Source organism: Haliotis rubra, unplaced genomic scaffold (genome assembly GCF_003918875.1).
Source record: "Haliotis rubra isolate DU_JTF1 unplaced genomic scaffold, ASM391887v1 Scf234, whole genome shotgun sequence".
Classification (NCBI taxonomy): domain Eukaryota; kingdom Metazoa; phylum Mollusca; class Gastropoda; order Lepetellida; family Haliotidae; genus Haliotis; species Haliotis rubra.
Window position 1 is genome coordinate 1 of NW_025766381.1, and position 121,487 is coordinate 121,487.

The 121,487-nt window shown below is 39.0% G+C and overlaps 2 protein-coding genes and 2 long non-coding RNA genes across 5 annotated transcripts; 2 read left to right on the forward strand and 2 right to left on the reverse strand.

The window, feature by feature from the left end:
* Positions 1–1,149: 1,149 nt before the first annotated feature.
* Positions 1,150–1,674, forward strand: LOC124278260. The gene is made up of 2 exons (XR_006899045.1): positions 1,150–1,268; positions 1,551–1,674. It is a non-coding gene; the product is annotated as an uncharacterized LOC124278260 (long non-coding RNA).
* An 8,161-nt stretch (positions 1,675–9,835) lies between these two features.
* On the reverse strand, positions 9,836–108,393 carry LOC124278258 (protein mono-ADP-ribosyltransferase PARP9-like). 2 transcript variants are annotated; one of them, XM_046713976.1, is made up of 5 exons: positions 108,288–108,393; positions 30,165–31,277; positions 25,677–25,736; positions 10,604–11,111; positions 9,836–10,177 (listed from the first exon to the last, which is right to left on the reverse strand). In XM_046713976.1, exons 2-5 carry the CDS (start codon positions 30,336–30,338, stop codon positions 9,951–9,953), a joined length of 969 nt encoding a protein of 322 aa, XP_046569932.1. In that variant the 5' UTR covers positions 30,339–31,277; positions 108,288–108,393; the 3' UTR covers positions 9,836–9,950. The 2 variants fall into 2 exon arrangements, with proteins under 2 accessions (XP_046569932.1, XP_046569933.1); XM_046713977.1 differs by lacking the exon at positions 108,288–108,393 and adding an exon at positions 38,576–38,672.
* On the forward strand, positions 28,663–43,827 carry LOC124278259. Its single transcript, XR_006899044.1, has 3 exons — positions 28,663–28,675; positions 42,079–42,083; positions 43,729–43,827. It is a non-coding gene; the product is annotated as an uncharacterized LOC124278259 (long non-coding RNA).
* On the reverse strand, positions 62,951–120,606 carry LOC124278257. Its single transcript, XM_046713975.1, has 7 exons — positions 120,602–120,606; positions 106,617–106,675; positions 80,524–81,433; positions 75,458–76,159; positions 70,341–70,825; positions 66,841–67,058; positions 62,951–65,979 (listed from the first exon to the last, which is right to left on the reverse strand). The coding sequence occupies exons 2-7, from the start codon at positions 106,641–106,643 to the stop codon at positions 65,832–65,834; spliced, it is 2,490 nt and encodes an 829-aa protein (XP_046569931.1). The 5' UTR covers positions 106,644–106,675; positions 120,602–120,606; the 3' UTR covers positions 62,951–65,831.
* Between the last annotated feature and the right edge of the window lie 881 nt (positions 120,607–121,487).

Consider the following 121,487-nt stretch of genomic DNA (forward strand, 5'->3'; position numbering starts at 1 on the left):
CAAAATTTAAATTAGAACAGCTGCCAGAAGTAAGTGGCTATATTAACACTAGTGAGTCTAAACTTTTGAAAGGAAGTATATAATCTTATTGTGTTTCAAGATTTTAAATAGTCATATAGTTCACAAAAGATGTTCGATTTGTTTTTCGAGATGATCCCAAAGTGGAATTGTTGCTAGATATTGTAAATTATCATAAGACACGGTGACAGTTGCTCAAGCTTACCATTTAATCACAAAACAAGTACATCCACTTGAAGATCATAATCAAGAATGAATTGTATAGAATAATAATACTTACATCACATAGAGTACCGAAGAATCAATTAAATGAAATGAAAGAAATTTGCTTGGCAAGTACTAGCAGCTAATTAAAAATAACATGACAAAAACAAAAATAAATACTTTTAACAAGTAACTAACATTTGCTTTACAAACAACACTACAAGAGATATACAACGAATTAAGAATTAAACTTTTGACAAGAAATATATATTGGAAATATATATTTCACAAGAAGTATAATATATTTCAACATGAACCTAAAATGTCAGCTATACTCATGCCAATGGTTGTCACCCCTTCCCACCCACCCCCTCTCCAATTAAAAAAATTGAAGGGTGTGACAACCATTATTGGCATGAGTATTTCTCTTCTAGGCAGATGTGAAATGCCTAAATCTGCCTGGTGAATTCACCAGTGTACATAATCAAGTATTCTAGATAACACATTTGTGTTTCCTCCACACTGGTTGAAACGGAGTGGCAGAGTTAATCAAACCTTGAATCAAGTGGTGTGCACTCACGATTGTTTTCATCTCCATATTCACCAATGTTACTTATAGTCGTAACTTACATTTATTATTCCTCATATGAATTATACAGAACTATTTATTGTCAAAAAGAAATGTGTAATGGTATATACAATATAACTTAAAACGGTATGTAATGAACACATTAACACCATTCAGGAATGCAACATCTGACATTATCTTATAATCTGTTACATTGAACATGTTACTGTGTGCCATTGTATGAGCTTATACATGATGCACAGGTCAACTGATATTCTAGATTTAATAGTGCATGTATAGAGCATGCATGCTGGTATTGTTGTGTCACTCCTGTGTGTGCACATGGAACATCAACTAAGCATTAATGTATTTGCTCTATGTATCAGTTACTACTGTAATCCGTGCAGAGGAGAGTAGAGTGAACTGTTGTTTTATACCAGTCATATTCCAGCATTACTAACACAAAGGTTGATAGTGAGTGATTGAGTGAGTTTAGTTTTACGCTGCACTCCACCGCAATATTCCACCTATATGGCGGCTGTCTGTAAATAATCGAGTCAGGCCCAGACAATCCAGTGATCAACAGCATGAGCATCGACCTGCGCAACTGTGGGAACCGATGACATGTCAACCAAGTCAGCGAGCCTGACCAATTCGATCCCGTTAGTCGCCTCTTACGACAAGCAAAGTCGCCTTTGTGGCAAGCATGGGTTGCTGAAGACCTATTCTACCCCGGATCTTCACGGGTTAAGGTTGATAGTATTAGCAACTGTCCAAACCATAAAGCATTACACTTTACCAGGGCATGCATTTTGAATACTATTAAACTCCTGATACTAATAGAAAATAATACGAGGAAATTATGCCTAAAGTTTTACTTTTATAAAACCAAATCATCTGTAAACCAAATTCAAACAGATGATACTTTTTGTTTATCCATCTCTATTGCATATGCACTGTTTCTGATCCAACTGTACTAAGGTTAATTGTCAGTGGTAGAAGTTGGACAGTGACACTTGCAAAAGTAGATATGGTGACGGAAAGAATTGTAGCCAATGTTGTTGAAAAAAACTGTGCAATATGGCTCCTTCCTAAAAATACAAATAGTGTCATATGCAACCTGCACTATGTCTGCTGTCAGACCTACTGAGGTCATGGAAACATCCTCTGATATTCATACTTCTTCATCTCATTGGAACAGAATTGTTTGTCCACAATAATATATCACACCCGTTTCCTGATCAAGTAACTAAACAGCAAGTCACAATCTGGAAGTAGTGCAACATATTCAAACAACATGCATGTGCGTATTACATTAAATATAATTTATATAAACATGTATACATATTGAAGTAAATATACATGTAGAAATGGAAAAGTATGAGGCATGGCTGATTCAATTATTCATACACTTACAACAATGGTTTTATCAAAGGCAATATACAATAAAATATTATAACAATACATTGTCCAGTCACGAAAGTTCATAAAGCAAGGTCAAGATATTCATTTAACTCAATTTCACCAATGCAAACACAATTTTATATCATAGCATTTTGGTAATATATACTAATAACTGGTACCAACAAGAGCGCAAAATAACAAATACAATAACTTTCCAAAAACAATTCTACAAATTTACACGATCATGTACAGGTACAATGTATTGACTTCACACCACCACTGTATATACACATATTAATGTTTTGCTCATGTGCAATGGTATCTGAATACTTGCTTCAGGCACAAATCTGAGGTTTCCTACAGCAGCAGGAATATAGTATATGCATCCAATGTGTTTTCTTAAATTAGTTGATGAGATTGTTGGGAAGTGAAGACCTTCTCATGTTTCCACAATGAAACACTGCAGCAGCAGTAGTGAAAGAGATATGTACACAGCTCAAGGAACAAAAATACATACAAAGTGTACTCTAAAAAAGGAACTGTAATAGGCTTCTCTGCCCAGTGACAGTTGAAGTTGGCTAGAATAGGGTTTAGGACCTTGCGTTGTGTACTTTTTTTATGTGGTGATGGTAAAGTAGCAAACTTCAAATAGGCTCGATGAATCAGGCCTCATTGCTTGTAAAACATAACAAATAGAAAAGAGAAACTCAATAATTTATTTACAAAAAACTAAAACCTATCCTAACCTAACAGCCCTAACCTAATCTATACCTGACCGAACTGAGTAGAGCACCGGGCCACGCCCTACGGGAAATGACTGTTGACCTAGGTACCTGGAACGCCCATTGTCATTCATAGATGGAGCCCTTTGAGTTAATGATTCCGAAAAATCCATCTGCCTCTGGAGGTCTGATATTTTTCCTCATTACACCGTTCAAAATCATGAAAAGATTGGTTCATAGAGGCTTGAATTTCCGATTTAAAGTAAGATATAGAGAGCCGTAATGGACGACATATCCACTTGACTAGATGAAGAGAATTTAGATTTTGACCTAGATCTGGACTCTGATTTCTTAACCAGGGTTGGCTGAGATTGAGAATCCGATTTCTTATTCTTGGATAAATCTGAGGAGCCCGATAATTTTCTCTTCCTGGGATTATTACGGGCTTTGTCCACCATAAACCACTCATCCTTAGATAACCCTGAGCAAAGTAAGCACCGATCCTCCCATGAACAAGTCAATCCTGACAAAACACAATGCACAAAGAGAGTGAGGGTCCGAATCCGCCATAAATCTCTGACATAATAAGCACTTCTTTTGCGACATGATGAGTGAAAATGGCGGGAATTTTCCAAAGTCAATCAAGCATCAGTTTCACAAGTAAATACACTTCAACAATAAAATGCGATGGTCAAACAACGACCAATGCGATCACACTAACCAGTTCTGTTGAAATGGTGTGATCCATACAGAAAAAATTATGAGGGCTTCTGGTAGAACAATGCTGTGACATCACGGCTAGGGGAGATAACTGCGTACTTTTTTTAGGCATACCACAAAGGATAGCTATGACTTCTTTTAAAAGAGAATTTATTCTCTTTCATTTCTGTATGTCTCTGTGATTCCAGAGGAAACTGGCAACCATAATCCAGAGGGAACGTTTACGGCATAATTGAGTTGTGTTTGTTTTTCGTAATGACATCTGTAGCGTACATAGTTGTAATCTGACATAATACATAATAATGTATTTTGGTATTAAGTTAATGCTACGGTTTGTTCAATTTATAGATAAACATTGTGAATAATATAGTTGCATAACTATAAAACGTCTATGTACATATTTATTGTTTTTGAATACAGAGAATATGACACAGCACTTGTAATGACAATGGTTGGTACATGGACACAGGAGAAAACAGTATCTGCAGCAGCAGAATATGAACCAATCATGACTTTCCTGTTTATTTACGGCAAGATATTGTTGAGTTATTTTGTTTTGCAACATAATTATGTAGCATGCAGTCCTGTGTTGGACATGCAATGCAGTTATATTATACTTCTTGCACAGAATACATGTATTCAAAATCCAACATGTCAATATGGTTACTATGCTATTGAAGAGGTCCAGATGTTAATCAACAAAGATTTTCTTGTCAAGCTCTATTGCTCTTCATTACACATCATTATACTAAAAGTGAGTGAGTGAGTTTAGTGTTAAGTCGATATTAGCAATATTCCAGCAATATCATGGCGGGGACACCAGAAATGAGCTTCACATATTGTACCCAAGGGAAGATTGAACACGGGTCTTCGGCGTGAAAAGTTACACCACCGCCCCATCATAGTAGGAACTTCAACGATCAAACTTACTTCTTTTACTGAATGAAATACTTCAATGTTAATTATATGATGGCCAACAGATAGATTGTTTTCATTCATAATATCTTATTCTCAGTATATGACATGAGAAACACAGAATATGAATCCAACACAAATTTTGATATATTTGTATAACTAGGCATTGTGTTTTCCAACATAACGCCTATCTATAGTCCAGCGATTGTTTTGTTAAACAATCATTATTTCCCTCAGAATCCCTATCCCCCACAATTTACATCAATGACCTCTGCAGCCGCAGAACAAATGACTCAGTGTTCATTTAATTAGAACATGGTTACACTGATGATATTAAGAGTTACATTTTCTGGTTAATGGACAAAGGTATTGTTTGTAAAAGTTCAGTTTCCTTAGTAATGCAGAAATACCACAGCAGACAAAGTACTACCAACAAGCTTGGTGATGATACTGTTGCTTCCCTCAAATCTTGCTACTATTAGTGGGACAAACAGTGAGTGAGTTTAGTTTTACGCCGCACTCAGCAATATCCCAGCTATATGGCGGCGGTCTGTAAATAATCGAGTCTGGATCTGAAAATCCAGTGATCAACATCATGAGCATCGATCTGCGCAATTGGGAACCGATGACAGCGAAACTGACCACCCGATCCCGTTAGTCGCCTTTACGACAAGCTTAGTCGCCTTTTATGGCAAGCACATGGGTTGCTGAAGACCTATTCTACCCCGGATCTTCACGGGTCCATACATCTGAGAATCCTATCTTGGACAATGTTTCTCTAATATCAGAAGTCCAGTTTCTTTTCCTACGTTATCGAGTGATTTAAGCATTCGGTAACACTGGTGTGCGTGGCGATCGGTTGTCATTCGTAGAACTTTTATCCAGTACTTGATGGCCTTTACCTCTGTTCTATTGTTCCCTAATGAACAGTTGAAAATAGCTCGGCCCATATGGGCCACTCCCCACCTCTGCGCCAGCGACCCATGTGACAGCTAGCCGCTTGTCACTCTCTACATTTTCGAGGCCAAAGCTATTTTGGACATGCGCCAAATAGTGAAGAAGTGGGGACGGTTGGGACGGCCCTTAGACTTTGAGTCAGGATAAGAATAAAATATCAATTTTATAAAAAAAATAATACATATTTGTCCTTATCCTGACTCATACGTTATTGCTTTAATCCAACTGATAGGTGGCGGGTCAGCCATCTCTTTTTGGATTACAATAAACTGTTCAATCAACCCCGTCAGAACTCAGATACTGCGGCCAAAACTTGGGACCACCTTTTTTAAAGAAAAAGACGTAAATCATTAGACTCTGTGGATTCTTAAACTCGCAAGGAATTAGATTCCCACTTATCTTGGGTCGATCCATATGTTCAGAATAGCAATGTCTGTGAGATAGTGGCTTGTAAATACAGTGTCCGATCTCGAGAAACATCCTTCCATAATTTATGAGATGGAGCAGTTGCCATGTGGAGCTAAAGTGGATGCCACAGCTCTGACTTCGTGAGGATTGGAGGCTGTAGGTGGATCCAGTCCTGCTGCTTTAATTATAGGTTCTCAAATTCACTGCTCTCAGCCAGAAGGAGATGGTCGTTCAGGAGACTTTGTAACGGGTGATATTGGGATGAAAAGTCTCCTAAACTTCTACTCCAAGCAGTTCTTTTCAGGTAAATTTTCAATGCTCTGACTGGACACAAGGACATGTCTTGGGTATCTTCCACTGGGATGTGGAATTGTCGTAATACGTTCCATGTGTGAAACTAGCATTCTGGGGTGCGCATGAGCTTGCCTTATGTGAGGATGAATGAAAGGTTGGGCCAGTTTGGAAGTCTTAGATTTGGTTCTCTGAGAAGTCTGATGAGGTCTGGAAACCACGTTCTCGATGGCCAGTAGGGCGCTACCAAAATCAGTCATAGGATCTTCATCTGGACGATCTTCTGTTTGACTTTTGGTAGAAGTACAGGTGGTGGGAATGCATAGGCGTGGAGACCTTCCCATGATCTAGCTAAGGCGTCTAGGGTCCAGGCTAGTGGATCTGGGACCGGTGAGACGAAGATCTTTATCTGATTGAATCTTGTCACAAATAGGTCTATGAGCGGGCAACCCTGTTCTCGCATCAGTAGTTGAAAAGCCTCTGGATGTAACATCCATTCTCTTGGGGATGGTTTGATTGGTCTGGGCAACACGTCTGCTAGAATATTGACGGCTCCTGGAATATGCCTGGCCTTTATTCCCAAGTTGAGACTGTCTGTGAGGTCGTAGAGGCGAAAAGTTCTAGCAGGGTGTCAATCTTGTTGTGCCTTGCAGGTTTATGTAGAAAGTTACTGCTGTGATGTATTTGTGTATTATCAGGAATTGATTTCTGAAGAGGTGAGACCAATCAGTTATGGCTCTTATTTATTATCTTGGATACAATATGTATGAGCGGGTGAAGAATCCCCATAGGCAACGAAATCGGCAACCAATCCACCAATCCAAGCTAATAACTCTTGGTCCTCATTGATAGAAGCACTGATTTCCTCCTGAGATGTATCCTCTACAGCTGAGACACTGAGATTATCTTCCTAAGGCACCTCACAGACTGAAGGCGCATGCGTAGATTGCATAAGAGGTGTGTCAATCTCCATAGAGGATGGTACTTGTTGTTGCTGAATAGCCACCAGTACTTGTTTGCGTGATGTTCGCTAGCGCTAGAAAATCAGGTTGCTGCACAAAGGGTTGGGCCTGCATGAAGACTTGCATCTGCGCGAATGCTTCAATAAAGGGCTGAGGCTGCGTGAAGATTTGAACTCTGCACGAACATCTGAGGTTGCGTGAAGGATTGCGCCTGCGCGCAGGCCGGTTCTGTGACAAATGTGGTGGAGCAAAGGACTGCTGTAGAGCAGGGTTAAGATGACATGGCATTGCTTGCGCGAAGGCTGGCGTCTGCGTCGCAGGTTGTGACTGTGAGAAGGTCTGAGACTGGGGATAGGGCCTGAGCATGTGCGCTGGATGTCTTCTTGGCTGTCTGCGCTGAAAGCATCTGTAGTACCACTACTAAAGGTTTTAAAACCGGAGGAGGCTGAGTGAAGGAGTGATCCTCTGCTTCATGAGCTGCAGTTTTCTGAGGAGCCTGCAAACAGGCTTTGATCTCTTCTAGGGATGCTCGTACTCCCGCTGTGGTCATAGTGGATGACTTCCTGCAGACTTCTTTCTTTAATTTCGCCAACATCTGTAGGGCGGACCCTTCCCCATAGGGAACTCTTTCTATAGATCATCTAGGCTGCGTAAACGTCTCTGGGTTGGCAATGTCACACTGAGAATCCCGCAAGGGAAAACTCGATAAGTGACTGAAAGGAATCTAGATTAGTATTCAGAGAAAATAATGTCCTCAGGAGACTCTACAGGAACGAACATGTTTTAAAACGTAAACACCACTCTGACAAAGTCAGAAATTACTAAATAAATAGCCACTTTAACACATGTAGCCCCTGGTTATAATCCAAAAGGGATATAGGATGAATATTCAAGCGAACAAAAATTACATAGGGCTGAAATAACAGAGTGGTAGCGTGTATAAGGACGCGAGCAAAACCATCCAACCGTCCGGGAGGGCGAAATGGAGAGAGTGACAAGTTACTTATTCCCTGTTTAAAGAAGCATATGTGCGTTATATCAATATCAACAAAAGTAAGAACAGCCTTATCACAGTTTTGTTCCGTTTATTATGATTTAAGTTGTAATAAGGGAAAATTTCATAAGAAATCTACTGTGTGCAGATACTGGCCTTCAGTTCTGAATAAAGATTGATTGACTGATTGACTGACAAGTTGCTGGCAGTTACATGGGTTGCTGGCACAGAGGCAGGGAGTGGCCCAAGTGAGGTGAGCTATTTTTGACTGTTCATTAGGGAACAATAGGACAGTGGTTTCCACTGTACCTCGGAGGAAAAGGGAGATAAGCAATAACGTACGAGTCAGGATAATGAAACATAATCTTATTTGCAATTGTTAAACCGTATTTACAAATAAACATGTGGAAATATAAGCCAGGTGAGCAGTTGGTAATAATTACATTAGAATAAATTTTCAACAAATCATCATCATCATCCTTATAATTGTTTTATAACAGGTTAAAATATTTTAAAAGCAGAAACGCGCAAGTTCTTAAGTAAGATTTATGACTGTTGGAATTAAACAAAAGTAGAGTTATCGTTCCTGTTTGAAGTGATGGTGGCGCAGGTACTTGTGCCACTGTCATTGGATCCAGAACAATATGTTCTCGATAACAGCTCAGCTGTTTTCACAGCAGAAGCAACCGCCATATTAACAGCTCTTAAGTATATTGATAAACACCCTAAATATAAACAATCTATAATCTTTTCAGACTTTTCGTGCCTTCAGGCTATTAAAAATCTCTTGTAAACATCCACTATTAACCAAAATCATTGAATTATATAATGCTTTGCTACTGGCAAATACAACATCATCCTCCAGTTGGCCGATTCTGCTGATAAGGCAGCACTCAACAAATCTGTGACACCACTTCTCATCCCATACTGAGATAACAACAGAGTAATTAGATCTTACATCCATGATCTAATGCAAAAAGTGGGACACCCAAGTATGGATCAATAAATTTCATCAAATAAAACCATCTATCGGTTACACCTACTTGAACTGTCAGTCCTCATTTGAAGAGGTCATTATGTGATGATTGGCCATGCAAGATATAATCATGAATATTGATTGTAAGGTGAGGATCCTTCGTTTTGCAACCCTTGTGATGAAAGAATCATGGTCAAGCATGTCCTGCTTAACTGTATTAATTTTCCATCACAAGGGATAAATATTTCAATGCCAAAACAGTTAAGAAATTGACCTACTTGATATAGCTTGATTTTGTTTTGCAATTAGTACATGGTTTTAATTTGACTAAATAACTTTGATTTTTTTATACATGTTATTTTAATGTTTTGGCTAAATTGGAATACAAGCACCAACGGCAGAGGGAAATGGTGTGAATCCAGCTAGGGTCCATGTTAGTAGGAAAAGGACTGTCCCCATGGTCCCTAGTGTGGTGATCTTCCTTCACTTGCTGGCAATCTATAGGCCGTTTTTCATATTGTATTGTTATTGTTAACGATATCATTTTATAATAACATGCTAGTTTTACCTTACTATCTGTCTTGTAGTTTATTGTCCATCGCCAACAGGTTTTTATCTTCATAATGTATTTATTTTTAATTTATAAAATGTTCTTTGGTTGAAATATTGGCGATGTGACGATAAATATTAACTCACTCACTCACTCTTGTTTGAAGTAGTTCTGATGTCCACAGGCCAATATGAAATCCCTCCAGAGGGGCACGAGTCGGTATTTGGCTTGTCCCTAAATAAGTCGAGTTAGTCACGAATGTCAGTGTTTCATGTATTGCTTCATAAATCTTTCCTCATCAGGTCTTGGTGTGATCGTTGAAAGCTTGGATTGAGAGAATGTTGTGGCTATCATATGAACTATGCTTTCACTCTTATCAACAAAGTGAACTTCTGTCAAGCATCTCTTGCTGCCCGTCCACATACCAAATAGTTTTGTTGCTCTCACATATGCATTACAGCACCTTTGCTTTGGTACACAAAATATACCTACAAGAAAAGAAAAACCATGTAGTAATGTGACCTGGTGGTCAAATCATCTAACAGGAACACTGTATACACAGCAATATATGCAGTAACGTTATCATTTTCTTTCAACAGTATAAAACAGAATATGTTTACATTATGGTATGGTGTGCTTAAAGCAAGAGTTCTTTCTGTATAAATTAGTAAGTCCTCCATTCATCAGTTGCTCAAATGGACCAAATATTGATCAAGATATTAGTTAATATGGTTTCATAATGGTTGTAGCAATATTCCAGCAATATCTTAATGGGGACACACCAGTATTACCAATGCTTGGACAACTAGGTAATATCCTACCATCCCCATCCTACATATTCTTGAACATATATAAAAATGTTCATGTGACATGTCAATAGTTCCACCATCCTCATCAACACCAATTGGACTGACCTGAACTTATTGCTGGTATTGCCACTATGGCAGCTCCTGCATTAGTAGCTTCAATAAGGCATCGCAGGATGGTCTTGCACAGGTCATCTTCACACTTCATCTTGTCATAATCCTTATAGTCATTCCAGGCTGGTCCAACTGCATGGAGTACCATCCTACAAGGCATTCTGCCTGCTGTTGTTCTTACCACACCAGATACAGGGATGGGGCCATTGTTGTGAACATACCGTCTTCCTTCATCATCTAAAGCATCCCCAGCAGCATCATGTATAGCTCTGGAAACTCCACTTCCATGACCCAGATGTCTGTTTGCAGCATTGACAATTGCATCAATCTTCAGTGTTGTTATGTCTGCTGAGTAAACAAGGACGCTGACAGAACCGACTTTGAATACCTGATTAACTGGTTGATCTATCCTTCGCTCGGGTGTAGATGAGTGTTCAAGATGATTCCCAGCGAAGAAGTGTTTGAGCGTATCAGCTAAAGAATGGGTAGTATTCCTTGATAACTGTAAAGGAATGAAACAGTAAGGACTTAGTAATTACAGACTTTGTATCCATAAAGTATCAACTATAAAAAATGACCACAATTCTAACAAAACTATTTGTCAGATGATGACAAATCCTTCCTGGCTCAAACAAATTTGTTTGATTTATATTCTTACGGCACTTACAATAGAGAAATGTTCCAATTTGATTAGCACAAACCCTACCAAATCTCATTCTTATTAATCAGACAATATCAGAAAAAGGTATTCAAGAGCATGATAAACGTTCAGAGTCAAGGTTTCCAGGGATCAAGGGTCCCTGTAGTCCATCATAAGAAAGAACCACGTCTTTGAAGAGCATTCAATCCATAAAATGCAAAACTCTGGTAAATGAGGCACAAATTTCATTGGCCAATGTGAAGCTTTTCATTGGTGGACAGTTTGTGTTTGAACTTGTTTCGCTATTTTCTATCATATGAAGAGGAACAGGATGAAAAATACTACTTTTACTGATAAAGATGAATGTCGACCTGGAAGTTTCTTCTGGATAAGAATATAACAGTTGTCAAACCAATATAGTTTTGTTGTCTTTTGAGAATATCAAAGAACTACAGGGCACGGGCTTAAACATTGTTTGAAAGAAATGATCATATAAATATCATGGTTTCTTCAATTCATAATTTCACTAGAGCCTCTTCAACCTTTAACACACAACAGATGTTTATACAAAAAATAAGGTAGAAGTGTCTCAAAGCTATTTCTTCATATGCCAGTTGAGGGACAGAACATGTTGGCTCTATATCATAATCCTTTAGAGACCGTTAATTGTAATCGTAGAAAAAAACCCCACATCGACTATCAGTATTCATGAAAACAAACTGATACTATAAAGTATCACTGTCTATATACTAGTATACTAGACTGTGATTGTCATGGATTCTATTAAGTTAAAGTAAATTATAATTCAGAGTTTTGGCAAAATCATCTGTGATCCAATTTGACAGACTGCATCAACTCACCATTATTTACAACAGATTTACAAATAGATTGGTTCTGTTATTGAGATGATTATTACCTTTCAGGGAATTGATAATCCATCCTAACAAGCTATACTTTGACTCATTAAAATGTCAACATCGAAAGATAGTTATCATTGTGAAAAGGCCTAGGAACACCAACTCTATCATTGCTGTAAATTCCGTATTTGACTGCAATAACACAAATTCAAATTATCCTAAATACAAAGTCTTATTTTTAATAAATATCCTCCCCACACCAATTCTATTATCTTAGAGCTGTTCTGTGCACAGAAAGGCAAACCTCACTCCTTTCATTCCAACATCCATCAACAAGAGATCGTTGATTAGGAAGGGGAACTGTTGATGTAATCAAGGTGGCACTTATGAATCTTGTTCCTCTATTACACCATTTCCCAAAAAGAAGGCGGGTTCTACTTTGATGCTCTCCCTGTATAGTTGACAGTAATCTAATTTACTGCTTCAGATCCTCAGGAGATGACTTTCAAGCATTCACCTAAAGAGGACTTGAAAATCGGGCAGTGAGTGAGATAATCAGACAATATGTGACACCCCATTTATTATATCATTGTGTTGATACCTCAATAATAACATCCTTATGTGGCTGTTATTCTCATAAAGATTGTCTTTAACTAGACTTCAGGCATCATTTCACTGAAAATTTATTATTGTGATATCACTTCTGGTCTTTTTCTACAAATATCATACATCACTTCCCGTCCTTTGTCATAATATTTTCTCTTTTCACAAACATCTTCTGTTCCTTTATTGTTATATATGGTGTCCCTTCAATGTCCTTCTCTACCAATCTGACATCATTTCCCGTTAATGTAACAATTTTCTTCCTTTGATGAGCAATTCCCAATCTTGTATGCCTTATAATTAAACTTTTAATGTGATCACACCACAATATCAATCTCTTAATGATCAATATGTTTCACTAAAAGCTAATGATTAAAGCTGTACCACGATCTATAGGTGGTTGTGGAAACCCTCACAGCTGCACCTGACTCCCACATCCTGACTTTGTACCAAATGGGGAAAAACCCACTTTGACCTGACAATGGCCTGAGCTGTGTCCATGAGAACACGCCTTGTTATCTGGTTATAAGTCACAGTAAAAGTAGGTAAAGAGTGAGGTGGGTGAGTGAGTGAGTTCAGTTTCACGCCGCACTCAGCAATATTCCAGCTACATGGTGGCGGTCTGTAAGTAATAGAGTCTGGACCATACAATCCAGTGACAGCGTGAGCATCAATCTAGGCAATTGGGATACGATGACAAGTGTGAACCAAGTCAGCGAGTGTGACCACCTGATCCCGTTAGTCACCTCTTACAAGCATGGGTTACTGAAGACCAATTCTAATCCTGATCTGCACAGGTCAGTACTTTTAGATGTTGTGGGAACCATTCTGACATCCTGTAATTACTTGTTATAATTATAAAGACTGTGATGCGAAGTTGTAGTCAGGACCCCAATGCCATGGGCGTGGCATCAGCCTGAAATAGGCCTGTTAGTTACTTGATACTAGTGTGGACTTAAACTGATGACACTTTAGTGAGTTTTCTGGAACGTTTTACAAGATAGGTAAGTACAACATATGTTATATTTGGGATTACACTTTCTTGTGACACTACAGATTCTAGTGTTTTTGGTTGGGTTGAGTCCATACAGGATTCGAACTCACACCCTCAGAGTCGGGCACCTAATCGCCAGTAAACAAAGTCAGCCATTTAACCCACTCAGCTACCATGGCTTCCACAAAATTGGAAGTCAGAGAAAACTGGTGGTCTTGACCACGGAATTTGTGTACCCCTCTGAAAAGTGTAAATTGGCACGGCTCCCAAGTCTAGAATGACAGAGCATGCACGGGACATGATAAATGCTCAAGATGATCTGTCATAGATCTAAGTGCTGATAAAGTGAAATACCTGTGACGTACAGGACCAGTAATCATGGACTGGTTCCCAACCACAACACAGAGAAAAAGTGGCTTCCTGATATTTATAGTCAGTAGGACCTGAGTACACCAATGTGTGCAGTTCAGAGATCCACTTGTTATTATCAAAAAGCTTTTGTGATTCTTGGATTAAAGTGGCCTTTATTTAAAAGGTTCAAGTTCACCTAGGTGTGTAGATCGATAGTTTACTGATAAACTGGATTCAGGTATAGTGAACATCTTTCAAGAGGAAAGAATGCATAAATCTGTTTAGTATTTGGTGGTTACAAATGGCTAATCAATCTTTCTGAAAAACAAAAGAGGGACAGATTGATAAAACTATGTTCAAGTTCAGTTTGTGTATAATAATAATAATGTTAATTTAAGGCATTAATGCAAGTGTGCCTGGGCAAAAGTCTCTCCCTAAACACACCCTGCAGAGCATGTCCAGAAGCAAACCCACAAACATTCACAAGAGCAATTTCTCTCCGTGCCATGTCGGTATTTTATTTGCATGGGTTACAATGGTTTAATCATTCCACTGCCACTATGTTACAAAAAACTATTACAGATTGTCAGAGATGGCAAATTATTGGTATGCATAACTTCAGTATGTCTTTTACAGCAATTGGTCGGCATTGAATATCCCCTCAAAGTTGTCATTCGATCATCAACAACAAGCACGTTTGGCGTGTTGGTTACCATGGCAACTCTGGAATCTGAGATCTTGGTGAAGAATACATAGGTCTGATAAAAGCGCCTTACTTCTTCATGTAACAGATGGATGCTACAGAGTTTGAAAGCAGTGAAATAAAGCATTTGCTGTTTCAGTGACAGATTTTTATTCAGAATAATACAGTTGTAATAGGCGCCTCCGCTGAGCGAGGTCACCCAGTGACAGTAAAGGTTCATATATGTCATGGTTCGATGTTGTTATTTAACGCTCTCCGTTGTGGACTTTTGCGTTGTGTATTTTTAATTAGATGTTAATCTGGGTACCCTGGAGAGCGGAACCTTTCATGGACCTTATTTCAGGTTCTATGGTTTGTTCAAGTCATTGTAAAGATTCTTCCCAAAATAAGAACAAAGTTCAGATTTTGCCAAATAAATACAGTTTATTAATTAATAAAAACAAACTAAGCCAAACTTAACAAAATAAATAGAAGCCAGCATCACACACTCTCACAACTAGCAGTCTATAAGACCCAAAGAAAAAGAAAGTCCTAACTAATTTATTCCCCTACATACAAAGCCTACTCTAATCCTATCGTTTCCCCAACCCACTAAATGTTCTCCTACTCTACATGCAAAATAATACTATATAAAACCTAGGGAAAAGGAGGAAGACCTCCCGACTTACTGTTCGGTCAGGATGTCCTGAAGCAAGCGACTTCTCTGAGCGTTACAGGCCCTAAATACTCCAGCGCTAACCTTTGACCCGGGAAAAGTAGCCTAACTCCCATTGGCCCGCAATGGAGTCAGCCGACCAATCACGACAGCTCTACCATACCGCACTCGGAATGCAAACAGAATACACACCCGGGCCACGGCAATCCGAACACGGCATGGCAGCGCATGCCGTGACTGTCATCTGTCCGGGAAAGGAATAATTCCAACGGAATTTTACAGCCAAACGAAGGTAAAAGTGGAATTTTATTAACTACAAGCAACCTCTGAGAAATCCCTTACTCCCGGAAACTGCTACGTAAAACTTCCCACTAAATATATATATATTCCAACCCCAATAATGTGAAAAAGAAAATAACTTCTATTCCCAACAAAACCCATTTTCCTACATTCCTCCCCCTTAAGAGTAAAATTCCCAATTTTATTCCCATATTTTCTTTCACACACACATTCACACCTACAATAAATTACAACAAACAAAATGTGACAAATACAATAGAAATAATGCGACATTTACAATATAAATTTAATCACTGCCCAGTGCAGCCATAGCCTCCAGCTCTTCTTCCTCTCTCTTCCTCCCTGGACCTTCTTCGGGAAGGGAGGCGATGACGCCCTCGTGGCTTCCTCCTTCCGAAGCCGTAGCCTCCGTGGAGAGAGACTCTTCTCAAATGCGGCTTCGGGAGTCTTGGCAGGACATAAGGGCCAGGGTCAAAAAGAACTGTCTGTTGGCGACCTCTAGCTTAGTGATGGTGACATCTCCTGAATTACTGTGTGATCTAGCGTGCCATCGTGCCGAAGAAAGTTTAGCAAATTCACGGGAACATCGGGAGCATCGATGACATGTAATTTTAGGCTTATGCTTTCTAAGCCAGTGGTCCACGAACTTTGCCATATTTATGAAAGACATGTACCCCACATCTGGGGACTGGACAAGGCATTCCGCTGCAGGCCAAATCGGTCTCTCACCATCTAGGAAGTCTTGTACCTCCTCTTCAGAGACCATAATTTCGAGCGTTTCCATCGCTGAAAGCGAGAAAAGGAAGGATACTTCCCAATAAGCAGATTAACAAGCAAAAACGAAGCAAAGCAAAGAAACAAGCATCAACAACTAAACAACTCAAACACGTTTTAAGAATTTATTTGGCAAAACCAAAACAACATACTGTAACCGCTATATATATATGTCTTGCATATACATCTGTATACCCTGAAGGGTTCTCCTCCTTTCCCCATAGTACAAAACCTAGCTTGGTGAATACACAACCTTCGGCTTTACTGCCCTGCCTACCTCTGAAAGGTACGTACTGGTGATTTCATTTCAGATGCCTTGTCAAGAGTGATTGCACCCTCATCAGACCCTCCTCCTCATCCCTGGAAAACGACACAACTGGATTTGTGTCGTCCAGTGTCTTAGACAGAGATAACTCTGTATCCCTTAGCCAGTTCAAAGGAGCAGGTTGACCTTCAAAGGCTTCAAATGATCAACGTGGACGTTTGATACAGGTGAATTTTGTCTCTTCTGTATTCCATACGTTACTTCAGAGATTTTCCTGATAACCAGGTATGGACTCATCCCAACCAAGACCTACCTTTCGATTGGCCTTGGGAGGATACCATCTCAAACAAAATCTCCAATTTGAAATGATCGAACTTTCAATCCATGGTCATAATTTCGCTTCTGTGTTGCAGCAGCAACACCCAACTAATCAGAAGCAAATTGAAAAATCTTCTGAAAAACATCCTGTAACCATTGAACATATGCAACAGGACACAGTGGATACTGAACACCTGGAGGATGACCCACCATCACGTCAAGAGGCAGCTGAATTTCCCTACCTAACATCATCAGGTTAGAAGTACAATTGGTGCTCTTGTGTTCACTAGCCCTATAAGCCATAAGGAGATATGGTAAGTGGTCGTCCCAGTCTAATGGTTCCTGATGGACATAAATTGAAAGCATCTGCTTCAAAGTACGGTTGAAACGTTCTACCAATCCATCAGACTGTGGTCGGTAAGGAGTCGTACGGGTTTTTCCACACCTAACAAATCACAGATACCTGCAAAACAAGTGTGACTCAAATTCCCACCTTGATCGGTATGAATCTGTTCTGGACAACCAAATCTACACAATACCTCGGTGACTAGCTTATCTGCAACAGTAAGGGCTGTATGATCTCTAATAGCAAATGCCTCTTTCCATTTAGTGAAATAGTCCCCTACAACCATGATGTATCTATTACCATTCCGGGTAACTGAGTAAAGGACCCACAATATCAATTGCCAAACATTGCCATGGATGTCGGACCTGAGACTGCCTCAACTTGGACTTGCCTTTACCTGGAGGCCAGGCTCTTTGCAGCGAGCACAGAACAAACATGACTTACACCACAACACAATGTCTTTTGACATATTTGGCCAATAAAAATCTTGACTTGATAGCAGATAATGTTTTGTCTCGACCAAAATGACCAGCACATCGTTTCACGTAACTGTTCAAAAATACTATTTCGAACAAGTGATGGAGCAATCAGTGTCAACTGTTTATCAAAATATCAGACTCTGATATTCGATACAACAATCCATTTTCCACAACCAAACTATCCCACCTGACCCACACCCAGAGTCTTTTGCCTCTGTTGACCACTCAGTAATATCCCCTCCCTAACTGGACACTGCAATCCTTCCCTCATCAGTTTTCAAGACAGGGGCAATACCTGGATCTGCTAATTGACCTTCTAACAGCTCGTCCCTAGTCCAAACCGGTATCCAGTTAGGTGTACTAAAAGTGGGAGACCAACTCCAGAATCAGACAGGATGTTCCCATCGGTTGACACATCTAAACCTGCTGCACTATCGTCATGTAAGAGGTGATACTCTAACTAATTCTGTATTCTGGGCCCAACACCCTGAACAAACTGGCTTAACACTATTCCTCCTGTCACCATTGCAGTCTGACACTGTCTAAGGCCTACACTTCCTTTAACGTATTTCCTAGATGAAACCATCAAAGTATTAAGATGTTTCGTTAGACGATACTGAATCTGGAAGTTATAAGTCCAATGATGCTTAACGGCATCGAGCTTGTGAATTCCTTCTGGATCTTTGAAATTTTCAACTTCGAACAACGGAGCATGATCAGTCCTTAGCGAAACTTTTCCCAAACAAGTAGTGTCGAAAAGATTTCAAAATGTGACAACTGCCAACAACTCCCCTTTTGTGGTACAATAATTCTCTGTGCTGACCCAGAGTTTTACTGGCATAGGCAAGTACTTTTCTTCACCATCCTGAATCTGTGAAAGAACAGCTCCCATACCAAAGTTTTTTACATCAGCATCAGTATCCAAAATAAACTTTATCCCTCATCTTTTGGAAATGCTAAATTACCGGAGAGTCACAAGACACTTTTTTCAACTGGTTGAATGCTTCCTGACATGGCTCTGTCCATACAAAAGGAACACCTTTTCGTGTTAGTCTAACCAAGTGGAAATGCAAATGAGAGAAGGTCTGACACAAAATGCCTGTAATATCCCACCAGACCTAAAAAACTTCTGAACTTTCAGTACGACTTTCCGAATTACATGGCAGGTTCGATAGAGACTTTGATTCTTTACCAGGATTACATCTGGATCCCTTCTTCTGACACAATGTGACCTTAGAAAAGCTAACTTCCTGTTTTGAAAGAGTGTAGCACTTTCTTAGGCTTCAACTTGAGATTTGCATGACGTAACTGTGTGAACCAACCTCAGATTTAGTAGTAAAGCATCACTGAAATCTGACCCAAAACAATAACGTCATCGAAGGTAACACAGGCATTTCTTCCACCTAAGTTTCCAAGAACTTTGTCCATCAACTCTCAAATGTAGTTGGTGCATACGGATTAAACCAAACGGCATGACATTGAAATGGTACAACCCCATATGCGTGGGTAAACGTGCTCTTTGTGCTTATCCCTTGATCCATCTTTACTTGCCAATACTCCACTGAGCTTAAGTCCAGCGATGCTGAACCACTTGAACCTCCCCAGAGTCCTCGAGGAGTCCCATCAATACGAGGTAAAGGATACGCGTCCCTTTGTACCTGACAGAGTTTAACTTTCTCAAGTCCACACACAAAATCTACAACTGCTGTCCTTCTCTTAGTCACCAAGCAAACCTGAGCTGACCACGGACTATCACTTGTGGGCTCTATGACTTCCATGTTTCCAACATTTTGTCTACTCTATCCTCTATCACCTGTTTCCTACTCAAAGGCACTTCTTCTAGCAGGAAGCTTAATGGGAACGCTCCAGGAGGTTCTCATCCTATGAGCTTCCTTACAATGGTTTGTCCTAATCTCCCGTCCTCACCAATAAAATAGTCCTCAAACTCAGAAAATCCAAGTGAGTCAGGAAGCCTGTCTTTGTTCAACCGAAAGGGTTTCTGAACTTTATCAATCAAAAGGCTGCAAGTGAGAAGCCAAGTTCCTGTTTGACTGTTTCAACTTTGACGTTTTGACACTCAACCACCTGTCTAATGAGCACTGATGTTACCTTCGCTAACTAAATGATGAGCTGTTCAATGATACTCCCTGTTACTGAGGTTTAAGAAACTTCGAAACCACAACCTCATCATCGCTGGAATGCTTCAAAACTAAACCCTAGCTACAAAAGACTCCTACTACGCAGCTGGGTTATTTTGATTCTAATCAAACCATGTTCATATGAAAAGGGACCTACCATTTTACGCCTCAATAAATCTTCTGCACCTTCAGGAACAAATAACTTGTCCTGCACAAGAATACGAGAACAGCTGTATGTTTTCTCTGACTTTGCCGAAGCTTGGGCTTACCCCTGTGAACCTACTAAGCACCTTCTTTCTTGATCTTGATTTCACAATCATACGTCTTCAAAGAAATCCATACCAATGATACTACTCAAATGTCCTAGGTCTGCAACCACAAACCTTGCACAACCAGCTCTTGCAACAGTTTACTCAAATGTTGCTGACCATACACATTAACAGGAGTACCACCGGCTGTGAACTTGTCCTATCAACGAACTCAAAGTGGAATCACTGAGACCCAACTTGAAATCCATATGACAGTATTGAAACAGTAGAACATGTATGCCACAAGTACTGGAACACATATTCTGAAGCTCAATATCCGAGAAAAGATTACGAGATTTACCACTAGTACTAGCACGCAATACTACTGGCTCTCGCATATTTGAACACATTTCTCCAACATGTGATGACATCTTCCCCTGCAGTGACAACTTTCAGTCGGCCTAACATTCTGTCTTGACACTGGCTGGAATCTCGGCCTCGATCCCAGCCTGACTTAGTTTCCATTTGGTTTTGCTGCAGCAGGTCCAGGTAAGTCTAACTTTGCTAGATGTGGACATTTATCTCTCATATGTCCAGGATCCCGACAAACATAACACCTAAGTTTCCTGGGCCTCTGCAACGATTTAGCGAATATTTCTAAACGCTGATCTATCAACTTGACAACAGCATCCACAGTCAAACCCTCATTTGACACACTGGTTCGAAACCTAGCAATCCGCTCACACGTTTCGTGTTTCCTGCTTTTTGTCCCTCAACTGCCTCAAACTCTACACCATGAGCAATTGCTTCCTCTAATGTTTGGGGATGCAAACGCAATGTGTTTCTTCATATTGAAATTCAACAACCCTGTCAAAACTGGTCGATGACATGTGGCTCCAAGCGAAACAAAGGTGGCATCTGGATACGCCAAAAGTGCCAATCTCCGCAACTGGTAACCATAGTCAGCCACTGACTCATCCTTGCCCTGTCTAAGGTTCCCTAAACTCAGTCCGAAAAGCTACACCTCTTTCTCTAGGATTGAACCTCTGAGTTAGTACACCTTTAATTGCACTGTAATCACTCAACTGTAATAGCGTAAGGCTACTGAGAAGCTTTTGAGCTGTACCACGTAAACACATAGTTAACTGTTGTGCTTTTTCTCCACTAGACCACCCATTCCATGCAGCAACTTGTTCAAAATGAACAAGAAAATCGGGCCATTCAACTTTTTACCGTCAAAAGTATCCAGTCTAACTTCACGATGGGTAGGTTTCGTGTCACGAATGGTTGCACAAATGAGCTATCCCCATCACTATGATAAACCCTATCACCTGTCCAGTTAGAATCCATCAAAGAAGTATTCGACATCGGACCAGGAACCAACCCTGCTGCTGAAGGTGCCCTCTGATTGTATCTACAGAATTCATTCTGCCTATCAAAAAGTGTCTATCTACAAATGGAACACCAAAAATGTACAGAGCGTCTATCCTGTCTATCGCTTCTACCATAAGTAGACTCCTTGCTGAAAATTCAGCATTGCTTCATTCACAGATGATGGAATACCTATTATCTCACTATTACCGGCTTGTGTACTGACACTTGGGAGTGGATGAGATGAACCAATGTTTTCAACTGAACGACAAACATTAGGTGTAGAGGTTGCAAATCCCACTTGACATAAATCTGACAAGTCAATAAGAGCATGATCCAGATTATCTGGAGGGACTCAACCTGATCATGTGCCCTGGAAAATAAATCATGTGTCTCCCCTGATTCCATTTTGTTTTACTATAGATGCTGCAAAACCAAGAACTTTACAATTCTACTTCTAAACGTACTCTATGAATGTACTTTTGACCTCCAATCAGTTTCAACAGGATATACCTGTATGATGAAACAGACCTTGATTCACATAATAAAACTACAAAATGTAATACTTTTACTTGTTTTGGGGATTTTTATTTTTCTTACTTGTTACTTATTCTGTCAAGAATCAATTAGTTTTCACCCAAAAATGACAAAACAATCCTGGTCTCGGCACCAAATCTGTAATAGGCGCCTCCGCTGAGCGAGGTCACCCAGTGACAGTAAGGTTCATATATGTCATGGTTCGATGTTGTTATTTAACGCTCCTCGTTGTGGACTTTGCGTTGTGTATTTTTAATTAGATGTTAATCTGGTACCTGGAGAGCGGAACCTTTCATGGACCTTATTTCAGGTTCTATGGTTGTTCAAGTCATTGTAAAGATTCTTCCCAAAATAAGAACAAAGTTCAGATTTTGCCAAATAAATACAGTTTATTAATTAATAAAACAAACTAAGCCAAACTTAACAAAATAAATAGAAGCCAGCATCACACACACTCACAACTAGCAGCCTATAAGACCCAAAGAAAAAGAAAGTCCTAACTAATTTATTCCTACATACAAAGCCTACTCTAATCCTATCGTTTCCCCAACCCACTAAATGTTCTCCTACTCTACATGCAAAATAATACTATATAAAACCTAGGGGAAAGGAGGAAGACCTCCTGACTTACTGTTCGGTCAGGATGTCCTGAAGCAAGCGACTTCTCTGAGCGTTACAGGCCCTTAAATACCCTGGGCGCGCTAACCTTTGACTCCGGGAAAAGTAGGCCTAACTCCCATTGGCCCGCAATGGAGTCAGCCGACCAATCACGACAGCTCTACCATACCGCACTCGGAATGCAAAACAGAATACACACCGGGCCACGGCAATCCGAACACGGCATGGCAGCGCATGCCGTGACTGTCATCTGTCCGGGAAAGGAATAATTCCAACGGAATTTTACAGCCAAACGAAGGTAAAAGTGGAATTTTATTAACTACAAGCAGCCTCTGAGAAATCACTTACTCCCGAAACTGCTACGTAAAACTTCCCACTAAATATATATATTCCAACCCCAATAATGTGAAAAGAAAATAACTTCTATTCCCAACAAAACCCATTTTCCTACACAGTGATACAGAATTTGTGGCCTGCCATAAGTCCAGACCTATTACCTGAAACATACCAGAATTTGTGCGCTGACATAGCCATGTTCTACAGGGGATCAGCTACGAAGGAAATTACCTTTTTACTTCCCAGACACGGCTGATTGGGGACTATTATGTAGTGTTGACAGAGAGGAGGATGTTTGTTGAAAATGTGAAAGTTTGGATTTAGTGTAATTGCAATGCAGAATATTTGGCATTGATATAACAGGTAGAGGATTTATTACAGACCATGGTCTCCTAGCAAAGACTCGTCGTGCATTCGTACGTGCCCCTCTCTCTCTCTCTCTCTGTGTGTGTGTGTGTGTGTGCCATTTGCCATTTGCCAAATATATAATGGTTCATTTAATCTGTGACCTCTCTGATCTACACTAAGCGGCAAAAGCGTTACCCTCCTACCTTTAGGCCTAAAAAATGCTTGCGGTTGTGTGTGTGTGTGGTAAATATTCCTGCCGAACCTAACAATAATACTTCCACATAATGATGTAAATTTATTTTCTGACACCTATTAGGAATTTTGCAAAAAACAAAAACCGATATACACTAAGCGGAAAAAGAATCGGAACCATAACCCTCCTGGGCCTTATGAATTACTTCAACACTATCAAAGATATTTTACAAGGTTTTAGTTGAGAAGAAACCTTAACAACCCAGCTTTATGTAAATCACGAAAACATTCTCAAATGCATTCATATTTAGGTGTAATGCATCTTTTCAGAAGAGTTAAATTGTCCTATTTTCGTCCGTGCCGAAATGAACGAATAACAGTGATTTAGGTGTCCAAAAGAAAGGTTGAAATAAAATTCTGCTTTGAGACAAAGATAAACCATTATAGTCAACATTTTTCATCTATTAATACAAGAAACAACTGTTGTAGAGTGTAAAATTGTAAAATAATCACTCCTATGATTTCAGTCTTTTAAAACGTTTTCTGCTGATTTGCATTAGTGAAAACAAGTAAAACGTGTCTTTGATATTTTGACAAAATGTTTAGGAACATCTCAAATTATCTTTGTTAACATTTTTGCTTGCAAAGTTACATTTGTCCATTTTTTGTTTACACATAGTAATATAAATCGCCAAAACACAGCAATATTCAAGCAGTATTTGCATCCATTTCAAATGTAGGATGATTTTATAGGGTATAAAGAGAGACTAGAATGCATGATGTGATTCACAAGTACAAGAAATATGCCACAATTAACAGCTGAAGGAGAGAATGAACCATTGGGAAGGTGCAGATGGGGTCGACATACAATGCTGTTGCCAACGCTCTCAGATGCAGATCACAGTTATAAGACTTATTCAGGGCTTCAGACAGACTGGGGTCACAGCAGACAGACCAAGAAGTGGACGTCCACGCACGCATCACAACGCTAGCTGTAGATAGGTAGCTCTGTCATTAAGGAAGGAGGGTAACGCTTCTGTTGGCGTTTAGTGTATAGTATATATGAGCAGAAGGCAGGCCTGAGACTTGATGACGAATCCAGTATATGTATTATATGCTTCAAATCAGGAACAAACAAAATGTAATAAATATCACAGTACTCATTGAATGTTCATTGCATCCTTCAAGGTTATCAATTACATATAAAATAGCATGTCAGACAGAATTTGTCGACATTCACTGAGTTGTGATTCAGCATTTTCACCAACTTCCAATAAAAGCTTAGATTGGTGGCCCTTGGAAAGTAGAAACGAATTTACAGTTGATTTAACTACATTCACAAATATGAACTTGTGACCAAATAATTCCCCATCATGCCATTGTTTACTGGGGAACTGATGTGTAATAATAACATCCTGAAATTGTGTAAAGTAAACTTGCTTGGTATGTCAAATCTGTAGCTTAAACCCCTAACATACAAAATACAGACTAGGAAGAAAACCCTTATCTTAGCGCCTACTGATAGTGTGGGATGCTGAAGTTTTCATCCTCATTCGATGATTAATTTTGTCTGTTTGGAGTGATATAATATTCAAAGTACCATAATTCACGCTGACACATATAATTGACGATGTTTACCTACCTTACTGACAGTGGCCAGTTTGCATTGGCACGTAATTATATGATGATAAGTATATAATTCAATGAATGAAACAAACGACAAAATGTTTATAATTACATAAGTACTAACAGAATAACATTCTGGACAAACTTTTGTCATTTGTCATTTTCAGTTTGTACAAATGCTCATAGTTTGTTGTAACAAACACATACAATGTACACATGTTTCTATGTTAATTTACATTTGTAATCAGGAACTCTACACTACAACAACAAGACAAGATCACCAAAACTTGAGGGGCAAACATCTAAGAACTCACATCCATATTACATTCAGAACGATTACAAAAATAATAAATGACACATAAACTTACATTTGTAGGAAGAGTTACTGGCTTTAAATGTGGCCAATGATTGTTTTGCCCTAGCTGCATCTGGAACAAAGAAGATGAAATAGTTACAAGGCATAACATGCTGTACAGTAGGTACATTAATAGTGAGTTAAATGTTATAATGATAAAATGTGCCATCATTTGTCATAGTGTGTGCTCGTTAACTGGACGTGAAATGTCGTGTAATGGGGTTAGATTCCTGTGAATATCCTACCTCCATCACACCATTGACATCAGTATTGTATTTTGGCATTCATTACACTATAAAATCTTCATATTTTCAAGAGAAGCCCTCTTTTACAGTCAACTGTCCATAATATATAAGTTGCACAGACGATATTATTCAGCTGCCTAATACTTTAAGTGCAAAGGTTGGTGGAATCTGATTGGTTCCTGTGTCTCCAAGTGTCAACGTTTAAAAATTTGCTGAGCTTTTGTCCAGCACCATGTGGTAGTTTGGTACACATTAATTGATCAACATCTTTAGTACAACATTAGGAGATACATAGTATGTTGATTTGATTTGTTGTTGGCTGCCCCTTTGCAAACAATGTGGGAAACAAGAAGATGTAGTGACGTGATTTACTCTATTTTGTTGATGTTAGATGTCTCGGTGTGAATTTGCTGCTTGGAATAAGGACAGTCAGGCTGTTTGTTCTTTAGGTATTATTAGCTATTAAAGAAACACTCCTAAGGTGATCAGCTCAAACAGAATGAAAACTGTTTATATCCAACTGCTGTTGCATCTTGGGCTCATAGTTCCTACTGCCACATTTTGATGTCAAGGTTTGAAGCACATATATAAATATTTTACAGCTGCACTAAGGAATCTTATGGCCTATGCACGGTGGATCTCTAAAGATGCATGTCAAAAATGACTGTAACAAAACCATTGGTATCTTGGAAATAGGAACGTCAGAATGTTAAGTGGAATTCACAGGAACACAATGTAGAATCTTTGGCATTGATAAAAATACAGTCCCAGTAGTGCATCTGACAGGATATGGGAATTTGCGAGCGCACGCACGCACATGCACAGACAAACACATACACACTTATTGGTTGGGAAACGAGCTCAAACATGTGATGTTTGTTGATGAATCAAGAGTACACACATTGTACACACATTAATGTTAATAATAGCCGTGTCCTGGAAATTTCAATGCTCAACATTAGATAAGATGAGTTAAACCAGCCTGTGGTACTGCCTTTCCTTTACCATCATGATTTTCAAGCAAAACAATGCCAGACCTCATGGCACAATTTATTCAAGAGAGCCGTGTATAAAATAATGTTAATAATCTACCTTCATCTGCTTGCCCTCTTGACCTGTTCACATCAAGCATCTCTTAAATAGGGTGGTACAAGATCATTTGACATATACCCCACGCAACAGATATGCTGCAGGTTGTGTTGATTGCAATGTGATTCCGGTGGTTTTAATGTGAAACGGTCAGATCAATGCAACTAAAGTGCCATACCTACATTCAAACTCATGCGAGCCATACCTAGTTATGACATGTCAAACAAATTTTTTTTGTCTTTGTCCTTGTGTGTTGTTGGAATGTGGAATAACGTTGGGTAGCAAAACACTCAGAACCTATAATGGACATGTTACAGTGAAGAAGAACATGTGCTGAAAATGTCCAAAGAGTTAGACAGTATAAATTCAGGATGATGTATCATAGGTAGTATCCTCAGACTTATTAGAAAATTAACTACATATATTTGGACACAAAATATAATTGCAGTGTATAAGCAGTTTCCGTTTCCATTTACACACACAAAGATAAAAAGTGAAAACAGAACATTATCAAAGTGCCCACCGTGTGCGACAACTTTCCAAAAAATCTAAAACATTGTTTCATCTTTGTCAAAATTGTCAGTATACATGACAAAGCCATTAGAATACATTAATCATTAATTGTAACCTGGAAATCCATCAGTTATAATTAGTAACAATAAGTTCAAGTTCAGAATGGAATGATTGTTGCAATGTAATACATGTTTTGATTGGCTGGAAAAAATCACTTCTTGTAATTATACTTTCCCTGCTTACACATATCCAGTCCGAGTTGGTTTCAAGCTATATCATCTTCAATTTCTTTGTATAATGGCTGTAAAATGATTGTCCTCCTGAGAGAGGGTACCTAAGTCCCAAAACATTCAAAGTAAATGTAAACTCTCCACTTTTTTAATCGTAGAATATGTCCCCATGGTCCCTAGTATGGTTATGGTGATCTACCTTTTAGTTGTTGGCAATCTATAGCCTGTTTTATATTGTATTGTCTTGTATAGTTAAACTGTTTTAAATTTAATTACTAGTTTTAAATTTCTATCTGGGATAATCTAGTTGTTTTATTGTCCTTCGTTGACGAATTTTTATAATTTACCTTTAATTATTATTAATCTATAACTTGATTTAGTCACGATATGGCTGAAATATTGCCAAAGTGACTTTAAATTTTAACTCACTCACTCACTCACTCAATTTCTTTGTATCTTTGTATTGTCTCCAGTGTCTGACAACAGAATTCACAAAGAGTCCAGGTATATTTATGTTTTTCCACCTTATGGTCAGAAAGTATACATAATGAAGGGGCCAGCTGACGTTAATGTTTTCTAAGAATGGCTGATGAAATGAGTTTTCAATTGTTTTCGTGGACATGGCTTTGGATAGAACGGAAGAAAGTGTAATTCATTAACCCTGACTCGAAGAATGACCTGTCTTTGAACACTGTTCATTTCATATCCATGTTCCTGTGTTACCTGTACCATTTTTCACATATTTCGTTACCAGGAGAAATGCAAGGTTCTGCAGATAACCTGAATTATGACGAAATAATGATGGCCATGTTTAAAGTCAGATTGAACTCTGTGATCAATTATACTAATTGTAGCTCCATAGGCATTGTAGTTCAAGAGCTGATGAAAACCAAAATGCAGAAAAACTAAAATACTGGATGTATGTGATGGTCTAAGTTTAAACTTTGATAAAAAATCATAACATGCCAAAAAACATACATATTAGGTTGTACTGCATATCACATGCTTGCATATAATATTTCACAATGATGCATACAAAAATTACTGACCAATGAGCAAAAGTGGAAATGTGTTTTACAACCGCCATGTCCACCAAGACTCACTTTGCCCTTGACATGATGTCTTTCCATGAAATATGCAAAAATAGTAATAAAGTAATTGCTTATCAAAAACATCCAAGAGACGTCCTGAAAGTCTTTGAAGAAAATCTGGTAAAACCGTTCTTAAGATATCTTGCTGACAAGCTTAACATACAGGTTAACATGCTGAAATCTTCAAAGTGTCGAAGAGACCTTTGAAAATTATGTGAGTGAGTGAGTGAGTGAGTGAGTTATAATTTAACGTCACATCGGCAATATTTCACCATATCGTGACGAGAACATGTTACATTGTAATGGAATATGTATATATTATAAAACCTGTCATCGAAGGACAGTAAAACAACTAGAATATCACAATTAGATTTAAAACTAGTGTGGAAGGTTAAAACTAATAGCACTATTGGGACAATACAAGATAAAAACAGGCTATAGATCGCCAACAACTGAAGGTCGATCACCATACTAGGGACCATGGGGACTGAAAATTATGTGATGGTCACCAAAATCGACAGGGCATTGTGCCTTCCCTAGATGAAGCTTGATGTCAAACATCATACTGTGATGAACCTAGGTACCAAATATGAACAGAATCTAGTTAACTGTTCTTAAGATATTCCAGTTTGAATGGACGAACAGACGGAGCCCTAAATACGTGGCAGGGGATAAAAATCATGTATAAACTGTTACAAATTATGTGGAAGAAGAAAGTTGTCTCAATCAACATTTATAGCAAAATCATTTTAAAAAAAACACCGTGGTCCGGAAACTATCGAGTGTTAATCAGCAGAATGGACGTCTTGTGACCTGGCGTTAACTGGCAGCTTCAGTATTGTGTCACATATTGCGGGCAGATAACTTTGAGGGCAATATCCTGATCAGTTCATATGAAACCAATTGTCATTGACTTCACGAGGTTAATCTATCGAAAGTATCAAATTCATTTTCAAAATGAAGCATAGTATAATATTGTCGGAATATTAGAACTAAAAGCGCTGAAGTCAGGCATAGCCTTGCTATTCAATTGATATGTTCCATAACACCATTAACACAGATTTTGGTTTTGTTCATATAACAAATGATGTCTATTGCTTTCCACACTAAACGTCTGGTTATTAGTGTCCCAGTTTTGGTGATTATATCGATGCATGATTTCAGCTCCAGGCAGCTACTTTACAAAATTTCGATGAACTTTTACAACCATTTATATGCTGCTGATGATTCTTAGAAATTCAGAACAATCAATTATAGGTAAGGTGTTCATGACTCCAGAACCTAACACATAATATGTTTTCATAAGGCATAAGCATGTAAAGGAAATACTTGCCTTCCATGGGTCTTGATAAACGCCAACATTGGCCACCAGTGTTTCTATGTGAGAAGCTTCTTGTGGCACGAATCTGATGTCTAGCATAGTTTGTTCAATACCAAGCTGCAAACTGGTAGGTGTATCAATCAGTGATTCCAGGCTCCTGTTTATAGCAGGATACATCTGCAGCATCTCAACAACGTCAGCCTTCTCTTGGCCTGTGCAAAATATGTGTCAGTGGAGTCTATAACCTGCTAAAGTCTGGTCAGTAGATTCCATGTTCTTTTGGAGAATGGATAACAAACTGGCACTTCTTTGTTTTACATCAGTCTTCCAGCTGCAGTTTTCTCTTGTCCAAAACGGTCTTGAAGTGATCAAACATGGTGTTAATATCTGATAAAGATTTTGCCCTCATGTCTTCAATATGCTTTTTCTTGGCGTTTTATTTTTTTTCTTATTATTTCTTAAACGATCTGCATGGCCATGGACTTGAGCGAGTTTGGTTTCCAGTTCTGTCTTCTTTGCAGCTGATGCCTCTTCCAGCTGCTGCAAATCATGATTTTTGTGGCCTAGAACTGTACAGGAGACACAGCATAGTTTCTCTTCTGTTGCACAGTAGAATTCAAGGTTGTGTTCCGGGTGGTTAGGACAAAATGACTTTTGCAAATGACGTTATTGGCTGGTCAATAAGGTCCCAAAGAGACATGATGACATGGTCTCTGCTAAGCCGATGACGTCTGTGTACAAAGTCACATTCCTTACACAGATAGCTGTGACATTCTTGACATCGTGAAACAGCCTCATTCCTCCTCAGGACACTCACTGCAATGGGCCTTCTTATCCTGCTTGATCTGCAGGAACTCTACTAGCTTGTCCCTCAGGCCATCAACCTCGAGTGTGTCAGCGTTTCCATGGACTCTTTGGACTTGACGACATAGTGGACATGTGATCTGACCTTTCCTCTCCTTAACAAGAAGCTGCTGAAGACACTGTGTGCAGAAGGCATGGAGGCAGGAGTGGAGGAGACGAGGACGTCGGTCAGTCTGGTTGAAATGTTCCACACACACGGGGCATTCCAAGAATTTGTCTTTCAAGCTTCCAACGTCTACCTTTTCTTGAGGTTCAGACATTCTGTAAGAAAAGAAAACATACTAAGTATATGTAAGCTTACATCACAAAGTTTTCTATTCAAATGGTTGCATCACTTCCTCATAATGCTATTTTGGTTTTATTCTGAATTGAATCATTTCGGGATAGACATATTTTTTTTGGCAATCATATGGTAACAAAACACATGGAATTGCAACAGTGATCTCAACATTTGTGCAGCTGGTTCATCATTAACTGAAGTTATAAGTACTCGATAGTCACTCCATCACCACATCGATGACTACCACTATCACAATTGTAATTAATCCTTACTTCAGCCACTGTCACAGCAATAACCAACATCACTTCATAATCATCACCCCTGCAGTTCTATACAATCATCGCTGACATCATTACCATCAACCCTACCACCATCTTCACAACCCGGTTCTATCAATCGGCTGGTCACGCCATGCCCTGTGCATAGAAAGTATTTTGCACATTTGAATTGTTGGGTATTGGTAATTTTGATTGTATAGTATACAAATTATTGTTAAATGTATTGCCTAGAGTCCTGTGCCAGAAGGCGGGTGGCTCATGGGCCAATCTGGTGATGTCGACCTCTAAATTCTGTATGTCTCCAAGTTTTGTTAGAGCCGAACCAGCCTGACATTATATTTGGTAGACAGATATAGCTATTTATGTTGTATTTACTGGAGTATATCACCCCTGTATCCCTGGTGTTTGCATGCTGGATATCCGGTGCTATTAGACACTGTCCATGTTGACACTCCGTGGTGGGTGGGGAGCAGGGGTGCTGAATCACATTCCTTTCATCATGTCACAACAACAAGCTGGTTCATCTCGCCATGAAAAGAAACGTCGTATTGACGACATAGATCAATCAAGTGACCAAATAAATACAACTGTTGATTCTTGGAATCGGTTTTGGTAATAGAAGCTGCGGATTTTCTTCCTATCAAACTAAATCCTTTCGCCATTTCAAAGGCTATTTCTGGAATTTGTGGGGAGGTCAAGAATGTTACTCGTCTCCGTAGTGGATCACTTTTAGTTGAATGTTTACGGAAACAACAGTCCCTCAATCTGCTGTCAATCAAGACCTTTGCAAACATAGAAGTTACCGTCTGCAAACAGAACATTAAACTCTTGTCGTGGCATTGTGCGTGACAGGGCACGGTGTCTCTCTGATATGTCCGAGGGAAGATATTGCCGCAGAGCTGCAGAATCAGGGAGTTTCAGCGGTAAAACGGTTTTACTGTTAAGCAAAAAGAGGGTAACGTTATTAAAACTACCACCTATCTGTTGACCTTTTTCTCGCTCCTCACTTCCAACATCTATCAAAGCAGGCTATTTCAACATCCAGGGGGTGGATGTGTATGTCCCCCAATCCACTCCGATGTTACAAATATCAGCATTTCGGACACGGCTCACAATCTTGCCGAAACTCTGTAGTCTGTCATCGTTGTGGCGATCGTCATGACGATTCTTGATTGCGACAGAGAGTACAAATGTGCTAACTGTAATGGTGCTCATCCTGCGTCATCGAAAGCTTGCCCTGTGTTCCAGCGTGAATCGCAGATTATGAAACTTAAATGTGAAAAAACGTTTCATACCTGGATGCAAAAATGCTAACTCAAACCTCTACTCCATCAAACGGTACCTACGCTGCGGCAGTTACTCGCTCTGTGGCAGTGTCTTCTACTGCGTGCCAGACTGACTTGACTTGGGTCAAGTCAGAGAAACCTCTTCGTCAGCTTCAACTATTGAACCTACTGTCACAGTCACTCAATCTTACGTCTGGTGCCTCAGACTGATGAAACTCAATCTGAAACTTCATCGCAAACATCTGTTTTGCAGCCAGCCGTGCATAAACTTAAAAAGAAGAAAGGAAAAGGGATTACCAGGGATAAACTACCTGTTGTTCCTTCACCTCCAGAGGTACCTTCTTGAAAATTCTTCATTTGGACCTTTAGATATGGAGGTGTTACTCCGTCCTCACAGGACAGGCGGAGAGCTTTTATACTCCTCGCATTCACGTGAGAGATCACCAATTGAGCCGCCATGACTCAATTATCTACTCTAATGCAATGGAATTGCAGGGACTCAGCGAAATAACTTCAATGAGATACAACTGCTGATACAAGTGATATTCAGCCGGTCAGCACTCTGTCTCAAGAGACATATTTAAAACCCCATAGATAACTTTACTTTGAGACAATACAACGATTATCATTCGTTTTCTCCCCGGGAGATAAAGCAACTGGAAAGTACTTATCGACTAAAATGACAGGGGTATAATACATAGCCCTGTGCCCTTCATACTCAATCTTCTCGTAGGACTGTAGCTGTTCGACTTTGACCCTGCAAATTGCTTTGACTCTGTGCAGTTTATATAGTCCTCCATCTTCTGATGTCCGTCTGTCGGATCTTCAGAATCTGTGGCATCAGCTTCCAAAGCCATGTAATATCATCGGCGGCGGATCTGAATGGACACAATCCAGTTTTGGGGGAAGTGTCCATACCAACAATAAAAGGTAAAATCCTTGGAGGAATTTATATCAGATAATAACCCCTGTATTTTCAATGATGATTCAGCCACTTATTTACATCCAGCTACGGGAACATATTCTTCCCTGGTTTATCACTTACTGATTCAACCTTATATGATGAATTTGAATGGATGGTACATGATGACCTATGTGGGAGTGATCACTTCCCAAACCATTCTCAAAAACATCAAGCCTGGTGATGATCCACCTGTATTCAGAAGGAACTTTGCCAGGGCTGATTGGGCATTGTATAAGACTTCTGTGTGTTGTTGAACACATTACGCATGATCTTTTTAGGAACAGTGAAGATCCTTTTACAGTCTTTTTCGATATTTTAAATGACATTGCTGACAAAACAATTCCACAGTCCTCTGCAACTCCACACATACGTAAACCATGGTTTAATAATGAATGTAAACAGGCCAGAAAGTTGGGAAGAAAGGAAAAATATTTTCCTACAGTCCATAATTTTGGAAAAAGTTAAAATATCAAATGCCAAGGCTCGACGTGCCTTTAAACAAAATAAGCGTCAGTCTCTTGGAGGAATTATGTTTCCAAAATAAACTCACGTGTACACCTATGTCCAAGGTGTGGAACATGGTCCAAAAGAATTAAGCGGCAAAGGTTCTAATTTCACTGTACACACCATCTGTGAAGGATGGTGATAATCTCTTTAACTAATAAAACTGACATAGCAAAATAAAATTAGCGAAACTCTTACCAAACATTCTTCATCATCATCAAATTATGTCCCTGAATTTCAAAACACTACAGAAACAACAGGAGAAGAAAAGAATAAATTTTAACTCAGACAATGGTGAAGATTATAATGAATTATTTTCACTCCATGAGCTACATACTGCTCTTTGAGCAAGCTCATGATACAGCTACAGGGGCTGATGATATCCACTATCAGCTCCTAAAGCATTTGCCCCGGAATCGTCAAAGTTTGGAAACACTGCTAAATATATTTGATATGATATGGACTACAGGAATTTCCCAACTTCCTGGCGTGATGCCATTGTAGTCCCAGTACCAAAATCCTGGCAAGGATCATACAGATCCGTCTAATTACAGACCGATATCGCTAACTAGCTGTGTCTGTAAAACCATGGAACGTATGGTGAATAATAGATTAACTTGGTATCTTAGAACCAACAACCTAATAACCAATATTCAATGTGGTTTCAGGAAAAAAATCGTAGTACCATTGATCATTTGGTACGATTAGAAGCCTTTGTTAAAAAATGCAATCGTAAAATAAACAACATGCCGTATCGATATTCTTTGATCTCGAGAAAGCATACGATACCACCTGGAAGCATGGCATTTAAAAGGATTTACATGATTTTGGTTTGAGAGGTTGCCTGGCTTCTTTTATATCACAGTTTTTTAAAGACAGGCAATTTCAAAGTCCGATGGGTCTTCAACCTCAATCTCTGACTATTACAATCAGTGGATCAGGGTGTCCCTCAAGGCAGTATTTTGTCTGTCACTCTTATTTAGCATTAAGAGATTAACAGCTTATCCAAGGTTTTAAAACGATTCAATTGATGGATCACTTTTTGGATGACTTTTAACATTTCTTGTCGTGGTAAGAATATGCATACTATTGAACGTAATTACAGTTGTGTTTAAATAAAATACATAAATGGTGTCTTGAAAACGGCTTTAAATTTTCTAAATCAAAACCAATTGCATACACTTCTGCCGTAAATATAAAGCCACATAAAGACCCAGAACTGTTTTAAAATGGCACTCCCATCAAGGTTGTAAAGAGGCCAAGTTCTTAGAGTCTCATTTTCGACTCCCATTTAACTTTTCTTCCGCACATCAAATCTCTCAAAACTAAATGCCTGAAGGCTGCATTTGATTTTATTGAAAGTCGTGCTCCAGTCTGGCGGGAGGGATCAAGCCACGCTCCTACACCTTTTACAGATCACTTGTCCGCTCAAAGCTTGATTTTATGGCTCCAATCGTATATGGTGGAGCCCTGCAAAAAGCAACCTAAACTCTTAGATCCAGTCCACCACCAAAGGGTTCGAGACTTCGTCTTGGGTCCTTCAGAACATCTCCTGTCGACAGTCTCTAATACCGAGGCAGATGATTCCTCTCTCTTACCCAACGCCGTATAAAATTATCATTACAGCCATAGTATACATGAAGCTATATTCTTAACGAGTCTAATCCTGCGTTTCATCAGCATCTTCACTCCTCTTTATGAGGATTTTGTATAACAAAAAGCTCTCTCTCTGCTTGTTCCAGGCCTCTTGGGCACAGAATTAAACCATTCCTTTCTGCTGCCGGCATTGAGCTGGGTAATATATCTCCTTCTCGTCTTCTTCTTCTCCTCCTTGGCAATTGGTGAGGCTGTGACGTTGACTTAACATTAACCAACATTTAAAAATAGAAACTAATGATTTCCACAGTATAAACAAGAATTTAGTCAATTACGAAATAAATATAATACCTATAAATCCTTATATACAGATGGATCCAAGGATGGTGGCGCGGTTAAAGCGTAGTGCCACTGTCATTGGGTCCAAAACAATATCTTCCAGACTACCCAATGACAGTTCAAATTTCACAGCAGAAGTTAGAAACGCAATACTAACAGCTCTTAAATATATTAATAAACACCGTAAATATAAACAATATGTCATCTTTTCAGATTCTCTGTCGTGTCTTCAGGCTATTAAAAATCTTTTCTTGTAAACATCCACTTTTATTAGAAATTATTGAATTGTATAATGAGCTTGCTACTGGCCAATGCGACATCGTCTTTGTTGGTTACCCAGCCACGTTGGCATTTCTGGGAACATTAATGGCTGATCTTGCTGCTAAGGTAGCACTCAACAAAATCTGTGACACCACTTCTGCCCCATACTCTGATTACAAAGCTTGCATTAGATCTTACATCCGTGATCTGATGCAAAAGAAGTGGGACACCCAAGTAGGTATCAATAAATTACATGCAATAAAACCCCTATATCGGTTACACTTACTTGGGTTGTCAGTCCAGGATTTGAAGAGGTCATCATACGACGATGTCGTATTACACACACCAGATATAACGCATGAGAGTACCTATTGAAAGGTGAGGATCCTCCGTCTTGTATCCCTTTGTGATGAACGAATCACGGTCAAGCATGTCCTGCTTGACTGTGTCGAGTACTCTCATCACAAGGGATAAGTATTTCAATGTCAAAACTTTGAAGGATCTTTTTATCATGTTAGTTCCTCATTTAATAGTTGAATTTTTAAAAGAATTAGATTTGCTTTACTGATCTGTAAATAGTTAAATATTTTATCGTTGGTAGTTTAGGATTAATAACTGAGATTGTTAGTGGCTGTGCCCTCAAAGGGGTTGAAGTAGGGTAAAATTATTGTCCTCCTTGAGAGGGTACTGTAAGTCCCAAAGCATTCAATGTAAATTTAAATCTACTGTTATTTTAATCGTAGAATATATGTTCTTTAATTTGTGGTTTGAATATCTAAAATTGCTAATAGCTGAGGGATGGTGTAAATCCAGCTAGGGTCCATGCAGGAAGCAAAAGCACTGTAAGTCCCCATGGTCCCTAGTATGGTGATTCACCTCAGTTGTTACCAATCTATAGCCCGGTTTTATATTGTATTGTCAACTATAGTTAAACTGTTTTAGATATAATTACTAGTTTTAAATTATTCTTTGTGATAATCTAGTTATTTTACTGTCCTTCGTAGGCAGGCTTTTATAATTTTATTATTACTTACTATTATGTACCAATTAATTGTTCTCGTCACGATATGGCTGAAATATTGCCGATGTGACTCGATAAATTTTAACTCACCTCACTCTTCTCTCACAAGGATCATCACTACGTCGGACAGCCATCATTACCATTAACCCTACCACTGACTGTGTTGTCAAATTTAATATATAAATGTATATCTCATTTCTTCTACTCTTTATTTGTTCTAGTTCAATGTTGTGATTTCACAATTTCACAGTTTTAAGAACAGTTAAAAGATATCATCACATACTGCGTTTAACTGAGTACTTATGCATTTTTTCTAAACTGGGTTATGACTTTCTTTCTTTACTATCTCCACGTTTTCTATTTCCTTAACATCACCTTTAGATGTTTAAAGGGAGAGGCAGTCATCACAAAATGCCATCACATTTATTTATTTACTTCTATTTATTTATTTAGGAGTGGAAGGGGTGTGCTGGGGTGGGGTGGTGGTGGCGGGGTGGGGTTTGGGGTGATGGTGGCAATTAAAGAATGATATACAAAATGAAGAATGGCAGTTGGGGATAAGGTGTGGTGTGGTGGTAGTTAGGGTGGGGGTGGCAATTAAAGAATGATATATAAAACGAAGAATGGCAGTTGGGAATGATAGCCCACATGCAGTTCTTCCTCATGCCCCCACCTCTCTTTCTAAAATGAGTCACATAACGCGCACATAAAATGCCTACTTTCGCTTTCTGTTTAGCTCGTTGATTGTGATTGCAAACAGAAGTCTTTCCTTTGTTCAAGTTTGTTAAACAAATTGACCTCGATATGGGGACATGCATTGATAAATGTGTAACTATTCACTGCGATAACACCGTGACACCCATCCCCAAGTCCTGCGAGTTACATCGTATTCATTTACCAAGTGTTGGGTTGAAATTGACATATATTTTAACAGGTTCCTTATGTTATTGCAGTCTGAACTTTATTATTTACTCTGACATGTGGTATTCTTGATGTCATATTTAGTTGCCCAGTTCCTTCATACTCTTACCTGCTGTGACATACAGCCTGCGTAATAGATAGTCCTTTCCTACACAACCGGACGAGCAGAGGAAGAACAGGTGTCCTGAAAGTGGTGGATTTACGCCCCGACTTATCGGCGGCAGGTTACAGGGAGATAACTGCTTGCATCAAAGCAGATATTCACACCCGTGCGTTCTATCCTGTGCGGCACGTACTGAGGTGAATTGTGTTATTTTCTAATACTGGCCAACTGATTTATTTTTTTGTCTGCCAAGACGGGTCGGTGAAGCTAGCTAGCCTAATCACTTCATACAAAAGACCTGTTACTATAGCGGGATATAAAGACCTCGCACGCTCACACATCGTTCGCGTGCACACCACCTCCAAGCCACTAACACACGTGCGCGTGACTGAATAGGTTTTGGCTGTTTCCTTAGCAACAAACTGACCCACAAACAAGTGTACCATTCGTTACGTGCACAAATACTCGATACGTTTTTATGTTTCATTACACAGCACGCAGACTTTGGATATACATGACGCGATTCCATTGCATATTGGCTGGCATTTGGCTGGCATTTTGTTGTGGAAGCGTTGGACATTTTCACTCTTTTCGTGGATTTTTATGGGAGGTGTAGAAGTAACATTCGCAACAAAACATGCGTGCTGCCGTTGTAATAAAGCAAAACAGCTTTGCGCAAAGGAGATCATAAAGTCCCATACCTTCAACATAGACTTACGATAGACTTAGCGCTAATAGTGTTCTGTACAACGGCACTGGATAATAATAGCCAGAGATATAGTTGAAGAGAAAAAATGATAGAAAGTTATAGAAATATTTGTTTGTTATCTGAATGTATTGCATATATTGAAAGTAACTGAAAAATTACTATCAGTTTAATATGTAAATGTATGCTAAGAGATTTGCTTTGCGTTGCAACCAAAGTCGATAAACACGCCGACGCCAATCCTTGTTGAGAAACCTTGAACTTGTCTGTGAAGAGGGCAAACCAACCTAGAAACTCATATGTTGTTTTGATCATGCCATGCAGCTCTATGACATTGGACGTATAGCTTGGAGGGCGTGGTCTGTTGATATGCTCAATTCTTGAACTTAACAGGACGAAAGCCAGGGTTTTCAGCGAAAGCTGCCATGGATGCAGGTGAATCTCAGGCGAATATAGTTATCTTGTGGACTGGCTGACCATACTCCATGACATCCAGAACTTGTTCGGTCCTTTGTGTTGCCAGTCGGTTGGTACCTCTTAGCAACTGTACAGTGTAAGGTTGATCACAATTGCCGAAAGGTAAAATGCACCCTCAAAACCTCAGAAAAATTTAAACAGTTAAGTCACTATTTAGGGATGAAAGCGTGGTTACTTTCGTGATACCTTAAAATGCTGTCGTTGCCTTGTAATAAATTAACATATATAGAACACATCAATCGTGAGAGTCATGATATAGCAGGGATAACTAAAGTACTGTTGGAAATGCTAGAAAAATGCTTTATTAGCCTTTAATAGCTTTATAAAGGTGATAAATGCACTATGTTGTCAATATATCAACTCACCTATAGTGTACCCTAATTTTTATTTCAATCGATTTAACCTTCCCCTGCATTTAAAGGGCAGTTTACAGGAGAGAATTTGGTAACAAAACAACTACTTAGGATTTTTCAGAGTTCAACCACAGAAATAGTCTTTACATTTATGCTAATAATATAGGTGGTGTAAAATATGAATTAACGTTTTTCTTAACAAATAAATGTTGAATGTTTGTGTCGCAGGGTTTCATAACACGACCTCTGGGCTGGTGTTCAATCGCTTTATTCTGTCATTTAGGGTTGGTCAAACCGTGCTGCCATAAATGTACCTGTAATTAGGAAATTACATGAAGGGCTGCCACTGCCAGCATGGTGTGTCCATATATCAATACAACAAGTAAAACTATTGTGACATTTTACATAAAATATTATATATCTGAAAGTTAATGGTTACTAAACCATTAAATGTATTTAACTACAGGGTTCCACCTGGTTACTAAACCATTAAATGTAATTATTTAAATACAGGGTTACACCTGACTTAATTATGAGAAATTGTTATAATATGAACAATTCAAACAAACTTGCGTACCTGTAATTAGGAAATTACATGAAGGGGCTGCCACTGCCAGCATGGTGTGTGCCGGGCACATGGCACATGCAGCTTTTATATCACCTGAGTGCACAGACTGCAGGAGCAGCATGTGCCAGAGCCCAGGATGTACCGCTGGCAGCCAGCTCATCTGTATGGCAAGCTGTTAGGGACAAAAATTGTAAAATGTGCCAGTGGTGCTGTGCTGTACATTGTGTGAACAATTGAACCTGTGACATTTGTGTTACTTTACTCAAGAAATATTAATATAAATATTAAGTCTTGATAACTAAGTTTCCCGTCATGCATGCTCATCTTATCACAGCGTCCACTATGGCCAACGATTTGCAGTTGATTGTTGCTAAGGTTTATAAGTTTTTGTGCTTGAAAAGGTAAGAGGTAAACCTTTCATTAGTTTAGAAAGGGCTTATTACAGAACTTGTAGATACTCATGGTATGACTGAAATGACCAGTATGTACGTTGTTGTCGTGTTATACGTTAAGCAACAGTGTTTCACCTGATGTACCTGTAGATTTAGTGAGGGGCAGCAGTGTTATACGTTAAGCAACAGTGTTTCACCTGATGTACCTGTAGATTTAGTGAGGGGCAGCTGTGTTATACGTTAAGCAACAGTGTTTCACCTGATGTACCTGTAGATTTAGTGAGGGGCAGCAGTGTTATACGTTAAGCAACAGTGTTTCACCTGATGTACCTGTAGATTTAGTGAGGGGCAGCAGTGTTATACGTTAAGCAACAGTGTTTCACCTGATGTACCTGTAGATTTAGTGAGGGGCAGCTGTGTTATACGTTAAGCAACAGTGTTTCACCTGATGTACCTGTAGATTTAGTGAGGGGCAGCTGTGTTATACGTTAAGCAACAGTGTTTCACCTGATGTACCTGTAGATTTAGTGAGGGGCAGCTGTGTTATACGTTAAGCAACAGTGTTTCACCTGATGTACCTGTAGATTTAGTGAGGGGCAGCAGTGTTATACGTTAAGCAACAGTGTTTCACCTGATGTACCTGTAGATTTAATAGTGAGGGGCAGCTGTGTGCTATATTTAGAAGGTTCTGGAGGCTGTTTCAGGGAACTCCATTATCATTTTGTCTATGATAAGTGGGAGCTGGATACTGCCTCTCATCTTGCATTACACCTATTACAGACCAATGAAGATCCGGGCTAGAATTGATCTTCAGTAACCAACGCTTTGTCGTGAAGCGCATCGTCAGGCTCGCCGACTTGGTTGACACATGTTATCGTATCATAATTGCGAAGATCGATTCCCATGTTGTTGCTTGCTGGATTGTCTGGTCCAGACTCGATTATTTACAGACCGCCGCCATATAGCTGGAATATTGCTGAGTGAAGCGTAAAACTAAACTCACTCATTACCAGAGGACGTATACTACAAAATCGTGGATGATTTGAAGTCCGCAAGCGGTAGTTCCGGCACCAAGCAGCACGATCTGTACTATCAACTATCTAAGTAAGTAATTCTTTTTAATCTCATCAAGTTTCCATTTTCCAGTCTCTGCCCTCTGAAGTTTTGTTCTCTTGGTAATGCTTTCTTCATTTTACTTGGAATATCATGCTAGGCACACTGTGTACTTATGTGAATTTATCATGCTTCACAAGTACGATGCTTCACAGTGTGGTGATGTCGAGAAGCTGATAAAAGGAGGTTAAAATCCCGAAGAGCCACCTATCTACTTCACCACATTGGAGGAGACTTTTGACATCATCATATTTCCACTGGTCATGGAGGCAGAGATCGTATGCTGAAGGAACTGTCAAAAGGTGCGCTAATACCTACGCTCTGGAGACATAAGGTCATTTTGCGTTGAGTGCCAGCGCAAATCCAAGAAGTCAGTCGCGACAGGTGGGGTTGTAAAACCTATCCTCAGCAAAGAATTCAACAAGTCGACCTGATTAATATGCAATGTCTACGTGCCAAGAACTGCAAGTGGAGCATGGTCTACCAGGATCACCTCACCAAGTTTTGTGTTCTTCGGGCTATCACATCCAAAAGAGAGCTCAGAGGTTGCCCGCCAGCTGATGTTAGGAGCTCCTGTCATACAGCAGTCGGATAATGGCAGTGAGTTCACCTCTTGTGTCATTACAGAATTAAAGAGCGTCTGGCCATCACTCAAGCTTGTCCATGGAGAGACACGCCATCCACAGAGTCAGGGGTCGGTAGAGATAGCCAATGGGGACATCAAAGACAAGTTGGCTGCCTTTTTCTCAACCAAAAACACTACCGATTGGACCGTAGGAATCAAGTTCGTTCAATTCCAAATTCTAAAGAACTCGGCACTTCATGCAGGTATTAAGTGCAGTCAGCATGAAGCATTATTTGGATGTCTAAATCGAAAGATTAGAAACAGAAGAGCTACTCCGACTTTGTAGTAGCCTGCAGACGTCCACACCTACATCCATACCCAATGACACCGAACCAACATCCACACCAGGTGACATCAGTGAATTGGCTTCCACACCAAAGGCAACGAGGGTGACACCGTGTCTGTGGCGATCCCAAATGTGGACAGAGGAAGAGGTGACCCTAGGAACATTCTTGGTGTGGTTGTGCATCACGACCATGCTAATAACAATTATAGAATAGGCATGAAATCTGGCATCCTCAAAGGTTTGTTCACGCGTTCTCAATTTGATGTTTGTCCTCTACGTCTGCTCTCTATGAATAATGTATGGACAATGACAGAGAAGACTTAGTGTCTCTCCAGACAGCTGTCGTACTGTGGCGGTCAGGGTTTCCAGAAATGTAACTGTGGTCCTAACCGTTTATTAATCACTGACCTTTAAGCTATTTATTACTGTACACCGAAAAGAATTTGTCTCTGAGTGTAGTAAAGCTTGTGTATTCATTGATAATGTAACAAAAACACTTAAAGAGGAGTATTTAATCAATATTTTTATTTGCTATTAAAAGTATCGCAAATGTGCTGCCAGCCTTACTGGTTTCATGTAAATTGTGATTGACATTCCGTTACTTTCAAATTCACTTCAAATGTATAAATATTCCTCAAGTGAAGTTCTAAACGGTTGAAATGTTTGCAGCATGTATTACTACAGGAAATTGTAAAAGTATAAGTTACAACACAGTAAGGTTGGCATATTTGTGAATATCAAGATAATAAGAAAAGCTTTAATAATAAGAAATACCTTTATCAAGGTCCATAGCAATAAGAGTGAAAAGAGTCCTTATCCATTTTCTGAACTCCCAAATGTGCTTAAGAAATTAAGATAAACTTTATATATATATATAAACCCAATGAAACCATTCTCTTGCAAAGCACCTTTTTAAAACAAAAACAAAAACTTTCCAAATACATCGAAAACATTTAGATAACTGATTCTTTTAAATAGACAAGGCAACTTGAACACAATTTTTGTCAAAATTAAATTCATCAATGACCGTATAAATATAGACATGATTACACTGCATCTGGATTACAAGAGAAAATCAGTTATGTCATCACAAAGCAACTATATATTGTATTCAAAATACATAACGAGTCATTTAGACATAAAAAGACTAATTGATCAGAAATACCCCATAACATTGCCTATATTCATGCAAAGTGCTATACTGAGTCTAACAAAACCTAGTAGAAGGTCGCGTCAGCTAACCTTTTGAGCCATGACCAATAACGCGAGACGGCCGAACGAATTTAACCAATCCGACAACGACTACTTGTTAGGTTCGGCGGGACTTTACAAAACAGTTTTTGTTTTTTCCTCCCTGGTCTCCGGCACTGATCTATCAACAAACGGAAATCCGCATAAAACACAGATATTTGACCTGCAGTATATACGCCTAATGACATAAGTTACTATTTCCATATATTTTGCGAGATGACATCACTTTAAATATTGACAAAAATGTAATTTTAGAATTCAAATTGATATTTTATACTTATCCTGACTCATGCTCTTTTTGCTTGTCTTCTTCTTCTTGCGAACATAGTGGAACACTTGTATCTCCCTAATTGAAGCTCCTTCAATGTAAAATCACTAATTAGTACTCAGCACGAGTAACCTCCCCTTCCATCCGCCCGGGGAACGAGGGGCGCCACCTCCACCCATGTGCCTCTACTCTCTCTCCTCATATACTGAGCCCAACATTTGAATTTACAGGACAGGGAAATCCAAAGTGTTATGTGGGGAGGATGGGAGGGGTTTACCTCATGAGTCAGGATAAGTATAAAAATATCAATTTTACTCTAAAAATTACATATTTTTCCTTATCCTGACTCATGCTCTTCTTTATTTGTAGCATCTGACGGAAAAGGAGGTGGGAAATATATAATACTTTGGATTTTAATAATTAGTGATTTGAACTGTGATGATTGTAATAACCCTATGGAACTCAAAAATTACAAAGGTACTGAACTGATGAATTCCTGCTGCTAACTTATCAGCTGCCATATAAAGGTTATTACAATGTACTACATTATGATAAAGCATATATAACATTAATACAATGCTTAAGACTAATAGACTTAAGCTTGTTAATATGCTAGTATAAACTCCTACCAGAGTTTGTTAGCTAAAATCCTTTAAGATATAAACATAAGTACTAAGCTTAGATACCAGATTAAACTTAAGCTAATTATATAATAGCAAAACTCTTTTAGAGTTTGTTAGATTAATATACTTACATGATATAGATATAATGCTGAAAGCTTTAGATATGAATAAAGCTTTAGCTACATATATAATAGCAAAACTCTGTAGAGTTTGTTAGCTAATATATTTTTTACAATATGAGTATAGTACTGTGCTTAAGATATAATTAACTTAAGCTACATATATAATAGCCAAAACTCTCTGCAGAGTTTATTAGCTTATAGATTAATAATGTAACCATATTACTAAGCTTAAGATAAGATTAGACTTTAAGCTAAATGTATATAGCAAAAAAAAAACTCCTTAGAGTTTATTAACTAATATACTTTTATGAGGTTCATAAACACATAGTACTGAGCTTAAATGTAATTAATGGTTGCTGAACTTAAAGATATAATTATATTAAGCAAAATGTCCAATGGAGTTTGTTATTAATACATTTCATAAATGTAACACATACTGCTTAACTAGATATGATGAAATTTGCTGCTAAGATGTGATAATAGCAAAAAATTTCTTTAGAAACAGAACAGCTAAAATACATACGTATCCACTGAATTTTAAGTATGTGAGTTTATGAGAGGGAACCTTTGGGTGCCATATATAATAGCAAAACTTTCATAGAGCATGTTAGCTAATATACTTATATGAGAGTATAAACCTGAGTGAGTTTATGAAGGATGGAAACAGCAAACTACATATAGATGTCTTTAAAAACTCCGTAGAGTTTGTTAACTAACTAAATATAATCAAAGCTTATAGTGATGAGCTTAAGATTGTGGCGCTTCACGCCCAGCCCACTGCAAGAAACTAAGCTACATATATATAATAGCTGCCAATACGGGCGGAGGTGGTTTCACCGCTTAGCTAATACAAAGTATATAGTAACCGCTGAGTAGCACCAGCGATTGTAGTGAGCAAGCCCACCAGAGATATAATAGCAAAAATACTTTTAGAAGTTTGATAGCTAAAGAAATACCTATGTGATGTCTGACTATGGTACTAAACGAATGGACAGAAAATGATCTTAAGTTACATCGAAACATATAATTTGACCAATAATAAACAAAAATTAGAGTTTGACCATTTAAAAGCTAATACATGTTATAATGTGAGCCAAAACATTCACTTTAGATATGATGAGACTTGTCATAAGCCAAAATGTTCCGCGCATCTATGCTTAAAAACTCTTTAGAGTTTGTTAGCTAATAATATCTTATATGATATAAACATAACCACTACTACGAGCTTAAGATATGAATAAGCTTGAAGTGGAGCTACCTATAATGAAATGTCCCAAACTCTGTAGAGAGTTTGTTGAAGCTATATATTTTACAATCTGAGTATAATTGCTGTGCTTGAGATATAATTAAGTTAGGAGTAAATATATAATAGCCAACTCTTGTTGACACTGAGAGTTGTTAGCATTTTATAACTTGTATGATGTAATAATCATAGTACTTTCCAATGATGTCTAAAAGTTTTGATGAAAGCAAATCATATATAACCTTTATTTTGTGCTGTTATACATAAGATAGCGAGTTTAAAATCTGTGGTTCCAACATCTTCTCGAGAACACTATCCTTTGTTGTGCGAGACCGTGGGATCCAAGATGGTCGCCAAAATTTAACTGAGGCGTCCTGGAACTGATGATATCTCTCGAAAAAGTTGTATACCATGTCGGATCTCCAGAAAATAAACCTCGAAATTATATCAAACAATGGTTTAACATTATCAATCATGCATATTTGGTTAACTCTAATATATCATGGTATTAAAAAGCTCACTCATGGAGACGTTTTAGTTTGAGTCCATCCGTCTTGTATGCGTAATTTACATTAAATATTTTAGTTCTAAAAGTTATAAGCGAATGATGCGTGTGAATTTCATTAAACCCCATTAAGTTGATAGAAATAATCTGTTGTATTATTCCTTCTGTTTAGTTCAGTACAATATGAAAAGGAATAAATTTTACGAGTCTTGCACAGCCATCGTGATAGAATCATGTTTATCAACTATGAAGAAGTCCAAGTATGTCATCGAAACCGCGTATTCACTTACTTGTGAGGTATTGGAATTTCTCTTCAAAAAGAAATCCACAAGTTGGAGGGTGAAACTTCGTTTAGAAGAATTCTCCAATCCAGAAAGTTTAAGTAGGTTTACATATTAACCATCTAGTTGTGTTAGTAGCAACGATTATGTGTAATTCAGCTGAAATTCAAACGTCTGAGGCGCTTTTACTGCTGTGTTTGTTAGAGTCCACAAGATTCACTTATCCCGTCGTCTAGGTTATTCGTATGGACACGAAGTCCTTGACGATGTAAATGGTGCACAACCAGGTGCGGTCTGTCCTCGTTAACACTGGATAAGTTTATGTAAAATTGCTCTGACTGCCATCATTGTAGCCTTCTAAATTTCCATTCTTGATAGAGTACCCTAACCTGAAGAAAGCAGCCCAATCATGAAGGTTCAAACGAATAATTAACTGGACAGGTGAGGAGGTTTTCGCTCGTTCTACTGATATATAGTTGTCACTTGTAACGTAAGTGTTGACCTGTGAGACTAAGATCGACCGGATAGTTACCTCGTGCCGACGGTAGGTGTCGTTGTCAGGTACCAAAAATCTAGAACAAGCTGACCATTTAAGCATTCTTGTGAATAAATAGCCCTGGAGGATACTTGTGATGACACCGTAGCAGGAAAAACCTTGTGACATAATAAAATCTCTTGCCGTCGTTGATTATTGAAGCGATTCAGATGCGGGTTTCGGTCTTCGCCCTGTTATGGCTTCAACCTTGAAGTTACCCGGAGCGAGCCACATATAGACAAACTTTTACGAGTGAAGTTGTGCTGACAAACGCAGCGAAGTTCCTCCGGCGCGTAATACCTCACTCACCTGTAATATTAATGCTGGCAGGATTATTTTCCCTGGCTGTCGACAATAAGTGAAAGTCTTCTGAGCTTGAATATAATTCCGACTTTCTTAGACTATAAGGTATCGCCAATAAACTTGCATATTGTCAGCTTGTAGACTGTATACTACGCGAATGTATCGTCATAATTGTAGAATTAAGTTTCGAACTTGCTGTGCCGGTACTGTTCTTCTCAGAAACTTGACGCGATTATGAGTTAAACTTCGCTGGGTAACAAGGCTGCTGTTCAAATTTGCCTACAGTATCTTATAAATTATGGAATCTAATCCATCCAGATCCGCACAATGGTCGCATGTAATAGCATACATTCGTATCGTAGTCCGGGATTGCATATTCTACAGCAATCTATACGAGCATTCGCAATAAGATTTGTTTACTGTGAAGGAGTTGAAGCTCTCCTGAATGCAACGTCGTTAATTAATATAAAGCGACGTTCTGGTGTTGTAAATAGCCTGTGCAATTCGCCCTCTGCAGTCATGTAGATTGCCATGTATATGCGATACGCTGATGGTACAACCATAATGTCTTTTGAACGACTGGATGAGTGGCTAATATATGGAGATCTTGGAGGAGAATTCCTCGGTGATCGCCGGAGATTTCGCGAAGCTCTCGAAGCATCCAATCTTTAGATTTCCTGTGTGAGGTAGACTTGGAGCCACTTAGCCTTCGCGACCTTCGCGAAGGTATTGCGCCATCAGGGTAGCCCGATCAGTATAGTATAATTACGGTGCTATGTAGGCGCTTGTCTTGCCGAACGACCTCTGTGTTCAACAGGAGTGAGTGAGTGAGTGTATTAATTTTACGCCACCACTCAGCAATATGTGGGGTCAGTGAAGCGCTTCTCCTCCGTGACACGTCCCTTTGTAACTGGTGAGGCTACGTGCAGCTCCTTCGCGGAGGTTGCCTGGGACTTCCTTAGCGAAGTGTCTAGAAACTCGAATCGCCGGCGTATACTTCTGGTGCTGCTAGCTTCATACAGGGCGTGTGGTTCTTGCTGGCTCCGCATGGTGATTTGGGTGAGATCATCCTATCATCTTCTGTGAAGTCGTGTCACGAAATCTGGTGATAAATCCTCACCGGATCGTTCTAAGATCTATTAATGCCAATAAGCGCATACGCCGTCTGAAGCGTTTGAAACTGTTATGGCTTTTATGGTAGGCTGTGTCCACATACTGTGGCACCGCACTTCGCAATCAACGAGTCCGATTAGGGAGGTATTGGAGTGATGGCGTTCTGCCTCTGTCTTCCTTATCAGGTATGTCTGCGCCGAGGGTTGCCACTATTTGAGAGGGTGAAGAGAGATCCTAAGGTTGTTTACCATCCAATATCAAAGTATCTCAGCGTCACCTAGAGAAAATGATGCCTCCATCGTTTCGTTTCCTCTCAACATCACTACCAGGAGAGGTTGATGCTCTTCTGATGGTGGACTGTGTATTTCTATCTCTGTCGGTGACGTTTCGGGAGACCTGACTGTAGAGCTTAATGTGCAGACTGTGTGGTGATGTACGAGGAGATCGGCGCGGTTAACGGCGCGGAGATCGTGTTGGTGAACTGCGTCTATGGGTTGACCTTCTCGGAGACCTGTGAGAGGATAATGTTGATAGCCTTGCGAAGCTCGCATGTGCAGTCAGGTGTCCTTCGCGAAGGCCTTTCATGGCTTCCTCTGCGTCCGGTCCTGGGGAACGGCGATTTGACCCTTCGCGAAGGCTTTCGCGAGGTCTGACGGTCTGAGTCCGCATCAGGGATGAAGCCGAGGAAGGTGATGATCTATCCGCCTTCGCGAAGGCCTTCGCGAAGGCTGTACATCTGGGTCCTTCGTGGAGGTGGTCTGCGACTTCCTTCGCGCGCGTGGCTTCGTCGTGGCTGCTACGCTGATGGGGGTGCCTCTGGGGTGTCGTCTGCGTTGGAACCTTCAGCGAGGCTCGGGCCTTCAGGCTGGCTGCTTCCCAGTCTGTGGTGGCCCTCCATCATGATCATGATTTGCCGCAACAGTTCATCTGGGATGGTCTGCGACGAATTAGTCGGTGCCCTCTCTGCGATACAAGTTATGGCGGGACCCTCAGGAAGTCGTCTGACGTCAGTCTTAGAGACATCAGGCTGCATGGCGATCTCTGCTGATGTCACTGTAGATGTCTCAGTCGCTTCTTGTGGCGTACGTCAGGGATGATGATCAGCTGATCATCGTAGAGGCCCAGTTCAGCGGCTGGAACAATCTCGGTTGAGAAAGTCCTAGTAGACTTCGTTGATTTCCCCTCAGAGGTCGACGCTGCCCTGGGGGTGCGAAGTCTGCGTTGAGTGTTGGTAGCGACGGGACCCTCAGGAAGATCATAGAATATCATCGTTGGTACATCAGGCTGCATGTTGATCTGCGCTGACATCACTGTTGCCGACATCGGTCATTCTTTTGATGTACATCAGGTATGATGATCGGCTGATCATCATACAGGCCCAAATCTGCGACGGGAACAATCTCGGCTGAGAAAGTTCAAGTAGACTTCGTTGATTTCCCCTCAGAGGTCGCGTTGAGATGCAGTAGAAAACTCTAGTCTTCGGCTGCGACGATGGGATGTCTGGGGAAGCAGGACGCTTCTTGGAGGCGGCGGACTACGTCCCACGCCTCTCCACCACTCTAGCGGAACACCAGACGGGAGCGGGGTCGACCAACAGCAGTAGACTGGCGAGGGGTTCAGGTGTATCAGTCATGGCTAGACTCTGCATACGCGACCTATCTGCTGCGCGTCTCAAACGCAAAGTAATTATTTATTAAAGGCAGAAATGGATAAATTAGTACCGCAACTGCAACGTGAATAAAATGAACATGGCGCAGTACAACTAGGGCATATTAAATGCGGATCAGCAGCAGAATAAAAAACGTAATCTGCAACAGAACAGAATTTTTATCAACGTAATCCACTGAAACAAACACGGCGTCCCGTGAATAAACAGTAGAAACACGACTAAATATCAATATATAATTGTTGAAGGATACTAGCTAAACCTCTATAGATGTCTATACGAGGTAACTAACTAAATATAATCAAAGGATATAGTGTGTCGGGAGACACAGGTGCTCTCACGTCCAGCTCACTGGGCGAAGAAGGAGAGAGTGAGGCACATGGGTGGAGGTGGCGCCCTCGTTCCCGCGTTTGTGGAAGGGAGGTAACTCGTGCTGAGTACTAATTAGTGATTTTACATTGAAGGGAGCTTCAATTAGGGAGATACAAGTGTTCCACTATGTTCGCAAGAAGAAGAAGACAAGCAAAAAGAGCATGAGTCAGGATAAGGAAAATAACCACGACCGCGTGAGTTTAAGAATAACGTCTTCGTCATTATAACTGATAATGACGATACAGAACGTTAATAGAAGTTTAGGTTCAAATACATTGTTGAGATGTGAGCACGACAATTACAGGAAATGTATCCATTACAGTAGAGCGGGGTGTAACATTTATGAAGTTCAGCCTTCAACAAAGCTGACTCTGTCCAACGTGTACAGTGAATGTAAGACGAATTTCTCACTCATGGTATGACTGAAAATGACCAGTATGTACGTTGTTGTCGTGTTATACGTTAAGCAACAGTGTTTCACCTGATGTACCTGTAGATTTAGTGAGGGGCAGCAGTGTTATACGTTAAGCAACAGTGTTTCACCTGATGTACCTGTAGATTTAGTGAGGGCAGCTGTGTGCTATATTTAGAGGGTTCTGGAGGCTGTTTCAGGGAACTCCATTATCATTTTGTCTATATAAAGGGGAGCTGGATATCGCCTCTCATCTTGCATTACACCTATTACAGACCAATGAAGATCCGGGCTAGAATTGATCTTCAGTAACCCGCGCTTGTCGTAAGAGGCGACTAACGGAATCGGGTGGTCAGGCTCGCCGACTTAGTTGACACATGTTATCGTATCCCAATTGCGTAGATCGATTCCCATGTTGTTGCTCGCTGGATTGTCTGGTCCAGACTCGATTATTTACAGACCGCCGCCATATAGCTGGAATATTGCTGAGTGAAGCGTAAAACTAAACTCATTCCCAGAGACGTATACTACAAAATCGTGGATGATTTGAAGTCCGCAAGCGGTAGTTAGGGCACCAAGCAGCACGATCTGTACTATCAACTATCTAAGTAAGTAATTCTTTTTAATCTCATCAAGTTTCCATTTTCCAGTCTCTGCTCTCTGAAGTTTTGTTCTTGGTAATGCTTTCTTCATTTACTTGGAATATCATGCTAGACACACTTATGTGAATTTATCATGCTTCACAAGTACGATGCTTCACAGTGTGGTGATGTCGAGAAGCTGATAAAAAGGAGGTTAAAATCCCGAAGAACCACCTATCTACTTCGCCACACTGGAGGAGACTTTGACATCATCATATTACCACTGGTCATGGGGCAGAGATCGTATGCTGAAGGAAGTGTCCAAAGGTACGCTAATACCTACGCTCTGGAGACATAAGGTCATTTTAGCGTTGAGTGCCAGCGCAAATCCAAGAAGTCAGTCGCGACAGGTGGGGTTGTAAAACCTATCCTCAGCAAAGAATTCAACAAATCGACCTGATTAATATGCAATGTCTACGTGCCAAGAACTGCAAGTGGAGCATGGTCTACCAGGATCACCTCACCAAGTTTGTGTTCTTCGGGCTATCACATCCAAGAGAGCTCCCGAGGTTGCCCGCCAGCTGATGTTAGGAGCTCCTGTCATACAGCAGTCGGATAATGGCAGTGAATTCACCTCTTGTGTCACTACAGAATTAAAGAGCGTCTGGCCATCACTCAAGCTTGTCCATGGAGACACGCCATCCACAGAGTCAGGGGTCGGTAGAGATAGCCAATGGGGACATCAAAGACAAGTTGGCTGCCTTTTTCTCAGACAACACTACCGACTGGACCGTAGGAATCAAGTTCGTTCAATTCCAAATTCCAAAAGAACTCGGCACTCCATGCAGGTATTAAGTGCAGTCAGCATGAGGCATTATTTGGATGTCTAAATCGAAAGATTAGAAACAGAAGAAGACCTACTCCGACTTTTAGTAACCTGCAGACGTCCACACCTACAACCATACCCAATGACACCGAACCAACATCCACACCAGGTGACATCAGTGAATTAGCTTCTACACCAAAGGCAACGAGGGTGACACCGTGTCTGTGGCGATTCCAAACGTGGACAGAGGAAGAGGTGACCCTAGGAACATTCTTGGTGTGGTTGTGCATCACGACCATGCTAATAACAATTATAGAATAGGCATGAAATCTGGCATCCTCAAAGGTTTGTTCACGCGTTCTCAATTTGATGTTTGTCCTCTACGTCTGCTCTCTATGAATAATGTGACAATGGACAGAGAAGACTTGGTGTCTCTCCGGACAGCTGTCGTATTGTGGCGGTCAGGGTTTCCAGAAATGTAACTGTGGTCCTAACCGTTTATTAATCACTGACTCTTTAAGCTATTTATTACTGTACACCGAAAAGAATTTGTCTCTGAGTGTAGTAAAGCTTGTGTATTCTTTTGCATTGATAATGTAACAAAACACTTAAAGAGGAGTATTTAATCAATATTTTTATTTGCTATTAAAAAAGTACCGCAAATGTGTTGCCAGCCTTACTGGTTTCATGTAAATTGTGATTGACATTCCGTTACTTTCAAATTCACTCAAATGTATAAATATTCCTCAAGTGAAGTTCTAAAGGGTTGAAATGTTTGCAGCATGTATTACTACAGGAAATTGTTAAAGTATAAGTTACAACACAGTAAGGTTGGTATATTTGTGAATATCAGGATAATAAGAAAAGCTTTAATAAGAAACACCTTTTATCAAGGTCCATAGCAATAAGAGTGAAAAGAGTCCTTATCCATTTTCTGAATCCCAAATGTGCTTAAGAAATTAAGATAAACTTTATATATATAAACCCAAAGAAACCATTCTCTTGCAAAGCACTTTTTTTAAAAACAAAACAAAAAACTTTTCAAATACACGAAAACATAGAGATAACTGATTCTTTTAAATAGACAAGGCCACTTGAACACAATTTTTTGTCAAAATTAAATTCATCAATGACAGTATAAATATAGACATGATTACACTGCATCTGGATTACAAGAGAAAATCAGTTATGTCATCACAAAGCAACTATATATTGTATTCAAAATACATAACGAGTCATTTAGACATAAAAGACTCACTGATCAGAAATACCCCATAACATTGCCTATATTCATGCAAAGTGCTATACTGAGTCTAACAAAACCTAGTATAAGGTCGCGTCAGCTAACCTTTGAGCGACCTATGACCGTCCACTCAAACGCGAGACGGCCGAACGAATTTAACCAATCAGACAACGACTACTTGTTAGGGTTCGGCGGGACTTACAAAACGGTTTTGGATTTTCTCTTCCCTGGTCTCCGACACTGATCTATCAACAAACGGAAATCCACATAAAACACAGATATTTGACCTGCAGTATATACGCTAATGACATGGTTACTATTTCCATATATTTTTGCGAGATGACATCATTTGAATATTGACAAAACGCTGTTTTCAGCGACTGTTCACTCATTGCGTGTACCACTCGAAAGCGATCGTGCGGCAAATAGCATTCGGAATCGTTCGAGTTTTGAGGTACAGGTTAAAACGGTATGTGCGAATATTAACTTTCGCGAGTTGGTAAGCTGTGTTCTGATTGGTCAGTCCAAAAGTTAGCTGACGCAATCTTCTACAAGGTTAGACTCAGTATAGCAGTGTAACGATTAATACTGAGCCTAAGTTTACTTAGACTGAATATACTTTAAATATATATAACAAACTAAAGAAGCATTTGAAAAAATAATTATATATATATTATTCTGTGTCAAAATTATACATATTCATTTATGTCACAAAAGATGTTTGAATTGTCTTTTGAGATGATCCAAAAGTGGACTTGTTGCTGGATATTGTAAATCATCATCTGACATGGTGACACCTGCTCAAGTTTACTATAGAATCACAAAACAAGTACATCCACTTGAAGATCATAACCAAGAATTACCTGTGTGAAATAATATTTTCATCACATAGCGTACCAAAGAATCAATTATATGAAAAGTAAGAACATTAAAATTTGGCTAATCAAAATAACATGACAAAAACAAAAGAAAATATTCTGGAATTAACAAGTAACTAATTTGTTTTGTTTTACAAACAACACAACAAGAGATATACAACGAATTAAGAATAAACCTATGACAACAAATATGTAATGGAAATGTATATTTCACAGGAAGTAAAATACACTTTAACATGAACCTAAAATGTCAAATATTTCTCTTCTGGGCAGATGTGAAATGCCTGAATTCACTAGTATATATAACCAAGTGTTCTAAAACATTCACCATAATTATATATCTACAAGAAGTAAAATATGTTCTTAAATGTTGTGGCCTACTAAATAAATCTAATACATCTTTTTGTTTTGCCCTCACACTGGTAGTAGTGGCACAGTTAATCACACTCTGACCTTGAGTCAAATGAGGTGCACTCAGTATTGTTTTCATCACCATATTCACCAATGTTAGATGTTGTCATTACATACATTTATGGCTCTCACATCAACTATACAAACACAATTATATCATATTATATTAGAAACGTGAGATGGTATATACAATGTTACTTAATGTAATGTATGTAATGAGTTCATAAAACAATTCAGTCATGTGATATCTTGACATTATCTTATAATCTGTTACCTTGAACATGTTACTGTGTGCGTTTAACCATTGTATAAGCTATACATGATGCACAAGTCAACTGATATTCTGGATTTAACATTTCATGTATACAGCATGTCTGCAGGCAATGCTACCACTCTTGCATGTACATATGGAACATTAACCAAGCATTACTACATATGCTCCATGTACTAGGTACTACTGTAATCTGTCCAGAGGAGAGTGAGCAAACTGTTGTTTAACACCAGTCATGTTCCAACATTATAAAAACTGGGATGGGCAAACAACGGTTAATAGTATAAGCAACTACTGCCCAAACCATAAAGCATTGTCTCACAAGTGCATGGACTTTGATTAATGATAAACACCTATTATGAATAGAAAATAACCTCAGGAAAGGATTACGAAAGTTGTACAGTCAACTCTTGTTAATCCGACCTCCGTTTATCTGACAATCGGCTTTATCAGACGCTCTTGTCGGTAACAAATTGAATAAACATAAATTTAGTCTCGTTAATCCGACAGTCCCGCGTTCCGACTCTGACAGCCCAATTAACAACTGACAGTCATAATCACTTAGCCATTAATCCTGTTAATCCGACACTGAGATTAGCAACGCGTGTGATCAATTACTCTTGAAGACACTGCCATGTGTCACTCTAGATGTTATCATACGTGAGGAGCAATGAGGATTATGAACACAAATTCTGCCATGTGATGACAATCACATAACTGCCGTAAAACAAGAAGTCAAGTACTTACATCTTGTGTATAGGTTAACTCAAATCATCTGTCCCAAGATATCATACAGATATGACAATTTTGTTCATCAATTTCTATAGTAAACTGCTTTGTTTCCATCCGGTCCAACTGTACTAGTGTCATTTGTCAGTGGGAAGAAGCTGGACACTGATATTTGCGAAGTAGATACGATGAAAGAAACAGAATGTAGCTAAAGTTGTTGAAAAACGCTCTTCTGAAACATACAAATAGTGTCACATGACACACTGCAACCTGCACTATGTCTGATATGAGACCTACTGAGGTCATGGAAGCATTCTCTGATATTCATCTTTCTTCATCTCATTAGAGCAGAATTGTTTGGCCACAATAATATATTACACCAGTTTCTTGATCAAGCTATTAAACAGCAAGTCACAATCTGGAAGTTGCAACAACAACATATTCAAATAACATACATATGAATAAGTATAACATTTAATTAATATCATGTACATAATAATAATAGAAATACGAAAGTAACTAAACACGTGGAAAGGATAAATGGTAAAATATGAGGCATGGTTGATTCACCAATTTATACACTTGCAACAATGGTTTTATCAAATGTAATATATTGAAAACAACCACCTGTTGTCCCAATTCACAAAACTAGGTCAAGATATTCATTCAAACAATTTTCAGCAACTCAAACACAACAATATACCTATGTAATTCTGGGTAAAACATGGTGGCAACAAGAGCATTAAATAATCTCTCACTAATAAACCAAGTTTCTGAAATCATTCTGAAAGTATGTACATGATGATTTACAAGTATTAAACTGACACCCCTCCTGTATGTACAAATATTCTACTGTTTGCTTAAGTGCACTAATATCATCCAAAATGTTTATTTTAAATGTTGACATTAAAATCACCAATGAGTTGATGGAAAGAAATATCTACAACATTGTATTATCACACATTAGTATTTTAATAAACATTATACAACATACTTGATGGACAGAAATGTCCTTTCCAATGAAAGTATCTGTCTGGTCATGAAAAACTGAATGTAATTGTTACCATACTTGTAACAGGCACAATCCTAATATTTCCTACAGCAGCAGGAATATACCATGTGCATCTAATATGTATTTTCATAACCAGTTGATGTGATTGTATAGAAGTGAAGACAGTTTCATGTTTCCACACTTGCACAATGAGACACTGCAGCCGCAGTGAAAGACACAAATTCACAGCCTGATGAACTAACATAAATAATCCAAAAGTGTTATTTTCTGGAGTGACATCTGAGGCATACACAGCTGTAATCTACCATAATATTTTTGTACAAAGTACATGCTACAGTTTGTGGGTTGATGTATCAAGATACATTATCAATAGTTGCATAAATGTCTATGTACAGTAAATTTACTTCACAAAAGGGAGAATTATTTCATAGTTAGCACATGACCATAGTTAGGACATCATTTGCAGCAGCCAAACATAAACTTAACATGGCCTTCCCATTTATTTGTGGAAAGATGTTGTTTCTGTTTTAATTTCAGTAATATTACGCCATGATGATCATACTGTTAATCACACAGCCTCCTCTGCCCATACATTCTCTGTCCTCTATCTGACCTCTGCAGCAGCAGAACATGAACCAAACAGGAATTCCTTCATACTTTAAGGAACCTATTGTGTTGAACAACACAGGTCTGCAGTCAAGTGATGGATAGAAAATCCATACAAATCCTACTCTATCTGCTCAGCCACACCCCAATCCTTCTGTCACTGCCTATTAATTTATAATCCTGTATTTACAATATCTGATTCTGTGTCTGTATTTACAAAAACAACATGGTTACACTGTAATAGACAATAGATAAAACTATTCGTAGCTATATTTTGTTCAGCAGTCCAAGGACTCACATCAACACCAGGTAAAGTGTCACCCCTTCACCTAAATCTACATCTGCAGCAGCAGAAAAAGAATCTGGTTTGAAGTCTCACAATATTTAACACAAGGCATTGTGCTTACCAACAATATCATGATCATATTGTTATTTCCAATAGAACCCATAGGCCCAACAAGCTGAATCAGTGACAACAATAGAAGACACTCAATGTCTATGTATTTACAATCCTGTATTTACAATATCTGTGTCTGTATTTGCATTTCAGTCCAACAAAACAAATATGGTTACACTGCTATTAGACGCTACAATATCAAGATAATAGACAATGATATTCTTAGCTATTTTTTCATCTTCAGCAAATCAAGAATTCTACACGAATTAGCAAGTGTACTAATTTAATAGTCTAACAGTAAATACTTGTGATTTGTTGTATCGTAAATCTCTGGCATTTTCATTATGTACAAGAACAGGAATGTAAACATGTTTGGGGTTTTGATACAACAAAAGAGTCACAAGCTCAAAAGAAGAAAAAAGCTTTATGTTAGTACACTTGTGTAAATTACATGCCAAAATCTTGTTGGTACAATGTTTATTGAGCATCCATGCATTCAAAAACTTGTGATGTTGTTTTCCCTCTCAAACCTTTGACTGGCATGTACATGCTATTGTTTTAAGCTCATTATCTATACATATACATTTTGGCATGGCAACAAAATTTCTATATACAAGTATTAAGGTAATTGAAAGCATATATTTTTGTCTTTGTATTATTAGCACATGACAAATTCCTGGTGATGACAATGATTTATACACAAAAGATGACAATAAATTATATACAAAAGATGAGGTGTTTCTGCATCAACATAATATGAATTTTCTGTTTTTCAACATAGGTGCTGTCTTCAGTTCAGTGTAGGCATATATACCATCACAATCATGTTTAGTTACTCATCTCCTCCATCTCTACCATCTTCATCAGCAGCAGCAGAATAAGAACCTGGCATGAACTCCAAACAATGTTACACAATCATGATAGTTTTGTTATTTCCATTACAGAACCTCTGTCCCCACAATCTACCTCAACAATGTCCACAGCAGCAGAAGAAGCCATTTCCAGGTTCATTTATTTACACTCATAGCATAACAACACAGATACACTAATATGTAGAAGGTTTAGTTGTTTCATATGATATTGAGAAGATATACTTTGTCTGGTTTATGTACAAAGATATTCTCAGTTCAGTCTTGTTCCTCTTCATTTACCATGATAGACAGCTTAAATATATATCAGCAGGCTAAGAAATCAGATAAAATACAATAATCTATCAAAAATACAACATATCATAAACATGTTTTGTGTTTTATTCCAGGATACTGGGCTATTTATTATGTACAAATATAGGACAGCTAAATGTTTGACAGTAACATAATGGTAACTTCTTGTTCAGGAAATAATGTGTCAAAATGTTTCTATAACATGTGCACTAATTATCTTATGAGCAAAACAGGCATATAAACAAAGTATGAAGAATTTTTGCTATTCTTATAGCTTTGGAGAAGTATTTACATGGTTCTATTGGTTAAATGATTTGGGCACATTATCAATATCACATTTCAGTATAATTTCTTTGTACAGTAATTTTATCTCATGGTGTTTCATGGGAAGCATAATGTTTGTTTGTTTGTAAAATCGGTGAATTCTGAAAATAACACTGATTTTGTACAGAGATTAATATTTTCTACAGCAGCAGAACAAGAATCTGACATGCATTTCATTATCACTTAAGGAAGGTATTGTGTTAAACAACACAAGCGCTCTCTTCAGTCCAGTAATGGATAAACAATGTACAATAAAAACATAATCATTCTATTTCACCGTCTTCACTACTCGCAACCTCACTACAAATGACCTCTGCAGCTGCGGAACAAGCCTCGCAATGTCTATGTATTTACACAATCCTATATTTACAATATCTGTGTCTGTATTTACAATCCAACTGAACAACATGGTTACAGGTTACACTATTGTTACAGCTATTGAATAGGTATTTACAGACCACCACCATATAGCTGGAATATTGCTGGGTGCGACATGAAAGTGAGTGAGTTTAATTTTACATCTGATTTTGATGAAACTATCCACCATTGAATTCATGACTAAATACTAAAATTTAAAATGAATTATGTACAAAATCATTTAACACATGTCCATAGCCTCTGCACCATCTTTCCTCACACTCATTTCAAACTTCTGCAGCAGCAGACTGTGATCTCTTTAACTGTTTCATCATCATCAAGAAACGCTGATTCAACAGTAAAACACTACTCTATCAATGTCAACTATGCAAATGCTTGGTATCAAAATGAACATAGAGAACATATTTACAGTTCATTAAATCTGCTTCACATCTCCTGCAGCAGCAGCAGATTGTGATTCCTTAACTGTTTCATCATCAAGAAACGCTGATTCAACAGTCCAACACTACTCTATGAAGATGAACATAGAGAACATTGTTACAGTTCTCTAAATTTGCTTAACATCTTCTGCAGCAGCAGCAGATTATGATCTCCTCAACTGTTTCATCATCAAGAAACGCTGATTCAACAGTCCAACACTACTCTATGAAGATGAACATAGAGAACATTGTTACAGTTCTTTATATCTGCTTCACATCTCCTGCAGCAGCAGCAGATTGTGATCTCCTCAACTGTTTTCATCATCAAGAAACACTGATTCAACAGTCCAACACTACTCTATCAAGATGAACATAGAGAACATTGTTACAGTTCTTTATATCTGCTTCACATCTCCTGCAGCAGCAGCAGATTATGATCTCCTCAACTGTTTCATCATCAAGAAACACTGATTCAACAGTCCAACACTACTCTATCAAGATGAACATAGAGAACATTGTTACAGTTCTCTAAATTTGCTTAACATCTTCTGCAGCAGCAGAATAAGGTTCTGTGTCGATTACAATTTCTGTGTATAAGGTTTTATGGGAGGTTGTATGTGAACATTTTAAGGCAACAAGTCCAGTAATGGACAAACAAATGTACACTAACATCATAAACATTCTATTTCACTGTCTCCACTACCCTGCAACCTCATTATCAATGACCTCTGCAGCAGCAGAACAAGCCTCGCAATGTCTATGTATTTACACAATCCTATATTTACAATATCTGTGTCTGTATTTACAATCCAACTGAACAACATGGTTACAGGTTACACTATTGTTACAGCTATTGAATAGGTATTTACAGACCACCACCATATAGCTGGAATATTGCTGGGTGCGACATGAAATTGTGAGTGAGTTTAATTTTACATCTGATTTTGATGAAACTATCCACCATTGAATTCATGACTAAATACTATTATTTAAAATGAATTATGTACAAAATCATTTAACACATGTACATAGCTTCTGCACCATCTTTCCTCACACCCATTTCAAACTTCTGCAGCAGCAGACTGTGATCTCTTTAACTGTTTCATCATCATCATCAAGAAACGCTGATTCAACAGTAAAACACTACTCTATCAATGTCAACTATGCAAATGCTTGGTATAAAAATGAACATAGAGAACATATTTACAGTTCTTTAAATCTGCTTCACATCTCCTGCAGCAGCAGATTGTGATCTCCTTAACTGTTTCATCATCAAGAAAACTGATTCAACAGTCCAACACTACTCTATCAAGATGAACATAGAGAACATATTCACAGTTCTTTAAATCTGCTTCACATCTCCTGCAGCAGCAGCAGATTATGATCTCCTTAACTGTTTCATCATCAAGAAAAACTGATTCAACAGTCCAACACTACTCTATCAAGATGAACATAGAGAACATTGTTACAGTCCTCTAAATTTGCTTAACATCTTCTGCAGCAGCAGAATAAGGTTCTGTGTCGATTACAATTTCTGTGTATAAGGTTTTCTGGGAGGTTGTATGTGAACATTTTCAAGCAACAAGTCCAGTAATGGATAAACAAATGTACACTAACATCATAAACATTCTATTTCATTGTCTCCACTGGCCCTAACCTCATTATCAATGACCTCTGCAGCAGCAGAACAAGCCTCACAATGTCTGTGTATTTACACAATCCTATATTACAATATCTGTGTCTGTATGTACAATCTAAACAAACAACATGGTTACACTGCTATTGAGTAAGGACACTGTTCAGTTTATGGACAAGGATATTCTGAGCTACATTTTGTTGCTGTTCAGCAGACATACAAGAGCTCTTTGTGAGTGTACTTGTCAAAGATTAAACATACATATTTTACAGTATTGAACAATGGAGTATTTTTGTGTTGTTAATTAATGTTTCCGTTAAGTACAAGAAAGGAACAGCTCACACATTTCTTGTTTTCATTCATAACATCATCTCTCATTCAAAAAGGACAAACAACCTCATGGTAGTTTACGATATTTTAAAATCTTGTGCATTAATGATCTTATAAGCGCGAGCACATGCACACACACATACATTCCTTCAATCTGAATGTACAGGTGACAGTTTGTGGGCTGTTTCATTTATAAACATAACAAATATTTTCATGACAAATAAACATGTTTTGATATCTTTTCTATATAAACACATGATAAAATACTGGTGATGACACTGACTTAAAATCAAGAGATCTGGTTTATCTGCAGCAGCAGAATATGAATCTGGCATGAGTTTCCTCAATATTTATGGCAAAGTATTGTGTTTTTAGGACATAACTGATATTGGGAGTCTAGTGAAGAGTATATAATACCCTCACTTTTTACATAATGTTAATTGTCTCTCCTATACCTATCATCTACATCTGCAGCAGCAGAATAAGAATCTGGTTTGAACTCTCACATTACTTAACACAAGGCATTGTGCTTACCGACAATATTATGATACTATCATAGTTATATATATTGTTATTTCTAATAGAACCCACAGGTCCCAACAAGCTAAATCAATGACTGCTAAAACTGCAGAGCAAGACTCTCACTGTCTTTATATTTACAATCCTGTATTTACAATACCTGTATATGTGTTTGTATTTACAGTCCAACAAAACAACATGGTTACAATGCTATTTAGAAACTACATTTTCTGGATATTATACATAGATATTAATAGCTACTAATTCATAAAAAGTCAAACATAATTGTTATACTTTTATTCTATACTTGTATTTTGGTGGATTCATATATGAATCCCTGATATTTTCATTATGTTCAAGAAAAGGAAAGCCAACACATTTTTAAACATAAAGTATATGTCTTATGCTCAAACGGAGGAAAAGAGTTTATGTTAGTTTACTTATATAAAAACAGTATGTTAATTATTTGTGCATACCTCATCTTTGAGCATTCATGTATAGAGGCGAAAAAGAAGTGTGATGTTTTTTCCTCCTTTCAAACCTTTGAAGAAGTACATAGTGACTGAACCCTGAGTCTAATTATTTTTTACTTTTTTTTCTCCTATTAGAAGCTTTTTGTGTATAAGGTATTATGGGAGTTGTATGTGAACATTTTCAAGCAACAACCACCATACTTTGATTATTTCCATAAACTCTAAACCAAACACTTTTTCATATAACACGTGACTTCTCATTCACTAAGACCTGTCTATTTAATTCATTTAAAAATTCTTTTTGGTGAGTCAGATTAAGAATCATTTGAAATTTACAATTATGTATATTTACATGTTTAACATGTATCAAATGAAACTGTTTAATGTAAAGTCAAGTACACATGATAATAATCACATTCACCGTATACTGACCATGTTCAATAGCCAGTCTACAACAATCAAAGGAAATGTTCAAACAAATATCTACAATTTCATTTTCTTTCGAAATGATTTAGAAATCATAAACAGATGCTATGAAACTGATAATCAACATCTAAAATATTTCACAGAATCCTTTTTCTGAATTAACAAAGCAAGGAGAAAACAAAACTGAATTTGCAATTGCATCTATTGGCCAAATTCAGGGATCAAGTGTTGATTAATGAAGTCCAGACATTTTGTTCACAAGAATATCAGTAATTACTTTAGAAGACCAACAGTTATTTCCGAAATTGATCAAGTCCATTCAGCTCCCTCAAATACATTTACATTTGGTTAAAGGAATAGATCATTCCTACTACCTACAAAAGGTAAGAATGATTAATATGTTTGAGCAAGTATGCCTTAAAAAATGCTGAATGTAATTTTCATGGATAAAACCATTGACACAACCAGATATTCTCAGGAAAAACTATATACAAATGCTTTACAACTTTCATAAGGCTTAATTGTGTTTGTTGTTATGTACATGGCTAAATTATAAATATAGGTATTGTGGTTCATCTTGTTTTCACATATATCAGTATGTTATTAATCTGCATCGCATAATGCGTCAAAAGAACATAAGTCATTAGGGGACTTGCTTACAATGGACTCGGGTGGGGCAGTACTCATCATTTTGAAAACACCAGGTGTTTTATAGTTAGTTATGAAAATGCTCATGACAATGTCGGAATTGTAAAACCAACTCTGCTTTTCTCAGACATTTGTTATGGATATGGAAAGGTCTTTGTTGCTTTCCTTTCCATTCTCTTGGATCATAATTTGCTATTTGATGGGATCTCCTATCACTTATGAAAATAGTTTTATCATATTTGTATGCACTACTTTTAAAACATATACATATTGCCAATCGCAAAGAAAATAACAGACATAATAGCTTGATATTTTCACCGATATCATCAACCATGCCTCAAACAGGAATAAGATAAGATTTAACCAAATAAAAAGACATATACACTGAAATCTAATGTTACATAGTTACAAGAGACATACACTTTAAAATGCACAACACATCTTACAATTTAGCAATGATAACTACATCATGTCACTTAGTTCAAAAACTACATCAACACATTCTGCAACGAAACGAATCATAACAAACAATATTGGAGAATATTGTATTACATCATTACCGATAATGTGATACTGTGGTATAAAGAGAAAGATGGTTGGTTGTCTCTGTACTTCCTTTCTGATACCAAACACATTGTAAAATGCAGGTATTTCAACAATTCCGAATGTTCTCTTGTAACATATTTACTTTATGTAAACACACAGAGCTGATGTCAACATAGCAAGGCTGAACAATAAACCACGAATGAAACACTTCTTTTGTCAGGGCAGTTGTCGGTCAACTAGTACCCCACTGCTGTGTGTTCCAGCTTAGACAGCAGTACCTGCAGAAGAGCCAGTTGCCCCAAGATCCGCCTCTGTCACACCCCTGGGCAGCTAGCTCCTCTTCAACTCTTTTCAAGTAGCCAGGGTCTGGGTAGCCATAACTGTATTAACCAAACATGAACAAATAAAATGTGAGCAATAAAATATATGTTTATTATACATATGGCTTTGATAAGTGGGTTAATGAAATATATACAAATATATATAAAGGGCTATATTTAATGATTTCCTGCTTGCAAAAGGAGTGTTGAGACAACACAATCACATGCATAATACTAACATCATTGTTGATGTGGGGCGGTGGGGTAGCCTAATGGTTAAAGCGTTGGCTCGTCACGCCGAAGACCCGGGTTCGAATCCCCACATGGGTAGTATGTGTGAAGCTCATTTCTGCTGTCCCCGCCATGATGTTACTGGAATATTGCTGAAAGCAGCTTAAAACCAAAGTCAGTCAGTCAGTCATTGTTGATCTAATATCTAATGAAGTTATTGTCATTCATTTTCATGTTGACCCTTCTCAAACACTTAATGGCTGCAGTAAATTAGAAAGTATACATAATACAGTGTGTGGTCATATTCATTTAAAGAACAGAATCAATATCAATCCCTCCTCAGACCTATCTCCTACATTAAAACTTTTCTAATATTACTCTTGTAAAATATGTATGACAATTTCGATAATATATCTACATGTCTATCTGAGGGAGTGCAGATGAGTGAGAAGTGTATAATGCTAAGTCAGCAAATCCAAGCTACATAATGTTGGTCTGTAAGTAACTAAGTCTAGACCAGCAAACCAATAACTGACAGAAATAAGCAAAATGGGCACCTGGTGTACTTTTTGTACAATGACAAGTAATTAGCTATGAGTACATGTTCTAGTGATATAAATTCCAATGACAGAGATCACTTCCATTATGTCAAATTTGATGGTGGAAGAAAGATGCAATAAGATGACTTACTTTGTTGGACCACCACTTCTATTTGTCTTGTGATGTATTTTATTCCATGTGATGCAGCTTTCCTTGCCCATAGTAACAGACCTGCCAATAGTGAATGTCAGACGTCTTTTCCAAGCCACGGCCAGCAGAGCCAGGACCTTCTGTCCTTCAGCATGGTTTGGTAGGTAAGCTATACGTGTGATGCCACTATACCACTTCCCAGGATCTGGATGTTCTTCCTGAAGGAACATAAATCAGTTTTTAAACATTTAACATATTTCAATATTTAACCTCCAGGTTAAATAGAAAAATAACATTCCTCATCTGGTGATATTTCTGTATTCCTTCATAAAGATTTACAACTACAAACTATGGCAGTAAGAAATATCTATAACATGTTTGCACATAATGTGGCTGTGTAACTGAGTAATGTGACAGCTTGTACAAACTTCTTACATACATACTACTTAACTCAGAGCCAAGATGTTTCCCACCTGACTTATAAACCAACAGAATATCAGTTACGCTGGTTATAAATTATATTACTTTTATTATTATAATTATTATTAATAAGTGGCCAAAAAGTATGGGTTGGCAAATGTTTGTTTCCTCAAAAATATGATTCACAGTGAACAGTAGGTATTCTGACAGATGTTCCCTAAGCACAGAGAGGGAAAAATAACATAGCCAAACGCAACAATGTCAGGCTGGCGCGAGAAATTGGTAAAACAGGTTTTAAGCCTGCAGAACGTAATGCACATGCCTATGTGGTGTATAAATGTGATCACTGCACAGCATGGTAACACAGCTGATAAAAGTACAAAAAAGACTGACACATGAGGAAAGAGAGCGAGCCATTTGTATGACTGAAATAGGGAAAACATAGGTGCAGATTGCCAGAAGGTTCGGGTGTACACCACTGACGGTATCCAGGCTTCTGCAATGTTAACGGCAGATGGGAAGGACTGAGGACAGGCCGACAACAGGAAGACCACTGATTACAACCCCACAGGAGGCCCTGATGGAGGAGTAGCAAAGGATTCCACCAAACATCTTCAGACGTCTGACGATGAGACAACTTACGGCATGCACTGAGGCACTTGGAGGTCATATGTGGTATTAAGACTGTAATTGTTTCTTTACATTGTTCATTTTCCCACCAATGTTCAACTATGCCTGAAACGTGTTGTCAGTACCTTGTTGAAAATGTCACTGAATGGTCATCTGTCAATTTTCCATATGATATTATGCTTGAACCCCATCTTGTTTTGTGTCTTTTATTCACCAAACTGGACCACTTTCTTTTGCCGTCTAGTTTATATTTGTGTGTTATTAGAAAATTATATGAAATAACAATACCTTTTTTCAATCAATTGTTGTTTAATTTTTTTTATTTTAAAACATCAGAGGTTTGAAAGTCCAAATCTGGGACATTACTAATAAGGTCTTTATGGGACAAACTTATACCTTCCAAAGATGTACGAAAAAATAATTAATGTCTAAAACAATGATCAGTATCTGGGATAGGTTTATAATCTTGATTAAAATATGATCAGGTTTTTATTCTACTTGTATGCAGATAGTGGAATCTAAATTTCATTGAGTTGCTACACATTTTCAAATTACTGGATCCTAGTGGCTTTTCTAAATATATCCCATATGTTTTTCACAAGGGCTTTTTTCAAATATTTTTAAACTATCAGTATAAATTATACATTCATAACATATATCAAGTCTCACATTACGCACTGACATTCAAAATGCTACTGTCCAGAGTATTGACAGCCTCCAAAAGCAGTGTTCATTCAAGCATTTCTAAAACGTGAGCCCATGGCCCACCAGCGCTCAGTTGTGTGGGTCATTGAGAAAATATTGTGGGCCATGTCAAATTGCTTTCTAGCCATACACTACTTGTGACTAGTAATAGTTCACTTCCTTTTGAAACTTTTAATCCAGGTGAGGTCAACAAGAGAAACCAATGATGTAACTTCAGTTTCAACTTGAGTTGCCAAGCAAAACAAACTTGTGATGCGTTTCAGATTTACATTTATGGATGCTCTGACACAACTCGCCCGTACCTGTACAGTGTGCCATGTTAATATTAGTGCATGAATGGCACAAGGGCGCGGCCAAGAATGAACATTGCAAAAGTATCAATCCTGCTTCATGGCGGCACTGAGGAAGAAAGTAAATTCTTTTCTCCTAGTCTTCAGGCAGGCCAGCAAACAAAATTTGGATTATCTGTATCGACGCGTCCGATTTTTAATCACAACTGGAGTGCCAAAGTTCATCAGGATTAATTTGAAACAACCTGCTATGATGTTAAGTTGATTCAAGCAGCCATTCTGACACCATGTACCATGTTGATGATAAGGTATGGATGTGAATGTTTCCTTCGGGTGGGCATTCTTACTTGGAACACTGATTATCTGATATCGAAGTCCATAGGTGAGTGAGTGAGTGAGTTTAGTTTTAGTTTTAGGCCGCACTCAGCAATATTCCAGCTATAAATAATCAAGTCTAGACCAGACAATCCAGTGATGAACAGCATGAGCATCGATCAGCGCAACTGGGAGCCGATGACATGTGCCTGACCACCTGATCCTGTTAGTCGCCTCTTACGACAAGTATGGGTTTACTGAAGGCTCATTCTAACACGGACCTCCATGGGTCGAAGTCCATAGGTCTCACTGAAGACTGTTTATCCACTGTAATGATCTCATTATACAAGAAAGACTGATTAAGGTTGAATGGATAAAGTAGAGATGGAAGTTAATCAAGTGTCAGAAGATCAAATGAAGTATTCCTTTTCTGTATTTTAAATGGTAGGAGGACATGCCTTAGGGTCTAACTATAATAAGAGACTGAGGGAACATCCAAGAATGTATCATTGGTAGGGATCAGTGAAAGTGATGATTATCTTCAATGAGGCAAGGCTTCCATCTCGATGCAGATTCTGATACAATCAAGGTGAATGAAAATCATGCGAGGAAAAAGTCCCTTGCATCTTGTACAAACTATTGTCTTGTGTGAGCTGGATGTCGTAACTGCTGTCCATATCTTTATCTTTCATGTAGAGTTTTAGAGTTTGGGTATCTTTCAGGTGGAAATCCGATTATCAGTCAGAGCAAGTCACACTCTCTGCATGTGCTTCTGGTGACAGTCAATAATTAGGATAACATATGATAGGATAACTTAACAAATTATAAAATCTATCCCTTAACACTAGGAACCAATCTGTATCCATTTAAGTCCAAGACATTTCAACCCAGCTGAACATTAGAGTGATGTCACGAGAGGTTTATAAGAGTTTGAAAGGATTCAACAACATGCTTAAAGAGGTGTCCAAATTTTTACTAGTATTTAACTTTCAACATTCATAAAAACAAAATGTCTTTTTTATAGAGATTCTTGTTTTATGTCTCTTTTAGCCCTTCATGAAACAAACTGACAATGGGGAAATATGATCGGGCTAAAACTATGGAAAGTATCACTAAACTTCAAAGATACACAAAAGTTACCTTATTTTTGCTTTGACCACCAATGAAACTGTATGTAATTTGTATGGTTCCACATTTGTCATATCCAGGCAAACTCAACCAAGACTCAAAGACTTTCATTTGTCCTGGAGGCATGTTTCCGGTGATCACTCCACACACAGTCTTACAGGTGGGGCACATCTTCTTGTGTTTGAATACAGCATCAATGCACTCTGTACAGAATGTATGTCCACACTTAAGTGTCTTTGGATTAACAATGGCATTGAGACAGATGACACATTCCTCCCCTCCTGAGGCTTCTGTCTTCTGGTTGTCTGCTGAACCCTTACCATATCCACATGATGTCAGGTATTGCTGTAGGATCTGTTTCAAGTCATCTACAACATGCTGCTGTTGTTCTACAATATGCACATGTAATGTCGACTGTGACTTGTGCCGTGTTAAGTCACGTAGCCTGTCAACCATTGTTTCGATGAACAACTGAAGTTTATTTTTTGAAGAACCACCTGGAAAAAAATCAAACAGAATCTTATGAAGCAGCATATAATGTTTTCAGTGATAAGTGGCAAGAGAAGAATGTGAACTAATATTAGAGTGACAAATGTAGATGATAAGAGTATGGTGCAAAAACTAAATATACCGCTACAGCCCGTTTGATTTGAAACCGATGAATTGCTCACCAACACAAAATCTAATAAATGCAACAACTCCACATATTGCACAGTCACATGAATCGACAGACCAACTCTGATGATTTGGCATGAAATGCTGGAATGATCTAGAACTCTGGATTAATAACTATTTACCACGAAAAATAAACATCACAAAATATTTGATTTGGTTTGATACATTGCATAATGATGTATTACTAAATCAAATCATTATCTCTGCCAAAAACATATCAATTTATGTAATATAAAAAACAATTCCAAAATTCAGTAATTATAGAAAGGTATTAAAAGAGATATTTTCTGTAGAAAAAATTTATTTCAAAGAGAAACAATGAAATCGAGAAATTCAATCTTAAATGGAATTTGCTCATCCCAATATTCAGCAACTCTGATTATTTGTATCATAATTTTGGACACCTGAATAAAAAGTTGTTTCACAAACAATCCTTATTTTGTTGTCACTTTTGCTATTTTTAACGAGGAGGAACCCCTTGCTGGTAGAACAGCCAAGGGCGCGAGTTGCACGGTTGCAATTGAAATTTCACTGCACATACTTGTTGATTGCTTGGCTGATCTACCAGTAAGTGATAATAGATACAAATGTTTTACCAACAACACTTGTTAGAGAAATGCCCTGATAATTGCTAGGGTTATTTATATCAGGAAAAATATACATTTGCTTCCTCAACAGGAACAGTCTAACATGTCAGAGGGGAAGTACTCTACAATACACAATATATGAAGGATCAAAAGGAGGAGGTTTTGATCCTACTAATGAACAGACCGAAGAAATACATAAAATATAATTTTAATATTTGGCATTTAGTGTTGAAATCAACTGGGATGCGACTGGCAGCCAATACCTTGCCTTACATATGCAGTGCACATGCTCTGCATGCACAAAATATGTGCCACAGTCCACACACTACCAATCTAGTGAGGAACACATGGTTCATAACTGACAAACAATCACATGTTTCCTTCGTAGCCTAGTGGATAAAACCATCAAGCTAGTTAGCAAAGTATTGCAGGTTGGAAACCATGCATTGGCACAATATACAGTGAGACCCCGGACCCCAGACATCCGGAAACCTTGCTTTCCTGTCAATTTTCATTAAAAAAAACCCAATCTCTTTTATGTTATAAAAGTGAATGTCTATAACCGATATGCAGGGGACTGTTTCGGGACGGTAAATTTTACAAACCAACCAGCTAAATCAACACAAAATTGACTCACTTATCCGGTTTGAAGTGATGGAGCATGGACCAGACATGCAGTAGACTTTGATGCTACCTTCCCAAGAGCCATATGGAATCAGCATGAGAACACAGGTCCACGCTCCAACAACCATCTTGAAGGCTTCCACAGTGGTCTCATGAAGAGAATGCCCAGGGCTCACACTAACTCTTATCAATTTGTGAAAGAACTGAAGAAGATCAAGACAGCTGATAGACAATCCAGAAGGCAGATTGGTCTTGGTGGTGCCATAAGGCATCGTACTCGCGCAGACAGAGACTGAGTTGTCAGAATTGAGAGACTGAAGCTGCAGCTTGCCACTGGCAGAAGATCTGTGATTCAGTTTCTGGATGCCATCGGACATTTAATTAGACTGCAATGATTTTGTAGTGCATGATATGTAGATTATCTAAAGTTGCTACATGTATGATGTATGGAGTTTTTTAAAATATAGTATATCAAAGTATGTGAATTCATATATATCAAAATATACAAAACAAAAAAGACAAAGTCATCAATATCCCACGCAATGGCAAAATACTCTTCATGATTATGTCGAGTTATGATTATGTCAAATATTTAGGTGTGTATATAGAAAGGTGAAAGGAGAGTATTGAAATGTTTTAAAGTTCTGCTCCAGAAAGGAGCACTATCACCAATTTCAGTCTATGTCAAACTTGTTGCCATGGAAGTGCCAAAAAGATTTTATTCAGAAATCCAAAACTACCAAAAGGCACCAGTATACCACCAGATCTATGTATGTGCCAAGTTTGGTGAAGAAACATTGAACGGTTTTAGAGTTCTGCTCCGGAAAAGTGCACTACCACTAATTTCTGTTTTAGTCAAACTTGTTGCCATGGAAATGCCAAAAAATATTTTATTCAGAATTCCAAAACTACCAAAAGGCACCAGTATACCACCAGATCTATCTATGTGCCAAGTTTGGTGAAGAATTAGTGAACTGTTTTAGAGTTCTGCTCGAAAAGAGTACTACCACCAATGTCTTCAGAGCTTTTCACCTCTTAACATGCTGTTGTGTATTTCCAATGAAAACAAGAAGACAAAGTCATCAATATCCCTCGCAATGGCAAAATACTCTTCATGAATACGTCTACTAGTTATGGTTATGTCAAATATTTTGGCGTGTATATGGCAAAGTGGAAGGAGAGTATTGACTGGTTTTTAAGTTCTGCTCAAGAAAGGAACACTACCACATAATTCAGTTGAAGCCAAACTTGTTGGCATGGAAACACAAAAAATATTTTATTCAGAAATTCAAAACTACCAAAAGGCACTATTTCACCACCATACCTATCTATGTGTCAAGTTTGGTGAAGAAATCAAAGTAAAACTTGTTGCCATGGAAACTAAAAAAAAAAAATGTCAAAATCAGAAAATCCAAAACTACCAAAAGGCACCAGTTCATTACCAGATCTGTCTATGTAAGAAGTTTGGTAAAGAAATATTGAATGGTTTTAAAGTTCTGCTCCAGAAAAGAGCACCAACTCCAATTTCAGTCAAAGTCAAACTTGTTGTCATGGAAATGCAAAAAAATATTATAATCAGAAATTCAAAACTACCAAGAAGCACCAGTTCACCAACAGACCTAACAATCTGCCAAGTTTGGTGAAGAAATATTAAACGGTTTTAAACTTCAGCTCCAGAAAAATGCACTAACACCAGTTTCAGTCAAACTTGTTGCCATGGAAACGCAAAATTTTATTTTTTTTGCCTTTCCAAAACTACCAAAAGGCACCAGTTCACCACCAGACCTATCTATGTCAGAAGTTTGGTGACGAAATATTGAATGGTCTTAAAGTTCTGCTCCGGAAAAGACAAATGTGCACTGACACATGCACGGACGGACGGACGGAGTGCATTTTAAACCCCCCGCATGGGATAATAACACCTGTTTAAGACCCCGATGACCCCAACATTTTTTTTCTATCTTGAGACCTTGACCTTTTTCCTTTTCATAAAGTCCATGGAAGAATAATTTTGCATAATTATTAAAAGAAATCACTGGTGGAAGCGGTAATATTTTATCAAAACTTCTAAAATGTTTCATGAGAATGATAAATATTGTGAGTCCCTACAGAGCCGTTGAAATTATGGGTATAATAACACAGTTGTTCCACGTGGCAACCAAATGGAATGAGGCTGTGTCAGGCTTGGGGGCAGTATGGCATCATATCCCATTTGTTTGGGATCAGTGCTCATGTTTTTCTTGACCAGACTCAGTACTTTACAGAACATTCTCTTGTAGCTTAAATATTGCTAAGTGCACTGTTGTTTGTAGCTGTTTAATGTTTAATGGTTCACTCATCAATACATTAGCTGTATGGTTACAGACTCTAAATAACTGAGTCTACTCCAGGCATTTCAGTGACTGTTATCATGTGCATCCATCTAAGCAATTAGATACAATGATATATGTAGCAGCCATAAAATTTCTGAATCCTATGAATTCGAAATACAGACCTCCTGATGCCAGGTTAGACATGCCTTGTCCACATGAGGTTAAAACAAACAGTTTAACCCCTGTCAAGGTAAAAATATTATGAGGTCAGTTGGTATGATTATTATTTCATGTTGGTCATTTCATGCGAGTGAATAATTAAATTGCAAACCAACTCACTTTTCGTAAATCAAATTTCATTAACTTCTAAAAAAAACAGTACTGTAATTGCAACATGAAGTTTTAGTGTTCACTTTTTAGGACAATGAGGTTGTCATGTGGTTTCAGAGAAAAGAGAAAAAAAGTTATAAGGGATGGCAGAAACATTTCTTTTCCAATCCGAAACTAACTTACACTATTTCAACTGCTAAACTTCAGGCTTCTCATTACCTTAAAGTTTGTATATTGAATAATGAAAACTTTTTAGTCGTTTTTTGTAAATCAAACAACGAAATACAATAAGTCGTATCTCAAAGATAGATGTTTCTGTGGTCAAATGCCCCAAAACCTTGAAGCAGGCATGTTTCATTGGTTCCTAATCAGTAACTGAAGACAATAGTTTGTTGTTTGTCCTTTAATGTCGCATTCAGTAATATTCCAGCTGTATGGGACGTTGATCTTGATCAAGACACTATGCCCTTGTGCACACAATTATATTCAAGTCAAAATGAAAACGTCATAAAATGTCATGGACAAATTATTGATACTAAGAGACATCAATAATTATGTTTATCCATAAAGAATCAGCAGAACTACAAAATATTAACCTTACCTGTAATGATTTGGTTGCACACAGGAATAAGTACACAGTGGCACTCCTTCTTCACACACATGCCAAATATTTGCCTCAGAAGTGTTTCAAAGGCTGATGGAGTTATAGATGAACCAACAACGGCATGGAAAATATGATCTTGAGGCAGATTTCCGCCAGATGTTTCTGCAACTTTGCCTTGCACTGACATCTGTGGCCAAATTCTGTTCCTTTCAGCATCATAACCAGATCCCCCTGCTTTAATCATTGCCTTTATAAAAGGCCGACTATTCAAGAGTGAAGTATCTTCCCATGAAACCAGAGCATTAGCCTTTGTTTCAAAGACATCACTTTGGAAGATGTTGATTGAGACAGCATCAGAGAACTTGAAATGTCCATCGTTGATGTCATTGTGTGCAGCAGACATGGTTTCAGCTACTTGTTGATGCTTGTTACTACTCTGGTTTGAGTGATGTGGAAGTGACATACCAAAATATGTTCCCAAACATCTGTTAATAAAGTCTTTGTCCCTTTGAAAATCATTTCCTTCCAGAGGTGTTTTCCAGCTATGTGCTAACTCCTTTGCAATAGCAGTGACCATAGTATCACTGATATCCACAAAGTGAACCTCTCTAAGAGATCCTCCAGATACAACTGTATCAAATGTCTTCAGGGCTTGTACATACATCCTGGCACAGACATCCTGTGGAACCCCAAATATAGCTGAAAATACAAATCATAAAAAGGTTACAAGCAAATGAGTCTGTTTCAATACCTTAAATGACCGTTCTATGGAAGGAATTTCCAGTGAAACTGGGTAGATCTGATAATTTCAAGAGCTTTAAGAAGGTTCAATACTTATGACATTAAACATTTCATAACATCAGAGCTTGCATCTCAGACATGTTTTACCATGGAGTGATTGAGTGGCTGAGTGATTGAGTCAGTGGGTTTTTTTATATTTAGGAGAGAATCCTATTGTGTTTACATTTTGGAAGTGATTATTGTTGGTTGAAGGCTGCTAAATGTTTCATTTAGCAGCGTTCAACCAACTATAATCACTTCCAAAATGTAAACACAATAGGATTATCTCCATTCTACCATGACATATGCACCATGAATAAAACGCGTTTTAAATATGCACTCATTACCCTTGCGTAGTGTTTTGACACTACGCGCAGTAAACCGGCTCTCAGAAGTGGTTATTGAAAATTGTTCACTTCTAATTTATTAGTAACAGCTAATCAAAAAACGAACATACTTAAATGTCATGGTAGAATTATTATTTAACGTTGCATCCGGCAATATTCCATCTATATGGTGGCAATCTATAAATAATTGAATCTGGATCACACAATCCAGTGATCAACAATATGAGCATCGATCCGTTTGGATCCGATGAGATTTGTCAACCAAGTCACCTGATCCTGTAAATCGTCTCTCATGACAAGCACTGGTTGCTGAAGACCAGTTCTTACCCAGATGTTCATGTGTGATTGATTGATTGATTTCACATGTCTTTGAACAGAGTTTCAGTTACATCATGATGAAAGCTTAATGTGAAATAAAAGGGCAAAGTGATGATGGTAATTTTCTCAGTCATGGGCATGGCACTGTTTCTTCTGGAAGCATGATTGAGGCAAACTGGGACGTGAACTCAGGATCATACATTTCTAGTGCACAATTCTGCCTGATAAACCAAGGCACCTTAGATGATCCCGCCAGCAAACATGCAGGGAGGACTTTAAATAAGCACTACATTTGTAATAAATATATTATCTATTCGAAAAAGCATCTTCTGAAGTTTGTCTAACTCAATGGCAAGGATTTTCAACATAAGGAGTACGTATTCCACATTTTTTAAGTATAGGAGTACTGGAAAAACTTAAGAGTACATATAGAGTACTGAATGGAATTTAATGTCGTATGTGATATTGTGTTTCGCTTATATATGCACCACTACATTGCTACTCTTTTGTAAACAATACAATAAAACAATACTTTCTTTCAGATAAATACGTCTAAGAACGTACACCATTGCTGTGGTGCTTATTTGCTACTGTTTCTAAATTATTTCCTACCGAATGGTGCATATGTTTTATCCATACATACGCCGATAAGGCCCTTATCTGGAGCTCTGAAAACATTGTTTTGAAGAAATTTAAGAGCAAATTCAAACTTCAGAGCTCATACAATGGTCAAAGTTATGAATTTCTATAAACTAGATACTTTCAGACTTATTGCATAAACACATTGCTTTTCTGCAGTGGAAAAGACGTTCATGTTCTCAGGCTCATACCACCAAACACAAATACAATCCATTCACAACACACTCTTCCACATAACAGACCACTCTGGGTGATCCCCAGCATTTCCCAATCTAGTCTTTCTCTTACAGCAAATTGTGTAGATGTAAACAATTTGATATAGAATAAATCTTTAAAATATTCAATAGAAGTTTATCAGAAAGTCATACACTAACAAACTCATTTTATCTCACAGTGACATACTACAATTATCCCACAGTTTGGAGTTGGGTACAGATTCAGACAATTAGAACCATGAGATGTATATCAGAAAGCCGACACTGAATTCACCTAATCTTGCAATAGGAACAGTGAGTGAGTTTAGTTTTACGCCACACACTCATTATTATTCCAACTATATGGCGGCAGTCTGTTAATAATCGAGTCTGGACCAGACAATCCAGTGATCAACAGCATGAGCATCGACCTGCACAAATGGGAACCGATGACATGTGCAACCAAGTCAGCGAGCCTGCCACCCATTCCCATTAGTCGCCTCTCACGACATGCCCAATAGGAATAACAGAGTGGACATTTTGTAAGCCAGGGGTAGTGGTGACAAGCCTCCATATGCTTTAGCACTGACGATCAAAGAAGTAGATGGTAGTTTGGGGTACCTCTGTGGTGTATGCTGTTGAATATGGGATGAAAACTCACTTCTGAGTGCTCCATTGGTCCTCAGTGGCCTGGAGTTGGCACTTTAAAGCCCCGACTGGGCTCTGTAAATTAGGGATAAAAAAACAGCCTGGTACGCCTGGCCGCAGATTCTTGGCAATGAAACCCACACTGGTATAAACGTTTGTATAAACTTCCATGGGCAACTGAAGGGTGGGGCATGACAGCTCATCAGTGATCACAAGTAACTGGGATGTGTTTTGTACCTGGGATGTGTTTGACCGAACAAATTGTCTGACTAACACATCAGCATGTGGATCAACCAATTCTCTCCAATGTGTGACTACCAGAATCACTGCTAAAATTTGAAGTTGCTGATATGCTACTTGAGGGTCTTACATTTGAACTCCCCATCCTCACTTTGATGTATTTACAAAGTGACTGCAGATACTCAATTCGTAGAGCCCCAAAAGCACAAGATTGGACTCCTAATGTAGTCTTCTTGGAGGAAAGTTGCAGGAAGACCTGAAGAGGTCTGTTGTAATGGCCCTGCTCTAAGAATCTGACTCAAAGTCAGATGGACAAAGCTCTTCTGCCATTCAAAATGCCCACCTTAGATTTTGAGGGACCTACTTCTGGATCTTGTCCCAATTGAAGAACTTAAGGAGTAGAGGAGTATGTTGAACACACATGATTATCCTGAGAGATCTGCTACACATGGAGGGATAATTCCTGCGGAATGCTGAATCAATGTTGTTGGATATTCTCATGTTCATTTGATTCTGCTGGGAGTCCTGGGGATTCTAAAGATAATCCTGAGACATACGGTATGATCCCATTAAACCATTCAAATCCAAATGTTTATCCTACATTACTCTTCCATTTCTGATGGGATCAACTGATACAGACAAAATCTTGATCTGACATCCAATCCTCATGATCTATCATACAATGTGAATGTTCAATCCCATCCACCACTCCCAATCCCTCAGGTATTGGACTACGGTAATCGTATTGACTGCTACACTGATGGTGAATGTGGCGAATGGCTGATTGCTCACCATCCAATGGCATTCCCATATCATTCCTCCATTCCAAATTCCTGTCTGATTCTGAAAAATACCTGGAACAATATTGATCCTTGTTTGAGCATAATTAAGCTTCTTCACTCTCGTCCTCAACTGTCTGTTCAATCAGATGAAGGCAGATGTTGAATGTCATAACATAGAGTGGAGTCGACTAACTCAGAACCCACTACAAAGATTTCAACAGTAGATGCTAGGTTTTTTTACAACTGGATGTTGAGGTCTACAGTGAGCAAAGAGCCTGAATCCTCATCCACTACAAATGCAGGCTGCAACTGGCTGGATCTGATCAATACATTTGTTTTACAAGGGAAAATCAGAATACCAGTAAATCTTTTTCATTGGCGAGGTCTCGGCTGTCATGGAAATAGAAGAATAGGATGACAACAGTACTATCATCTCTGACTTCTTGAGATATATGTCAAATTCCATATAGGTTATGTGCTTGAATTCATCCAAATCTAAGGAACCAAGAACATGTTCCTCTACAGTCACAGCAGACACTGTGGGGGTTAGAAACTGAAAAGTTTGCTTGCTCCCACTACCTTTGCTCTTTCAACAGTCCATAGCACAATGCCTGAGTAACATAAGAAACCGAAAAGGTTGTAAATTGTAACAAAAATACACAAGAGAATAATAAAAAAAATATTGCTCTGGGATCAGACGTCACCAGTCAGCAGCAATACGAAAGAGAATGACTGGATTGGGGAAGACATGGGTTCCTCCTAGAGCATGCTGAATAAATGTAGGACTGTCCATTATGAACTGGTTGTGTTTGGGTGAGGTGTTATGAACCTGGGAACAGGAAGGATACATTCTAAATTTGGTTTATATGAAATATTTACACTTTACATATCAGAACAGACGTGATGAATCTGCTAAAAACTATGCACATATCGAACTTAATTACACTTTGAACAAACTATTGTTGAGCAATATCTAGAGCATACTTCAGTCCCTCCACCTTGCACAACCAAGTTCTTTGGGGAACTTAACAGATGATATCAAGATCGATGACAACATGGAACCAAAATCTTGTGAAACATGTGCAATGAAAAGTAACAATATTTTTAATACATACCTGCACTTATGGAAGGGAATGCAATGGAGTTAAAGCTCTTATTCCTGGCAGCACACAGACATCTCAGTATTGTGAAACATAAATCTCTTGAGCACAAATCTTTCATGGTATAATCTGACCAACGTGGTCCAACAGCATGAAAAATGTTCTTGGAAGGTAAATTACCAGCAGTTGTAACAGCTAATTCTGTTACAGGAATCTGTTTGCCTGCCACTATCTTCTGACTTTCATTTTCCATCATGGATCCAGCAGCTTTTGCAATAGCTCTGGCCACACCCCCTCCATGGCTCATATTCTCATTTGCACCATTTACAATTGCATCAACAGGCAGGGTTGTGATATCAGTTTTATAAACCTTGATGGTAAGTACAGATCCATGGACTGTGGTACAATGTGTTTGAGCTGTTCCTTGCTCAATTCTTGATTCAACCTCTGCAGCAACTGTTTTAATGGCAGCAAACCTTCGATTACCTCTTGAAGAAGTCTTTCCTGATCCTGTTTCATCCTGTACTCGCCTTTTTGCCTTTCCCATCGTGTCCCAGTTCTCAGCAAACATTATCACTGTATGCTTTTCAATGTCATAGGTGATGTACACATCATCATACCCTTTCATGGCTTCTGTAGCAATGGCGCCACCTCTTTGCCAGTCTGACTTGGGAACACGTAGTTCCTCCTGGAATATGCCCATAATTCTGTTTTGAAAGGCTTGACCCTCACTTGTGTGTCTGAAGAAGACCTTCCTCTGGCCAAGATTAGCAGGGTCATTCTTCACGTCACAGAAATTTGAAACTTCATCTTGTCCAAATAGATGGATCACAGCTTCTAACAGAGTGATTGTCATATCTGCATGTCCTTGTGCTGACGTCTGTGGGCATAGGTGATATTCATGTCCTTTCCTCTTTACAACTGTCTGGAAAAAAAATAATGCATATTGATTATGCACGTTGATTTTGTTCAAACTGTCCTTAAGTGATATTACCAAATGACATATGCTCTCCAAAAAAAGGAAATGCATAGGTGATATTGCTATATGAAATTTCATATATATTTCAAAATTATTGTTTGATTGTTATACTTCCTATTGAAAATTTAGATTCACTAGTGTAAATAAAGCCTGCACGTACTTCAGTCAACTGTTCTAAACTAAATTTTGCAAAATATTCCATACTGTTTACACATGAACTGATGTATTTTAAAACAAATTCATACCTTTGAAAAGATCATTGTCATGAGTTCAAAAAAATGATAAAAAAAGTGAAAATTGGCGAATTCTTAACGAAACTCTACACCAAAACTCAGCTGTTCACATACACGATATTTGCACATGCTTTTCTGCAATTTGATGCATGATCCTTGGGCATTTCATCTGTATAAGGTGTGTAGTTGGTTACCCAAGTTAGTGGAGAAATCAGTCTTGAATGTAACCATATATATATATATATATGCATAAAATATAGTGAGTGTTTTCAGTGAGTCTAAACTTTTAAAAGCAAGTATATTTCCACCATTATAAAGCTGGTTTGTGTACATGGAACGAATGTACAACACAAAAAATGCATCTTCAGAAACTTCAATGCACACTTACGTTCGAAAGTGTCAATTTACATGAAAATTACATGGAGAAATAGTGGTTCACAATATGCATGTGCAGTTCTGAGAAATTCTAAGCAGGTCCAGTTTGCTTTTAGATGTATATTGACATTTTTAACTAAATGAAACAAGAGTCATCAGAAGATGACATATCCCCCCGGCCCCCACATATTTGAAAGAATAAATAATCTGACAGTTACTTAAAGTCCAGCTTGACTTTTTTTTCAAGTAAGTCCAAATCGTTTCCATGGAAATCATGAAAAATATAAATGCCCCAAATCTGTATATAGCAATAGGAACCATTTCAAAATTTGCGATCGTTTCAATGGAAACCGGGACAAATAAATATGCAAAAAATCTGCCAAACAGCAAAAGGCATCACTTTGGCATCTGCCTAATATATCTGCCAAGTTGTGCTGAAAGATATTAAGAAGTTTGCCAGTTTTGCTCCGGAAACGAAGCCCACCCCTCCCTTTTGAGACAAAGTCCGAATCGTTTCCATGGAAACCGAGAAAATAATAAATCCCAAAAATCTGCAAATAGCAAAAAGCACCACTTTGGGATCTGCCTCCCATATCTGGCAAGTTTTGCTGAAAGATAATAAAAAGTTTTCGAGTTGTGCTCCGGAAACAAAACCCACCCCTCCCTTTCCAAATCATTTACGGAAACCGGGAAAAATAAAAATAAGAAAAATCTGCAAATAGCAAAGGCATCACTTTGGCATCTGCTTAATATATCTGCCAAGTTTTGTTGAAAGATATTAAGAAGTTTCTGAGTTATGCTCCGGAAAGGAAGCCCACCCCTCCCTTTTGGGACTAAGTCTGAATTGTTTCCATAGAAACCAGGAAAAATAAAAAATGCTAAAAACCTGCAAATAGCAAAAGGCACAAAGGCACCACTTAAGGATCTGTTTGATATATCGACCAAGTTTTGTTGAAAAATATTGAACGGTTCTTGAGTTATGCTCCGGAAACGAAGCCCAACCCCCTTTACGACTAAGTCCAAAACGTTTCCATGGAAACCAAGAAAATTAAAAATGATAAATATCTGTAAATAGCAAAAGGCACCACCTTAGCTACTGTTTGATATATCTACCAGTTTTTGTTGAAAAATATTGAACGGTTTTTGAGTTATGCTCTGGAAACAAAATGATTACGGACGGACGGACGGACAGACGGACGAGGCGTCGACTATATCCCCCCGCTTTACATGCCGGGGGGATAAAAATATCATTATGCCACAACTCACTGCTGTAAATGGAAACATTGCTATTGTATGTCTGGAGGCTGGCGAATCTTAATCTAACGTTGCACTTCACACCAATGTTCACCAGAGTTCCATAAGTCGTTTATGGGACCATGCTACAGGCAAAGGGCATGTTCCATTTGTCCAGGAAGCCATCAGCAATTACTTTCCACTGTTCAGGAGTAATGCATGGAGGCATGACTTTTGATGGGTATACTTTTATGACGGCCTCACAGACTTGTGGTATGAAGAGTCCAATGGTGTTCTTGACGAATAAATCTGAAATTGCAAACAAATTTGGCGAAACTTTGGCAAACCACTCCTCCTAATCAAATTATAACCCTCAGTTCCAGAAATACCAAACCCAGCAAGAAAAGAAACCAGTCAATTTTAACTCTGATAATGGGGAGGATTACAACGAAACGTTTTCCCTCCATGAATTACGTACTGCCCTAGGACAGGCTCACGACACTGCGGCAGGAGCTGATGAAATCCATTATCAGCTTCTGAAACACCTCCCTGACACAGGCTTGGAAACACTCCTAAATATATTTGATGACATCTGGACATCCGGACACTTCCCCCCTTCGTGGCACAATGCCATTATCATCCCTATACCAAAACCCGGCCGCGATCATACTGATCCCTCAAACTACCGTCCTATATCACTAACTAGCTGCGTTTGCAAAACCATGGAGCGCATGGTCAACAATCGATTAATCTGGTACTTGGAGACCAATAACCTCCTCAGTGACCTCCAATGTAGTTTCCGAAAAAACCGAAGTACCATTGACCATCTGGTGCGTCTGGAATCATTCATCAAAAACTCCATTGTCAACAAACAACATACCGTATCTATCTTTTTCGACTTAGAAAAAGCATATGATACAACGTGGAAACATGGTATCCTAAAAGATTTACACGAGTTTGGATTGAGGGGTAGACTACCTCAATTCATATCTCAGTTTTTAAATAACAGACAATTTCAAGTTCGGGTGGGTTCCACACTGTCTGACTATTTCCACCAAGATCAGGGCGTCCCCCAAGGCAGCATCCTGTCTGTCACACTTTTTAGCATCAAAATTAACAGCCTCACTAACGTTCTGAACAGTTGCGTTGATGGGTCCCTTTTCGTGGATGACTTCAATATTTCATGTCGTGGTAAGAACATGCATCGCAATAGAAAGGCAGCTACAACTCTGCCTTAACAAAATCCAGAAATGGGCCAATGAAAATGGTTTTAAGTTTTCAAAATCCAAAACAAATTGTATTCACTTTTGTCGTAAATACAAACCACACAAAGATCCAGACCTATCTTTAGATGGTTCTCCCATCAAGGTAGTAGAAGAGGCCAAATTCCTGGGACTCATATTCGACCGCCATCTGACATTCTTACCACACATAAAATATTTGAAAACAAAGTGCTTGCGAGGCTCTAGACTTGCTAAAAGTAGTCTCAAATACAGAGTCGGAGGGATCAGACCACCCTCCTTCACTTGTACAGATCATTAGTTCGCAGTAAACTAGATTATGGCTCCATTGTCTACGGTGGAGCCTGCAAAAGCAATTTAGAAAAAATAGACTCTATCCACCACCAAGGGCTGAGGCTCTGCCTGGGAGCTTTTAGGACCTCTCCGGTAGACAGTCTATATGCAGAGGCCAATGAACCTTCCCTTGAACAACGCCGCATTAAACTCTCACTGCAGTATATCACTAAATTACGTTCAAATGAGTCCAATCCAGCATACAATTGTGTTTTCAACCCGCTCTATGAAAACTTATTTCCTAAACTGCCAAGCCTGGTTCCACCACTTGGAATCAGGATCAAACCACACATATCTGCAGCTAAAATTGATCTCAACATCATTGCACCATACCGACTTCTGTCCTCACCACCATGGCAAATGGTGAAACCACAGGTCGATCTTACCCTCACCAAACTCAAAAAGTCTGAAACAAATCCCTTGGTGTTCCAACAGGAATACAACCAGTTACGTTCGAAGTATAACACTCACAGATCCATTTTCACAGACGGATCCAAGGACGATGGCCAAGTTGCCAGCGCTACAGTCATTGGAGCCAAGACTGTCTCCTCTAGGATCCCCGACAACAGTTCCATTTTCACCGCTGAAGCCAAAGCTATCTTCTCAGCTTTGACCTACATTCAACAGCAAAATCATTCCAAAAACTTCATCGTTTTACAGATTCATTATCCTGCCTTCAAGCACTTCTAAACGTGACTTCAAGTCACCCAATCATCCTGGACATACTAGAACTGTACAACGACCTTTCTACTGGCCAATATGACATCGTCCTCTGCTGGTTGCCGGGTCAAGTCGGCATAGCAGGTAACACTAAGGCCGATGCTGCAGCAAAAGCAGCTCTTGAAAAGCCCCTATCTCCACTGCTAATCCCGTACAGTGATATCAAACCCACTATCAGAAGCTATACTCGGGACCTGATGCAAAAAAGGTGGGACACTCAAGTAGGAAGAAACAAACTCCATGAATTGAAGCCAACAATCGGTTATACCTACTTGGGTTGCCAGTCAAGACGTGATGAAGTAATTTTACGACGATGTCGTATTGGCCACAGTCGATTTTACACATCATTTACATCTGCTAAAACGGTTGGGGATGGAGCCCCCATATGTCTCTCCTGTGATGAGGCTTTCACCGTCAAGCATATTCTGCTTGACTGTGTGGACTTTACATCTGCAAGGGACTCGCATTATCACGCAACCAATCTGAAAGATCTGTTCTCCAGCGTGAGCGCTCATCTGATACTGAACTACCTGAGGGAAGTTGATCTATATCATAAATTGTAACTGTGTAATGTCACTAACGAATTTACCTGCTCTTCAATTTAGTGCTATGACAGTCTCTGTTCCAAAATGACAATGTAATGAATGTGTGTCTTTGAAACGAAACCACTTTGTACTTACAATGTATATTAATGCAGACTTGTTCTCGTCACTATATGGCTGGAATAATGCCGATGTGACGTAAAGCCCAACTCAACTCAACTCAACTCAAACTTGACGACTCTGAAGGAGTATGGCAGGTCCAAGTAGCTGGTTCAAGCCTGGGCCTAGTTGTACAGAAATCGTTTTGATCGTGTACATTTAACAATCTAAGCACGATTCAAGTACAGTCCATTCATGTTGCCATCATACTGCCATCATGTTTTAGTGTGAATTGGGCTTTACTCTTCATACTGAAAGAATTTTGTCACTTTTGCAAATTATAACATATTATGCAGCAGTGAGGGGTTGGATGGTCCAGGCACAGTCAGGTTGGTAAAGCTGTTACCTGAGGGTGTCGAGGTGTTCTACCCTTTGCTCCTTAAGCAATCTTTCTAGCCAATCTGGTTCTGGGGATGATGTAGCTAAGATGGATAGTTAAAGATAAGTCCGGTATGGTGTTCAAGTCCACTTATTTTGGAATGAATTCTTTCACAAAGGTCCTCAGATATTGTCTAGCTTTCCTGGTCTACATGCAACACAGATTCACAAATCTCATGGAAGAACTTGTTGGTTTCTTGTACAATTCCTAAAGTTACAAGTTCATCTGAACCATTCTCTCAATATACAGAGAGAACCTCTCAAGTCAACGGTGGGGCCCAGAATCGCTTCTGTTCCCCTCGACATGTGAGAAAACTCTTTTCTGACAATTTTGGCTCCTCCCCCCGAAATAATGTCCTACCTCATACAAAAATGACTCATATCCAATCTTAATAATTAGTTACTTTCATTAGTCCCTTTCGGAGACTTTATTTGGTACCATCAAATTCTTCCAGTCATAAAATGACATTGCTAGTTATCCTTAAGCCATCCATCAACCAAACGTTGACATATCTAACTAATATCTCAGACTGGTAGGCGCCAGAAGATACTTAATCAAATCATTTCAGATCCTATGCGTGCCCCTTTATTGACAAACTGACCAAACTGACCATCTGTATCCCAAATGTCCATCCACCCAATTATGTAGAAACACCAGTTTGAACCTTTCACCCTCATTTATGTCAATTCAGAGAAATTGTTATTCCCCCAAGAAAGTGAATCAATAACAGTTCGGTTAGCTTGGTCAATGCACTTTCCCAGTACATTCACCCTTCTTAACTTGACTTCAAATTTTCCTTAAATATTTATAAAAGCATATAATGTTTTCAACTCTAAATATCCTGGTTATACATGCCCCTCCCGTTGTAGAGCATGTCCCATGCGACTGATAAATGGCTTAAGTTCCAACATACATACACATATATCAAATACATAACAATTGTAAAGATTTGTATACATATCAATAAGTCAAGAATACAATATCAATGAGAAATATCAAATAAGTAACTATATATCTGAGGACCAGAAAACGCAAAATTCAAATACAGGTAAGTGTCTCAGATAGGATCTGTCTTAGGTTGTACATATCTGAGAAGTGTAGAAGACATGTTAGAGCAAATAACATTTTTAAGTAACAAAATTGCTGATTGAATAAAATAAATGCAGATGTTGTTAGATATCACAAATCAAATGTAAGGATGAAAAAATTTGAAATCTTGAACCTATTTCTCTTTCCCCCGAATTTTTTTCATGCAAATCACAATAGGTTTACAAGATCAATAACCTTCTCGTTTCTCCCTATGCTTCTTGTGAACCTAATGCCGGGTTTGCTTCTCCCTGGTTCCAGTTAAAATGGTCCCAGAAAGCTTGGCTCTGTGGAGGGTAAAATAGCTTTATTTTCTGTGCCAATTGACCAACCCAATAAGGTGCCATCAGTCTCTTAACATAGAAAATAAGGCCTTTGGGAAGGTCAGGCACTGGTGACACAGTGTCCAGAAAGAGATGAACAAATGACATCTCGGGATGTGGTTCTACCCGTTTGGGACGATAATAATTTATCAGTGTCCTCACATCAAATCGGTCCAAAATATCCCTGGGTGGGAACAACACTGGATTCTTGCGGAGAATCGGTGAAATGTTGTCCGGCACTCCAATAAACGGGTCCTCATATGGTACTTGACACTCCGGGCACTTTTCAATATTGAAATAGCTAGGTAGCTGTGAGGGTGGCGGACCCTCGGCCAGGAAGGCCTCCAAACCTTCAATACCGGGTATATCATATTGTATACATGTCTCCCCGGGTGCCTGATCTTCCAGTGTTACCTGACGGAAATTGCCCCCTGTTATTTTCAACAGTGTGGCTGCACATCCTACATGTTGAACTAGTCGGCACCATTTACATAAAGTTACTGGGGAAAAGTTCCTACAATCATTGTGGATCGGAAATATCTCTTGTGTACAGAGAGCACAATAACTCAATGCCTCTTTTCCTGAATATCGGTTCCCACAGTAAAGTAGGTGACACGAAGCTTCACTGAAACTTTTAGCTACTTCGTCCGATTGAGGACCAGAGATAGCTTGCCAAAGTACCATCCTTGGTATCGGTAGCAGTCGCCAATATATTTCCATATAACCTTGCAATTCCGTGCCCATGTCAGTATGTAGCTCTTGTAAGTGGAACAAGATAGTCAAATCTTTGTTTCGAATAGCCGCTTTAACGCCTAGAACCACGAGGAGTGGAAGGTCAAAATATAGGCCATACATTAGGAGTACCGCCGCCCCGATCTCCATAGCCTTATCTATATGCCCCAAGTATGACGGATTTCTCTCGTCCAGGCGTGGTCGTGCAGCTACCATCAAAGCTCTTTCATATTCTAACTGACAAATCAGGTGGGCTGGGCAAGAACAGAATTGGTGGTCTTAAAGAGAAATTGCCTCTCTTTTATTCACTTTTTGAACTTTCAGATGAAACATTATTTCTTGGGTCCCCCATGTTATAAACATAGGTACCAAGACATCTAAAAAATAACGAAAGGCGACATAATCGGATCCACAATTTGTAGGGGATGCTAACCGGAGGGGACCAATTATAAAAAATCTTCGTCAAGGGTAGTCACCACATATTGCGGGTCTGACGAAGCCATGATAATTGCCCTAGGTTCACAAGTACCGATAAGTTAGCAGCTAGGGGTATTACAAACGATCGAAGGAGTACAATTTTTAGTACCCTATATAATAACTACAGTAACAATAGCATAACACAACAAAGCCTAACTAATGGAGGTGTACCCCTATGGTCAACGACCGGTGACTAGCCACAGTATACCACAGAATAGTGCGTCTAATAATCTTTATAAAAACGGGCGCGGAAAGCAGTGGAATTAGCGTATATTTAGCAGTAAGCAAAAAGCAGCACTATTCGAGCAGTGATATACTTGGGGGTACCAGCTAGCCACACAAAGCCACATCATCTGCTTAGGTACCATTTCCCCCTCTACGTGCAGCCCAGACAGTAAATGGGACTTGTTCTCTGAAATGCTGCCTAGTCGAACCAACAATTAACTTTCCAGAGAATATGGAGGCTCTCCTCCACTGTAGCATTCTGCATTACTATGAGTTTCAGAGAATCTGAGATTTTTTTAAGCATAGATTCTCAATTGGCAAAGAAAGTGAGTATGATCTTTTAGGGACCTGTGCTGAGGAAGTCCAGGATGATTTTGGTTAAGCAAAAAGCTCAACAACTTTTGGTAATAGACAGAAAAGGAGAGGAAGCAAATAATCGGCATGAAATATTACTCATTTAATGGTAATGGAATTTGAGCGGTTAGCACCTGCCCTTGTGAATACATCTCAAGTTGAATTGACAAGAAATTCATGAAAATCAAGTAATCAGACGGTCAATACATAAAGGATATTATATGAGTGCCCATTTCACATTATGTTTACAAAACGAGTGCCTAAATGTTGGTATATATACCGATATTTAGGCACGAGTGACGTAAACATAGTATGATATGGGCACGAATATAATATTCTGTTTATTACCGAGGTCGTCAAACTGAGGTAAACAAACCCAAATCTACTTTCAAACACAGGCTGGCTACCCGCCTTAGCCGCATGTAGAACGCAACATTCTAGGGCATCCAATGAAAAATATGAACCCTGATATTTTCGCCCTCGTAGGAAATAAGTTCTAGTAACGTCAAAATCAATTTGTCAATAACAGAAAATTTTCTGCAGTCAATCCAGGTTACGATGGAAATTTTTTGCCTCTTCAAAGATTAGGTTTTGAACCAACAAATTTTTTTTCCAATATTTTTATTCATTTCAGTTGAGCATATACAGAAGCATATAAGTATGGTTTGATGAAACAGCAGGCAATATAGACTAGCATGACGTATACAGCAAGTAATGCGTAGTACACTTTCATGAGAAGGTGTATTCAGGCTACCTATCTTTTAAGGTGAAAGTAATATAACATGTGTTATATTTGGGACCACACTTTCTTTACTAAGAAAGTGTCATCCCAAACACAACACACGTTACATTTGACCACTTTCTAAATGGCATTGTGTAACCATAATGAAAGTAATATAATGGAATATCAATGTTGGCATAGCAAACATTTTAGTCTAGCATAACCGATACAATCGGCAGTGCATGATATACTTATAAGAAAAAGTATTGTCAGGTTAAGGATATTATTACAGTTCTTTGGGCATTACCTTCTGTGGTGAATATGGTACAGTGAAATAACAATGTTGGCAAAGCAAACATTATAGTCAAGCATAATAGATACAATAGTGTAGTACACGTTTACAGTAGGTAGTGCATAATACACCTATAAGAGAAAGTATAGCCAGGCAAAGGATATTGTTTCAATTCCTTGGGCCATTACCTTGGGACTTTGCCGTGTTGTTATCTTTCTAGTGTTCAATGTGATATAATGAAATAGCAACATTGGCATAGCAAACAATATAGTATAACACATATAATAAATAGTGCATGGTACACATATAAGAGAAAGTAGAGTCAGGCTACAGATAAAAATTGATTCTACAATTTCAATTCCTTGGGCCATTTCCTCTGGAATTTTGCTATGTTGTTATTTTTTCTGGCTATATTGTAATAGAATCTAAATTGATATAGTATAAGTATTAAAAACATCATGTAAACTTTGTCAATCACAAGTGTCACCTATTTTCGTTATATCACGATCTATCTGCAAATGTCCATCCATATTTTTAACATTAAAGTAAATAATAACCTAATAACATCATAGACAGTTACCTGGTTCTGAAGTTCACAGATCTGAGGCATCTTTAAGGGGGCATATTCACTGTTGATAGCTATGTTTTATCGTACTGAACGTTCGCGGTAGCAGCACTTGTTAGACATGACCTAATTACCACTGTGTGTCACTACGCTATTTACATCCATGAAGGATTCTACTACTGACGTCATTCTGTACTATTATTGTACAGACTTATGTATTTCATGTCTCCCAAATGATGTATTTATTCACTGTCTTGAATCATTGTGTATTTTGAGTGTTAAAACCGATGTTTGTCAGGGACTATTTCTTGTGCACACTCCTGCTTCGTGGCTATTAATAGAAAGTAAGTGTGACTTTTGACCCAGATAAACAATGACTTATTACACTTGTTAATGACGATTTTCTGATAACTTTCTTGCTCAGAAGTGTTGTAAAGTGTATTCCATGATACATACTAATGAAAATTACACTTGATTGAACTGAATAACGAATTTGATCTGTTTGACATTTCTCGGGTTACGGTGACCTGTCAACAACATTTACGTTAGGCTGAGTGATTAATTATAAATTTGATGTCCGTTTTTATATGAAAGCCACATATTCATTATCTGGTATTTTCCTGCATTCTATGGTAGAAATGTTTTGATTTACGATATAGAGGACAATGTATAACCACCTGTATTTCCTACATTTGTACCTGCAATATGACAGTCGTTTCGTGTTTTGACATTTGTTGCCGACAATCATTCTAGGCACTAATTGACAGTCTGCTGTCCGTTTTCTCTGTTTGCATTTACCAAATATTTTAGCAAACTTGTTCGTGTCCGAATTGTTAAAGGTCACATAGGACAACATCAATTCCTGGATACAGGGCATATTGATTCTACACTGGGCCAAAGTTGTCAATGGTCTTAGTATACATTTGACGTCTGTCAAAATGTCGTCCCGCCGCTTGGCCTGAATATAATCGTTGTCCTTATTCTTGTTATATCACATGTTTACACAAATCTCACTTGTCCATCATGGTTGATCTCTTCGGACACTTTATTTAACATAAGGACAATACCATATGATAAAGGAAACTTATGCTTTTGTAAATTTCACTTGTCATAGAGCCGACCATAAACCAAGATGGCGGCAACTGACGCTACGTTGACGGAAAGATATTGTCCGTTTTATTATAACAAACTGTCTCGATGTCCTGATTATTTCTACTGTGTCCTAATTGTATTCGGACAAGAAGGACAACATAAGGACAATTAATAGTCACTTACTTGTGTTAGCAATGAAACTGCCTATGCAGCGTTTCTTGTATGCAAGCCATCAAACCTGTGCTCTGATTGGTTGAGAAAGGTCACATGACCTCCTGATGATGCCTATAAATATGATCACTGGTCAAGGCCTGACCATCTGCAGCCTGGCTGCCAAAGGAGAAGGAGCTCAGAGGGAAGCAGCCAAGCAAGACAGAAGATAAGGAAGGCCAGTTCACTGTGGGTTCTACTCACGGGGGACTGTTCCCAGCCCACTCATGGCGAACTCTGGGAACACCTTCTCTGTGACCGCCGAGGTTCACAGGAAACAAGAATGTGAGGTAGGGGGAGTAGCCGTGTCTACTCCCAACGGGAAAGGTAGGGGAGTGGCCGTGTCCACTCCCCATGGTGAAAGGAGGAGAGTAGCCGCGTCCACTCGCCGGAGGGAGAGCAGGGGAGCGGCCGTGACCACCCCCCAGGGAGAGAGTAGGGGAGCGGCCGTGACCACCCCCCAAGGAGAGAGAAAGGGAGTTAAGGGGGGAGTGGCCGTGACCACCACCCAGGGAGAGAGTAGGGGAGTGGCCCTGACCACCCCCCAAGGAGAGAGAAAGGGAGTGAAGGGGGGAGTGGCCGTGACCACTCCCCCAAGAGAGAGAAGGGGGAAGCAAGGGGGAAAGGCCGTGTCCGATCCCCCAGTCGAAAGCAAGGGTGTAGCCGTCAGATAGAGAAAAGGGAGCAGCCGTGACTGCCAAGGAAATTGAGCCCGAGAGTCCGCCCAACTCTCAGAGCTCCACAGCTAGCAAGGAGGTAGCCGTGTCTACCTCCACACCAACCGCCGGTAGGGTTGGCATAGATATGGGACTGCCCACCCCAATATCAATAAACATAGAAATGGACTCTGAGTCCGAAGAGGGAATGCCTAGCCCTCAAAATATCACAAGGGGAATGCCCAGCCCCAACAGAGATAGCTCAATAATGAAAGAGCCTCAGAACGGTCCCGGTCAGACCAGCAATTATTTCAGAACACTACCTCCAAACCCCAAAAAGCGCAAAATTGAGGAAACAGCAGAAAGTCCTAACAGCTCCTACGCAGAAGCTGCAATGAGTCTGCCTATGGGGAACACTAGCTACTCCGAAATAAGCCAGTCAGACCGGGCATTAGTTCAAGAGCTTTGGAACAGGAATGCTAAGAAATCCAATGACCGAACTAGACAAGCCAAAGCTTCGGCTAAGGCTGCCCCAAACAAAGCAGCAGGGGTGGGAGAGGCTAGTCTACTGTACAGACTACAACCTCACCCTCTCCAGCAGGGTCTCGGCCCAAGCTTTACGGGAGGAACTAGTGAAGTCAATCTCTGTCACTAAAATAAACAAAGCAACACGGGATATGTTGTCAGAGGTGACAACATAAATCATTGTGCCAAACTCCCCACAAAAGTCCTTGACCAAGCTATAGTTTGGAAAGTGCCAGGCTGGGTCTCGCACACAAGATGCGCGGTGCATCTTGATAAGGGTATCAGTGACGAAAGGCTCACAACCCAGCAGCAACACGATCCTACTATAACTGACATGTATAGGATTAAAAGCCAAGGCAAAAATACAAGAGTAGTAATACTCACAATATTGGGAACTACAGTCCCGGAGACGATCAAAGTGGCAGGCGAAGTAGTAGCGACACTTCCCTACCTCAGGCGACCAAAACAGTGCGTCAACTGTTTAAATTACGGGCATGTTAAGGCAAACTGCCTCAACGAGGCAAAATGCCGAACATGCTCTAGGCCAGCCAAAAGCTGCAAGGGCAACTGCTCTCTTTATTGCACCAACTGCAAAGTTAAGGGACACTCGTTCCTATCCAACTTCTGCAGGAGCAGGCAGCACAAAAAACAGAGTCTAAACACGGAGACTCTTGGCCTCAAACAGACGACGCAAACTGTTCAGGGCATTAAACAGGCAGCGACCAAGGGCAAGGTCAATGCTAAGACACGGGCAAATAAAGACGCTGAGGCAGCCAGCGCAGGCAACCCCACAGGCAAGGGCGCCAAACCAAAGCGACGTAAAGGCAAAAGAGGCAAAAGGGGCAAAAAGGGTCCAAACAAGCTGGCAAACAACACGGGCAATGTTGAATCCACCATACAACGGGAACAGGCAAAAGGCATGCTGTAATAAGCCATGACAGCAACACAAATGCCCACAACCAGACTACCCCAGACAAGCTGGTTGAATTTATGTGCGCCGCCTTAATCAAACTAGGCACACATAAGGACAGTGATGAAGGAGCAAAACTAACCATACTCTGGGAGTTGGCAACCAGCATCCTGTCCTATGGGCAATCTGCTTCCTTTCTCACACAGCAGATACAAAAGCTTAAATGAACATTTAAGCTACAAATAATAAGAACACAACTGTCATCATGTGCTTAGAAATATTACAATGGAATGCCAATGGTCTGAGGTCGCATGGCCAAGAACTCATAGCCCTAGTCAGACAACAGGTACTGAAACCCCACGTTATACTAATTCAAGAAGCGAAACTGGGGAAGAGAGCAAACTTTCGGTTACCTGGCTACACTCAATACCGCAAAGACAGAGCGGGGCGAATGGGGGATGGACTGGTCACTTTTGTCGTCGACAACTGTACATCCACTGAGGTCAAAGCAGAGGTGGGAAGCCTTGAAACCCAGGTCATCACGGTCAGCATGGCAAATAGCAAAGAGATCCGCATTGCAAACGTCTATCACAGGACTGCCGATCCCACCAACATCGAGGAGCTTAAAGAACTCAGCGACTTGGTTGGGCATTCAGGCCTGGCAGGATGGTTGAGGATTGGGTAGAGTCACAGGGACTCGTTATACTGAATGATGGCTCTCCTACAAGACATTGTCCTAATCGAGGAATATGGACTAGCATAGATCTTGCTATTGCCACTAAAAACCTAGCCCATGATTGCCAGTGGCAGGTTCATGATGACAGTTGGGGAAGTGATCACTCTCCGTGCTTCACCTTTCTCGGTATCCCACCTCTTTGCGATGAAATCTCAAACCCTAGAGAGCGGTGGAACTTCTCCAAAGCAGACTGGTCAAAATTCAGAACGGAGTGCAATAAAATCGAGCCGTCTGAAATCATCTCTGACGACGTTGATACCTTTTGCCTAAACCTAACATCGGCCATACACAAGGCAGCACTGGCCTCAATCCCACTCACCAAAGCAAAGGTCGGCGCCCGAGCCGTCCCATGGTGGAACCAGGGAATAGCCAAAGCATGACGCATTAGGAAAAAGGCATTAAACAGGTTAAAACGAGACAAGTCTGTCATAGGTGAAGTTCGTGTAGCTAGGAAACAAGTGAAAGATCTCATCGATCAGTCCAGGTCTGACTCGTGGCAAGAGTTCTGTGGATCCCTCAACCACAATACAAACAGTAAAGCAGTCTGGCAAAAGATACATGCTATCCGGGGGAAACGCAGGTCCGCCCGCATTCCCAAACTAACAGGGGCTACCAAAGTAACGGATAAAGCAAGTATCTTAGCCACCCACTTTGCCCCTGTCAGTAGCAACAACAATTTTTCTGAAGAGTTTAAAAAGAAAGAAAAATTGCCACCACGGCCCAAACAGCCCCCGTGCAATCAGCACGCATACAACCATGGTTTCAGTGTGGAGGAGTTCAGAACTGCTATACACCACAAAAAGGGTACTTGTCCAGGGGAGGACATGGTCAGCTATGAGATGCTCAAAAGGTTGCCAGACAGCATCGCCAGCGTCGTCGTACAACTGTACAATTTGATTTGGGATCAGGGGGAGGTACCTGCAGCATGGAAACATGCAGCAGTAATACCTCTGCTCAAACCAGGGAAGGAGGCGGCATCGGCCAACTCATATCGCCCAATATCCCTCACATCAAATCTGTGCAAGAGTATGGAGGCAATGGTCAACATTCGCTTAAAGCACCACCTTGAGACAAACGCACTCTTATCTGACGACCAGAACGGTTACAGAACAAACCGCTCATAAATCTTGACCACATTTTCCGACTGGAAAATGATATCAAATTAGCCCAGATCAAGAAACAGTACCTAGCTGCTGTCTTTTTTAGACTTCAGCAAAGCCTTTGACATGGTATGGCACGATGGACTCCTCCAAAACTAGAGAATGTTGGTGTACAAGGGAAATTGGCAAACTATGTTCAAAGTTTTCTGCAAGAAAGGTCAATATCAGTCTTAGTTGGAGACCACCTGTCTGATCCACACAGGTTAGATAATGGCACGCCGCAAGGAAGCATTATCAGTCCCACACTCTTCAACATCATGATTGACGACCTATTTGAACATGTCCGAAAGGACGATAACATCAACACCTCTAAGTTCGCTGACGATGGGGCTGTCTGGATCAGACATCCAGAGGTTTTCAAGATCCAGGCTCTGATCCAGAAAACCCTCGATGGTGTGGAAAAATGGTGCGACATCTCACCTGAGAAAACAATCGGAGTGGTATTCAAGCGGAAGGGTAGCAGAATATGCAACACACCCAGTCTCAAACTCAAGGGCAAAACGGTCAAATTTGAGAAATCAGCTTAGTTCCTCGGGGTTACTTTCGACCAACATCTCACATGGGCAAAACACATAGAGAGCATAGCCCATAGGTGTCAGAAAGACCTCAATGCAATAAGAGCTGCATCCGGCAGCTCTTGGGGAGCAAACAGCGATACTCTCCTGACCCTATATAAGACCCTCATCAGAAGCAAAATTGACTATGGGTGTGAAGCATACCACAGCGCCTCAAAAACGTGTTCTTCACCGGCTTGAAACGATTCAATATCGTGCTCTTAAACTGGTTACGGGCGCAGCGGCCCATACCTCCCACCAGGCCCTACTAGTGGAAACTGGGGAGCTACCACTCAATCTCAGGCGTGATAAGATGACATTGAACTATTGGAGTCGCTGCTCCAATCCACATGTCACTAGACTATGGGAAGAGACACTCTACCCCGGATGCATAAAAGCATTGCTCCAAAAGAGACCTGACATAACACCAGGCGGGCTCAGAGTCATTCAGCTCAGGCGAGAACACGGATGCGACCGGGTAGAGCCTCCAACATGTCAAATGACTGTGCAATGTCCCCCATGGGAATTAAAATCACCAAATGTCGATACCACTCTCACAAAAGAAGTGCCTAAAAGTGAGAACCCAATGTTGCTACGAAGCATTGCGCTTAGTAGGATTGACTCACTTTACGAAGACTCCGCTCACATATATACTGACAGATCCAAGGATCCTGTGAGAAATAGAACTGCCTATGGTATCCAGATATACACAGCCTCTACCAACCAAACAATCTCGGTCCGCATCCCTGACGGACAGTCAGTCTACACAGCGGAGCTAGAAGCCATACACCATGCACTAAGGTACAGCGAAAACCTTAGAGAGAAAAGAGTGGTCATCCTCTCTGACTCTCTCAGTGCACTACAGTCACTGGCAACTAAGCATTCGAGCAGTAGACCTGACACCATCCGAGACATTTTGGTTCTCATTCAGAAACTAAGAAGGGAAAATGAGAAAGAGATCACACTGTGCTGGATACCATCTCACATAGACATTCCCGGTAATGAGAGAGCTGACAAACTAGCTAAACAGGCGCTAGAATTGATCGTGTCACTGGATCATCCTTACTCAAAAGCGAAATTCGAAGTATGATCCAAGGTTCGATCACTAGCAAGTGGTAAAGGCAATGGGACACCTCAGACAAAGGCAGATAGTATCATGGACTCCGCCCCAGTGTGAAAGGGACGCGAACTACTCCCTCACAAAACAGGCGAGTCGACATCATGATCACCCGCCTAAGACTAGGTACCACCAAAACCTCATATAAAAACTGTCCAACATGCCACACCAAAGCTACAGTCCCTCACATTATGCTGGATTGCCAACGGTTTGACACAACCAGGCAAACACTCAGAGAGGAAACAGGGCTAGGTACATTGACAGCCATGCGACTGCTGGCTCCCACAGAGCACCTTGCAATGTACAGACCGCTAGCCAATTTCCTCTTGGAAAGTGAACTATGTCAGTATATCTAAAAAAGAAATTATATCAATCAAGCCAGTCTTCAGTTTGCTCGAGGGCGCCAAGGACATTATACCACCCAAGCTCCTGACCTCAGAGGACCAGCCCAGCCAACAGGGAGACAATATCACCCAGGCTCCCCCCCCACCACGCTCACGCCGGTCGCTCAGCCTGCCAACATGCCCGGTCGCCAGACTGGCCCACCAGTCCACCATGCGTCCCAAAGAGGGACAACACATGCGTCCCAAAGAGGGTCTTGCAACAGGGCGTGGCCGTGTCCACACCCTAGGGTAACAGCAGGGGAGTGGCCGTGTCCGCTCCCCAGGGTAAGTAAGCAATGAGTGTGAGCAAGGGAGTGGCCGTGTCTGCCCCCCAGAGTGACAGCAGGGGAGCGGCCGTGTTCGCTCCCCAGAGTGACAGCAGGGGAGCGGCCGTGTCTGCTCCCCAGAGTGTGAGCAGGGGAGTGGCCGTGTCTGCCCCCCAGAGTGACAGCAGGGGAGCGGCCGTGTCTGCTCCCCTGAGTGTGAGCAGGGCAGTGGCCGTGTCCACTCCACACAAAAAAAAACAACAACAACAACAACAACAAAAACCAAACATGTTTGTACACATAACACTTGTGTACTCACAACCACAACCATGCGACCCGAAGAGGGTCAACACAAGCTGAGACAGCCATGTCCAGCCATGCGTCCCGAGGTGGGACACACCTCACCAGCCCCAAGCGTCCCAAGGAGGGACACACCAGTCCAGGCCCAAGAGTCCCAAGGAGGGACACTCCAACCCAAGCGCCCATGGAGAGATGCCCACACCCAACGCCACAAGACAACCCGGTCCAGCCCCAAGAATCCCAAGGAGGGACACCGCCACCACACCCACGAGTCCCAAGGAGGGACACCCCACGCATCCCAAGGAGGGATAGGTCTGCCGACATGCCAACCCGCGAAGGCGACCTCCAAAGCACCAAACCCTACTACTACTACTACAGGCCTGACACACTCGATTCGGATTCGATTCACTCGGGTCACTCGATTTAGATACAATAAGACTTTCGGTCTGATTAAAGGCTCCTGCTCTAGTTTTTACCTGGCACCTCTACTGACTTAGATTTATCATCATAACTGCTTCTAGGTATATATTTTAAGTCAAATTACAATCAATTTAATAACTATATTACATACTCAGTAACATTTCTGCAAGATATTTGAGTTGAAATAACAAAATAACCATTTCCTTGGAGACTGAGCCTTGTCATTAGATATATATATATATATAGGCCGAGTAGTGTGTGATATTTATTGGCATCATTTATTTTATTGCATTGCTAACAAAATCCCATCTACATTCTTGCCATTGAAACAAAATTAAAACAAAGTTTGCACATATCACTGCAAACTTTGCTCTCTACCTCATCGTCTCCTTGTGTTATTTGTTTTCCCACGTGCACCCCAAGGGTGTTACAATATATCTTTCAATTCATACAAGATTTTTTTAGCGAATTTAGAAATTTGTCCAAAGTCGGTTTTCTGTCATTTATATTGGCTAGGTATATGAACCTTTTTCCAGCAAGAATAATATTATTAATAAAAGGATAGCCAGTGTTAATCCCCAACAATATTGCAAAGTCCGTGAATAAGATATTAATATTGACAGTATTTTTAATATATAAACTTCAGTCTTTCCAGAATGTGTGAACAATATCACATAAAACATACACATGTACAATGTTTTCAGATTCTTTTTTTAAGAATGCACAGCGATCATTATGTATTATTTTCATCCTTACTAATTCTTTTCTTGTATAAATAACTTTGTGAATGAATCTGTACTGAAAGCCTAAGAGTTTAATATCATTTGTACACTTTCTATAATTTAAGAAAATAACATCCCAAGATAAAGTAATGTTTGTCAAAACTTCCCATTCTCTACAAACATCAGGCAATCTATCTGTTTTGATCAATTTATCATAAAATATTCTACAACCCATAGAGGGTGTAAGCAGAGTTAATATCACTTCATTAATACCAAGATTTTGATTTTCAAGTTTATGATTGCTTATTGTGGCTTTCCAATTAAGTAATGGGAACATTACTCAAAACTCTGTTGTAATCTAAAAAAGTACCTTTAACTAAGAATCTATTTTAAAACTCATCAAAGGATAATAGCCCGACAGAGTTACATATGTCTTTAATCTCGGTCACACCCTTATTGAACCAATTATGAATAAATGAGAAGGGTTTGCAAAATGATGGTTTAGCCACAACGGTTCATGAAGTATTTTCTGATAATCACATTGGTCAACTCTGAAGGAAGATCTGTACCTCTTCCATGCCTGAAAAACATCTTTCCAATACAGGTTATCAACTTCCTTAGATAGATCAATATTAGCTCCTAATTGGAGTAATGGTATAATAGGACTGACTGAGTTTAGTTTTACGCCGCTTTTAGCAATATTCCAGCAATATCACGGCGGGGGACACCAGAAATGGGCTTAACACATTGTGCCCATGTGGGGAATCGAACCCGGGTCTTCGGCGTGACAAGCCAACGCTTTAACCACTGAGCTTCCCCACCGCCCCGGTGTAATAGGAACATTGCAGGGACTGTTGCAGGTAGCTCTACAGAGGCATCTCTTCAATGCTGCTATTTTAAGTGAATCAGTGAAAGAAAGGATATCTGTCATCCTAATTCCCCCCTTCCCGGTAGTCCTTTTTCAATGCTACTCTATTTATTTTGTCAGGTTTCCCATTCTATAGAAAAGAAAAGAACATTTGCTCTAAGTCTTTAATAAAAAACTTTCCAATAAGAGTTAAATTTCTTCTTCGCCAGTTTCCTAAAATGTTCGATATCAAAGTCATTCTTTTCTAGTGTTGATAACCCAGAGATCGTTCAAATTAACATTTAACACCCAAGACCACAAAGTTACCAGAAGCCCAATCCAAAATATATTCACTACAAATAATATATTTACTATTAATCATAGCCCCTAACCATATTGCTTTGGTTTTATCAACATTAATTTTCAATCCTGAAATTTGGTAAAAAAGAGAGAGAGTATCCATTACTACGAACTGTGCCTTCAATATCGGTTATTTTAGCTTCCAGATCGTTAGCTTTTTCTTTTTTTAGTTTCTTAATGTGGGTGCTGTATGATATCGATTTACCTCTAATGTTCATCAACAAAGTTTCCAGAAAAAGACAGTCATCAATACTTAAGACTACCGGGTAGGTCATTATCATCAATATTCTTTATATCCTCAGTGTGACTGCGAAGAGCATATTGCTGTTTAGCTAAGTCTATCTCAGTCCTATTTTTATGTATTCTTTATCCCGCAATAAAGAGGTGTTAAATTTCCAATAACCTTTTCCTCTTGTATTAGTATTATTTGAAAAAGTAAGTGTTATAGTAGAATAGTAAGATTTATAGCCAGGGAGGATTTCAGTGTCTACGGTCGTATTACCAACATCGTGGGAGACCCCAAAAAAGTCGAGCCTGGCTTGCTGTCTAGGGGTTTTTTTCCACCAAGTATACTTTCTCGTATCACTATTAAGATCATGCCAGATCTATAAACTGGTCTATTTTTTCCAAAATTACACTTCCTGCGTTAGGGTTATTAATATGTTTGTAGTTCTCAAGATCCATAGTTGGGTCAAGTACCACATTCCAATCTCCACAGAGAACAATAGATTCGTTGTCGAATGCATCAATTTGGTAAAAATAAATCTCTATAAAAGTTAGGCACATCTTTGTTAGGGCCGTAAATAGTGGCTAAGGGTAGTCTTATGCCGTCAATACTTGTGTCAACAATGATAAAATTGCCATTCTCATCTTCCTTGTATTTATGAACATCAATCTCTTTATCATTGTTAAACAATATTGCAACACCTCTAGAGTTTGACTAATGGTGATATGATACATTTCAAATGTTTATTTTCTACAAACAATGCTCTAGCAAAGTATCACCTTGTCAACTTCGTCATCACCTTGTGTTTTTAAGTGCAATATATTGATGAATTATTTGACTATAAATAGCGTTGTGTGTCCAGCTTATTTTATATATTGTATTATGATCGTCATATGTTCTATTAATGTTCTATCATTCAAGTGTTAAGTTTATATCAATCTAGAAATGTTATATTATAACTCTTTGTTACTTTTATGTCTTGCATTTGAATAAAACTGACTTGCATAGTCTGAGTTCTGTTTTCACTAAGTAAACACTTGACTTGAATGTGTACGGTAATCTAATTAATCACCTGTGAACGGTACCGGGACCGCCACAGCTGTATATAAAGTGACTTAATCATTGATTTGGTCTGTTTCTCTAGTGAATAAATTATTTATGAATCCTACTCAAGTCAAGAATGTTGAGAAATTAATTATATGCATTATTTGTTTATTTTGTTTAACATATACCTTTAAACAAGATAACGCAATTTCTGGCACTAAATGTCAGTCTAGCTTTGATCATCTCTTTTACCAGTTACACGCATGTACGTGATTATTATTAAAGCTTAACCCATCTGTAACCACTGACTAACTACAAACTGCTTTCTAGTACTGAACTCACAGCATTTCATGTGCACAATGATTGATTAATGATTTGGTCTTCCCTGAGTGTTCAGGGTTCAATGCCAGCTGGGCTCAAGGCCTATTGTAATCGTTCGGATTAATAGTATTTATCATTCCTCCGTATTTTGCATAAATCATAACTCAATCACCAGAGTGTAGAATCTGACAAAAACATTCACAAATGTGTCCAAGGTGCTGAGGTTGTTACTGCAAACGTGTCAAGGTTCTGGGTTTAAGGACCAAAAATTAGGACAGATGATTCAAAATCAATACACAAATGTGTAAAAGCAATAATCTGTGCAACTACTCATCTAATGACTTCCAAATTTCTTGCATGTATGCCTGATGGGATGCCCTTTAATTATGGACTGAAGGACTACAGTCGCTATAAGGTACGGTTTGGCAGTTTTGACCTTGCACTTTAGCACATTTCATAGAACTTGACTGCCAAAATCTCCTCCTCTGAAACAATCACAGCTATAGTTTCCACTCTATGAATACTTTGTCTCGCTTCACCTTCCCACAAAGCTTCCTTAACAAATGTGGCTATGTCTCTTGCTGGCTGAGATTATGAATGCTACTTCTTGGCCTAAGTTGTCTCCAAAAAGACTTATTCTTTACGATGTTTTCACACAGAAAATTGTTTAATAGCCTGTGTAATGTGACGTGTGTGTCTGTATGATAGCTAAGGTCCGAGCGAACTAGCGAAAGAAATTGTGGGGTGTTGGTATGATTTATGAAATTGGGCTTCTAGGCAGTGATGTAGGGTCATCGGGGCTCCAGTAACAGCTGCTGACAGTGGCTGTTGAATTTGCACCAAATGTCATACGTTTAAAAAATGGTAAAGAATTACCTCCCTTGACAAAATCCAGCTGTCATCCTTGAGTGTAGAAACCTTAAATGATATTATTGTGTGAGGCATGTATATTTCTGCTGAACAATTATTTCGAACACAATATCAATTAACTATTTCAGTTCGACTGACTCATAATGAATGTTAAAGTATAACTGGCATGAATGTTTTAGATTAATTTTACAGTAGTTCATCTGCCATGTGAATACAGGCAAAGAAATGTTTCGACACAGATATAAGGCATCCAACAAAAATATATTAAATAAGTCAATTAAGTATGTTTAACTCAATGATAATCTGATGTAGCATAAACTAATGTTCTTGGAAATTTCTGTATTTAAACTTGAAATTCCATTATTGTAAACTTATGGTTTTGTTGTTAAAGACAGTGTTTAAATTTCAATGCATCTTGTACTTATTCATCTAGGTTTTGTGATCTAAGCTTATAAGACTTCCACTTGAAAAGTTGGATAAGCAGCATAAATAAGCCAATACACAGCTGGAACTAATAACTATGTCACAATGTAACCTACAACAATCATACCATTTCTTTTGATGTTTTAATAAGCTCAACAGCTGTTTCGAAAACAGCAAGTTATATCATTCAAGCCAGAATACAGAACACTTTGTACCTAAGCTAGGATGAGAATACCATTGTATAGTAAAGGGAAGAAGCATTTCCCACCACTGGAAGTTCTGTAATCAATACTAAGAGTGCCATCTTTTTTAAGAATAATGTGACATGTAGATATCATGTTGTAACACAGTAAAAACAAGAAGACAAAGTCATCAATATCCCCCGCCATGGCAAAATACTCTTCATGATTATGTCTACGAGTTATGATTATGTCAAAATTTTAGGTGTGTATATAGAAAAGGGGAAGGAGAGTATTTAAAGGTTTTTAAAGTTCCGCTCCAGAAAGGAGCACTATCACCAATTTCAGTCTATGTCAAACTTGTTGCCATGGAAATGCCAAAATATTTTATTCAGAAATCCAAAACTACCAAAGGGCACCAGTACACCACAAGATCTATGTATGTGCCAAGTTTGGTGAAGAAACATTAAACGGTTTTAGAGTTCTGCTCCGGAAAAGAGCACTACCACCAATTTCTGTTTTAGTCAAACTTGTTGCCATGGAAATGCCAAAAATATTATATTCAGAATTCCAAAACTACCAAAAAGAAACCAGTACACCACCAGACCAAACTATGTGTCAAGTTTGGTGAAGAAATAATGAACGGTTTTAGAGTTCAGCTCCGGAAAAGAGCACTACCACCAATTTCAGGCTAAGTAAAACTTCTTGCCATGGAAATGCCAAAAATATTTTATTAAGAATTCCAAAACTACCAAAAGGCACCAGTACACCACCAGATCTATCTATGTGCCAAGTTTGGTGAAGAAATAGTGAACGTTTTTTGAGTTCTGCTCCGGAAAAGAGCACTACCACTATTTTCATTCTAAGTCCATTTTGTTGCCATGGAAACGCCAAAAATGTTTTATTCAGAAATCCAAATCTACCAAAAGGCACCAGTACACCACCAGATCTATCTATGTGCCAAGTTTGGTGAAGAAATAGTGAACGGTTTTAGAGTTCAGCTCCGGAAAAGTGTACTACCATCAATTTCAGGCTAAGTCAAAACTTGTTGCCATGGAAACGCCAAAAATGTTTTATTCAGAAATCCAAATCTACCAAAAGGCACCAGTACACCACCAGATCTATCTATGTGCCAAGTTTGGTGAAGAAATATTGAGGTTTTAGAGTTCTGCTCCGGAAAAGGCAAATGCGCACGGACGGACGGACGGACGCACGCACGCACGCACGCACGGAGTCCATTTTAATACCCCCCGCAAAACGCGTTGCGGGAGATAAGTATACACTGAACGCGTTGCGGGGGATAATTATACACTGAAAGCAGAAATTGGTTTGGAGCGATTTGGGCAAAGAGAGCAAGTTCTGAAAAGAACTTACTGCATAATGGGTCTAAATGGTCTAAAGCCTACAGAGCCATCATTGCTACTTGCAGTTATATTTACTGTTAGTTTCATTTTGGATATCTGAAACATGGTTATTGGCAATAGCTAAAATGCCATGCTAAATATTATAAACGACATGTAATTATAGGGTGACCTCTCAAATGTCACAAGAGAAAATCAGAATTCTTCAGTTCTTCACTAAATAAGTCCGTAAAGTATGTTCAAATCGATGATAATCTGGGGACAATTCTCTCAAGGCAGTTAGTTTCTGCAAATTACTGTTCAACAATAATAACTGATGTGTTCATCACAAAGTAAATCAATTTATGATTTTCAATATTGTTCAGCCTTTTGTTTAGTCCAGAAACTCTCAAAAACAAAAATGCTCCTTTTCTGTTAGCCCCAAAAAATATATAAAATAAACTTTAAATATATTTACCGTAAGACCTGCTGTTTGATCGTCCATGTGCTGTGGCACTAGACCTTCTGCGAGGATTCCTGGTTGTAAAAATGTCACATTTTTACCACATCAATACAAAAAAGTGGATGCCCACAGCCATCTCAGAACTGAGTTGTCTAACATCAGTTGTGATGTTGGATTTAGAAGTTCCATTAACAAGAGTATACTCCAGTTCTTTTAAAGAGGAAAAGTGTCTACCCAAAATACATTCAATTCCAAATCAGTAGTATTTCCAATGATATAATGACTATCACACTGGGCTAAAAGAAGAAAACTGCATACTTAGAGATGTTTAAGTAAAAGTGTCCTTGAATGTGACTTAAATAGGAAGGGGCGATTTGATCAATTAATACGATGTACGAGTAAGGACACCAATATGGTCTGTTTATATAAAACCATTGATTCATGGATTCATGAAGCTATTCTACTGAAGCAGTTAAATGGAGCATCTCACAAGGACTGGTATTGAATTGATATTTCCCACGACACCATAACCCTAGAATTTGGTTTAGTTAATATAAAACAAACGTTGGTTGTCTGTTGCTTCCCACACTAATCGTCTCTGATGTCTAGCATAGTTTGTGTTTATGTCTCAGCTTTTCTTGGCATTTTATTTGTTTTTATTATTTCTTTTTGGAGATCAAATCAGCCACTGTCACAGCCATAACCAACACCACTTCATAATCATCACCCCTGCAGTCTTCACAATCATCGCTGACATCATCAGAACAAAAAGATATCATCACACATCTGTCAGGAGCCATCAAAGTACCTTCACAAGCATATATACATTGCTTCACAAGAATCATCTCTACATAACTACCATCAACCCTACCACCACCTTCACAAGAATCATCACTACATGCACTACATCTGTTCATTACCTAAACATGAATCATCTTATCTGTGACTTTCTTTCTTTACCCTATCTCCATGAATCATCTCTACATCTTTCATTACCATCAACCCTACCACCACTTCTATCTCTACATCCTTAACATTACCACCTTTAGTTGATTCAAAGAGAGAGGCAGTCATCAACCCACAAAATGCCATCACCTTTATTTATTTACTTACCTTCACAAAGAATCATCTTATTTATTTAGAATCATCTCTACATCTGTGGAAGCCATCATTACCATCAACCTTACCACCACCTTCCACAAGAATCATCACTACATCTGTCGGGGGGTGGGGTCGGGGGGGCAATTAAAGAATGATATATAGAACGAAGAATGGTAAGGTTGGGGATGATAGCATTTTTCCCACATATCTCCAGTTCTAACATTACCCCCCATGCCTCAATTCTAAAATGGGTCGCATAATGCGCACATAAAATGCCTACTTTCGCTTTCGGTTTAGCTCGTTGATTGTGATTGCAAACATAAGACTTTCCTTTGTTCAAGTTTGTTAAACAATTGACCTCGATATGGGGACATGCATTGATAAATGTGTAACTATTTACTGCGATAACACCGTGACACCCACCCCCAGGTCCTGCGAGTTACATCATATTCATTTACCAAGTGTTGGGTTGAAACAGATATCAATTTTTAACAGGTTCCTTATGTTGCAGTCTGAACTTATTTACTCTGACATGTGGTATTTTGGATGCCATATTTACTTGCCCAGTTCCCTTCATACCCTTACCTGGTGTGGCATACAACCTGCGTACTATATGGTCCCTTCCACACAACCGGACGAGCAACAGAAACAGGTGTCCTGAAAGGGTAGATATTACCCCGACTTATCGGGCGGCAGGTTACAGGGAGATAACTCTTGCATCAAAGCAGATATTCACACCTGTGCGCGTTTTATCCTGTGCGGCACACTGAGAATTGAATTGTGTTATTTTCCAATACTGGTCAACTGATTTATTTTATGTCTGCCAAGACAGGTCGGTGGCTAGCTAGCCTAGTCACTTCATACAAAAAGACATGTTACTATAGCGGGATTTAAAGACCTCGCACGCTCACACGCATGCACGACACGTGCACCCCACCTCCCCAGCCACTAACACACGTGCGCGTGACTGATAGGTTTTGGCTGTTTCCTTAGCAACAAACTGGACCCACAAACATGTGTACCATTCGTTACATGCACAAATACTCAGTACCGTTTTGTATGTTACATAACGGCACGCAGACTTTGGATTCTGAAACGGAAGCTGACGGGCGGACTTATGGTCTATACATGACGCGATTCCATTGCATATTGACTGGTATTTGTCGTGGAAGCGTTGACTTTTTTCATTCTTTTTCGTGGATTTTTATGGGAGGTGTAGAGGTAACATTCGCAACAAAACATCTGCGTGCCGTTGTACAAAGCAACCTTTGCGGAAAGGAGATCGTAAGTCCCATACCTCAACATAGACTTACGATAGACTTAGCGCTAAGGTTTTTCTGTGCAACAGCACCCTGATAATAATATCAGATATAGTTGAAAAGAAAAATGATGAAAGTTATGAAATATTTGTTGTTGTTATCTGAATGTATTGCATATATTGAAAGTAACTGAAAATGACTGTCAGTTAGTTTAATATGCAAATGTATGCCGAAAGATTTGCTTTTGCGTTGCAACCAATGTCGATAAACACGCCGACGCCAATCTCTGTTGAGAAGCCTTGAACTCATCTGTGAAGAGGGCAAACCAACCTGAACCTCATATGTTGTTTTGATCATGTTATGCAGCTCCATGACATTGGACGTATAGCTTGGACGTCGTGGTCTGTTGATATGCTCTTGCAGTCGATTCCTCACTATCCTTGCACTAACAGGGCGGAAGCCAGGGTTGCTGCGGCTGTCGTGCAGAACTATATAGTTATCTTGACATCCAGAACATGTTGGGTCCTTTATGTTGCCAGTTGGTTGCCAGTCGGTTGGTACCTCTTAGCGACTGTACGGTGTAAGGTTGATCACAATTTCTGTAAGGTGAAATGCACCCTCAAAACCTCAGAAAATTTAAACAGTTAAGTCAGTATTTAGGGGATGAAAGCGTGGTTACTTTCGTGATACCTTAAATGCTGTCGTTGCCATGTAATAAATTAACATATATAGAACACATCAATCGTGAGAGTCATGATATAGCAGGGATAACTAAAGTACTGTCGGAAATGCTAGAAAAATGCTTTTTAGCCTTAATAGCTTTATAAAGGTGATAAATGTACTATGTTGTCAATATATCAACTCGCCTATAGTGTACCTAATTTTTATTTCAATCGATTTAACAGTCCCATGCATTTAAAGGGCAGTTTACAGGAGAGAATTTGGTAACAAAACAACTACTTAAGATTTTTCAACCACAGAAATCTGAAATAGTCTTTACATTTATGCTAATAATACAGGTGGTGTAAAAATATGAATTAACGTTTTTCTTTAACAAATAAATGTTGAATGTTTGTGTTACTTTACTTAATTATCGTTTCTTTATTGAAGAAATATTAATATAAATGTTAAGTCTTGATAACTAAGTTTCCCGTCATGCATGCACATCTTTATCACAGCGTTCACTATGGCCAACGATTTGCAGTCGATTGTTGCGAAGGTTTATAAGTTTTTTGTGCTTGAAAAAAACAGAGGTAAACCTTTCATTAGTTTAGAAAGGGTTTATTACAGAACTTGTAGAGCTGTTGGTATGTCTTACCAACAAGTTTACAATATTATAAACAGATCAGACAAGACAGGGACCGTCTCAAAAGCAAAACCGGGACAATATAGAACATCTTTATGGATAACAACTTCTTTTTATTCGTGAGTGCGACGTTTCGATACAGATTCTTGTTCCGTTGTCAAGCATAATGGAACATGAAGAAGGGGGAAATATATATATACTGGATGTAACAATGTAACAAAGAAAACCACATAATAAACATAATTGGCTAATTATGTTGTTTTCTTAACAATGTAACAAAGAAAACAACATAATTAACATAATTGGCTAATTATGTTGTTTTCTTTGTAACATTGTTACATCCAGTATATATATACTTCCCCCTTCTTCATGTTCCATTATGCTTGACAACGGTACAAGAATCTGTATCGAAACGTCGCACTCACGAATGAAAATAAGTTGTTATCCATAAAGTTTGTTCTATATTGTACTTCCCAACTTCTAAAATGCCACTCAAAGAAAAACCGGGACGTAAAACCATCCTTGACAACTTTGACAAGGGAGTGCTTAGACGGGCGGTCTACAAACTTTATGAGAAGAAGAAAATATATATTCTAGAGACTTCGTTAAATCTTTGGCCAATGACCACAACTAGATTAAACTGACCGAATTACATCCATATTTTTGCAATGAAATATACTGTTGACATGCAAAAAAACTATTAAAACGTTGCACATTTCTACAATCAATCGATAAGATAACACAAGTGATAGGATTCTTTCCAATGTACAGTAATTCGTATGTTCATTTCAAAACAAACACACATACACAAATGATCCCTTACATAACCAATACGTATACTATACGTACACATATTCAACATTTTGAAGAAAACATCTATTGAGATGACCCCTCGTCCGAGCGTGTGCTCAGGTGTCAGTTTCACCTATCGATATCGTGCATGCTGATGACATAACACAGGCAGTTGTAATGTTTGTATCAAACAACGTCCCACTACCCCTTATTTTTCTAAGCTTTAGACCGCCTCAGTGGTGTAGTGGTTAGAGCGTCTGCCCGGAGAGCGAAAGGTCGCGGGTTCGATCCCCGACCGCGTCATACCAAACGACGTTAAAATATGGTACTTGTTGGTCCCTGCCTGGCGCTCGGCATTAATGGGTACAACAAGGACTGGTCGGCTCGGAGTCAGTATAACGTGTCTGAATGGGGTATTCATGCTTCACTGCGGCATGGTATCTCAGTGGGCTAGCACTATAAAACCAGCTTCAGTCTGGGCTAGTACAAGCAGCCGCACATACACATACACACGCATGCACGTTGTCATATGAGCGAAATATTCTCCAGCGCGACGTAAAACCCAATTTCACCTCACCTCACCTCTAAGTTTTTTGGTATTTTCATCAGTAAAAAAACATTTTAGGGCATGTCTCAAAATTTATTCCCTCGGTCTACATTAGGTAGATGTTTCTTACAGTGATATTTGTTATTTATAAGTAACTGTAATACCTCTGAAATTTAAATATAAGTCAAAAAGCATTTTTTTTAGCATTTCCGACAGTACTTTAACCGGTCAGTCGGTCTCGGTATTTTCCCGATCTAAGTAAAAACATGAGTTCAGGGTCTGGTTTAAAAAGGACCCAAGCATCACCTGTCGCCAAACTCCCAGTTCCCTGACATATTGAAACCACCACGACCGCGTGAGTTTAAGAATAACGTCTTAAACTGATAAAGACGGTACAGAACGTTAATAGGTTTAGGTTCCAATACATTGTTGAGATGTGAACACGACAATTACAGGAAATCGATCCATTACAGTAGAGCGTGGTGTAACATTTATGAAGTTCAGCCTTCAACAAAGCTGACTCTGTCCAACGTGTTCAGTGAATGTAAGACGTATTTCTTACTCATGGTATGACTGAAATGACCAGTATGTACGTTGTTGTCGTGTTATACGTTAAGCAACAGTGTTTCACCTGATGTACCTGTAGATTAAGTGAGGGGCAGCAGTGTTATACGTTAAGCAACAGTGTTTCACCTGATGTACCTGTAGATTAAGTGAGGGGCAGCAGTGTTATACGTTAAAGAACCACTAAACTTTGTTTTTTGTTACTCTTTTAACCATTACATATGAAAGATTAGTGGTTAGTCTTATGCGGAACACCAAATTTATTCTTTAAAAACTTGTGGTTAATTAATACCGAGCGATTAAAAGTGGCCAAAAAGTCGCCTGCTTCCCTCTCGCCCGCCAACGAAACCACAGACAGGTTACGTAACTCTGTCGCCAGAGCACTGCAGTGACGTCATATGAGGAACGATTTTCAGTTAGTTGTATAGAAAGTGTGTAGCACGCTCATCATTTTAATGATTTCTCGACCTGAACGACGACATGCCGAATCGTTGCTTTGTCGTCAATTGCTCCTAGGGGTCGGGTGATGGTGTCACCATGCACAGATTTCCACAGGACCCCGCAGTTCGTGCTAAATGGGTTATGTTTGTGAGTGCGATTCGAGCGTTGTGGAAGCCTGAAACGATATCTTACTTGTGTTCAGATCGCTTCACGGAAGTTAAAGAATCAAAACTACTTACTAGGTATAGTAAAATATGTATATGATTGATGACCATAAAGATTTTCCATAACACAACTTGTAACATAACGATTTCTTCCTGGGAAGTGAGGTTGTGGTCGAAGTAACAATAATATTGTAAGTAGTATTATATTGACACCCACCTCGCTGCCAGGAGAGACATTGTTATGTTATACGCTATGTCATGCAAAATCCTATTGGTCATCAATAAAATACATATTTTACTACCAGTAGAAAGTAGTTTTGATTTTGTAACTCGGTGAAAACAAACCTAAATAGCATTTATCCACAGACTGGCGGATGTTCCCGACAGGGCGCCGCCATTTTTGAAAATCGTAAAGTCTGTTAGAATTAATGAGATTATAGTTTGTTTTCATCAAGTTAGAAAATCAAAACTACTTTCTACTCGTAGTTAAATATGTATTGGAATCATAACCAAAAGGATTTTGCATGACACAACTTATAACATAACGATTTCTTCCACGGAAGCGAGGTGGGGGTCGAAGTCACAATACTGCGCGATAAATTTCTTGCTACATTCACATGGTTAATGTCCTCTCACCAGTATGTAGATACTAGTCAATGTACGTCTTTATATTTGGTCTTATAATCCTAATTAGTTTATTATCATACTTTTATGCATTTTGAAACTAAATAAAAAGCTGACGATCTGCTGATACTTATAGTGAATTTATAACAGAACTGTAATATCTAGACATTTGATAGTTTGCCAATGTGAATCATAATTCGCATACACACCCTAGTGTATGTTGCCTGTCTCATTACACTTCACGGCGAAAACAATGATTCTGTTGAATGCTACGACAAATGAATAAAAAACAAAATGCAAATTTTAAAATTAAAACAGATTAAAGTTATAGGAACAATATCAGGCCATTACCTTGTTTGAGGAATGTATCCATCAATATCCACAAAACTGTTCCAAATGATGTGTCTTTTAACAGTTTAATATACGAAAAAGTGATAAATCTTTTCAGGTATTGGTGTATAGTCTCATTGGTCACCCAAGATAGCACACCTGGCAACTAATTGCATAATGTCCGCCTTTCATTAAAAACAGTAATTTAGCTAGCCAATAATGGGCAATCAATCAATGTATTGCCGGTTAATCCTTTGAAAGAAGGACGTTGTTTTACGCAGACACCGACACGGCAGAGTGTATTCAGTATAGATTAGTAAATCTACATACATAAACACTACCTTTGACAATTCCGCTGTGTAAGATAAAAGTAATCAATCAATCAGCGTGTTATCGGTTAATCCTTTGATCGATGTTTATAATGTTGAATATTTACTCCAGACACAAGAAATGCCAAATGGGAACCTTTGTCGGTAATCTAAGTGTGTTACCACTAATTATACCTGTTATAAATTCATTAACTGACCATCAAGTGAATGATGACAAATAACATGTGTAGGTTTATACCACCTAACACGGGTTACAACAAGGGAGTATTAATTGCTGTATTGCATGTGAAAACTTATGGGCCGACACTGTTTTGAGAATACAAACAGATTTTTACATGACATGATTAAATATCGAGGTAAAAAACACAGAAATGGGATCAATTTGGATCAGTCATTATACAAATAGGGCCTAACGACACCAATCAATTGTGACAGAAGCGTCTATGAAAACAAGTTGTAACTCGAAACTAGGCAAAGCAGGAGACAAAATTAAATGCCAGTAGATTGTGAGAACATATAGCTTTCATTTTCCACAACAATTGTCACGATTTCAGGTTTATACAAGCCTGTAAACAAGATAATTTACCCCCTAAAATGTAGATGAATTCTGCATCGGCCCTCAAAGCTATTCCTCATATGACGTCACAGAGTCGCGCCGCTCTGATTGGTTGAAATTTCGTTCGCGGGTGAGAATTGTGCACTGTTGTCAAAAAGGTCGATTTAAGTCAATTAAAGGTCGAAATGAGTAGTTTTAATGACGGGGTTTCATTTATAACGATGCCAGTTAGTGATTTATGTATTTTTACCCCCTAGGGTTTATGTGACCTTTAAGCAACAGTGTTTCACCTGATGTACCTGTAGATTTAGGGAGGGGCAGCAGTGTTATACGTTAAGCAACAGTGTTTCACCTGATGTACCTGTAGATTAAGTGAGGGGCAGCAGTGTTATACGTTAAGCAACAGTGTTTCACCTGATGTACCTGTAGATTAAGTGAGGGGCAGCAGTGTTATACGTTAAGCAACAGTGTTTCACATGATGTACCTGTAGATTAAGTGAGGGGCAGCAGTGTTATACGTTAAGCAACAGTGTTTCACATGATGTACCTGTAGATTTAGTGAGGGGCAGCAGTGTTATATGTTAAGCAACAGTGTTTCAACTGATGTACCTGTAGATTAAGGTAGGGGCAGCAGTGTTATATGTTAAGCAACAGTGTTTCACATGATGTACCTGTAGATTTAGTGAGGGGCAGCAGTGTTATACGTTAAGCAACGGTGTTTCACCTGATGTACCTGTAGATTTAGTGAGGGGCAGCAGTGTTATACGTTAAGCAACAGTGTTTCACCTGATGTACCTGTAGATTTAGTGAGGGGCAGCAGTGTTATACGTTAAGCAACAGTGTTTCACCTGATGTACCTGTAGATTTAATAGTGAGGGGCAGCTGTGTGCTATATTTAGAAGGTTCTGGAGGCTGTTTCAGGGAACTCCATTATCATTTTTGTCTATATGAGGGGGAGGTGGATATTGCCTCTCATCTTGCATTACACCTATTACAGACCAATGAAGATCCGGGCTAGAATTGATCTTCAGTAACCCACGCTTGTAGTAAGAGGCGACTAACGGGATCGGGTGGTCAGGCTCGCCGACTTGATTGACACATGCCATCGTATCCCAATTGCGTAGATCGATGCACATGGTGTTGATCACTGGATTGTCTAGTCCAGACTCGATTATTTACAGACAGCCGCCATACAGCTGGAATATACAGCGTAAAACTGAACTCTCTCACTACACCTATTACACCTCAAGTAACCAGAAGACCAGCACTGTGTGTGATGATCAAATACCCTGCCAAGGCCTATAGTTACAAGTCAGAGTACTGAGCCGAGAGGTGACTATTACCATCAATGTCTTTATTGCTATAATCACTGATCTTGTATATACTGCCTCAGATTGGGTCTCTATTTTGTACTGATTTGTGAACCTAGTTCATTTAGAAAACAGTGGTTAATTACAGCCTATCTTTCCAGTTGTGTGTTGTTGCCACACATACTTTCTTTTATTGATTGATTCCCGGTAACAGTTTTAGTTCCAACTAGGAATCAACCTACAATGTCAGGGTCATCGTGGATAAAATGCGTGCTCGTGTGATTACCATGCATGAATCTGAAAAGTAATGATACTGACATTTTAATGCGAATTTTATTTAAGCACAGCATTAGCAAGGTAGACCAAACGATCCACTAGAGTCAGTGCTATTCATATAGTATAACGTAATATATATTGAGTCCTTTTGACATACAGCTTGGCACAGAGATCCAGATAGGATCGTTTCTCAATGACTCAAAACACTGTACTTAATAGCTTGTTAAATCAAATCATGTTCCTTATTCCTCCTCCCCTAAATATCTCTTAGCACTGTACCCCTTCTGAGATATGAAAACGCACCCATTTAGAACATTCCCCATGTGAACAATACAGCCCAAAGATAAACTTCTTTTCTGGGATATATGGGACCTTTGTCACTAATTGTGACCGGAAAAGATAAAGTTATATCTCTGTTTTCAAGGTCCTGAATAACTGAAACAAACCAACAGCTGATGTCATCTGAAAAGTACAGAAGAAACAACATATGAAATCCTGACCGCCTCTATGTTAAATTCAGGAGTTATGTAGACGAAAAGCAGGCAATCAACTGTGCAGCAATTGTGCTATACTTCTTGATGATCAACTTAAAGGAACTGGCAAAGTCAAAACAAAGGAAGTTGACGAAGAAGCTTAGCTAAGCTTCAGTTATCTTCATTACCTGATATCATTCAACAATTATCCGATTGTCACTTCCACTTACCCTGAGACAAGTGAAAGCTCCTCGTCTCTTTCACATTTAGATTTATGCATAAAGATTCAGACTCACAAAAAGATTCACCACAAGACTGAATGACGAAAGGGATGGCGTTAAAGTTCCGTTAGTCTATAGCACTATTTCAGATGTTAAAGCCTTTGGTGTCTACATTTCACAAAGTTTCATATACAATCGAACATGCTCCTTCTACTTCGATTTCAAAAAAGGTCATACGACTGAAAACACACTTAATAAGATGGAGTACATTTCCAAATTTAGGCATCCGTGACTAAGAGGATGTGACATACAATTCACTCAATTGTTATACAACATATTTAATGTTAACAATTGATTAGCCATTGCATGTGTTTGTGATGGGCTCCACCCTTAGGGGAAGATGCACTTGCCTTTCACGAACGTCTGAGTGAGTGAGTTTAGTTTTACTCCACATTCAGCAATATTCCAGGTGTATGGGCGCGGTCGAACGTCTGACATCATCACCATTTGGTACTTATAATATAATCGAAATAATAAAGAGACTGCGCTTCCAGCAGACATTTCTTATATTTATGAAAGCGTTTTTGGTTGCTTTATTTTAAGCTGTAATACTGTAGACGGGTCAATATCAAAGTTTGCTGTTATTTGGCACTATAATTCATTGAAAACAGTGTGTACTTGTACTAAATTGCATCTTTTAGCGTAAAGATGCAAAAGATAATCTTTCTAAATGTACTTTACAACAATTTGTTAAATGGGATATGAATTTGTAAATGCCAGGATGTACAAAGTAGTAGCTCTGAATATAACTATTTCTCAACATATAATAGGCTGGACATATGTACCAAGCAAATCGTACTCGTCTTCAATTACATTCAGATTACACATGTCACATAACCTTTGTTCTTTTATTAACCTAACTACCTACCAGATTCTATAAGTACCTACCTACCAGATAATGATCTATAAGTAGATCATGAGATGAACAGCGGAATTTTCTTACGTTTAACAAAGACAAAAACTGTTCTTTGTGGATAGATTGTTTGATCATTTTATAGTAAAATCATTTGCAAGAAAGATCCCGTGGTTTTTCATGATCCTCACTTGGGAAAGTACTGAAAATCTTTTTCAAAGGATTCCAGATATGTTGTTTCTTTCGTGTTGTGACTCGTGCTGGGGACGAGCATTTCGCTTCTGAGAATGATTCCGATTACGATCTGACTGGCACTTATATCAATCTTGGGAGGGTACTCAAAATACTGACAAGTTGGATGTTGCTGAACCAGTTCTGGGTAAGGAGCAGTTGGTTAAAGTACAGGGAGATTACCCAGAACTCAATTTGCTTGCTTACTGGGCACTCTCTTCATAACAAGCTGACAAGGATGTAGCTATTATTTTAGGAATAACATTTTAGTGAAGAAATGGAGATTGCCAGATGTCTCTACCGATAATGAATGGACTGACTGACTGACTGAGTATGGTTTTACGCCGTTTCAGCAATATTCCAGCAATATCACGGCAGGGGACACCAGAAATGGGCTTCACAAATTGTACCCATGTGGGGAATCGAACCCGGGCCTTCGGCGTGACGAGCCAACGCTTTAACCACTAGGCTACCCCACCGCCCAATATAATGAATGAAAGGTTCACCAAAATGTTCTTCCAAATTCGGGACGTATGGTGAGGTAGCCTAGTGGTTGAGGGCTTTGCTCGATTCCTCACATAGGCACAGTGTCTAAAGCCGATTTCTTGTGTCCCTCGTCGTGATATTGCTGGAATATTGCTAAACGCGGTGTAAAAGTAAACTCACTCACTATTCCAAATTCACATTGAAAATATCTTTCGAGTATGGCACATCAAACGTCTTTGGCAGGTAATGAGAAAACGCCTATGCCATTCCTTATACATGTACATGACATAATGTGGCTGAATACAATTTGTCATTGTTAAAACGTTGGCAAATCTAAAATCAGAAATCTCGAGCTGCACCTTTGAAACCTATCCCAACTTTTGCAGAACCTTTGAGCAGAGCGATCGTTGATTGCATTGGTCCTTTGCCTAAAACTAGGTCAGGTAATCAGTACATGCGTACTACATGTGTGCTTCACTAAGGTTTCTAGAGACCATTGCTTAATGAAATATTGTTGTACAGGTTATTATCAAGGCTTTGTTAAAGCTCTTCACTGTGTGCGGTTCAGTAGAATCAGATCTTTAATTTAGTATCAAGTGTTCTCCCACTCAATTTGGCATAACTCAGGTGAAGTCTTGCATATATCGTCCTGAATCGTAGGAAGCCTTAGAGAAGTTCCTTCAGACTCTTAAGAACATGATAACAGTGTTTAGCTTGGTTTCCTTAAACTTGTGATAATGCTGTCTCAGGACAAAATGAAGGATGTTATAGCAACAGACTCAAAAAGTGAAATTTCAGTCCCACCGATACAGTTTGAAGAGTTTTGGTCATTACGTACCATGGTCCATATGTTACTGATAGGAATATCAGAGATACTAAATATGTCATGTAAATATGATTGGGAAGTATGACAATGACAAAGTACTAACTCAGTGTCTTGCCATGGTTCTCCTGTAGATGTTGTATCATATAGTGATCCAATGAGACTGTATATTTTGATGGTATTGCTGACCATGCTGGTCCTACGATAAACGATTCTCAAGTTTCAGCTAATGTAGTTGCTAAACAAGGTCATTTGCCATCTGAGCAAAAGGATACAGTACACCTTGTAAGCAACAAAACGTGACAAATGACATTGGAAGAATAAGCAGAACCACTCCCAAATATCAAATGATCACTCCTCGAACTATACTATATTTGAAAACTCGTGTTATTTTACACATACTAGGTGTCTGTAATAAAGGGTCTAATGATATGTAGCAATGTAAAGAAAAGTTTCTCAGAAATAATAGAACTAAGAGTATCATCATAATGTTTAATGTGTTGACAAATGTGACACATCTTGACATACAGACAAAACGTTCAAACAGCACTACCAAACATCAGTAGCGTAGATCAACCAATCAAAATTAAAATGACAAACAAGACACAGGTGCACCTTGCTCTCGTGGTCCTTATCAAGTTCATAAAGAAACCTTGCAGAATCGCATTCCATTCCTCTACAAGAGTTCTGCGGATCCTGGGAGATCCACTGAAGGTGGGTGACGCGTGTACACACGTCGACCGAGTTCATCCCAGGCATGCTCAATTGGGTTGAGGTCTGCCGAGGATGCTGGCCACTCATCCTGCTGCCTAAGGAATTCCATGACAGTCCTGGCCCTATGGGACCTGGCGTTGTCGTCTTGCAGTAAAGAGGGACGACCATAAAAGCCATGCTGCCCTTAAACGTCGACGAACGGTGCTCCTGGGTATCTTCACACTGTTAACATTAAAGTGTTCTTTCTGAGTATCTGCTGCGTTAAGGAATCTGTTACGTAACGCAGTGTTATTCATGTGCCTATCTTCTCAGACTTTTGTGACTCCCGGGCAAAATGTTCGACGTGCATATTCAACGGACCCACTCTGACTCACATTAAAGCGGACAGCAACCTGCCGCCAAGTCTGACCAGATTCCAAAAGGCCTGACTCCTTTCAGCAAGTGTCAAAAAACGTCTCATTTTAAGCTGCGATTTCAAAAAAGGTAGCTGAACAGTGAACGACAGTGAAAAAGCATCAATGCATGTGTATTGTCCTCCACCTTCCATTGATAGAGTGACTTGCACGTGCAAATCATTGACATTAAATGGCAGGTGGATTTCCATTTTGACAATTTGAATAAAAAATCTGCCATTTGTAACAGAATGTATTGGACATTAAAGAACGTAATAATGACATTTCAACGGCCTGATGTGTTTTTTCCATGCTGTTAAGAAAGTTTGTAAAACATTCAGTTGTATATATTTCAAACAAAAACGAAGATTTTACAAATTTAAGAAATAGTGTTACCAATAGCTTGACCTTCATTAATGACGCCGAGTATACATGAATAACAAACAAGTTAGTGTCTTTTTCTTCAAATTTATTTAAACTATGCAGCGGAAAATGTAACAACCTTACAAAACGTAAACTTTCTCAGGTGAGTCATAATGACATAAGTCTCTTAGGAGTACATCAGTATTGTAATGAAAGACCTCTTGACAGATAGCATGTACCAGGAGTGTATCCTTCCTGGTAAGCATGTTCAACAAATGTGAGGTTGACACTTTCCAAACTTGGTTATATCTTAAGCAAACAGCAAAAAGAAAGAAAAATCGAAATGTCAGAATATCATGCCTTAAATCACTTCATCCCTCTGTGATCAATACATACAGAAATTTTACAAAACTATTGAATTTATACTGAAGTTATGTTCAAAATGGTTACTTTAAGAACTATTTGACAGATATCAAACATCTTATGCATAAAAATAATATTTCTAGAGGGATAAGGCCATTTGGACATAATTATATATCAACCTTTACCATCAATATATTATTACATCATCATAACACCACCAAAACACAATAGAAAAGGATAAATCTTTAAGAATGTATATAGTAAAAATACATTATAGGGAAAACTACAAGAATATATCTGAAAACTAA

Bases quoted from the DNA above. Each gene is read 5' to 3' on its own strand.
- LOC124278258 (XM_046713976.1), bottom strand. From the start codon at position 30,338: ATGCTGCAGATGTATCCTGCTATAAACAGGAGCCTGGAATCACTGATT. The intron at 11,112-25,676 runs GTAAGTTTATGT...ATTCCTTTACAG, and splicing joins CAGTAACTCTTCCTACAAAT to TTATCAAGGAATACTACCCA. The intron at 10,178-10,603 runs GTCAGTCCAATT...CTTTTCTTGTAG, and splicing joins AATACCAGCAATAAGTTCAG to GTATATTTTGTGTACCAAAG.
- LOC124278257 (XM_046713975.1), bottom strand. From the start codon at position 106,643: ATGGACGATCAAACAGCAGGTCTTACG. The intron at 70,826-75,457 runs GTAAGGTTAATA...ATTTTTTTCCAG, and splicing joins GTGCAACCAAATCATTACAG to GTGGTTCTTCAAAAAATAAA. The intron at 65,980-66,840 runs GTAAGTCATCTT...TGGTTAATACAG, and splicing joins AGAAGTGGTGGTCCAACAAA to TTATGGCTACCCAGACCCTG.